Source organism: Abramis brama (assembly GCF_963993115.1).
Source record: "Abramis brama genome assembly, chromosome: 14".
NCBI lineage: Eukaryota > Metazoa > Chordata > Actinopteri > Cypriniformes > Leuciscidae > Abramis > Abramis brama.
Window position 1 is genome coordinate 27994576 of NC_139976.1, and position 128509 is coordinate 28123084.

General features: G+C 39.5%; 1 protein-coding gene and 2 long non-coding RNA genes across 14 annotated transcripts; 1 reads left to right on the forward strand and 2 right to left on the reverse strand.

Annotated features, from left to right (window-relative positions):
* Positions 1 to 1167: 1167 nt before the first annotated feature.
* On the reverse strand, positions 1168 to 60598 carry LOC311096164 (complement factor H-like). 11 transcript variants are annotated; one of them, XM_084135157.1, is made up of 27 exons: positions 60371 to 60598; positions 60005 to 60172; positions 59804 to 59909; positions 59630 to 59706; positions 59277 to 59459; positions 59008 to 59175; positions 57952 to 58146; positions 57698 to 57871; positions 57437 to 57613; positions 56880 to 57065; positions 56226 to 56420; positions 55972 to 56145; positions 55699 to 55875; positions 55063 to 55257; positions 54809 to 54982; positions 54555 to 54731; positions 53929 to 54123; positions 32112 to 32285; positions 31853 to 32029; positions 18382 to 18558; positions 5279 to 5455; positions 3172 to 3363; positions 2918 to 3091; positions 2651 to 2827; positions 2009 to 2203; positions 1637 to 1822; positions 1168 to 1456 (listed from the first exon to the last, which is right to left on the reverse strand). In XM_084135157.1, exons 1-27 carry the CDS (start codon positions 60438 to 60440, stop codon positions 1260 to 1262), a joined length of 4617 nt encoding a protein of 1538 aa, XP_083991283.1. In that variant the 5' UTR covers positions 60441 to 60598; the 3' UTR covers positions 1168 to 1259. The 11 variants fall into 11 exon arrangements, with proteins under 11 accessions (XP_083991283.1, XP_083991280.1, XP_083991284.1 ...); XM_084135154.1 differs by lacking the exon at positions 5279 to 5455 and adding an exon at positions 17824 to 18009; XM_084135158.1 differs by lacking the exons at positions 5279 to 5455; positions 56880 to 57065 and adding an exon at positions 17824 to 18009.
* A 13659-nt stretch (positions 60599 to 74257) lies between these two features.
* LOC311096166 lies at positions 74258 to 76605 on the forward strand. Of its 2 annotated transcripts, none has more exons than XR_014608971.1 (6): positions 74258 to 74623; positions 75155 to 75225; positions 75306 to 75398; positions 75492 to 75550; positions 75631 to 75677; positions 75817 to 76605. It is a non-coding gene; the product is annotated as an uncharacterized lncRNA (long non-coding RNA). The 2 variants fall into 2 exon arrangements; XR_014608972.1 differs by having other exon boundaries at positions 75299 to 75398; positions 75817 to 76561.
* A 410-nt stretch (positions 76606 to 77015) lies between these two features.
* LOC311096167 lies at positions 77016 to 80903 on the reverse strand. Its single transcript, XR_014608973.1, has 4 exons — positions 79646 to 80903; positions 78821 to 78882; positions 78393 to 78555; positions 77016 to 77516 (listed from the first exon to the last, which is right to left on the reverse strand). It is a non-coding gene; the product is annotated as an uncharacterized lncRNA (long non-coding RNA).
* Positions 80904 to 128509: the final 47606 nt, after the last annotated feature.

Consider the following 128509-nt stretch of genomic DNA (forward strand, 5'->3'; position numbering starts at 1 on the left):
AGCTCAAAATAATGGGTAACTGCTATATCTACTTTGTTATATCCCTTGATCAACTGAATTCCTGTGTGAAGTTTAGGTTTATGATTGTATTTTTTATCTTAAAATATACACCATGTTTTTTTCTGGTGTATTGACTGCAACAGACAAAAAGATTGTCAGTAATTTCATCAAAATACATCACTATTGCCCCAACCAAACCCTGAAGCAGTAGTCATTAATTCTCTGTGTTTTTCCACACTGTCACATACACTTTGTAATATCAAATGTATTAACTTAGTATTTAGAAATGAGATTCATTTAGATGTACATTTTACATGATCCATATTATATAATTTGTATTCAAGTGTGGGGTTGAAAACTTCTGGAAAGGAAAATAAGGGACACTCAAAATATTTGTTCTGTACCACACAGTGCATGTCATTTCAGTATCTGCAGTTATGTGTGTATAAAATGTGTCTAAAAGGTTATCAGAAATAAACACATTTGGATCATTCTGTGTCAAAACCACACAAATTTCAGAAACTTTCCTGGCTCAAATATTTGATTTTGTTAAAAAAAGAAATCTGAAGAAAACCAATCATAAATAAAGAAGAAAGGCAAAATATTAAATGTGATGGATGTATATTTACTGAGTAAATTACTGTTTTGTAGAGGGGGGTCAGAATGACAATTTTCACCTGAGATTTGGAGTCAGATTACAGGGGTCAAAAATGACTTCAGAACAGCATCATTATTTTATGTTTTATATTACGTATTTTGTAGGTCCATTACTGAAATGTGTTGACTTTAGTAATCTTTGTTGCATTATATGCCAACGGTGAAAGTTCAGAAATGGGAAAAGCACTTCTTGTGATTTTTTGCCCAAAGTTTACATGCCTGTAACTCATATTAGATATATCTTAATATCCTTTTAGATTCTAATTCTTAACTTTTCTTTCGGTTTCTTAATTTTTAATTCAGAAGGAAACCCAGAGCAAAAAGAGTTTAATAACACATGTATTTCTTTCCCCCCATTGCGTGATGGTAAAAATAATTATTATTTGCAACTTTCTCTTTGGTCTTACAGGCTTTTTGCAATCAATTTTTGAAAAGTTTTTTTTTTTTTTTTATTGTAAGTTTTTTTTTATTTTAGTTTTAATTGCAAGAATTCTTAAACAGATAAACAGATTTGGGAAAAGGGTTTATTTTGATTTGCTTCATTTGTTTTGGCTTATTAGTACAGCTGATACATCAGTGACATTTTATTCTCCTTGTGCTTGTCACACACACTGAGGCAAATTCACCACTCCATCATTACATGTTGGTCTTAGGTCATTGACATTGCCATTGACATTTTTTCCTGTCTGGCATTCAAAGCTGATTTTATCATCATGTGTTGAGAATCTATTTTCCTTTCTACCCCATCTCGGCTGTATACCTCTTTTATCCATTTCCTCCACCGTCACTGAACAGGGCTCTGAAACAAACCAAACTTCTCACTGTCAGTGTTACTTTATATATTCATTGAATCATCAGAACCAGAACTACAACTTCAACTACAAGATTACATCAAACTTGCAAATAAATAAACAGTACAGTAAGAAAAGCTTAATATGTTTTTGATATATATATAATGATGTAGCATGTTCATACTTACTTAAACACCTAATATTCCCTCTCCATTGGCCTTGTTCACAGGTCAGGTATTTGGAGTAGGGGTGATTCTGATCCAGTGTGTATTTATCAAAGCAGCTGTATTCAACTTTCTCCCCTGAACTGTATTCATTTTTGGTCATTTGTGTTGTATCTGCAAAGTCCACATCTGGTGGTAGCCCACACTTTTCTGAAGGCAAAGCAAAGTTATTATTTTATTTTTAGACAAGAAAATGTGGCATTAAAAAAAATCTCAATATCAGCCACATGGCTTTTTTATGGCCTTAAACCATAGAACATGTTATTAACGTAATGCACATTATTAATATAAGAATTTGTATTCTCGTAATCCAGAAGTGTTTCTCTATAATCTTACCCTGACAAACAGGCTCATTATCCCACTTCCCATCATCTTGGCATTTAAATGATTTGGTGATTTCTTTTGTAAAAAAAATCCAGTATTTTTCAGCGCAGGTGATCTCCACTCTTTCTCCAGCTCTGAAAATAGTTTGACCCTCTGGTGTGATCTTTTCTACTCCATATGTGGTTGACTTAAGCTCACAAGTTACTTCTGTACAAGACATAATTATGTAGAAATAAGCGTAAAAAGAGATCAAATATGTGTGAAACTGGATTTGCATGATTTGTCTTTTGCAGGAAACAAATGATTCTGAGAAATAATAAATAAATAAAAATCCTAAAATGAAAAAATAAAATAAAAATAGCTTCCCACTAATAGAGTACTATTTGTTTTCCTTAAATAAGTATTAGAGGCACATCTTCTATTTTGAGAACATTTATATATATTTGCTAAACTATTATCTGAAAATTAAGCAAGCAGTAAGTAGTTATTCGTAAGTAGTAAGTGGTTATTAGCTGATTTTGTAGTTACCAAATGATAATGCTAGCCATGTCACACAGCCAGACACATTTAGGGAATGGGATGTGCCATTCTCCATTTGACAAGCACTATCAGAAGAAAAAGTTCTCATATCTGTATCATACGTAACTAACATACCAGTGCATTGCAGTATGCCTGTCCATTCAGTCTGGGGATTACAGGTGATTTGTACAGGCTGCTCTGGTTCAAACCCAGGATTACACTTATATTGTATTCTTGAACTGATTTTGTATTTTGGTCTCTGTTCTCCCACAATCTTTGCATTTGCAATGTTTGGTGCTGCACACATTTTAACTGTAAAAAAATATAAAAAAAAATAAAAAAAAATCCATCATTCAATTCATATTACATGCACAAATTGTAAGATTTAATGTCAGAACATACCAACACACAGTGGTTTTGGTGTCCATCCGTCTCGTGTGCATGTGGCTTCTGCTGCCATTTGATCATAACCAGACATGCAAGAGTAATATTGTTTTGCTCCAAATTTCATATCCTTACTGAAGTAATAGTATGGCCTAGACACATGCTGGTCATGTGGAACTTCACATTTAATATCTGAAACAAGATTTACATTATTTTTAGTAGCATGCAGTAAATTCAGATCGTAATCCAGAAGTGTTTCTCTATAATCTTACCATAACAAACAGGCTCATTATCCCACTTCCCATCATCTTGGCATTTAAATGATTTGGTGATTTCTTTTGTAAAAAAAATCCAGTATTTTTCAGTGCAGGTGATCTCCACTCTTTCTCCAGCTCTGAAAATAGTTTTACCCTCTGGTGTGATCTTTTCTACTCCATATGTTGACTTAAGCTCACACGTTACTTCTGTACAAGACATAATTATGTAGAAATAAGGGTAAAAAGAGATCAAATATGTGTGAAACTGGATTTGCATGCTTTGTCTTTTGCAGGAAACAAATGATTCTGAGAAAGAAAATAAAAAAATCCTAAAATGAAAAAAAAAGCTTCCCACTAATAGAGTACAATTTGTTTTCCGTACATAAGTATTAGAGGCGCATTTTCTATTTTGAGAACATTTATATATATTTGCTAAACTATTATCTGAAAATTAAGCAAGTAAGTAGTTATTCGTAAGTAGTAAGTGGTTATTAGCTTGATTTTGTAGTTACCAAATAATAATTCTAGCCGTGTCACACACTTTGCATGCAAATGCTGTTGCCTCATGATTTTCCCCAATAAAAAAATAACAAGCAAAAAATTTTCCTTTCAATTAAAACATAGAAATCCATTTTCTCACTTACTTAAACACCTACACTGTAAACCCTAACGCTCAAAATAATTAATTGGTTTGAGTAGGACAAACTTAAATTAAACTAATTTGTTCAGTCAAATTAACTTTTATGAGTATTTAGCACTTTCTTTTTCTTTCAAGTTCACAGAACTGATATATTTTAAGTAAACTGAACTGTTTCATTGTTTTGAGTTTTATGAAATGATTTATTTTAATTTAAACAAACTTAAGTTTAACTGAAACGGCTGGGATGTCTATTTCCCAGCATGCTTTGCCGATGTCACTTGAATGGGAGAGTAAATGCTAAAATTAAGTGTAATATAATGTTTGTTTTTTTTAATATTAATGTTAAGTGGGAGATTTAGTAGTGATTAATGTTTTGTTATGCTAATTTAGTAGAATTTCTGTTATTGTTGGTTTTAGGATAGTTACCATCATGGTGACAAGTGGTGCATGCGGCTTGATTTGAGAGCAAATAAAATCTTTAAATTGTTGTACTCATACAGCAAGTGCTGTATAACATACTATTGTTAGCATGATAACATGTTAGCAAACTAGCTTGTTAAAACTATAAGTTAATACTAATGAAAGTGTTCTCACTGAGATTACATGAAGGTTTTAAGTTAAATGTATGAACTAGTGTACTCTGATTTGAATTGTTCTTAACTTGAAATGTTTAAGTTCTCTTGAATTATTGCAATGAGAAAGATGAATAAATATTCTGAGTAGCAGAAACTGAAAATGTTTGAGTTTGCTTAATCAGTAAATTTAAGTTAATTATAATTTAAAATTATATTTAAATTAAACTCCAAAAATATAAGTGATGATGTACTCAAATGTTTGAGTTTATGAACTTAAAAAAATTGTGGCAACTGATTGCCTCACTTTTTTTAAGTTCTGCTTACTTATTCGGGTTTACAGTGTAATATTCCCTCTCCATTGGCCTTGTTCACAGGTCAGGTATTTGGAGTAGGGGTGATTCTGATCCAGTGTGTATTTATAAAAGCAGCTGTATCCAACTTTCTCCCCTGAATTGTATTCATTTTTTGTCATTTTTGTTGTATCTGCAAAGTCCACTTTTGGTGGTAGCCCACACTTTTCTAAAGGCAAAGCAAAGTTATTATTTTATTTTTAGACTATTTTCAACAGCAAGAAAATGTGGCATTAAAAAATCTCAATATCAGCCACATGGCTTTTTTATGGCCTTAAACCATAGAACATGTTATTAATGTAATGCACATTATTAATATAAGAATTTGTATTCTAAAATGTTTTTAAAAATGACTTTCTGTATTGAAGAAATCTTGGTTGGATTCTTCTTTATAATATATTATAACTACATATAAATTAGAATTGTTTGCTGTTGCTAGGTTATTCTGGGTTGTTGCTAGCCAGACACATTTAGGGAATGGGATGTGCCATTCTCCATTTGACAAGCTCTATCAGAAGAAAAAGTTCTCATATCTGTATCATACGTAACTAACATACCAGTGCATTGCAGTATGCCTGTCCATTCAGTCTGGGGATTACAGGTGATTTGTACAGGCTGCTCTGGTTCAAACCCAGGATTACACTTATATTGTATTCTTGAACTGATTTTGTATTTTGGTCTCTGTTCTCCCACAATCTTTGCATTTGCGATGTTTGGTGCTGCACATATTTTTTCTGAAAAAAAAAAAAAAATCCATCATACTAATTTGAATTCATATTACATCAACAAATTGAAAGATTTAATGTCAGAACATACCAACACACAGTGGTTTTGGTGTCCATCCGTCTCGTGTGCATGTGGCTTCTGCTGCCATTTGATCATAACCAAACATGCAAGAGTAATCTTGTTTTGCTCCAAATTTCATATCTCCACTGAAGTAATAGTACGGCCTAGACACATGCTGGTCATGTGGAACTTCACATCTAATATCTGAAACAAGATTTACACTATTTTTAGTAGCATGCAGTAAATTCAGATCGTAATCCAGAAGTGTTTCTCTATAATTTTACCCTGACAAACAGGCTCATTATCCCACTTCCCATCATCTTGGCATTTAAATGATTTGGTGATTTCTTTTGTAAATGAAATTTTCTGAAAAACATTTAATTAAATAACAATAACAAAAAAATCACTTGCCTTGACATTGGGCACAATTCAAGGAAAACAACGAAAAGACGAAGCCAAAGAGTTTTACAGGAACTCTCATTTTGGGCTCAATTCACAAGTCCCTTTTTTGGTCTGTCTCTGATACTCTTGCCTGCTAGGGGATCAGCAAGATAAAAAGTCAAAAATATTTTTTTCTTATACCAGACCACTCTGTGCACAAGCAAAAAAAAAAGTTTCTTATCTGATGCAGAAATTTGTTTTTGTCATTTAGACACACCAAGACAAGTTACCTTAGAGAAGTCAAACTTATTGAGTCATATTTATGCAACATATAAACAGGAAGCAAAGGGCAGGTTACAAAATAACTGCCATGTTCACCTCTGAACTCTGTAGCTTAATCCTGTTAATGTTTTTCACTGGCTCATGCTTGAATCAAATCATAAATGACATTATGTTGTGAATAAATCTGTCCCATAGAGCATTACAAATTAGTGAGATTGAAGAAGATTCACAATACTTTCAAACTTTCAAACACTGCAATAGTACAATCATTGCAAAATGTATCTTTAACTGCAATTGCAAAATGTGTCCAGAATTGAGCAATCAATTGAACAGCTGCAGAAGAAGAGTTTGACGCTTAAAGTATTCGTCTGACTCTGCTTAAATTGTTGTCCTCATTTTCTCACACTAGAAAAAAAAAATAGTTGGAAATGTAAAAGCTGGACATAATTTATTTTCCCTCTGGGCATAGGCCTACATAGAACAACGACATTACTGAAGGATATATCTCACATTATACCAAACAAAATGCACGATGCACTATTAACTCTATTACACTATTAATTAAAACGCACAGTGAACTGCATTAAATATAAAAACACATGCCTTACCTTTTTGTTGCAGTGCAATTTTTATTGCATAAGTGTAACGTTTTGCTGACAGCACTACAGTCCTATTTTATTTTATTTATTTATTTTTCTGCTTCCATTCGCCTGATTGCTATTATTTAATTTCTTCATTAAAAATACATCCAGGGGAGATTGAATAGGCCTGTTTCTTTTCATTTTTACTCAGTATCCGACAGCTAATCAAAAAGACGCGCGATTAAGTGATGCAATAAACTGCGGCTGCGCACATTCAATCCACACAATTATTTTTATAATAATACTTTTGCAATAATGTATACATGTATGTGTTCATTTAAAATCTGCCATTGTGTTTTCGGCGTTGTTAAAATAATAATAAAAACACGTTTTTTTTTTTTTTTTTTTCTGAAGTGGGATCCAATTGGATCCAATCAGAGAAGTCGGCGTTAAGATCATAAGAGCAGTGCTCATTGTGAATGGCCACTTATAGCGTGTTTTGCCTTTGGATTTATTATCAAATTAATATTATAATAATTGTTTTAAAGCAATTTTATTGCACTGAAGTATGAAGTATAGCAAGAGTAGGAAAAGTCACAAAGTCTCATGCCGTTTGGATGAAAGGAATTTCATAAATAAATAAATAAATAAGCCCAGATTTTACAGTGGGAAACCATGTTGAATTGCTACAGCATCATATTATGTAAACTGCATTTATGACAAAGAACTACACAGATGCATATATCATAACGATCTATCAAAAAATGCACACATGTTGTCCTCTGCTTTTGTTCTGACGCTGCGGAGATAATACTGGGAGGAGCCGGGTTCATATGACATATGAGGCGATCACAAATTAGTGTACAGTTAATAGCAAATTTTTAGGGGGGCTGGGTGGAAATTTAGGAGGGTTAAAGCCCTCCTAAAATCTTTAACAAGCATCATCATTAGCTGATGTTTTATCTGAACTCTGACTGCTAGGGTATGGCAACTGCCGCAAACGCCGCCCCTGATCTTAACCTCCCCTCAAAATAATGGGTAACTGCTATATCTACTTTTTAAAGACCACCCATTGGCCCTAAAGCGGGGCGAAGCTATATAATGCATGTATGTCTTTTCAGCACTCCAGTGAAGTTCACTTAATTTATTAGAATTTAATTACTTTAGCTCTACGCTTAATCTGACTCCAATTTCAAATGATAATCAAATTTAGATTGTGTTTCTTGTTAGAAAATAATCATAAATATTGATTATGAATTAATTTCGATCTTTGATTATTCTGGGTATCCCAAATTTTCAATTATTCATTCATTAAGGACCCGGTATCGCTTTGAGACGTCACGTCGCGAATGTGCGCTCACGATCACAACCATAGCCAGTTCTGAAATAGTCAGAGGATGCAGTGCAAACTATTTTACCCTTAAGCGGCCGCCCATGCTTCCCAAAAGATGTAATTTTTGAAATAGTCGCAAGATGCAACATGCTAAGTCAGTGATAGTCAGAAATCAGAAGGTCTCCTTAATGAGGTGCCCCATGCTCCATTCATTAGTGCCTTCGGTTTGATCTACCCTGGAGTAGCGTTGCGGAAACACCAGACTACATTAATCTACTAGTAATAATGATTTCTGAAAAATGCACAATAAATCAAGATGTAACATTTATTTGTCAGGTAAAATGTATCATGCCAATTACACAAGTGATTAAAAGCCAATTCAGAAATAATAAATACATGACATCAATTACTCAAAGATGACTCTAAAAGTAAGCAATGCATTCCTGACAGAGACATACAGTGGTGTGTGAGTGTTTTCCAACGGAAAATACTGAGACTGCACTGTATGGGGGTTTTCCTGGTTACAGGTTCCCACAGACTGCTCTGTCACCTATACCCTTAAATACCCAGACCAGAACAAAAGGGTTATACCAATATTTAGAGTTGTACCCCAGCACCTGGTTTTGGGGGAGAGGAGAGAATTATCAGATATCTTGAAGAGACATCACCCAAAGAGGAGAACAGGATTCTCCTAAGTTCTCAATCTTTCTTATAGTACCAATGACTGCAATGAAATTAAGACCATTTTACCAATCGCACTGAGACATTTAAAATGATACCAAACATGAAAAGGAAAAACAATAGATTCACAAGATGCATCATATGTGATATATAGACATTCTTGGTGAACTTTTGGTGACTTGACTCAGGGGGAGAGGAAGGGAGGAGGGAGAGGGGGGATGCAGAGATAAGGAAGGAGAAAAGTTTGGACAAGGCAATGTCCTATGCTCTTTCTTCGCGATCTTCTGCCCAGGTTGCATTTTATTGCTTTATTGGAAGGGTGAGTTTTATCTCAGCTTTTGTCGTAGCAGGAAAATCAGTTCCTACAACTTTAAGAATCCCTTGATCAACTGAATCCCTGTGTGAAGTTTAGATTTATGATTGTATTTATTATCTTAAAATATACACCATTCTTTTCTGGTGTATTGACTGCAACAGACAAAACGATTGTCAGCAATTTAATAAAAAATACATCTATTGCCCCAACCAAACCCTGAACCCTTGGTTAATATGCAAAAAAAAAAAAAAAATGAATAGAAGAATAGAATAGAAGTAAGCAGTAGAATAGAAGTAAGCAGTAATCACGAATTATCTGTGTTTTTCGACACGGTCACATGCAAATAGTATTATGATTAACCTTGTGTCAAAATTATTTATGACCCTATGATTGATGGTTAACTCTTGACCTCTTGACCTTTGATTTTCTCACAGATACAACTTAAGGAATTATTGAACATTTCACATGTGTGAGATGACTTGTGACACTTCAAATTTTGAATTATTTTACATACCCCTGATAAATATAAATATACTTTAAGTTCAAGTCAAGTTTTTCCACAGACCATCGATGTAGAATATATGTTTTTATTAATACTTTAAATAATTCATTGAATTTAATTTAAAACATCTTTTATTTTTAAAAGATCTAATTTAAACTTTTAACTATAAATAACTTTTAAGATTATACTTTGAAATAAATTTAGCACTAGCAAAACATTCACGATGTCTCAAAAAGTCAAGAGGTCACCATTCACCATAGGGTCGTAAATCATTTTGACACAAGGTGAATCATAATACTACTCATGCACTTTGTAATATCAAATGCATTAACCTAGTATTTAGTAGTGATGTATGTCTCGAGACCGGTCTTGGTCTCGAGACCGGTCTCGAGACCACTTTTACGTGGTCTCGGTCTTGTCACGGCCTTGACGGTCTTTGGTCTTGGTCTTGTCTTGGTCTCGGACCTCTCGGTCTTGTCTAGGTCTCGCTGTCTCAGACCGACATAGTGATCGGGGGATTTAGCAATACAATACTACAATATCCACGACGACACAACGTTCGATAATGCAACATTATTATCCGCAACAGAACGGACTGAAGCGCGCGTCCGAGTGAAGACAGTGCGGCGTGTGCGCGAGCCACACGAGAAAACACTTTATCCGCGCCACTGATCGCAGCGGCAACGAGCACTTTGATCACTTGGTTTAAAAAACACATATCAGTGACATGATGGGTTTTAACTTCATTCAGGAGATTTTGGGCAACTGCACAACTGACAGATGACTTTGAGCGCACCGCCAACTACACACTGTGTGTGTGTGTGTGTAACCATAGCGACAAAACGACCAACTTTCGGATCCTGCACTTAAACCTATAATTTTGTTTTTAAAAATTTAATTATGTATTTAAAAGTTGCAGAATGGATTCATTTGGAGACTCCGAAATCGGCAGAGATAGACAGGCATTTGCTTAGATGAATTTGTGTCTTTGCTATCTCTCTCTCTCTCTCTCTGTGTGTGTGTGTGTGTGTGTGTGTGTGTGTGTGTGTTGTTTGATTACAGTATTGTATTTAAGATGGTGTTAGACTAAATAAATGGTCTTTTAAATATCATCTGCATATCTCTGTTGTGTTGACTAAACATTAGGCCTAATCCAAGTTTATAATTTTGTATCTTTAATTTGATGTTACGATTTCATCTACACATTAAGTATAATTTCAATTGGTTACATATTTCTCATTCTTTAGACAGTTGTTGGAGGAGCAAGATGGTGTTGGAGGTGTTTGATGTTTTGTCAGATGAACCAGTCAGTACCAGTCATGTCAGTCCTCAACAGTACACAAAAGTTAAGGGAGTCTCAATCCTCTAATAGTGCAGTAACAGCCGTCATGCAATTGCTACACATAGTTGATCTCACCCAGTCTACAAAAACACTTACAGTGAGCTCACAGTCACACACATGACATGGTCTGTCTCTGTATTGTTCTGCCTGTGTAGTTGAAGTAATACCGTCTAATATGTATTGAATGTAAACTGCGGCTGAACCCTATGCTGCTGTTCTTGAATTCATACAAGTTATTGCTTAGCTTCAACACTAGTCTGTTTTTTTTCCCTCCGGTCTCGACTTGGTCTCAGTCTTGGTCTCGACTTGGTCTTGGTCTTGACTTGGTCTGTCTTGGTCTTGGTCTTGGTCTTGTCTTGGTCTCGATACCCTCTGGTCTTGGTAGTGTCTTGGTCTCGGTTTAGGCGGTCTTGACTACAAGTCTAGTATTTAGCACTAGCAAAACATTCACGATGTCTCATCCTGAACACACCCCTCCCCTCTGACTCACAGACTGTCAAACGCTGGTGTGAGAGGCACATCAGGAAACACTCAGGATCTTTTGTATTACAACTTTAAACTTATTGCATTTTGCAACCCCATTCATACGTGGTATGTTGTTGTGTTAGGAGCTACTTCTTCAACTCTCTAAAAATGTAAGGTGATTTTATTTTTTTGTTTGTTTATCTAAAACTAAAATAATTTGTGCACTGCGTTTCAGTAAATTTAGAAAAGATGTTTATTTTTAAATCGAATAATATAATCATTTCATTTATATTCTTTTAAAAAACAGAATGTTTTTCAACTTTAGGTAGTGGGAGCTGATGCCTTCATGTGGCACAGACACAGACCCAACCTGATGTCAGAGCTCAAAAATAACCCTCATGACTTCCATTGTAATGTAGCAAGGTGAAGTGTTCCCGTGTTGATCATTGGCCAGTGTCATGTGAAAACACTGAACCTATCAGCAGTCTGGTGTCATGGTATAAAATGGGGAGGTTTTTGTCACTTGGGATGCGTCGACACCTGTACCGCCCCTTTACGGAGGCCGCCATTTATGAATGGGAGAGTAGCTGAAATGCCATCTCGGCTCTGTGCGGCCGTGCACAGGCTGCCCCGGGCTTTGAGTTCATTGACGAGCAACCGGCGGCATGTTGAGGCCAGCAAACACGTATAGTGCTGCGCTGAGAACACTCCCGATTGAGTGACAAGAGCAAGAGTTTCACCTCTATATTGCGGGACGAGATGCGCGTCTGTTGACGTAACGCACTGCTGCCTTGCCTGGGCTTATTCCGGTCGACTTTTGTTATAGTAAACTTGGTGTGTGTTTACAACTTTGGGCGCAGAGAATTGCTCGCCGAGGAGTGAGAGCAACGTGAGAAGCGTGGCTGTTTTCTGGCCGGCTCGCTCGTCACGTGTGCGGGCGATTGTGACCCTGTCTGTTGGTTTTATGTTCTTTGGTTTAATGTTTTTGGTTTGTGTTGTGTATTGTAGTGTTATTTCTCTTTTTGTTTTATTTCGTGCTTGGTTTTGTGTGCACGAGATTTGATGTAATTTATTTTGTAGGTTTAAAAATTAATTTGAGTCACAAGACGAGATTGATTTGAATATTGTCTTTGTGTATTCTTTTTTTTTATGTGTGTGAACTGATACATGCAAGATGGCGCCGCGGATGGCTGCCTCGGTGTTGAGCTCTCCAGTTGTTACACTGTTTTTGTTAGTTTGTCCTGTTTTATGTTTGTCATTCGCTATCAGTTATACCAGGGACGAACTGCTGAACATTCGGCAGTGCACACCAACTGATCACCAACCAGTTTTTGATTCTTCTGGCGTTTTGCGGAACATTGTCGTCGGTTGCGCCGCTGCACTGTGGAAACAGTATAAGACGCGCAGGCGTGGGAAGCGAGCCGGCACACTCGTTAAGCTCAGGCAGCGCGGATTCAGAACGGCGCTGCCTAGCATCCATCTGGCGAATGTCCGCTCTCTCCCTAACAAAATGGACGAACTACTTCTGCTTTCACGCAAAAACAAGGACTTTACCAACTCTGCTGCTCTGTGTTTCACGGAAACCTGGCTGAACGAAGCCATTCCGGACAGCGCGTTACACCTACCGGACTTTCAGCTGTTCAGAGCGGATCGCGATATGGAGTCAACGGGGAAAACGCGCGGTGGTGGGACATGCTTTTACATCAACAGAAGGTGGTGTACTGATGTAACTGTGTTAAGGAAGATGTGCTGTCCTGATGTGGAAGTGCTTTTCATTAACTGTAAGCCGTTCTACTCGCCGCGGGAGTTTTCCTCGCTCGTTCTCATCAGTGTTTACATTCCACCGCAAGCACACGTGAGTACGGCGCTGCAACAGCTGGCTGATCTGATCACAGAAACAGAACAACAACACCCGGACTCTGTTCTTATCATTCTCGGAGACTTTAATCAGGCAAAACTCACACGTGAACTGCCTAAATTCAAACAGCACATTACATGCCCCACCAGAGACAATAATATTTTGGACCATTGCTACACCACAACAAAGGATGCATATCGCTCCGTCGCCAGAGCAGCTCTAGGACTTTCCGATCACTGCCTGGTTCATCTTCTACCAACTTACAGGCAAAAACTTAAAACTGCTAAGCCAGTAATAAGGACTGTAAAGAGATGGACCAACGACACAGAGCAGGTCTTACAAGCCTGTTTTGAATGCACTGACTGGAGTGTTTTTGAAGCTGCTGCCAGCGATCTGGACGAGCTCACAGAGACTGTAACATCATACATCAGTTTCTGTGAGGATTTATGCATCCCTACCAGGACTTACTTATCATTCAACAATGATAAACCATGGTTCACACCAAAACTCAGACAGCTTCGTCAGGTCAAAGAAGATGCCTACAGGAGTGGGGATAGGATCTTGTATAATCAGGCCAGGAACACATTGACAAAGGAGATTGAAGTGGCTAAGAAGAGCTATGCCAAAAAGCTGGAAAACCAGTTTTCCTCCAACGACCCTGCATCAGTGTGGAAAGGCCTGAAAGACATTACCAACTACAAGACACCATCCCCCAGCATCGACAGCAATAAGCATCTTGCGAACGAGCTGAATGTCTTTTACTGTAGATTTGAGACCCCCGATCAGTCACCCCATACCCGCCCTGACCATCTCTCTACACAGCCATCAACACCTCCAGCCATCCCCCTCCCCTCCCCCCCTGCACTTCAGATCAGTGAGGATAATGTGCGTCAGATCTTCAGGAAACAGAAGAGAAGGAAAGCACCAGGCCCAGACGGTGTTTCACCAGCCTGTCTGAAAACCTGCGCTGACCAGCTGGCCTCTATCTTCTCACTGATCTTCAACAGATCACTGGAGCAGTGCAAAGTCCCTTTCTGCTTTAAACGCTCCACCATCATCCCAATCCCGAAGAAACCAAAGATCACAGGACTCAATGACTACAGACCTGTTGCCTTAACATCTGTGGCCATGAAGTCATTCGAAAGACTGGTGTTAGCATATCTGAAGGACATCACTGGACCCTTGCTGGACCCCCTGCAGTTTGCCTACAGAGCAAACCGGTCTGTGGATGATGCGGTCAATATGGGACTGCATTACACCCTACAACATCTGGACAAACCAGGGACCTATGCAAGGATTCTGTTCGTGGACTTTAGTTCTGCCTTCAACACCATCGTCCCATCACTGCTCCAGACCAAACTGACCCAGCTCTCTGTCCCTAGCTCCATCTGTCAATGGATCACCAGCTTTCTGACAGACAGACAACAGCTAGTCAGAATGGGCAAAATCACGTCCGACAGCCGCACCATCAGCACCGGTGCTCCACAGGGATGTGTTCTCTCACCACTGCTCTTCTCCCTGTACACAAATGACTGCACCTCTAAAGACACCTCTGTCAAGCTCCTGAAGTTTGCGGATGACACTACTGTTATCGGACTCATCCGGAACGGTGACGAGTCTGCGTACAGACAGGAGGTGGAGCAGCTGGCTCTTTGGTGCAGTTATAACAACCTGGAGCTGAACACGCTCAAAACAGTGGAGATGATCGTGGACTTCAGGAGAAACCCCCCTGCACTCCCTTCACTCACCATCATGGACAGCACTGTGACTGCAGTAGAGTCATTCAGGTTCCTGGGCACCACCATCTCTCAGGATCTGAAGTGGGACACTCACATAGACTCTATTGTGAAGAAAGCCCAACAGAGACTGTACTTCCTGCGTCAGCTGAGGAAATTCAACCTGCCACAGGAGCTGCTCGTACAGTTCTACTCAGCTGTCATCCAGTCCATCCTTTGCACTTCCATCACCGTCTGGTTCGGCTCTGCTACCAAAACCGACCTCCGTAGACTACAGCGGATAGTTCGGACTGCTGAGCGAATCACTGGCACTACCCTTCCCACACTCAAAGTACTGCACTCATCCAGAGTGAGTAAAAGGGCTCGCAAAATCACTCTGGACCCGTCACACCCAGCACACTTTCTGTTTGAACTGTTACCGTCTGGTCGACGCTACAGAGCACCGAGCACAAAAACAACCAGACACAGGAAAAGTTTCTTTCCCCAGGCCATCTACCTCATGAACACTTAAATGTTCCGCTACTGTGGAACTAACATGTGCAATACTTCCCTCAGACATTTCATTATAGCACCTTATAACTTTATATATATTTATAATTTATAATCCTTTTATTTTTATTTTATTTTTATTTTTTTCTATTTTTTTATTTATACCTATGTTACTTGTCTTGTCACTTTATATTGTATGTGTACTGGAAGCTACTGTCACCAAGACAAATTCCTCGTATGCGCAAGCATACTTGGCAATAAAGCTCTTTCTGATTTCTGATTTCTGATTTCTGATTTCTGATTGTTTCTTTATTCTGGGACGGAGTGAGGGAGAAGGTGTACAGAGGAGGGGTTTAGCCGCTGTTTAACGGGGTTCACGTTGAGTGCCGTGCTTATTTGAGTGACCTCACCAGAGTGGATGTGTGTGGGTATTAAGTGTGGTGTGTGAATTGAGGGCCACAGCAGGCCATCTCCCTCCCTTTAAACTTTCTTGTGTCTGTTTTGTATTTATTATTTTTGTATCTTGTGGTATAGAGGTTTGTTTTCTTTTCGTTGTTTTTTTTGACGTGAATATTGTGCCCTTGAGATGTTAATGTATTGATGGTTTTAAATTTTGTATTTGAATAAAACTGCCTCATCTTTTGTACTCCCTGGACTATGTCTCTCTGCTCACCCATTTTGCGATAACGAACCTGTGCGCCCCCTGTCCTGGGGCTGGTAGTTCCCGGTATATACCGGGTGGCGTAGTCGAACGTTAGTTTAATTGTTGGTGTTTTCTTACCATTCCCTCCGGTACCTGACGCACTCGCCACAGTAACATGTCAAAGTTCATTATACTCACAAGGTCATAGACATTCCAATTAGTCAATGGTCATGGGTCATTTTCAGCCCTGGAGGATACACAAGGTCAAAGGTGACACTAGCATGGAGGGGTCAAGGTCACCGCTAGGGCACAACTTGGGTGGGGCGTGGCAAAAAAGGTCAAGAGGTCACCATTCACCATAAGGTCGTAAATCATTTTGACACAAGGTGAATCATAATACTACTCATGCACTTTGTAATATCAAATGCATTAACCTAGTATTTAGAAATGAGATTCATTTAGATTATTTACATTTTACATGATCCGTATTATATGATTTTTATTCAAGTGTGGGGTTGAATTCTTCTGGAAAGGAAAATAAGACAATCATGGTTCTTTATAGGAAAATAAGGGACACTCAAAATATTTGTTCTGTATCACACAGTGCATGTCATTTCAGTATCTGCAGTTATGTGTGTATAAAATATGTCTAAAAGGTTCTCAGAAATAAACACATTTGGATCATTCTATGTCAAAACCACACAAATTTCAGAAACTTTCCTGGCTCAAATATTTGATTTTGTTTAAAAAAAAAAATCTGAAGAAAACCAATCATAAATAAAGAAGAAAGGCAAAATATTAAATGTGATGGATGTATATTTACTGAGTAAATTACTGTTTTGTAGAGGGGTGTCAGAATGACAATTTTCACCTGAGATTTGGAGTCAGATTACAGGGGTTAAAAATGACTTTAGAACAGCATCATTATTTTGTGTTTTATATTACATATTTTGTAGGTCCATTACTGAAATGTGTTGACTTTAGTAATCTTTGTTGCATTATATGCCAACTGTGAAAGTTCAGAAATGGGAAAAGCACTTCTTGTGATTTTTTGCCCAAAGTTTACATGCCTGTAACTCAAATTAAATATATCTTAATATCCTTTTAGATTCTAATTCTTAACTTTTCTTTTGGTTTCTTAATTTTTTATTCAGCAGGAAACCCAGAGCAAAAAGAATTTAATAACACATGTATTTCTTTCCCCCCATATTTGCGTGATGGTAAAACAGATAAACAGATTTGGGAAAAGGGTTTATTTTTATTTGCTCCATTTGTTTTGGCTTATTAGTACAGCTGATACATCAGTGACATTTTATTCTCTTTGTGCTTGTCACACACACTGAGGCAAATTCATCACTCCATCATTACATGTTTGTCTTAGGTCATTGACATTGCCATTGACATTTTTTCCCTTCTGGCATTCAAAGCTGATTTTATCATCATGTGTTGATAATTTATTTTCCTGTCCACCCCATCTCAGCTGTATACCTCTTTTATCCATTTCCTTCACCGTCACTGAACAGGGCTCTGAAACAAACCAAACTTCTCACTGTCAGTGTTACTTTATATATTCATTGAGTCATCAGAACCAGAACTACAACTTCAACTACAAGATTACATCAAATTTGCAAATAAATAAACAGTACAGTGAGAAAAGCTTAATATGTTTTTGAGATATAGATAATGATGTAGCATGTTCATACTTACTTAAACACCTAATATTCCCTCTCCATTGGCCTTGTTCACAGGTCAGGTATTTGGAGTAGGGGTGATTCTGATCCAGTGTGTATTTATCAGAGCAGCTGTATTCAACTTTCTCCCCTGAATTGTATTCATTTTTTGTCATTTTTGTTGTATCTGCAAAGTCCACTTTTGGTGGTAGCCCACACTTTTCTGAAGGCAAAGCAAAGTTGTTATTTTATTTTTAGACTATTTTCAACAACAAGAAAATGTGGCATTAAAAAATCTCAATATCAGCCACATGGCTTTTTTATGGCCTTAAACCATAGAACATGTTATTAATGTAATGCACATTAATATAAGAATTTGTATTCTAAAATGTTTTTAAAAATGACTTTCTGTATTGAAGAGATCTTGGTTGGATTCTTCTTTATAATATATTATAACTACATATAAATTAGACTTTGTATGCTGTTGCTAGGTTATTCTGGGTTGTTGCTAGGGAATGGGATGTGCCATTCTCCATTTGACAAGCACTATCAGAAGAAAAAGTTCTCATATCTGTATCATACGTAACTAACATACCAGTGCATTGCAGTATGCCTGTCCATTCAGTCTGGGGATTACAGGTGATTTGTACAGGCTGCTCTGGTTCAAACCCAGGATTACACTTATATTGTATTCTTGAACTGATTTTGTATTTTGGTCTCTGTTCTCCCACAATCTTTGCATTTGCGATGTTTGGTGCTGCACACATGTTTTCTGTAAAAAAAAAAAAAAAAAATTCCATCATTCAATTCATATTCAAAAAAAAAAAAAAAAAAATCAAACTAAGATCAGACAAATATTTTATTTAATGTATGGAAAAAACACATTTTCGATAATTAACCAGATTTAACTTAGTAATATGTTAATTTATGCTTAATTTGCAATTTTGATTTTTAAATTTGCAATTTTGAATGGCTTAATCTATTTTTAGAATGTTTCATTGTATATTTTTTCAAATTACGCTACAAGGTTTTTCGCACAATGAAAGACACAAGGATTGTAGTATTATTTCCCATATTACTTGTTTATTATGTAATAATAATGGTGCATTACCATCACATTCTGGCTTCAGAGTCCAGCCAAATTTAGAGCATTTGGGAATTCCCTCTCTTGGCTTGAACCCTTCAAAACATTTGTATTTTAATCTGGCATCTTTCTGGTATTCTTCCATTTTCTCAACAACATAACCATCTTTTATATCAGGTGCTCTGCATGTTATCTCTGTGTGAAAAGCAAAAGAAAGAGGAATAAGTAAATTGGTGCATTGAATAAAGCACAGAAATCTGTGATCAGTGGGTGAAGATATGAACAAACAATAAATTAAACAATGGAATGGACCTTTGCACGTTGGAACCGAGTCACTCCATTCGCCCGTCTCTGTGCAGTGAATGTCACTACTTCCATCCATCTTTTTGTCAGTAGATACACACTCAAAGTGAATTAAATCACCATAACTTCCCTCGTCTGTTCTGCCCGATGCAGACACACCTCCATCTGTGCGAATGGCTGGACATTTCACAGCTAGGTAATAAAAAATAAATAAATATGAAAATAAATAAATAAACCAACAAATCAATCATTGAAATTATAATTCTGTTGAATAATGTAGCTTACGGGTCACTATCAGAAGTATATGATGGAGAAAAATCAAAAGACAAAAAAGGAAAATAGTGACTTTCAAGAAAGCGTACCCTCACATACAGGGAGAGTATTATCCCATCCTTCAGATCTGCAGGTACGCTGATTGATTCTGCTTGTCATTTCAAACCTGTGAACACAATGTTTTTACACATTTTACAAGTTCAAAGAGTGTTAAAAGGATAGAATGCATTTCATACATTAGAATAAAAATCATAAAGCACAATTACCCTTTCTTGCAAGTATACAACACTGTTGCTCCAAAAACAAACTCCGACCCCTTTATAAATTTAAAATCACCATTTTCTATGTCCCCCGGTTGACTACATTTTTTCTCTGCAGAAATCAACCAAGTTTTACTCTGCATGCATAATAACATTGATTTAATAACCAATACAATTATGTGGTCATCATATTGTCCATTTTCTCACTTGCACATGGTCGCTCAACGACTGTCTTCCATTTTCCTTTTTCACAGTTTAATTGATACATGCCAGTATAACCTGTCATGCATTTCACTTTCACTGTTTCACCATCACTGTATGAAGCTTTAGCAACTGGTTCATTGTTTTCATATGTAATGTCCTTTTGAAGACATTCTGAGAAGCACAAACAAACATTACACAACAAGACATAACTGTCATGTACATTAAATGCTGAAATTCATGCACAACTAGTCAACACTCTCTAAAGTTACAGTTTGGCAAGTGCATATAATATGACATTTATATTGAAGTAAAAAAAAAAAGAGACATTTAATTAAATAACAATAACAAAAAAAATCACTTGCCTTGACATTGGGCACAATTCAAGGAAAACAACCAAAAGACGAAGCCGAAGAGTTTTACAGGAACTCTCATTTTGGGCTCAATTCACAAGTCCCTTTTTTGGTCTGTCTCTGATACTCTTGCCTGCTAGGGGATCAACAAGCTAAAACGTCAAACGTATTTTTTTCTTATACCAGACCACTCTGTGCACAAGCAATATTTCATGTAAAAAAAAAAAAAAAAAAAAAGTTTCTTATCTGATGCAGAAATTTGTTTTTGTCATTTAGACACACCAAGACAAGTTACCTTAGAGAAGTCAAACTTATTGAGTCATATTTATGCAACATATAAACAGGAAGCAAAGGGCAGGTTACAAAATAATTGCCATGTTCACCTCTGAACTTTGTAGCTTAATCCTGTTAATGTTTTTCACTGGCTCATGCTTGAATCAAATCATAAATTAAATTATGTTTTGAATAAATCTGTCCCGGCCATAGAGCATTACAAATTAGTGAGATTGAAGAAGATTCACAACACTTTCAAACTTTCAAACACTGCAATAGTACAATCATTGCAAAATGTATCTTTAACTGCAATTGCAAAATGTGTCCATCAGAATTGAGCAATCAATTGAACAGCTGCAGAAGAAGAGTTTGACGCTTAAAGTATTCGTCTGACTCTGCTTAAATTGTTGTTAAATCAACAAAATTCATAAGATAAAAAACAGCTTGGTTCGTATAACCTGATAAACCTATTTTTATTCTTTAGGGAATATTATGACTATTTATTTCTTAAAATAACTTGAGTAACAGAGTTGAAGGTTGAGCTTACTGAATGCAGTCAACACTATGATGTTCGTAAAGAAAATGGAATGTGATTATTTGTCTTGTTCCTGTCATGCTGTAGAGAGGGTCAAAATAATGTCACAATCTTAACCATGTGGCGGTGTTTCACAAAAACCTAGAGTATGGCATTCCCTCTGGGCATAGGCCTACATAGAACAACGACATTACCGAAGGATATACCTCACATTATACCAAACAAAATGCACAATGCAATATTAACTCTATTACACTATTAATTAAAACGCACAGTGAACTGCATTAAATATAAAAACACATGCCTTACCTTTTTGTTGCAGTGCAATTTTTATTGCATAAGTGTAACGTTTTGCTGACAGCACTACAGTCCTATTTTATTTTATTTATTTATTTTTCTGCTTCCATTCGCCTGATTGCTATTATTTATTTTCTTCATTAAAAATACATCCAGGGGAGATTGAATAGGCCTGTTTCTTTTCATTTTTACTCAGTATCCGACAGCTAATCAAAAAGACGCGCGATTAAGTGATGCAATAAACTGCGGCTGCGCACATTCAATCCACACAATTATTTTTATAATAATACTTTTGCAATAATGTATACATGTATGTGTTCATTTAAAATCTGCCATTGTGTTTTCGCCGTTGTTAAAATAATAATAAAAAAAATTTTTTTTGAAGTGGGATCCAATCAGAGAAGTCTGCGTTAAGATCATAAGAGCAGTGCTCATTGTGAATGGTCACTTATGGCGTGTTTTGCCTTTGGATTTATTATCAAATTAATATTATAATAATTGTTTTAAAGCAATTTTATTACACTGAAGTATAAAGTATAGCAAGAGTAGGAAAAGTCACAAAGTCTCATGCCGTTTGGATGAAAGGAATTTCATAAATAAATAAATAAGCCCAGATTTTACAGTGGGAAACCATGTTGAATTGCTACAGCATCATATTATGTAAACTGCATTTATGACAAAGAACTACACAGATGCATATATATCATAACGATCTATCAAAAAATGTTGTCACACACGTTGTCCTCTGCTTTTGTTCTGACGCTGACGCTGCCGAGATAATACTGGGAGGAGCCGGGTTCATATGACATATGAGGCGATCACAAATTAGTGTACAGTTAATAGCAAATTTTTAGGGGGGCTGGGTGGAAATTTAGGAGGGTTAAAGCCCTCCTAAAATCTTTAACGAGCATCATCATTAGCTGATGTTTTATCTGCTAGGGTATGGCAACTGCCATATGCAAACGCCGCCCCTGATCTTAACCTCCCCTCAAAATAATGGGTAACTGCTATATCTACTTTTTAAAGACCACCCATTGGCCCTAAAGCGGGGCGAAGCTACAGTGAGGAAAATAAGTATTTGAACACCCTGCTATTTTGCAAGTTCTCCCACTTGGAAATCATGGACTATTTTGAACTATTTATTTGTATGATACAGCTGCAAATAAGTATTTGAACACCTGTCTATCAGCTAGAATTCTGACCCTCAAAGACCTGTTAGTCTGCCTTTAAAATGTCCACCTCCGCTCCATTTATTATCCTAAATTAGATGCACCTGTTTGAGGTCGTTAGCTGCATAAAGACACCTGTCCACCCCATACAATCAGTAAGAATCCAACTACTAACATGGCCAAGACCAAAGAGCTGTCCAAAGACACTAGAGACAAAATTGTACACCTCCACAAGGCTGGAAAGGGCTACGGGGAAATTGCCAAGCAGCTTGGTGAAAAAAGGTCCACTGTTGGAGCAATCATTAGAAAATGGAAGAAGCTAAACATGACTGTCAATCTCCCTCGGACTGGGGCTCCATGCAAGATCTCACCTCGTGGGGTCTCAATGATCCTAAGAAAGGTGAGAAATCAGCCCAGAACTACACGGGAGGAGCTGGTCAATGACCTGAAAAGAGCTGGGACCACCGTTTCCAAGGTTACTGTTGGTAATACACTAAGACATCATGGTTTGAAATCATGCATGGCACGGAAGGTTCCCCTGCTTTAACCAGCACATGTCAAGGCCCGTCTTAAGTTTGCCAATGACCATTTGGATGATCCAGAGGAGTCATGGGAGAAAGTCATGTGGTCAGATGAGACCAAAATAGAACTTTTTGGTCATAATTCCACTAAACGTGTTTGGAGGAAGAAGAATGATGAGTACCATCCCAAGAACACCATCCCTACTGTGAAGCATGGGGGTGGTAGCATCATGCTTTGGGGGTGTTTTTCTGCACATGGGACAGGGCGACTGCACTGTATTAAGGAGAGGATGACCGGGGCCATGTATTGCGAGATTTTGGGGAACAACCTCCTTCCCTCAGGAGTGGGCCAAAATCCATCCTGCAGTGTGTGCAAACCTGGTGAAAAACTACAGGAAACGTTTGACCTCTGTAATTGCAAACAAAGGCTACTGTACCAAATATTAACATTGATTTTCTCAGGTGTTCAAATACTTATTTGCAGTTGTATAATACAAATAAATAGTTAAAAAATCATACATTGTGATTTCTGGATTTTTTTTTTTTAGATTATGTCTCTCACAGTGGACATGCACCTACGATGACAATTTCAGACCCCTCCATGATTTCTAAGTGGGAGAACTTGCAAAATAGCAGGGTGTTCAAATACTTATTTTCCTCACTGTATATAATGCATGTATGTTTTTTCAGCACTCCAGTGAAGTTCACTTAATTTATTAGAATTTAGTTTCGATATTACTTTAGCTCTACACTTAATCTGACTCCAATTTCAAATGATAATCAAATTTAGATTGTGTTTCTTATTAGAAAATAATCATAAATATTGATTATGAATTAATTTCGATCTTTGATTATTCTGGGTATCCCATATTTTCAATTATTCATTCATTAAGGACCCGGTATCGCTTTGAGACGTCACGTCGCGAATGTGCGCTCACGATCACAACCACAGCCAGTTCTGAAATAGTCAGAGGATGCAGTGCAAACTATTTTACCCTTAAGCGGCCGCCCATGCTTCCCAAAAGATGTAATTTTTGAAATAATCGCAAGATGCAACATGCTAAGTCAGTGATAGTCAGAAATCAGAAGATCTCCTTAATGAGGTGCCCCATGCTCCATTCATTAGTGCCTTCGGTTTGATCTACCCTGGAGTAGCGTTGCGGAAACACTAGACTACATTAATCTACTAGTAATAATGATTTCTGAAAAATGCACAATAAATCAAGATGTAACATTTATTTGTCAGGTAAAATGTATCATGCCAATTACACAAGTGATTAAAAGCCAATTCAGAAATAATAAATACATGACATCAATTACTCAAAGATGACTCTAAAAGTAAGCAATGCATTCCTGACAGAGACATACAGTGGTGTGTGAGTGTTTTCCAACGGAAAATACTGAAACAGCACTGTATGGGGGTTTTCCTGGTTACAGGTTCCCACAGACTGCTCTGTCACCTATACCCTTAAATACCCAGACCAGAACAAAAGGGTTATACCAATATTTAGAGTTGTACCCCAGCACCTGGTTTCGTGGGAGAGGAGAGAATTATCAGATATCTTGAAGAGACATCACCCAAAGAGGAGAACAGGATTCTCCTAAGTTCTCAATCTTTCTTATAGTACCAATGACTGCAATGAAATTAAGACCATTTTACCAATCGCACTGAGACATTTAAAATGATACCAAACATGAAAAGGAAAAACAATAGATTCACAAGATGCATTATGTGATATATAGACATTCTTGGTGAACTTTTGGTGACTTGACTCAGGGGGAGAGGAAGGGAGGAGGGAGAGGGGGGGATGCAGAGATAAGGAAGGAGAAAAGTTTGGACAAGGCAATGTCCTATGCTCTTTCTTTGCGATCTTCTGTCCAGGGTGCATTTTATTGCTTTATTGCAGGGTGAGTTTTATCTCAGCTTTTGTCGTAGCAGGAAAATCAGTTCCTACAACTTTAAGAATCCCTTGATCAACTGAATCCCTGTGTGAAGTTTAGATTTATGATTGTATTTATTATCTTAAAATATACACCATTCTTCTCTGGTGTATTGACTGCAACAGACAAAACGATTGTCAGCAATTTAATAAAAAATACACCACTATTGCCCCAACCAAACCCTGAACCCTTGGGTTCAGTTATGAATAGAAGTAAGCGGTAGTCATGAATTCTCTGTGTTTTTCGACACGGTCACATGCAAATAGTATTATGATTAACCTTGTGTCAAAATTATTTACGACCCTGTGATTGATGGTTAACTCTTGACCTCTTGACCTTTGATTTTCTCACAGATACAACTTAAGGAATTATTGAACATTTCACATGTGTGAAATGACTTGTGACACTTCAAATTTTGAATTATTTTACATACCCCTGATAAATATAAATATGCTTTAAGTTCAAGTCAAGTTTTTCCACAGACCATCGATGTAGAATATTTGTTTTTATTAATACTTTAAATAATTCATTGAATTTAATTTAAAACATCTTTTATTTTTAAAAGATCTAATTTAAACTTTTAACTATAAATAACTTTTAAGATTATACTTTGAAATAAATTTAGCACTAGCAAAACATTCACGATGTCTCATCCTGAACACACCCCTCCCCTCTGTCAAACGCTGGTGTGAGAGGCGCATCAGGAAACACTCAGGATCTTTTGTATTACAACTTTAAACTTATTGCATTTTGCAACCCCATTCATACGTGGTATGTTGTTGTGTAAGGAGCTACTTCTTCAACTCTCTAAAAATGTAAGGTGATTTTATTTTTTTGTTTGTTTATCTAAAACTAAAATAATTGGTGCACTGCCTTTCAGTAAATTTAGAAAATATGTTTATTTTTAAATCGAACAAAATAATCATTTCATTTATATTCTTTTAAAGAACAGAATGTTTTTCAACTTTAGGTAATGTGAAATCTTGTGAAACCTGATGCCTTCATGTGGCACACAGACCCAACCTGATGTCAGAGCTCAAAAATAACCCTCATGATGTCACATTCACCATCTGTCATCGTCCTGTCTTCATCTTCACTACAGTTCCCAGAATCCTCCATGTTTCCACACCTGTACTCACTCCCTTCATTACCCGCCTGTTCGTCATCATCATCATCTGCATCACCTGTCTTGTGTTCATCTGTCTGTGTATTTAAGTTCCTTCTGTTCACTCATCACTTGTCGGTCAATGTTTATTGTTAGGTTATTCTTGTTCTGAGCGCACGCTCCCTTTTGTTTGTGTTTGTTTAATATTGAGAATTAAAACCTTGGAATTCATCATCTTCGTGTTCGTCTCCTACTTCATCCTTCCAGAAGCCTGACAGATTGACCGACCAAAAGAAAAGAGGTAGAGACCATGGATCCAATTTACACCCTCTGCTCCATCTTCCAGAATGGCCGCTCCATAGAGGACTATGTGAGTGAGTTTTTGACTTGTTGCCACCTGGCTCCCCTGGATGATGCTAAAGTTAAGGACTGTTTCTGGATGGGTCTGGACCAGGCAGTGAGTCTTTATCTACCCGATGTCGATCCCAAATGTACTCTGGTGAAGTATCTTGATTTCGTGTTATTGTTCTGTGGATCTCTCTTCACGGTGGGCGAAGCCGAACCTGCACTTCACGCCAGTCCAGCCAAGCCTGCACTTCATGCCAGTCCAGCCAAGCCCGCACTTCTCGCCAGAGCTGCCGAGACCAAGGCAGTATGCGTCGTGCCCGCCGCTCCAGTGACTGTGAGCGGCACGCCTGTCGCACCTGTGACTGACAGCGTCGTGCCTGCCAAGCCTATGTCCGGGGTAGATGTCTTCAGCGACCTTCCTCCTCTCATCGGCCCAGACGAGCCAAAGCCCTCTTCAGCGCTGGTCCCGTCCAGCCCAGAGCCTTCAGCGCTGGTCCCGTCCAGCCCAGAGCCTTCAGCGCTGGTCCCGTCCAGCCCAGAGCCTTCAGCGCTGGTCCCGTCCAGCCCAGAGCCTTCAGCGCTGGTCCCGTCCAGCCCAGAGCCTTCAGCGCTGGTCCCGTCCAGCCCAGAGCCTTCACCGCTGGTCCCGCCCAGCACAGAGCCCTCATCGCTGGATCTGCCCAGCACAAAGCCTTCGTCGCTGGATCTGCCCGGCGCCGAGCCCTCTTCGCTGCCCGGCGCCGAGCCCTCTTCGCTGCCCGGCGCCGAGCCCTCTTCGCTGCCCTGCATCGAGCCCTCTTCACGGTACCCGGGACTTTCCCCAAGTATTTTTTTGGGGGGCCATAGGCCTCGGTCCTGACCACGGCCACCCGAAGGGTCTTCTCCGCCATGGCCACCCGAAGGGTCTTCTCCGCCATGGCCACCCGAAGGGTCTTCTCCGCCATGGCCACCCGAAGGGTCTTCTCCGCCATGGCCACCCGAAGGGTCTTCTCCGCCATGGCCACCCGAAGGGTCTTCTCCGCCATGGCCACCCGAAGGGTCTTCTCCGCCATGGCCACCCGAAGGGTCCGCACCGCCATGGTACCCTGCTCTGCCTGCACCACCATGGTCCCCTGATCAGCCTGCACCACCATAGGCCTCCGTCCTGGCCACCCGAAGGGTCTTCTCCGCCACGGCCACCCGAAGGGTCTTCTCCGCCACGGCCACCCGAAGGGTCTTCTCCGCCACGGCCACCCGAAGGGTCTTCTCCGCCACGGCCACCCGAAGGGTCTTCTCCGCCACGGCCACCCGAAGGGTCCGCACCGCCATGGTCACCTGTAAGGTCCTCACCGCCATGGTACCCTGCTCTGCCTGCACCACCATGGTCCCCTGATCAGCCTGCACCACCATAGGCCTCCGTCCTGGCCACCCGAAGGGTCTTCTCCGCCACGGCCACCCGAAGGGTCTTCTCCGCCACGGCCACCCGAAGGGTCTTCTCCGCCACGGCCACCCGAAGGGTCCGCACCGCCACGGTCACCTGTAAGGTCCTCACCGCCATGGTACCCTGCTCTGCCTGCACCACCATGGTCCCCTGATCAGCCTGCACCACCATAGGCCTCCGCCACGGCCACCCGAAGGGTCTTCTCCGCCACGGCCACCCGAAGGGTCTTCTCCGCCACGGCCACCCGAAGGGTCTTCTCCGCCACGGCCACCCGAAGGGTCTTCTCCGCCACGGCCACCCGAAGGGTCTTCTCCGCCACGGCCACCCGAAGGGTCTGCACCGCCATGGTCACCTGTAAGGTCCTCACCGCCATGGTACCCTGCTCTGCCTGCACCACCATGGTCCCCTGATCAGCCTGCACCACCATAGGCCTCCGTCCTGGCCACCCGAAGGGTCTTCTCCGCCACGGCCACCCGAAGGGTCTTCTCCGCCACGGCCACCCGAAGGGTCTTCTCCGCCACGGCCACCCGAAGGGTCTTCTCCGCCACGGCCACCCGAAGGGTCTTCTCCGCGCACCGCCATGGTCACCTGTAAGGTCCTCACCGCCATGGTACCCTGCTCTGCCTGCACCACCATGGTCCCCTGATCAGCCTGCACCACCATAGGCCTCCGTCATGGCCACCCGAAGGGTCTTCTCCGCCGTGGCCACCCGAAGGGTCTTCTCCGCCACGGCCACCCGAAGGGTCCGCACCGCCACGGTCACCTGTAAGGTCCTCACCGCCATGGTACCCTGCTCTGCCTGCACCACCATGGTCCCCTGATCAGCCTGCACCACCATAGGCCTCCGTCCTGGCCACCCGAAGGGTCTTCTCCGCCACGGCCACCCGAAGGGTCTTCTCCGCCACGGCCACCCGAAGGGTCTTCTCCGCCACGGCCACCCGAAGGGTCTTCTCCGCCACGGCCACCCGAAGGGTCCGCACCGCCACGGTCACCTGTAAGGTCCTCACCGCCATGGTACCCTGCTCTGCCTGCACCACGGTCCCCTGATCAGCCTGCACCACCATAGGCCTCCGTCCTGGCCACGCGAGGGACCACGGCCACCCAAAGGGTCTTCTCCGCCGTGGCCACCCGAAGGGTCTTCTCCGCCGTGGCCACCCGAAGGGTCTTCTCCGCCGTGGCCACCCGAAGGGTCTTCTCCGCCGTGGCCACCCGAAGGGTCTTCTCCGCCGTGGCCACCTGTTCCATCTTCCCGTCACGGACTCCAGGATGCCCACCCCCCCTCCCGTATGCTGCCTTCGGCGCGGGACGCGCCTTGCGGGAGGGGGGAGTAATGTCACATTCACCATCTGTCATCGTCCTGTCTTCGTCTTCACTACAGTTCCCAGAATCCTCCATGTTTCCACACCTGTACTCACTCCCTTCATTACCCGCCTGTTTATCATCATCATCATCATCATCATCATCTGCATCACCTGTCTTGTGTTCATCTGTCTGTGTATTTAAGTTCCTTCTGTTCACTCATCACTTGTCGGTCAATGTTTATTGTTAGGTTATCCTTGTTCTGAGCGCACGCTCCCTTTTGTTTGTATTTGTTTAATATTGAGAATTAAAACCTTGGAATTCATCATCTTCGTGTTCGTCTCCTACTTCATCCTTCCAGAAGCCTGACACATGACTTCCATTATAACATGTCAAAGTTCATTATACTCACAAGGTCATAGACATTCCAATTAGTCAATGGTCATGGGTCATTCTCAGCCCTTGAGAATACCCAAGGTCAAAGGTGACACTAGCATGGAGGGGTCAAGGTCATCGCTAGGGCACGACTTGGATGGGGTGTGGCAAAAAAGGTCAAGAGTTCACCATCAATCATAGGGTCGTAAATCATTTTGACACAAGGTGAATCATAATACTACTCATGCACTTTGTAATATCAAATGTATTAACCTAGTATTTAGAAATTAGATTAATTTAGATAATGTACATTTTACATGATCTGTATTATGATTTTTATTCAAGTGTGGGGTTGAATTCATCTGGAAAGGAAAATAAGACAATCATGGTTCTTTATAGGAAAATAAGGGACACTCAAAATATTTGTTCTGTATCACACAGTGCATGTCATTTCAGTATCTGCAGTTATGTGTGTATAAAATATGTCTAAAAGGTTCTCAGAAATAAACACATTTGGATCATTCTGTGTCAAAACCACACAAATTTCAGAAACTTTCCTAGCTCAAATATTTGATTTTGTTTAAAAAAATAATAATCTGAAGAAAACCAATCATAAATAAAGAAAGGCAAAATATTAAATGCGATGGATGTATATTTACTGAGTAAATTACTGTTTTGTAGAGGGGGGTCAGAATGACAATTTTCACCTGAGATTTGGAGTCAGATTACAGGGGTTAAAAATGACTTCAGAACAGCATCATTATTTTATGTTTTATATTACATATTTTGTAGGTCCATTACTGAAATGTGTTGACTTTAGTAATCTTTGTTGCATTATATGCCAACGGTGAAAGTTCAGAAATGGGAAAAGCACTTCTTGTGATTTTTTGCCCAAAGTTTACATGCCTGTAACTCATATTAAATATATCTTAATATCCTTTTAGATTCTAATTCTTAACTTTTCTTTTGGTTTCTTAATTTTTTATTCAGCAGGAAACCCAGAGCAAAAAGAGTTTAATAACACATGTATTTCTTTCCCCCCATATTTGCGTGATGGTAAAAATAATAATTATTTGTAACTTTCTCTTTGGTCTTACAGGCTTTTTGCAATCAATTTCTTAAAAGTTTTTTTTAATTGTATTTTACTCAGTACAATACATATGCTCAATCACTTAGCTGGCATTAAACAAGTTAACGTTGTTTTCATACATGCAATTTAAACGTTGCTTTTAATCATTTATTTAGTTTTAATTGCAAGAATTCTTAAACAGATAAACAGATTTGGGAAAAGGGTTTATTTTTATTTGCTCCATTTGTTTTGGCTTATTAGTACAGCTGATACATACATCAGTGACATTTTATTCTCCTTGTGCTTGTCACACACACTGAGGCAAATTCACCACTCCATCATTACATGTTGGTCTTAGGTCATTGACATTGCCATTGACATTTTTTCCCTTCTGGCATACAAAGCTGATTTTATCCGCATGTGGTAAGAATTTATTTTCCTGTCTACCCCATCTCAGCTGTATACCTCTTTTATCCATTTCCTCCACCGTCACTGAACAGGGCTCTGAAACAAACCAAACTTCTCACTGTCAGTGTTACTTTATATATTCATTGAGTCATCAGAACCAGAACTACAACTTCAACTACAAGATTACATCAAATTTGCAAATAAATAAACAGTACAGTGAGAAAAGCTTAATATGTTTTTGATATATATATAATGATGTAGCATGTTCATACTTACTTAAACACCTAATATTCCCTCTCCATTGGCCTTGTTCACAGGTCAGGTATTTGGAGTAGGGGTGATTCTGATCCAGTGTGTATTTATGAAAGCAGCTGTATTCAACTTTCTCCCCTGAACTGTATTCATTTTTTGTCATTTTTGTTGTATCTGCAAAGTCCACTTTTGGTGGTAGCAGACACTTTTCTGAAGGCAAAGCAAAGTTATTATTTTATTTTTAGACTATTTTCAACAACAAGATAATGTGGCATTAAAAAATCTCAATATCAGCCACATGGCTTTTTTATGGCCTTAAACCATAGAACATGTTATTAATGTAATGCACATTAATATAAGAATTTGTATTCTAAAATGTTTTTAAAAATGACTTTCTGTATTGAAGAGATCTTGGTTGGATTCTTCTTTATAATATATTATAACTACATAAATTAGACTTTGTATGCTGTTGCTAGGTTATTCTGGGTTGTTGCTAGGGAATGGGATGTGCCATTCTCCATTTGACAAGCACTATCAGAAGAAAAAGTTCTCATATCTGTATCATACGTAACTAACATACCAGTGCATTGCAGTATGCCTGTCCATTCAGTCTGGGGATTACAGGTGATTTGTACAGGCTGCTCTGGTTCAAACCCAGGATTACACTTATATTGTATTCTTGAACTGATTTTGTATTTTGGTCTCTGTTCTCCCACAATCTTTGCATTTGCGATGTTTGGTGCTGCACATATTTTTTCTGTAAAAAAAAAAAAATTCCATCATACTAATTTGAATTCATATTACATGCACAAATTGTAAGATTTAATGTCAGAACATACCAACACACAGTGGTTTTGGTGTCCATCCGTCTCGTGTGCATGTGGCTTCTGCTGCCATTTGATCATAACCAGACATGCAAGAGTAATATTGTTTTGCTCCAAATTTCATATCCTTACTGAAGTAATAGTTCGGTCTAGACACATGCTGGTCATGTGGAACTTCACATTTAATATCTGAAACAAGATTTGCATTATTTTTAGTAGCATGCAGTAAATTCAGATCGTAATCCAGAAGTGTTTCTCTATAATCTTACCTTGACAAACAGGCTCATTATCCCACTTCCCATCATCTTGGCATTTAAATGATTTGGTGATTTCTTTTGTAAAAAAAATCCAGTATATTTCAGGGCAGGTGATCTCCACTCTTTCTCCAGCTCTGAAAATAGTTTGACCCTCTGGTGTGATCTTTTCTACTCCATATGTTGACTTAAGCTCACACATTACTTCTGTACAAGACATAATTATGTAGAAATAAGGTTAAAAAGAGATCAAATATGTGTGAAACTGGATTTGCATGCTTTGTCTTTTGCAGGAAACAAATGATTCTGAGAAATAAAATAAAATAAAATCCTAAAATAATAATAAATAAAAAAACCTTCCCACTAATAGAGTACAATTTGTTTTCCTTAAATAAGTATTAGAGGCACATTTTCTATTTTGAGAACATTTATATATATTTTCTAAACTATTATCTGAAAATTAAGCAAGTAGTAAGTAGTTATTCGTAAGTAGTAAGTGGTTATTAGCTTGATTTTGTAGTTACCAAATAATAATGCTAGCCGTGTCACACACTTTGCATGCAAATGCTGTTGCCTCATGATTTTCCCCAATAAAAAATAACAAGCAAAAAATTTTCCTTTCAATTAAAACATAGAAATCAAAATCAATTGGACCCTTTCTACAGCATGACAGGAATACAAGTACATAATCTCATTCCATTTTCTCAAGTTTTACAAATTGGTGTGTTGGCTGCATTCATCAAGTTCCACCTTTCATTGTAAAAAATAAAAAAATAAAAAAATCAGACAAAAATAAAGCCTCATAAAATCAGACAAATATTTTATTTAATGTATGGTAAAAACTGATTTTTCGATAATTAACCAGATTTAACATAGTGATATGTTAACTTAAGATTAATTTGCAATTTTGTTTTTTAAATTTGCAATTTTAAATGGCTTAATCTATTTTTAGAATGTTTCATTGTATATTTTTACAAATTACGCTACAAGGTTTTTCACACAATGAAAGACATATAAGGATTTTAGTATTATTTCCCATATGATTTGTTTATTATGTAATAATAATGGTGCATTTACCATCACATTCTGGCTTCAGAGTCCAGCCAAATTTAGAGCATTTGGGAATTCCCTCTTTTGGCTTGAACCCTTTAAAACATCTGTATTTTAATCTGGCATCTTTCTGGTATTCGTCCATTTTCTCAACAACATAACCATCTTTTATATCAGGTGCTCTGCATGTTATCTCTGTGTGAAAAGCAAAGGAAAGAGGAATAGGTAAATTGGTGCATTGAATAAAGCACAGAAATATGTGATCAGTGGGTGAAGATATGAACAAACAATAAATTAAACAATGGAATGAACCTTTGCACGTTGGAACCGAGTCACTCCATTCGCCCGTCTCTGTGCAGTGAATGTCACTACTTCCATCTATCTTTTTGTCAGTAGATACACACTCAAAGTGAATTAAATCACCATAACTTCCCTCAAAAAAATGATTTTAGCTCTTTGTTCAATTTCATTAATTAAAATGAGCATATACGACACAACCCTTCATAGAAATGATTCCAGCTTAATTTCATTAAATGTAATCAATGTAATTGAAAAAAAAAATTGGTTTACCAAATTTTTTTTAATTGAGTCAATATGAATATTTTTCGTTCGTCTTAACCGGATGTCACTCAAAAAATGAATTTTGGCCTCTTGTTAAAATAATTAATTAAAATAAGCAAAAGTAACACAATTGTTTAATATTGTCACAACTTAATTTAATTGTGTTCAATCAACCTAATTCATTTGTGTGAAAACTACATGAATCATTGTTGTTGACATCTAAGTGGGCAGTGGATCTGTAGTTCCCAGCATGCTTTGCAAGGGACTGCATTAAGAGGGTCAATTTAGGGAAAAAGTGTTATTTTATGTGTTTTTCAGTAAATGGAAAGATGTTGTTAATGTTAGTGTTTAATGTTCAGTTATGTTAGAAACTTAGAGGACTTTCTGTAATGTTTTTGAATTTTGTGGTTACCATTATGCAGAAGAGTGGCGACTGTGTTTAGGCTGTGGGCTCAGTATCATGCTATATGTGCATTAAACCTCGTGTTCAGGCTGTGGGCACTCAGTTACACACTATGTGTAAACCTCACTGGCAGACCTGCACAAGTAATATTATATTACTATGTAAAAAATGGTTTTAATTCAATTGAACACTAGTAGTGTCTATCATTAGAAGTGACCGTAGAGTCAAATTAACTAAAATTATAATGTTGGTGATTTAAGGCAGGACAAAAACTAAATGTAGTTAACCTGACAAAACTTTATCTAGCAGGAATGACTAAATTAATTTAAATTCATACAACAAGATTACAACAAATTATTTCAAACTAATTCAATTTTGTTGGAAAAATGTAATTCAATTTCGTGGAAAACCTTTCCTTAATTTAATTAAGTTCGTTCAACAGATTATTTTTTTGAGTGTTCCCTCGTCTGTGTTGCCCGATGCAATCACACCTCCATCTGTGCGAATGGCTGGACATTTCACAGCTAGGTAATAAATAAATAAATAAACCAACAAACCAATCATTGAAATTATAATTCTGTTCAATAATGTAGCTTACAGGTCACTATCACACTATCTTTGTTTTCATATGTAATGTCCTTTTGAAGACATTCTGAGAAGCACAAACAAACATTACACAAAGACATAACTGTCATGTACATTAAATGCTGAAATTCATGCACAACTAGTCAACACTCTCTAAAGTTACAGTTTGGCAAGTGCATATAATATGACATTTATATTTAAGTCAATGAAAAAAAAAAAAGACATTTAATTAATTTAATTAACAACAACAAAAAAATCACTTGCCTTGACATTGGGCACAATTCAAGGAAAACAACCAAAAGACGAAGCCGAAGAGTTTTACAGGAATTCTCATTTTGGGCTCAATTCACAAGTCCCTTTTTTGGTCTGTCTCTGATACTCTTGCCTGCTAGGGGATCAACAAACTAAAAAGTCAAAAATAGTTTTTTTTATACCAGACTACTCTGTGCACAAGCAATATTTCATGTAAAAAAAATAAAATAATAATAATAAAAAAAACTAAAAACTTCTTATCTGATGCAGAAATATGTTTTTGTCATTTAGACACACCAAGACAAGTGACCTTAGAGAAGTCAAACTTATTGAGTCATATTTATGCAACATATAAACATGAAGCAAAGGGCAGGTTACAAAATAATTGCCATGTTCACCTCTGAACTCTGTAGCTTAATCCTGTTAATGTTTTTCACTGGCTCATGCTTGAATCAAATCATAAATGACAGTATGTTGTGAATAAATCTGTCCCATAGAGCATTACAAATTAGTGAGATTGAAGAAGATTCACAATACTTTCAAACGTTCAAACACTGCAATAGTACAATCATTGCAAAATGTATCTTTAACTGCAATTGCAAAATGTGTCCATCAGAATTGAGCAATCAACTGAACAGCTGCAGAAGAAGAGTTTGACGCTTAAAGTATTCGTCTGACTCTGCTTAAATTGTTGTCCTCCTTATCTCACACTAGAAAAAAAAAAAAAAAGTTTGAAATGTAAAAGCTGGACATAATTTACTTGCTAGACTTTTGGTAAACACTGAGTTGTTAAACTCAAAGGTCTTTATTTGCAAATGGTTGTCATGTGATAACAGATTCTTGGCACATGCAATGAATATATTCAAAACAGGACCCGAAACTCTATTTGTGCTTAACCTTCAACCTAAATATTATAAGAAGTTGTTTTATTTACAGTGGGAAACCGTGTTGAATTGCTACAGCATCATATTATGTAAACTGCATTTATGACAAACAAAGGACTACACAGATGCATATATCATAACGATCTATCAAAAAATGCACACACGTTGTCCTCTGCTTTTGTTCTGATGCTGACGCTGCCGAGATAATACTGGGAGGAGCCGGGTTCATATGACTTTTAATGACATATGAGGTGATCACGAATTAGTGTACAGTTAATAGCAAATTTTTTGGGGGGCTGGGTGGAAATTTAGGAGGGTTAAAGCCCCCTCAAAATAATGGGTAACTGCTATATCTACTTTGTAAAGACCACCCATTGGCCCTAAAGCGGGGCGAAGCTATATAATGTGTGTATGTCTTTTCAGCACTCCAGTGAAGTTCACTTAATTTATTAGAATTTAGTTTCAATATTACTTTAGCTCTACGCTTAATCTGACTCCAATTTCAAATGATAATCAAATTTAGATTGTGTTTCTTATTAGAAAATAATCATAAATACTGATTATGAATTAATTTCGATCTTTGATTATTCTGGGTATCCCATATTTTCAATTATTCATTCATTAAGGACCCGGTATCGCTTTGAGACGTCACGTCGCGAATGTGCGCTCACGATCACAACCACAGCCAGTTCTGAAATAGTCAGAGGATGCAGTGCAAACTATTTTACCCTTAAGCGGCCGCCCATGCTTCCCAAAAGATGTATTTTTTGAAATAGTCGCAAGATGCAACATGCTAAGTCAGTGATAGTCAGAAATCAGAAGGTCTCCTTAATGAGGTGCCCCATGCTCCATTCATTAGTGCCTTCGGTTTGATCTACCCTGGAGTAGCGTTGCGGAAACACCAGACTACATTAATCTACTAGTAATAATGATTTCTGAAAAATGCACAATAAATCAAGATGTAACATTTATTTGTCAGGTAAAATGTATCATGCCAATTACACAAGTGATTAAAAGCCAATTCAGAAATAATAAATACATGACATCAATTACTCAAAGATGACTCTAAAAGTAAGCAATGCATTCCTGACAGAGACATACAGTGGTGTGTGAGTGTTTTCCAACGGAAAATACTGAAACAGCACTGTATGGGGGTTTTCCTGGTTACAGGTTCCCACAGACTGCTCTGTCACCTATACCCTTAAATACCCAGACCAGAACAAAAGGGTTATACCAATATTTAGAGTTGTACCCCAGCACCTGGTTTCGGGGGAGAGGAGAGAATTATCAGATATCTTGAAGAGACATCACCCAAAGAGGAGAACAGGATTCTTCTAAGTTCTCAATCTTTCTTATAGTACCAATAGCCGCTTTCCGACCGGAGGAACCTTTTCACAGTTCCTAGAACTATTGGCTAAAGTACCCGGGTGTCGGCGTGTTCGCACCACAGGAGCTAGGAACGATTTTAGTTAGGGTGACCACCATCAAACAAACCAAATGAGGGACGATTACTAAGTTTGTGTGGGACAATGTGGGACATGTTACCAACATTAAAACATAACCTGAAACTGTTATATAATGTCTATCTAACTTAATAAAATCATTTGTATTCTGCCTTTCAGCTGATAAAAATACTTGGTTCTTTAGTCCCTTCCAGAAAACACCATTACATCACAATGTATAACGTCATAACGTCTTTATTTTACATGTCATTGAAATTCAACATCACTGAGCCCAAAGGCAGCAGGCATCATGCAGACAACTATTTTTGAAACAGTTTTGACCAAGTCCAACTAAAATCCAACAAAATAAATAATGAACAAATAAAATATAAAACAACATGAAATTAGTTAATTGACAGTCTTATATATTAAGAATATATTAAACCAAAAACTTATTTTTTAGAAAGGATGTGAAATAAAACAAGCACGGCAGACAACAAGTTGGTAAATTCTGTTAAATTAAAATTTTAATTTACCGAATTATCCATTTGTTTTCTGACAGTGAACACATGGAACGAATCACCGTTCCACATTTTGATTGACAGCCGTCACAACCTACTAGTGACTGTATTTACTCCTTTCTTTTCAACCATTGGATAGGATTTTAAAAAACGGCTGTTGTATTTGGTGTATTTGGTGTAAATGTAGCCTACTTCTCACAAAGCACTGTTAAATGTGAAAAACTACGCTGCAAAAAGAATAAATAAAATGCTTTCTTAAAAAGGACGCATGCACATTTTCTTAATATGATAATTAAAAACCAACAGACTGATGAAAATGCGGGACATTTTCTCAATATGCAACGTGCGAGACGGGGTGAAAATGCTGTGCGGTACAACGCAAAGCGGGACGGGTGGTCACCCTAATTTTAGTTCTAGGAACTCCATTTGGAGGAACTAATTTAGGTCCTACTTCAGAGTAGGGTCTAAACCAGCACTATAGGAACAACCCGTGACGTTAGTGTACGCTGACTGACCGAACGCACGCGGAACACCAGCACCCGCCATTTTTAAAACAGCTATAATGTAAACACAGATTATAGCCTATATATTTACTCCAGAAACTAACTATACAAACATGGAAAACAGTGATAGATGGGTCTCTAAACCTTTATGCTGAAGAGAAAATCCAACGCAACTTTGAGGGGACCAAGCCAAACATGATTATGTTTATCTGCCCAGCTAGCAACACTGGACATCAACCACACGGCATAGGCTAATAACGTCTCGGTTACGTATGGTAACCCTCGTTCCCTGAGTCCAGGGAACGGAGACGCCTCGTCGGGGGAGTTCCCCTGACGAATTGGGATCACGCTAGGGAGACCAATTGCCTTCGAGTGAATTAAAACGAGCCAATGAACATTGGCATGCAATATTTGCATTCCGCAGCCCACCTACCAGCGCGGGTATAAAGCCCGGAAGCAAACATTGCATCATCGCTTTTCGCTGAGGAGCCGAACAGTGTCCAGCCCTCCGCGAAGGTACAGCAACATGGCGACGGGACGAGGGTTACCATACGTAACCGAGACGTTCCCTTTCATCAGCAGGGAACTCCGACGAGTTCCCCTGACGAATTGGGATCCCTACCAAAACGCCATGGTGCTGGCCCCTTCCAGCGCCCAGCTAAGCTACAGCCCTGCAGCAGTTTCAGAAATTTTGCGGGAGCTAGCTAGGGAATCACACTGCTGTTCCGCAAGACCCAATCAGTGGATATTGGATAACACTGGGAAAGCGTGCCCGACCCCAAGGAAATAATGGGGGGGGGGAACGCTGCGGAAGCTGAGGCAGCCTAGAGGAAGGCCCTCAAATACACACATGTACTAACCACGTAGGGTAGTGAAACATATGGCAGTCCATGAAGGTAGTCCCAGTCCGGAGGAGTGAGGAGCGTACTCAACAGGGACGACAGAATGAGTCTGTCAAGGGGAAGACATGGCTGAACTGCACGTGGCAATCACGGGTCACCGCAGGGACCACTGGAAAAAGCACCCAGTCTACTAGCAACTCCTTACTGAAGGTAGCAGACCTGGTGGCGGGCGGTCTGCAACGCCTGGCACCGGAGGGGGTGATGGAGGAACTCACGAGGTTAGCCGTTTGTTGGGTAACCAACGGAGCAAAAAGACGCACGTATCCGCTCACGGAATGGCGTCGCAAGCCGACACACCTATTCCCTCTAATTACTGGCCATAGCAAGTACTCGGGAGGAAACAGGTTCCACACGTAGGCTATAAAACCTAGCGAACGTGTTCGGTATCGCCCAGCCCGCAGCTCTACAAATGTCTGTTAGCGAGGTGCCTTGTGCCAGAGCCCAGGAAGCGGCAACACTCCTAGTGGAGTGAGCCCGCAACCTGGGTGGGCAGGGCTCACCCTGGGACTCATAAGCCCTGGTAATAGCATCCACTAGCCTGTGGGCTAACCTCTGCTTGGAGACAGCCTTCCCCTTCTGCTGGCCTCCATAACAAACAAGGAGCTGATCTGAGGTCCTGAAGCTTTGCGTTCTGTCTATATAACCCCGGAGGGCCCGGACGGGACAGAGAAAAGCTAGGGCTGGGTCTGCCTCCTCCTGGGGCAGCGCTTGCAGGTTCACTACCTGGTCCGAAGGGAGTGGTAGGAACCTTGGGCACATATCTGAGCCGGGGTCTCGATGTAACATGAGAAAGGCCAGGCCCGAACTCTAGGCACGATTTGTCGACCGAAAAAGCCTGCAGATCCCCTACCCTCTTGAAGGAAGCCAATGCTAACAGGAGCGCTGTCTTAATGGACAGGATATTAAGCTCAACTGTCGTCAAAGGCTCAAAAGGAGGACTTTGGAGCGCTCTAAGCACTAAAGTTAAGTCCCAAGAGGGTACAGGGTGCAAATCGCGAGGTGTTTTTCTTTTTTTTTTTTTAGCCTCCTAGCACCCTTGAGGAATCTGATGACCAGGTCGTGCTTCCCCACGGACTTACCGTCAACTACATCGTGATGTGGGGCTATTGCGGCAACATACACTTTGAGAGTGGAGGGAGACAGCCTTCGCTCCAACCCCTCTTGTAGGAAGGAGAGCATGACTCTGACCGGGCAAGTTCGTGGGTTCTCCCCGTGGGAAGAACACCAGCCGACGAACAGGTTCCACTTCAGAGCGTAGAGGCGCCTCGTAGAGGGGGCTCTAGCTGAAGAGATGGTATCTACCACTGCCTGTGGCAGGCCATCTAGAACCTCCACGTCCCGTCCAGGGACCAGACATGGAGTTTCCAGAGGTCTGGACGCGGGTGCCATAGAGTGCCCCATCTCTGAGAAAGAAGGTCGTTCCTCAGAGGAATCGGCCAAGGAGGGGCTGTCGCGAGGAGCATGAGTTCTGGGAACCAAGTCCGGGTTGGCCAATACGGGGCTACCAAAAGGACCTGCTCCTCGTCCTCCCTGACCTTGCACAGTGTCTGTGCAAGAAGGCTCACTGGGGGGAACGCATATTTGCGTAAGTCCCGGGGCCAGCTGTGTGCCAGGGCATCCGTGCCGAGAGTTCCTTCGGTCAGGGAGTAATACCACTGGCAATGGGTCGTGTCCGGAGAGGCAAACAGGTCTACCTGTGCGGCTCCGAAGATTCGCCAGATCAGCTGGACCCCCTGGGGATGGAGTCGCCATTCTCCCGGAAGGGGAGGCTGACATGAAAGCTCGTCGGCCACACAATTGAATTCCCCTGGGACATGAACGGCACGAAGCGACCTCAGATGCTTCTGACTCCATAGGAGGAGGTGGGAGGCGAGTCGCAACATACGACGGGAGCGCAGACCACCTTGTCGGTTGATGTACGCAACGGTCGCAGTGCTGTCCGTACGGACCAGTACGTGCTTGTGTCTGAGAAACCCCTTGAGGCGACACAAGGCCAAGCGTACTGCTTGCAACTCTAGGCAGTTGATGTGCCAATGCAGCTGGGGCCCCGTCCACAGACCCGAGACTACGTGCCCTTTGTACGTGGCCCCCCAACCCTTGGCAGAAGCATCTGTGAATACCACAGCATGCCTGGAAACCTGGACTAGGGGCACTCCGGCCCGTAGAAACACAGGATCCAACCAAGGGGTGAAGGTTTGGCGACAGTGCGGGGTGACTTTGACCCGGAACGTGCCGCTCTGCCACGCCCACCTCGGGACTCGATCATGAAGCCAGTGCTGGAGCGGTCTCATATGCAACAAACCGAGCGGCGTTACTGCGGCTGCGGCTGCCATATGCCCCAGGAGCCTCTGAAACTGTTTCAGTGGAACCGCTGACCTGCCTCGAAAGGACTTGAGGCAGTTGAGCACCGACTGGACGCGTTCCTCCGTGAGGCGCGCAGTCTGAGCGACCGAGTCCAGTTCCATACCGAGATAAGAGATCCTCTGCACGGGGCAGAGTTTGCTCTTCTCCCAGTTGACCTGAAGCCCCAACTGACTGAGGTGCCGGAGCACCATGTCCCTGTGATCGCACAACATCTCTCGCGAGTGTGCCAGAATGAGCCAGTCGTCGAGGTAGTTGAGAATGCGAACGCCTTGTTCTCTCACGGGAACAATGGCCGCCTCCGCGACTTTCGTAAAGACACGGGGCGACAGGGCCAGCCCGAAGGGTAGGACCTTGTACTGATATGCTCGACCCTCGAAAGCAAACCGAAGGAATGGTCTGTGTCGGGGAAGAATCGAGACATGAAAGTACGCGTCCTTCAGGTCGATCGCTGCAAACCAATCCCGGGGACGGATGCATTCGAAAATGCGTTTCTGCGTGAGCATCTTGAACGGGAGCTTGTGCAGGGCCCGATTCAATACTCGCAGATCCAGGATTGGCCGTAACCCACCGCCTTTCTTGGGTACAATGAAGTAAGGGCTGTAAAACCCTAACCTCATATCGGCTGGAGGGACCGGCTCGATCGCGTCCTTCGCCAGCAGGGCGTCGATCTCTTTCCGCAAGATAGGAGCATCCACTGGACGCACACGGGTGAAGTGGATGCCCTTGAACTTGGGAGGCCGGTGTGCAAACTGAATTGCATAGCCGAGCCGGATGGTGTGGATGAGCCAGTGCGACGGCCTCGGGAGCGCTAGCCAGGCTCCGAGAAACTGCCGCAACGAGCCCACCCGCACCGCCGGCGTACCCGCGGAGGGGCAGCGAGGCGGAAGGCAGGGACACGGCTCCGGTGGCATTGTAGCGGCCGAGAGCGGGGCCTGGGTGTGTGCTTGGACAACACCTACCTGCTTCCACCCGGGGACAGACGGCAGAGAAGACCCTAGAGTGTTCTGCTGCGGGCTGTCGCCTGGCGAGAGAAGGGGAGGAGACGAGGCCCAAGGGCAGCTGCTGGTCTCCGTACCTTCCCGCCCAGCGGCAGACAGGAGTGACGTGACCGGGGTGGCGCCACTGCTATCTGAGAGCTGGGGAGAGGGGAATGAGAGCGGCGCAGCTCAGGGGCGGCGCGCACTGCCATTCTGCCCTCTCGGACGGAGGAGACTGGTCTTATTTTACTGCCAGTCTCGACCATGAGGGGAAACGAGGAGCGAGGCCCGGGGGCATCGAGTCCTGGTTTCCGCCTCACCCAGCGAGAGACGAGAGTGACAAGGCCGAAGCCCTCACTGCCATCTGAGCGCTGGGGCCCGTGAGCGACTTAGAGGAAGTGGACTGCTCAAACTGGGTACCGCTGACTGGATGACCAGCGGCGGAACAGAACAAAATTCTCCACCCGGCCCTCCCCCGGGGGAAGGAGTGGTGATGACACGCACTCCGGAAGAGCAGAACGTCACATACTCTGGTCGCTTCTCTCAGAGTTATTTCCCTACCTTTTGCTAGGGGGAAACAACTCTGAGCGGGCTGGTTTTGAGGCGCTCCTGGACCACTAGTGTGGACATCGTCTGACCGAGGGCCAGCGTTGTGACTAATCACGGTCAGTCACTAAGCGCAGCTCCACCCCGAGTCAGAACTACCCACGTGCAGTGAAAGTGCAGGGGTAGTGAGAGAGGAAAAACTTTTGCAGATTTAGGCATGTTTGGCTTGCCATATTGGCACCAAAAAGCTTCCGTACTGCCAACATTTTTCACACACATCCAGGCACTTTAGAATAGCCCAGGAAAGTGTGGCTGTCAAGTCTGAACCTTCAGCACGAGAACACACCATTATAGTAGGAACTCAGCATCATTTTCAGAGTATAACAGCCCTCTCTCCGATGTAGCAATCGACATCTGTCCTCCCTGGAGCCCCGAATGAAATGCTCGGTCCCTCATGAGAAGGACCAGAACCCCATTCGAAAGCCTCGACGGCACACGGCACGCTGAGCGGCTGAAGTCTTTACGAGAAAGACGAGACGAACAACGTGCCGACGTGGACATGCACTCATGAGAGAACATGAACCACCCACGAACACAGTCTCCACACACTGATTAGGCATGTGAAACAGTGATCGTGGCCGTCAACCAGGCATGCAAGACAGTGAACGTGGCCATCGCCTCGATGACACACGGCACGCTGAGCGCTCAAGCCTGCAGGCAAGGCGAACAACGTGCCGACGTGGTCATGCTCTCATAAGAAAGCGTAAACCACCCACGAACACAGTCTCAGCATGTTTGTGATGCGCTAGAGGAGTAGGAAGCTCGTGAGGGTCTTTCACCTGGCGAGACGTTCCACACTGTAACCCTCAGACCACCAAATGCTCATTAACCAAAGTAGTCCTCTTTTTAGAAAAGGAACTAAATTGGGGAACAAGCAAATGGGACTCAACCTCGTAGAGGTACACGAGTCTCGGCCGCGCATCTAGAGCGCCGAATGACGCGCGATGAGTTGCCGTGACAACCCGCGCTGTCAGCCGGCACTCGACGGCACACGGCACGCTGAACGGCTCGATCCTTTAAAAAGGGGAGACGAACAACGTGCCGACGTGGTCATGCACTCATGAGAGAACATGAACCACCCACGAACGCAGCTTCAACACACTGATTAGGCATGTGAAACAGCGGTCGTGGCCGTCAATGAGGACAGGAAACGATCGCATCCAGAAACACACGAGTGAAACGTCATCCTGAAAAGGACGCGATCTTCACTCGTGTTGCTCTTTCAGGAAGAAAGTACTCTCCTTATTGTGCTGAAGCACACAGGGATCCAACGCGGCGACACAGCGGGGAAACTGCAAGCCCGCTGTGTGCACTCAACCGTTTACCAGCTGTGAAAACAGCTTTTGAATTAACAGTGTAGACGCAGCCGGCAGACAGGAATCGCGTGGTCGCTGAAGCGCCGTCTCACCAACACAGAGAGATCCCCTCCTGAAACAGCAGACTCGTAGAGCGTAAGAAAGATACAATCTTAAGCTCATTCACTCAGAGAGGACACAACCGGTCGGCTCCGAAGCAAAAAGCGATGATGCAATGTTTGCTTCCGGGCTTTATACCCGCGCTGGTAGGCGGGCTGCGGAATGCAAATATTGCATGCCAATGTTCATTGGCTCGTTTTAATTCACTCGAAGGCAATTGGTCTCCCTAGCGTGATCCCAATTCGTCAGGGGAACTCCCCCGACGAGGCGTCGGAGTTCCCTGCTGACGAAAGGGAACCTTTTTTTCATATACTGTCTACTTTCTTCTTCTTCTTCTTCTTTTGTTTTTTATGGCGGTTGGCAAACCAACTTAACGGTGCATTACCGCCACAGACTGGACTGGAGTGTGAATCAGGAGATATTGGAACTTAACTAAAAATAAATAAATAATAATAATAAAAAAATAATCCTTTTGACTAAGTCTGTGTCTCTCAGAAACTTAATAACAAAGTGATAAATGTTACTGGATGTTTTCCCTAATAAACCTTGCATTGTAAAATTATTCCGATTGACCATTCTGAGAGACTGAAAAAGCTGGTTTCTTTCTTGGCTGTACTTTGTGCAATGAAATAAAATATGCTCTACAGTTTCTAAATGACTACAATGTTGGCATTTCCCTGTTGGATGTTTCCCTATTATCTTCAATGAAGAATTGAGCCCTGTGTGTCCTATTTAATAACCGTGTAATTATACTTTCCTCTCTTCTACTCCTACACTCTATCCTTCCTATATCCACTTCTGGTTGTATATTATATAAATGTCTCCCATTAACATGATCCACCCAATACTCCTGCCATGTTGATCTTGCATATGCTTTAATAAACATTTTAGCTTCAGATTTGCTATATGGAACTTGTAATATTCTATTGTGTTTCAGTGTTTGTTTTGCAAGTTTATCAACCTCCTCATACCCTTTCACTCCAACATGTGCAGGTACCCAAAGAAACCTGATTTTTAAATCCTTTGCATTTAACTTATACAAAACCATACAAATTTTATGAATTATATAATTTCTTATAGATTTCCCAGATTTCATGCTTTCTAAAGCTGAATAACTATCAGATATAATCACTGAGTTATTTAAATCATTTCCCTCTACCCATTCCAAGGCCAACAAAATTGCAACCAGCTCTGTTGTGTATACTGATAAATTATCTGTTATTCTTTCCTGACATATTACCCCATTCTTTGGAATATATACTGCTGACCCAGCGTGTCCTGCCTTTGGATCCTTGGAACCATCTGTAAATATGAATGTATGGTCAGAAAAAATGCATATCCAGATAATATTTAACAATATCCCTCACTGCTACTTCCTTTGATTTATTTTTGATTTCCTTATGAATGCCTAAATCTACATAGGGAAAAACCATGGAGGAATAGGAGGGACTGAAACCGTTGAACAGTACTGTAACTTATGTAACCCTATATTATCAGCTTTCACATCGCCAGACCTCATTAGTGCCCAATATATATTTTGTAAAGATGCCCTGCTTGCTCCCCATGCTTGTCCTAAAAGACAGCGTAGGATATTAACAATCTTTTTACATTTATTAACCATTTTTTCCAAATGAATCTTCCATGTCAATTTTTCATCAAACTACATCCCAAGAAACCTAATAATCTTCATTTGCTCAAGAGGCTGACTATACAATTTTAAGGATACAGGTGTAATCTTATGCTTTTTTGAAAAACATATGACTTGTGTTTTAGACACTGATAATCTAAATCCCCATTTATTTGTCCATTTTTCCACTTCATTAATTGCATCTTGCATTTTTGATTTAACATAAGATTCATTACGGCCTCTAAACCATAATGCTCCATCATCAGCATACAAGGATTTCCCAATTTTCTGGTCAATATTTGAGAATATATCATTAATCATAATGTTGAATAATAATGGGCTACATACACTCCCTTGTGGAGTTCCATTCTCAACTGTATATACCTCAGAGAATTCTGCACCTATACTCTTACCTGTATTTTCCTATTAAACAAAAAATCCAAAATCCAATTATATACTTTACCACCAATTCCTAATCGGTGTAATTTAATTAATAACCCTTCTTTCCAAAGCATATCATATGCTTTCTCAACATCAAAAAATACTGCTATTACCACCTCCCTATTAGTCTGTGCTTTCCTAATATCTGATTCTAAACATAATAATGAATCCATTGTACTTCGGCCCTTACGAAACCCACTCTGATATGGGGAAAAAGGTCATTGCTATCTAAATAATGGGTCATTCTATCTGTAATTATTCTTTCCATTATTTTACACAACTGCGATGTTAAAGCAATTGGTCTATAACGAGACGGGTCAGATGGATTTTTCCCTGGCTTTAAAATAGGTACTATAATTGCATGTTTCCACACTGATGGAAGCTGACCAATTTCCCAAATTTTATTACAAAATTTTAGTACTATTTCTAGTGTCTCATCTGTCATATTTGCTACCATTTTATAACATACCATGTCTTTTCCTGGAGTAGTTTGTTTTGCATTAAGGACTGCTTTTTTCAACTCAAACATATTTAAAGGTACGTCTAATGGATTTCCTGAATGTTCTTTCTTTTCTAAAACATCTGGGAAACACTTTCCTTCTGTTCACTTGTGTTTCCTTAGTGAGGTTCTCAGAACTATGCACTTTCCTAAATGTTTGAGCTAAAACTTCAGCCTTTTCTAAATTAGTAACTGCCACTTTATCACCACTATTTAATACAGGTAATTCATAATTCCTTCTAACTCCTCCCATCCTCCTTATCATTCCCCATATATCAGATAACTTCACATCACATCCCTTCCTATACTATTACAGAATTTCCTCCAAAAGTTGCGCTTTTGTGTCTTAATTGTTTTTCTAACTAATGCCTGCTTTCTTTTATACTCTATCAAAGCATCTTGAGAATGATATTTCTTAACATATTTAAAAGCTTTGTTTCTTGCTTTAACTGCTTTACTGCACTCATCATTCCACCATAGTACATTTTTACATTTCCTATTTCCTTTACTTTTAGGTATTGTTTCCTCAACTGACAATATTATTTCATTTACTAATACATTATTAAACTCATTTATTTCTATTTCTTTAATCTCATTAAGTTTTAGATATTTTACTGCACAAATGATCTGAAAATGTTCCCAATTCGCATTCTCTATTTTCCACCTTGGAATATTTTTAATCCTTTCTTGACACGTCCCTGATCCAACTTGAATTAGAATAGGGAAATGATGATCACTACCTATTGTAGTTTCCTTATCTACATTCCATGTACTAATACCTGCTATTGCACTGGACACAAAAGTTAAATCAAGTACTGATTCAGTATTATTTATACTGTTAAACCGTGTTCCCTCACCATTGTTAAGACATACCAACCATTTGTCATCAATATATTCTTCTAAAACTAAACCATTTGCATCTGTACTGTTGCTTCCCCATAACGTATTGTGTGCATTAAAATCCCCACACCATATTACCTCACTGAGTGGTGATCCCACAATATTTTCCAAAATACTACCCTCTATTTTCCCACAAGGATTATAATAATTTATTACATCTATAGAACCTTTACTAGTCCATATCCTTATTGTAATTAATTCATTATTATCATTTATATTTATAATTTCATAACTTAAACCATTTTGTATGAAAGTTACTAACCCTCCCCCTCTACCATTCTCTCTAATAATCTCTTCTAACTGCTGAATATCCCTTAATAGTAAAATCTAACTCTGATTTCAACCATGTTTCTTGCACACATATTATATTAGGTTTCTCTTTTAACTCATCTAAATATTTCTTAAATTCTTGGCCGTTTGCTATCAAACTTCTAGCATTCCATTGTAGTATGCCTACATTTACCACCATTTAATCTATACCAGCATTGTGCTGGGTAGACTGAGTGTCTGTACTTAAGTTATCCCTAACTGTTTCCCAAACCATTCCTTTTATCCCCAAATATTTTTCAGCTGCTTTCACAATAATTTTAATCCTTTCGGTACGACTCGTTGTCTGTGCAGAACAATTGCTTTTGTTTTACAATTTCAACCATAAAAATCACAAAATCATGTTTGCTGACAACTAAATTGTCTTTCCTTATCTTTCCATCCTCTTCATTTATTATGTCATTTCCAATGCCCTCATTTTGATTTGGCATTACATTCACTCTGGGGACCAGCTTTACTGCTTCAGAGTAGCTAATGCCTTCAGTTACCTTAATTCGTTCATAGACAGTATATAAACTGGACACAGCGAACCCCTTTGGATTCAACGGAGACAAGTGAAGTCAATTAGAAGCTCTCACTTCCTGATGGTCGAGCATACTGCGCAGACTCAAACTGAGTTTGACGACGTAGATGTGACGTGAGCAACCCGTCTGTCTTCTAGTAGCTGTGCCAAGAGAAATCTGAATCATTCCCTTCAGAAACTTGCAGAGACGGAGAGTGTGAGTAGGAGGTGTCCATGAGATAGGAGCAGGAGAAACGTTTGCTAAGTATTCTGATTAATTACTTGCGCGCGAGCTTCTCCTCCTGTCCATACGGTAATCTCTCTACTGTGCGACAGAGAGTTGCGTGGGTATGACGCAATCGTTAGCCTATTTTTACAAAAAATGCTTCTACGGGGCCATAACGTAAGATACAAGGTAATGGAGCCTTTTATACATTTCCGTGTTTCTTTAGAAATAAATAATGGACAAATGGAGTCTTTAAAAGCCTCAGATGTAAAGTTATTCACTGTCAAAGTGACGCCAAAATGAATGGGAGTCAATGGGATGCTAACAGCAGGTGATGGTCTGCTAGCCAATGGCGGCACCCGGGGAAACTTCAACATAATATGAAACGCTGCCCCCCTGAATTCGTTGTACCTCTTTGGCTCTTTTACTAAATTCACAGCCCTGATATGCTGCACTGTGCTCCCCTCCACAATTGCAGCATTGATTGCGAACTTTGTCACATTCATCATAATCATGATCTCCTCCACACTCTGTCTACTTTCTATAACAGTTCTATCTAATAACATATTAAACAGTACTGTTAGACAGATCGCTAAACACAGAGAATGCGAGCATTGTTTGCTCTGGCGTTGTCAGCGCCGTCAAAATAAAGGTCCGTCACGCCGTCAAAATAAAAGTCACCGTGATTGTGTCACTCCCTTACCCCTCCTACTAGTTCCTATGGCCACTTGGCCAGTGCGAACGCAAACAGCAAAACCGAGTTTGGGGAGAGTAGTTCATAGAACTGTTTAGAAGTGGACAGTTCCTATAACTAAGTTCCTGTAACTACTTGGTCGGAAAGCGGCTAATGACTGCAATGAAATTAAGACCATTTTACCAATCGCACTGAGACATTTAAAACATAGCTGCCAACTCTCACGCATTCACCGTGAGACACACGCAATTGACACTTTTCACACGCTCTCACGTCACACATCCATTTTCTCACGCACAGAAAAATCGCGAAGCAAAGAGGACATGGAGACCGACAGACTAGACAGAGCAGGTTACTTATGATATAAAAAAAAATCTCAGCTCTCAGATTCTGTCACTTTTATTACAAAATTCAAACAATAAATACCGTTTTGGCGCTTGTAAATGTGACGCGACAGATCCCTAGCGGCACGTGAACCGATCATCTGTAGCTGATAGTAGGCCTAAATAACGTTAAACACGAATGAACACTGTTGAAAGATACAGTAGCCAACAACAACTTACCGAAATGTATATTCCTCATACATAATATCGACCAATCAATCAAACAAAGGGGTCAATAAAACAGCTGGAGAACAATTATGTCACATAACATTTACCTCAGGAAAGCCATTTAATGACCATAATATAGGCTATAGCATGTTAGTTGGCTAGAAAAAAAGAGCTATAGAGAGTATTTTGCTAAATATGTGTACTATATTGCATTATATTTAATTTGTGTTATTTTTAACCTTAAATAATACTGCCAGCTGATAGGGCTCTCTGTATGTTTACAGCATTAGGTGAGTTGTTTTTATCTTGAGAAAAATTAATGCCTATCTTGTGTAGAGTACCTAGTCAATATTAAATCAAATCACAATAATTGAATTGAAATAATAAAAAGCGTAGCTTACCAGAAATTGAACCATGTAAACATTGTAACATGTTGTCACTAAACCTAATAAAATTCAGTTTAGTTACTAAAATGTTTTGACAATCACAATACACTTATTGTGATGCAATAAAATTTTTTACAGCCCCCCAACTCTTGACCTCTTGACCTTTGATTTTCTCACAGATACAACTTAAGGAATTATTGAACATTTCACATGTGTGAGATGACTTGTGACACTTCAAATTTTGAATTATTTTACATACCCCTGATAAATATAAATATACTTTAAGTTCAAGTCAAGTTTTTCCACAGACCATCGATGTAGAATATTTGTTTTTATTAATACTTTAAATAATTAATTGAATTTAATTTAAAACATCTTTTATTTTTAAAAGATCTAATTTAAACTTTTAACTGTAAATAACTTTTAAGATTATACTTTGAAATAAATTTAGCACTAGCAAAACATTCACGATGTCTCATCCTGAACACACCCCTCCCCTCTGACTCACAGACTGTCAAACGCTGGTGTGAGAGGCACATCAGGAAACACTCAGGATCTTTTGTATTACAACTTTAAACTTATTGCATTTTGCAACCCCATTCATACGTGGTATGTTGTTGTGTTAGGAGCTACTTCTTCAACTCTCTAAAAATGTAAGGTGATTTTATTTTTTTGTTTGTTTATCTAAAACTAAAATAATTTGTGCACTGCGTTTCAGTAAATTTATAAAAGATGTTTATTTTTAAATCGAATAATATAATCATTTCATTTATATTCTTTTAAAGAACAGAATGTTTTTCAACTTTAGGTAGTGTGAAATCTTGTGAAAGCTGATGCCTTCATGTGGCACACAGACCCAACCTGATGTCAGAGCTCAAAAATAACCCTCATGACTTCCATTATAACATGTCAAAGTTCATTATACTCACAAGGTCATAGACATTCCAATTAGTCAATGGTCATGGGTCATTTTCAGCCCTTGAGGATACCCAAGGTCAAAGGTGACACTAGCATGGAGGGGTCAAGGTCATCGCTAGGGCACGACTTGGATGGGGCGTGGCAAAAAAGGTCAAGAGGTCAAGAGTTCACCATCAATCATAGGGTCGTAAATCATTTTGACACAAGGTGAATCATAATACTACTCATGCACTTTGTAATATCAAATGTATTAACCTAGTATTTAGAAATGAGATTAATTTAGATAATGTACATTTTACATGATCCGTATTATATGATTTTTATTCAAGTGTGGGGTTGAATTCTTCTGGAAAGGAAAATAAGGGACAATCATGGTTCTTTATAGGAAAATAAGGGACACTCAAAATATTTGTTCTGTATCACACAGTGCATGTCATTTCAGTATCTGCAGTTATGTGTGTATAAAATATGTCTAAAAGGTTCTCAGAAATAAACACATTTGGATCATTCTGTGTCAAAACCACACAAATTTCAGAAACTTTCCTGGCTCAAATATTTGATTTTGTTAAAAAAAAAAAATCTGAAGAAAACCAATCATAAATAAAGAAGAAAGGCAAAATATTAAATGTGATGGATGTATATTTACTGAGTAAATTACTGTTTTGTAGAGGGGGGTCAGAATGACAATTTTCACCTGAGATTTGGAGTCAGATTACAGGGGTTAAAAATGACTTCAGAACAGCATCATTATTTTATGTTTTATATTACATATTTTGTAGGTCCATTACTGAAATGTGTTGACTTTAATAATCAACTGTGAAAGTTCAGAAATGGGAAAAGCGCTTCTTGTGTTTTTTTGCCCAAAGTTTACATGCCTGTAACTCATATTAAATATATCTTAATATCCTTTTAGATTCTAATTCTTAACTTTTCTTTTGGTTTCTTAATTTTTTATTCAGAAGGAAACCCAGAGCAAAAATAGTTTAATAACACATGTATTTCTTTCCCCCCATATTTGCGTGATGGTAAAAATAATAATTATTTGCAACTTTCTCTTTGGTCTTACAGGCTTTTTGCAATCAATTTTTGAAAAGGTTTTTTTTTTTTTTTTTTTTTTTTTTTTTTTTAGTTTTAATTGCAAGAATTCTTAAACAGATAAACAGATTTGGGAAAAGGGTTTATTTTGATTTGCTCCATTTGTTTTGGCTTATTAGTACAGCTGATACATCAGTGACATTTTATTCTCTTTGTGCTTGTCACACACACTGAGGCAAATTCATCACTCCATCATTACATGTTGGTCTTAGGTCATTGCCATTGCCATTGACATTTTTTCCTGTCTGGCATTCAAAGCTGATTTTATCATCATGTGTTGATAATTTATTTTCCAGTCCACCCCATCTCGGCTGTATACCTCTTTTATCCATTTCCTCCACCGTCACTGAACAGGGCTCTGAAACAAACCAAACTTCTCACTGTCAGTGTTACTTTATATATTCATTGAATCATCAGAACCAGAACTACAACTTCAACTACAAGATTACATCAAACTTGCAAATAAATAAACAGTACAGTAAGAAAAGCTTAATATGTTTTTGATATATATATAATGATGTAGCATGTTCATACTTACTTAAACACCTAATATTCCCTCTCCATTGGCCTTGTTCACAGGTCAGGTATTTGGAGTAGGGGTGATTCTGATCCAGTGTGTATTTATCAGAGCAGCTGTATTCAACTTTCTCCCCTGAACTGTATTCATTTTTTGTAATTTGTGTTGTATTTGCAAAGTCCACATCTGGTGGTAGCAGACACTTTTCTGAAGGCAAAGCAAAGTTATTATTTTATTTTTAGACAAGAAAATGTGGCATTAAAAAAAATCTCAATATCAGCCACATGGCTTTTTTATGGCCTTAAACCATAGAACATGTTATTAATGTAATGCACATTATTAATATAAGAATTTGTATTATTTTGCATTATTTTTAGTAGCATGCAGTAAATTCAGATCGTAATCCAGAAGTGTTTCTCTATAATCTTACCCTGACAAACAGGCTCATTATCCCACTTCCCATCATCTTGGCATTTAAATGATTTGGTGATGTCTTTTGTAAATGAAATCCAGTATTTTTCAGCGCAGGTGATCTCCACTCTTTCTCCAGCTCTGAAAATAGTTTTACCCTCTGGTGTGATCTTTTCTACTCCATATGTGGTTGACTTAAGCTCACACGTTACTTCTGTACAAGACATAATTATGTAGAAATAAGGGTAAAAAGAGATCAAATATGTGTGAAACTGGATTTGCAGGAAACAAATGATTCTGAGAAATAATAAATAAATAAAAATCCTAAAAAATAAATAAATAAAAAAATAGCTTCCCACTAATAGAGTACAATTTGTTTTCCTTAAATAAGTATTAGAGGCACATCTTCTATTTTGAGAACATTTATATATATTTGCTAAACTATTATCTGAAAATTAAGCAAGCAGTAAGTAGTTATTCGTAAGTAGTAAGTGGTTATTAGCTTGATTTTGTAGTTACCAAATGATAATGCTAGCCATGTCACACAGCCAGACATATTTAGGGAATGGGATGTGCCATTCTCCATTTGACAAGCACTATCAGAAGAAAAAGTTCTCATATCTGTATCATACGTAACTAACATACCAGTGCATTGCAGTATGCCTGTCCATTCAGTCTGGGGATTACAGGTGATTTGTACAGGCTGCTCTGGTTCAAACCCAGGATTACACTTATATTGTATTCTTGAATTGATGTTGTATTTTGGTCTCTGTTCTCCCACAATCTTTGCATTTGCAATGTTTGGTGCTGCACACATTTTTTCTGTAAAAAAAAGAAAAAAATCCATCATTCAATTCATATTACATGCACAAATTGTAAGATTTAATGTCAGAACATACCAACACACAGTGGTTTTGGTGTCCATCCGTCTCGTGTGCATGTGGCTTCTGCTGCCATTTGATCATAACCAGACATGCAAGAGTAATCTTGTTTTGCTCCAAATTTCATATCTCCACTGAAGTAATAGTTCGGTCTAAACACATGCTGGTCATGTGGAACTTCACATTTAATATCTGAAACAAGATTTGCATTATTTTTAGTAGCATGCAGTAAATTCAGATCGTAATCCAGAAGTGTTTCTCTATAATCTTACCTTGACAAACAGGCTCATTATCCCACTTCCCATCATCTTGGCATTTAAATGATTTGGTGATTTCTTTTGTAAATGAAATCCAGTATTTTTCAGCGCAGGTGATCTCCACTCTTCCTCCAGCTCTGAAAATAGTTTGACCCTCTGGTGTGATCTTTTCTACTCCATATGTGGTTGACTTAAGCTCACAAGTTACTTCTGTACAAGACATGTAGAAATAAGGGTAAAAAGAGATCAAATATGTGTGAAACTGGATTTGCATGCTTTGTCTTTTGCAGGAAACAAATGATTCTGAGAAATAATAAATAAATAAAAATCCTAAAATGAAAAAATAAAATAAAAATAGCTTCCCACTAATAGAGTACAATTTGTTTTCCTTAAATAAGTATTAGAGGCACATCTTCTATTTTGAGAACATTTATATATATTTGCTAAACTATTATCTGAAAATTAAGCAAGCAGTAAGTAGTTATTCGTAAGTAGTAAGTGGTTATTAGCTGATTTTGTAGTTACCAAATGATAATGCTAGCCATGTCACACAGCCAGACACATTTAGGGAATGGGATGTGCCATTCTCCATTTGACAAGCACTATCAGAAGAAAAAGTTCTCATATCTGTATCATACGTAACTAACATACCAGTGCATTGCAGTATGCCTGTCCATTCAGTCTGGGGATTACAGGTGATTTGTACAGGCTGCTCTGGTTCAAACCCAGGATTACACTTATATTGTATTCTTGAATTGATGTTGTATTTTGGTCTCTGTTCTCCCACAATCTTTGCATTTGCGATGTTTGGTGCTGCACACATTTTAACTGTAAAAAAAAAAAAAAATATATATATATATTCCATCATACTAATTTGAATTCATATTATATGCACAAATTGTAAGATTTAATGTCAGAACATACCAACACACAGTGGATTTGGTGTCCATCCGTCTCGTGTGCATGTGGCTTCTGCTGCCATTTCATCATAACCAAACATGCAAGAGTAATCTTGTTTTGCTCCAAATTTCATATCTCCACTGAAGTAACAGTACGGCCTAGACACATGCTGGTCATGTGGAACTTCACATTTAATATCTGAAACAAGATTTGCATTATTTTTAGTAGCATGCAGTAAATTCAGATCGTAATCCAGAAGTGTTTCTCTATAATCTTACCCTGACAAACAGGCTCATTATCCCACTTCCCATCATCTTGGCATTTAAATGATTTGGTGATTTCTTTTGTAAATGAAATCCAGTATTTTTCAGCGCAGGTGATCTCCACTCTTTCTCCAGCTCTGAAAATAGTTTTACCCTCTGGTGTGATCTTTTCTACTCCATATGTGGTTGACTTAAGCTCACACGTTACTTCTGTACAAGACATAATTATGTAGAAATAAGCGTAAAAAGAGATCAAATATGTGTGAAACTGGATTTGCATGCTTCGTCTTTTGCAGGAAACAAATGATTCTGAGAAATAAATTTTTAAAAAAAATCCTAAAATGAAAAAAAAAAAAAGCTTCCCACTAATAGAGTACAATTTGTTTTCCGTACATAAGTATTAGAGGCACATTTTCTATTTTGAGAACATTTATATATATTTGCTAAACTATTATCTGAAAATTAAGCAAGTAGTAAGTAGTTATTCGTAAGTAGTAAGTGGTTATTAGCTGATTTTGTAGTTACCAAATAATAATTCTAGCCGTCACACACTTGGAATGCAAATGCTGTTGCCTCATGATTTTCCCCAATAAAAAAATAACAAGCAAAACATTTTCCTTTCAATTAAAACATAGAAATCAACATCATATTGTACATTTTCTCACTTACTTAAACACCTAATATTCCCTCTCCATTGGCCTTGTTCACAGGTCAGGTATTTGGAGTAGGGGTGATTCTGATCCAGTGTGTATTTATAAAAGCAGCTGTATTCAACTTTCTCCCCTGAATTGTATTCATTTTTTGTCATTTTTGTTGTATCTGCAAAGTCCACTTTTGGTGGTAGCCCACACTTTTCTGAAGGCAAAGCAAAGTTATTATTTTATTTTTAGACTATTTTCAACAGCAAGAAAATGTGGCATTAAAAAATCTCAATATCAGCCACATGGCTTTTTTATGGCCTTAAACCATTGAACATGTTATTAATGTAATGCACATTATTAATATAAGAATTTGTATTCTAAAATGTATTTAAAAATGATTTTCTGTATTGAAGAGATCTTGGTTGGATTCTTTATAATATATTATAACTACATATAAATTAGACTTGTTTGCTGTTGCTAGGTTATTCTGGGTTGTTGCTAGGGAATGGGATGTGCCATTCTCCATTTGACAAGCACTATCAGAAGAAAAAGTTCTCATATCTGTATCATACGTAACTAACATACCAGTGCATTGCAGTATGCCTGTCCATTCAGTCTGGGGATTACAGGTGATTTGTACAGGCTGCTCTGGTTCAAACCCAGGATTACACTTATATTGTATTCTTGAACTGATTTTGTATTTTGGTCTCTGTTCTCCCACAATCTTTGCATTTGCGATTTTTGGTGCTGCACACATTTTTTCTGTAAAAATAAAATAAAATTCCATCATACTAATTTGAATTCATATTACATGTACAAATTGTAAGATTTAATGTCAGAACATACCAACACACAGTGGTTTTGGTGTCCATCCGTCTCGTGTGCATGTGGCTTCTTCTGCCATTTGATCATAACCAGACATGCAAGAGTAATATTGTTTTGCTCCAAATTTCATATCTCCACTGAAGTAATAGTACGGCCTAGACACATGCTGGTCATGTGGAACTTCACATCTAATATCTGAAACAAGATTTGCATTATTTTTAGTAGCATGCAGTAAATTCAGATCGTAATCCAGAAGTGTTTCTCTATAATCTTACCTTGACAAACAGGCTCATTATCCCACTTCCCATCATCTTGGCATTTAAATGATTTGGTGATGTCTTTTGTAAAAAAAATCCAGTATTTTTCAGCGCAGGTGATCTCCACTCTTTCTCCAGCTCTGAAAATAGTTTTACCCTCTGGTGTGATCTTTTCTACTCCATATGTGGTTGACTTAAGCTCACACGTTACTTCTGTACAAGACATAATTATGTAGAAATAAGGGTAAAAAGAGATCAAATATGTGTGAAACTGGATTTGCATGCTTTGTCTTTTGCAGGAAACAAATGATTCTGAGAAAGAAAATAAAATAAAAATCCTAAAATAAAAATAAAAAAAATAAAAAAGCTTCCCACTAATAGAGTACTATTTGTTTTCCGTACATAAGTATTAGAGGCACATTTTCTATTTTGAGAACATTTATATATATTTGCTAAACTATTATCTGAAAATTAAGCAAGTAGTAAGTAGTTATTCGTAAGTAGTAAGTAGTTATTAGCTGATTTTGTAGTTACCAAATAATAATGCTAGCCGTGTCACACACTTTGCATGCAAATGCTGTTGCCTCATGATTTTCCCCAATAAAAAAATAACAAGCAAATTTTTTTCCTTTCAATTAAAACAGAGAAATCAACATCAATTGGACCCTTTCTACAGCATGACAGGAATACAAGTACATAATCTCATTCCATTTTCTCAAGTTTTACAAATTGGTGTGTTGGCTGCATTCATCAAGTTCCACCTTTTATTGTAAAAAAAAAAAAAAAAAAATCAAACTAAGATCAGACAAATATTTTATTTAATGTATGGAAAAAACACATTTTCGATAATTAACCAGATTTAACTTAGTAATATGTTAACTTATGCTTAATTTGCAATTTTGATTTTTAAATTCGCAATTTTAAATGGCTTAATCTATTTTTAGAATGTTTCATTGTATATTTTTTCAAATTACGCTACAAGGTTTTTCGCACAATGAAAGACATATGGATAGAAGGATTGTAGTATTATTTCCCATATGATTTGTTTATTATGTAATAATAATGGTGCATTACCATCACATTCTGGCTTCAGAGTCCAGCCAAATTTAGAGCATTTGGGAATTCCCTCTCTTGGCTTGAACCCTTCAAAACATCTGTATTTTAATCTGGCATCTTTCTGGTATTCGTCCATTTTCTCAACAACATAACCATCTTTTATATCAGGTGCTCTGCATGTTATCTCTGTGTGAAAAGCAAAGGAAAGAGGAATAGGTAAATTGGTGCATTGAATAAAGCAGTGGGTGAAGATATGAACAAACAATAAATTAAACAATGGAATGGACCTTTGCACGTTGGAACCGAGTCACTCCATTCGCCCGTCTCTGTGCAGTGAATGTCACTACTTCCATCCATCTTTTTGTCAGTAGATACACACTCAAAGTGAATTAAATCACCATAACTTCCCTCGTCTGTTCTGCCCGATGCAGTCACACCTCCATCTGTGCGAATGGCTGGACATTTCACAGCTAGGTAATAAAAAATAAATAAATATGAAAATAAATAAATAAACCAACAAACCAATCATTGAAATTATAATTCTGTTGAATAATGTAGCTTACGGGTCACTATCAGAAGTATATGATGGAGAAAAATCAAAAGACAAAAAAGGAAAATAGTGACTTTCAAGAAAGCGTACCCTCACATACAGGGAGAGTATTATCCCATCCTTCAGATCTGCAGGTACGCTGATTGATTCTGCTTGTCATTTCAAACCTGTGAACACAATGTTTTTACACATTTTACAAGTTCAAAGAGTGTTAAAAGGATAGAATGCATTTCATACATTAGAATAAAAATAAAGCACAATTACCCTTTCTTGCAAGTATACAACACTGTTGCTCCAAAAACAAACTCCGACCCCTTTATAAATTTAAAATCACCATTTTCTATGTCCCCCGGTTGACTACATTTTTTCTCTGCAGAAATCAACCAAGTTTTACTCTGCATGCATAATGACATTGATTTAATAACCAATAAAATGATGTGGTCATCATATTGTCCATTTTCTCACTTGCACATGGTCGCTCAACGACTGTCTTCCATTTTCCTTTTTCACAGTTTAATTTATACATGCCAGTATAACCTGTCATGCATTTCACTATCACTGTTTCACCATCACTGTATGAAGCTTTAGCAACTGGTTCATTGTTTTCATATGTGATGTCCTTTTGAAGACATTCTGAGAAGCACAAACAAACATTACACAACAAGACATAACTGTCATGTACATTAAATGCTGAAATTCACGCACAACTAGTCAACACTCTCTAAAGTTACAGTTTGGCAAGTGCATATAATATGACATTTATATTGAAGTAAAAAAAAAAAAACAACCTTTAATTAAATAACAATAACAAAAAAATAAAAAATCACTTGCCTTGACATTGGGCACAATTCAAGGAAAACAACCAAAAGACGAAGCCGAAGAGTTTTACAGGAATTCTCATTTTGGGCTCAATTCACAAGTCCCTTTTGTGGTCTGTCTCTGATACTCTTGCCTGCTAGGGGATCAACAAGATAAAACGTCAAAAGTATTTTTTTCTTATACCAGACCACTCTGTGCACAAGCAAAAAAAAAAAGTTTCTTATCTGATGCAGAAATTTGTTTTTGTCATTTAGACACACCAAGACAAGTTACCTTAGAGAAGTCAAACTTATTGAGTCATATTTATGCAACATATAAACATGAAGCAAAGGGCAGGTTACAAAATAATTGCCATGTTCACCTCTGAACTTTGTAGCTTAATCCTGTTAATGTTTTTCACTGGCTCATGCTTGAATCAAATCATAAATTAAATTATGTTTTGAATAAATTAGTGAGATTGAAGAAGATTCACAACACTTTCAAACTTTCAAACATTGCAATAGTACAATCATTGCAAAATGTATCTGTAACTGCAATTGCAAAATGTGTCCATCAGAATTGAGCAATCAACTGAACAGAGAGAGAGAGAGAGAGAGAGAGAAAGAGAGAGAGAGAGAGAGAGAGAGAGAGAGAGAGAGAGAAAATTGAATTTAAATACAACTTTATTGAAACAATAAGGTGTTCACAATAATATTACAAACTCACAAAACAAGAACAAATATAACATATACTATTCATGTTAAAATAAGAAACATTTTAAAAAGCAAGCATAAAATCATCATCATCTACTGTACAAATGACCTCATTTATCCCCCAAATGTACATGAAAGATTCTACACAATTTACCATTTTATAATAGGCATGCTCTATTCTAAGCCGAGCTGCCACCAAGCTTTTGAAGATCATCAACACATCCAGAGAACCCTGTCCCAACAACTTATTTTTTTCTGGATTTCCATATAGCAAGTTTTGCTGTACCAGACAACATTTTTTATAAAGTTTTGTGTATACCTTGGACCATATATAAACATTTCAAAAGAGAAAGCTTCACCAATTTCAATGAACCATTGAGATAAAAATGAAAACAAATAATTTAGCCGAGCACACTGTACAAATAAATGAAAAACCGTTTCAACCTCTTTACAGAAAGGACAACCCACCCCTACAGAAGGATCAATGTGCACCACGTATCTGTTTGTGGCTATCGCCCCATGTACAATCCTCCACTGAAGGTCGCCCATTCTTTTGTCAATTGGGCATTTGTATAAGGACCACCAGGGGAAGAAATAGTTCCAAAAAAATCAGTCCATTTAGTTGAAGGAAGTCCACTCAAAAGACCAGCATTGGATGCCTTCACACAGGAAATATAGAGGGCTTTTTCCCCTACTTCCTCAAAAACTACAAGCTGAGGGGTTTCAAAAGACAAAAGACACTTCACATCATCTTGCCATTCTCCAACAGCAATAGTCACATTAAGAGAAGGGAAAACATAAGGAACCCCCTTTCTCCATTGATCAGTTGCTACATAGTCATTTGTGAAAATCTTATTCCACATATTTTCGAACCAGGCAACAGGACATCTGTGTTGAGCGAGGGACCCTGCGGAATGAACGAGCGGAGCGGAATATTCAGAAATGCGCTCTCCACTCACGAGCTCTGATCGGAACAAACCACTGTCTGCAGAACTTGCGCAGAATCATCTAAATATAATAGGCCTATTTTCTAAAGAAGAATTTTAAAACTTTATTGGTGGTAGTTGAGAAGAATTCCTCTTTCCATATCTAAATCATTTTGAGCGCAATATAAATGTATCATATTGTTATTCTTATTATATAAGAATAATACGTATTTTTTTTACAACATTTTTAATAGAGAATATAAGTTTAGCGTGTTGTGTGTATTTCCTAATTATAAGCTTTTGGTGAAATTGCAACAAAACTAAAAGAGTAAAAGTGCATAAAACATAAAAAACATCATTACTTTTTAAATTCTTATTCACTCTTTGTTTAGCGATGTTTATAAATATACTATTTTTTTTTTTTGCATTTTGTTGATAAACTGTCCTACACTGAGGCCACATCCACACGAAGCCAGAGCTTTTCCTATCCGATATTTTTTTTCCCCCGTTCAAAAAAAAAAATCCGTAAACATGGCGTCGTCTCAAGAAATATCTGCGTACACACGAAACCACTGAAACTGACTCAAAACGATATAGCCTAGTATACATACCAGACCAGGCGGTGTAATTCTGCCACAGACATACACTAAAAACGGAGAAGAAGACTTAAAGCATGCGCATAAACCTTGCGCGCTGTATACAACAATAATATTAGGCACAGTAGCTTCTTTTTTTCTTTTCTTTTTTTTATCAAGAACTTTGTTGAACAATATGAACAACCATAAATGGTCTGGTACAAAATATGAGTCACGATATTCGATAGTTAGCGGACGCATAAAGCTTGCCACAAAGAACTGGCAAAAGTAATCATGTGTCAAATATAGCAAGGAGACATTTTAATTGTTTATTAATAAACTAGTGTTTTATGTGTCAGTCAAAGATGTTGACAATGCTGACTCATCATCTTCGCAGATATTGTGAACGTGCCTATAGAGAGAAATGCACACTTCATACGGATTACATAAGAGAGTTGTCTGTTTCTTTTCGTTTTGAATTGTTTTGTTTAAAAGTGGACATTTCAAGCTTTCTAGATACATTTCTGAGTTTCGGTTCATTTATGAGACGAGCTCAGTTCACGAGCAATGCAAGTTATATCGCGCCGGTGCCTCCATTTCCTGATTAAATCGTCTTAAATGCGTCTCTGTGTGGACAGAAACCAATGTAATCTTCCTGATTTAATCACGTAAAACACAAGTCTAAACACAAGCACCACTCTTCTGAATGATGGTAACCACAAACCTCCAAGAGTTTGTAAACCAATTGTTTGTAAAACATATTTAATAGCCTACTTTACTTACAAATTCAAAAAAAAATTTTTTTTACAGTGTATAAATAAAACGACATGAAGGAAGTTATTTCCAAAATGTAATTAATTGCACAGTCTTTGTTTTAGCTGTTTGTTTTAGCTGCTACCAATTGACACAGAGTCAAGAAATTACAAACCACCCACCCCCCAGGTCTGCCGATTCTTTGTCAACCCCCAATGCTATGCGCTGGCAAGAACGTCACTTTGCTGTTTTAATAAAAGCAATGTTAAATATTCTGCATGCACTCATCTCCTGGAAACCACAGCAATGACAAAGCATATAAAAATTCGTAAACGTTGTCCAATACCCCTACTTGTCTTAAGACAACTTTGATGAACCTTTTGCATTTACAAATATTTTCAAATGTCTGTATAATACAGTACTGTAAATATTTGTGTCTATTACTATTTATAATTTATATTTTATCGTGGATGTTTTCTCACAGTCATAACGTAATGTGAAGTAAAATAAAAAATCTAATGTAAAGTTGTTTTTTATGCGCCACCTGGTGGATATTCTGTGAAGCGAAACACATTGAGGGATTTTTTAAGTAGGCCCCCCGAAAGCACTTGCAGAATTCTGCGAGACTCTGCGAGACGAATTGCCAAATGCCGCGGGAGAAAACGCACGTTTTTAAAGGCCACATCTGTAGCCTATGTGAAGGGTAAACACCTTCCATGCCTCCAGAACTGAAAAAATGTCAGATTCACACAGACATCATTCTGGAGCTCCATTTAGAACAAATGTTTGTCCAATCCCATACCTATGACCCGCCTGAGAAGAACAGAAGCTGTCTTTAGCCATGAGGCATCCGTATGATACAACAGTTTCTGAGCTGCTTGTAACCGGAAAGCCCCCAACAATTGAAGTCCCTCTCTACCCCACTTAAGGTCTCCAGGTAACTTTGGGAGACTCTCAAACTCCCCTTTACCGGCCCAAAAAGCTTCACTTTTTGCCCAGTTCATTTTAGCTGATGAAGCTTTCTCATAAAGACTGAGTACCTCAGATAGACACTTAATATCATCAGCATGATTTACAAAAACTGTAATATCATCAGCATAAGCAGAGAGAGACATTATTGAGTCTAAAGAAAAACCAGGCACATTAAAACCTGGCAATCTTTCTCAAAGTCTAAAAAGCAGCGGCTCAATTGCTAAACTATATAGTTGACCAGACAATGGACAGCCTTGCCTAATACCCCTTACAATAGGAATTGGCCGACTCAAAGCACCCCCTATCTTAACCATACATAGTGCACCATTATATAATAACTGTATTAAACTAAAAAATGTTTCACCAAAACCAAAAACCTTCAATACATTAAAAAGATAATTGTGATCAACACAATCAAAAGCCTTCTCTTGATCCAGGGCAATTAATCCAACATTCACACTGAAACCATTACAAATATCTACAATGTCTCGCACTAAAAACAAATTATCCATAATAGACCGCTTTGGAATGCAATATGACTGATCCCTTTGTACAACTAAACCCAAATAATTTGTATCTATTTGCCAGACATTTTGAAAAAATATATATATTCTGTTGTATTATATATATATTCTGTTGTATCTGTTGTATTGGGCAACAGGACGCCAGTTCTTTAAAAAGGCTAAATCCCCCTTTTTTGGTCCCCTTCTTTAAATGTTATACTAGCATCCAAGACAGTTTTAGAATCAGAGTCCAGCTGAGGAAGACTCTGAAGAAGCTGTGTCATACAGTCAATATTAGTAAAATGAATTTTAAAATAATAATAATAATAATAATAATAAAATCTATTAAGACGTTATTTTAAGGGAATATCACACAAGTTTTCATACATGTTTTAATTTAAAGAGTAGCCTAAACTTGCCAAAACAATAACACCATTTTTATATTGTATTATTGTACTGTATATTACAGTATACTCAGTATACTACAAAAAACTAGACTACACCACTGCCTATTATGGATTTTTGAAAATGACCTTTCATGTAATGTGTAACATAGCTCTAAGTGAATGACAACATCCTGCAAAGTTTTAAATCTGAAAGTGCACCGTATATAAAGTTATTGTCTTTCAAAAGTAAGAGTCGACTCAGAGTCAATTAAATTAATCGTTTTTCAAACGAGTCATAAGCCGTTTCGTTGTGACGTCAAGACGAAATATCAGCATATTGCAGACACCAGGGAAAACTTGAACGCCCTCAAACCTGCAGCTGATTCCTGTGGATACTGGATAGCATCATGTCGAGAAGACGGCGCTGTGCTTTACAATGTGAAGGTAAAGCCAGTTTTTTTTTTCACTGCCCAAGGACGAGCATGTGAAGAATCAGTGGTTAAAATTCATCTTTACCATGATATCACAGCAGTATAATTTTAAGGACTAGAAAGAAATAAGTTTAGGACTTTTGCTGTGTTCCCTTTATTTTACTGACAGACGACTGCTTCTCAAATCTCGGAGTTCAATCCAGGATTCGCAAACCGCTTGCTCTTGAAAGATGGTTTTCAAAATACTTCGTTTTGAGTTTTATATTGTGTAGGTCTCCTGCTTCTGGTTAACTTACGTTATCACTGTCTTACTGAAATACTTCTGCTGATTGTGGGCCACAATTACCTAAAACTGTGTATATAAATGCAGATTGTCTGTCATTCTCACTACTTTGAGTAGCCTAAAGATTAAGCATGAGGCAAGATTTGTTTTACCCACGTTTATGTTACATCAGGCATTCACGCTAGAGCTCGGCTAATGAATGCACTGTTATTGATACTGTTTCCACATGTTCACCGCAATAAATTAGAAAAATACTCGGTTAATAAACAAGTAGGCCTATAAGTAAAATAATCAGTTTGTTGATGGACATGCACTTGTTAATGCTGATGGTGAGGAATTACAGTTGCAACATCTAATAATGTCCCTCAAACTGAGTAGTCACTGAGAAAGGTCCTGCTCAAGTTGTCCTTGTGATGGAGGTTCGGGTTGAATAACTAGTTTTTCCAGTGTTTCGAAATCGGACTCACGCACGCATTCATATGGTAAAATCGATGTCATTGTTCGTTACTGTGTAGGAAGCCTCAGGACAGCTGACGTTGTTATGGCAATGGACATTTTTGTTTTCGACACACGCGCTCAAAGCCATATCAGAGCCCGTCTACGGAGAGCCTTGGCACTTCCTGTTAGCCCCATTGTATCGATCTTTGTTGCAGTTCCATTAGAATTCCACTGGAGGTGATCGCGGGCGAGCGCAGACTGAATGGGAGTCTATGGGGCTAGACGGCTAAATTTGTCTCTTTCACCCGTTTGCCGTTGAGAAATCTCAGAATTTATTGTAGGTTTTGCAAGTTCAGCATGGGTTATAGGTCGAAAGTTGAATGAACGAGTACTTATGTCCTTTCGATTTCGTACAGGTTGAGTTGTTGTTGCCCATAACACGCTAGCATTCTGCTAATGAACGCTGATTGGTCAGTGAAGGACTGATTAAGACCAGAGATACCGCTTGATGGCATCGTGGCATCCGAAGCGGGACCAGAAACAAACAAAACAAAAACTCTTCTAGCACATGTGTTTACCTGTGTCAGCTGTGTTGTCGATGCCTCGAGAGAAAAGAAAGTGCAGAGCGCAAAAGCACCAAAGCGACTGAAGGATTGCCGTAAAGCAGTATCTCTGGTCGTACGATGTGCATGACGTCATTGACATTTTAAAGCAAATAAGTGACTCTAAAAAAATCTAACACCCAGCAATGTGTAATTATACACATAGCGCCATAGACCTCCATTCATTCTGCACTCGCCTGCGAGCGCCCCCGCATGGGCAGAGACGTGTTACTGCAGCCAGTCCAGAAACCGGAAGTAACCAGAGAGTGCCAATTCTCTTCCTATTAGACATTCTCTGGCCATATAGACCCTTTTACAGCCCACGTGATCAAATAGTTGCACGTGCATTTTGGCAACGGAAGTGGTGTTTTTCCCCACTGGCTCTAACGTGTTGGCACCTCCGAAAGTTTATCAAAATGGTTTCCCAGCATCAAAATGTCTGGTTGTTGCGTTTACGGTTGCACTAATTGATATTCCACCAAGGGGCTTACGTTTTATAGGATTCCGACAGGATCACGGCCGTTTCAGAATAGTGGCTGCAGGCGATTAAACGTGTTGAACGTCGAGCGAGGACATAATAAAAAATGCTCGCGTCTGTTGTTTAATCCACTCGCGTAGCTTGACACGCTGCTGATTCTCGCCATACTTCCGTTGCCAATATGCGCGCGCATACGTCATCATTGTGTACAAACAGTAAAAGGGTCTATAGAGATACTCTCTATACGGCTCTGCACACACTGTACGCGGTAAACCAATCACAACAGACTGCGCTGTCTGGCCAATCATGTCACGGTATCAAATGAAGAGAAGGATTTGCAGGTTAACAGTGTTTAATAAAAACAGAAAACTCACAGCCGTACACAAAATGATAATCCAAACAGGTGACACAGAGAAGGCCACAGAACAACCAGTGACATCAAACAATGAACCAGCAAAAGACACACACAAAGACACAGCTTATATATGCAGGTTAATGGGAAACAGCTGGTGACAAATGATCAGTGATTAACAGACAGGAGTATGGGAAATGCAGTTCATGATACATATGACAGTGAGGGGAAGAGACATCTGGTGGCAACTCAGGGAACAACACTAATACAATAAACACAAAACACAGTCTCACACTGTGACAGTACTCCCCCCTAAAAGGAGTGGCTTCCAGACACTCCATAAGACCAAGCACAAAAGTTCAGGTGGGTGGAGGAACGGAGGTGGATCTGGGGGAGGGATGGAGGGTCTAGAACACCAGGGCGGGGCCGCAGGCGGTGCAGGGAGCCAGGGCGGGGCCGCAGGCGGTGCAGGGAGCCAGGGCGGGGCCGCAGGCGGTGCAGGGAGCCAGGGCGGGGCCGCAGGCGGTGCAGGGAGCCAGGGCGGGGCCGCAGGCGGGACCAGAGACCAGAACGGCGCTGGAGACCAGGGTGGTACTGCAGGCATCTCCAGACACCAGAGCCGAGCTGCAACCCATGGTGGTGCTGGCGGTAACAGGAACCTGGGCAAAGAAGCACAAGAGGCCCTATGGGCCAGGTTAGCTAGGGCAGACAGTTCAACTAGCTTGGGGTCGGCCATCTCGGGCCAGGCAGAGAGTTCAAGGAGCTCGGGGACGGCCATCTTGGGCCGGGCAGAGAGTTCAAGGAGCTCAGGGACGGCCATCTTGGGCCAGGCAGAGAGTTCAGAGACCTCGGAGTCATCCATCTTGGGCAGGACGGAGAGACTTTCAGTCGTGACAGGAAGTGCAGTAGACTCATGTTCAGACCTCTCAGCTGTGACAGGAAGTGCAGTAGACTCAGGTTCAGACCTCTCAGCCGTGACAGGAAGTTCAAAAGACTCCGATTCAGACTTAACGGCCGATTCAGGTTCATGGGTTTGAGAGACATCTTGCTGAACAGAAGAGCAGAAAGCAGACCACACACACCACAGAGCCATGGTAAACACAGGAAATACTGAGTCCAATGAACATACCTCTGGTGCCTTCCTGAGAACAGGTGCAGGCGTGATGATAGCCCTCCTTAGAACAGGTGACGCTGAGACAACAGCCATCTGGAGTGTAGGGGCAGGTATAACCCCAGCAGTCTCAAAAATAGGTGCAGGCATAGTGACAGCCATCTTGGGTACTGCTGCTGGCTTGGCGGCGGCCATTTTGAGGACGGGTGCAGGCTTGGCAGTGGCCCTCGTGAAAACCGGCACCGGGGTTGGAAGGCCAGCCCTCCGCACTGACCTTAATGGAGTCTCTGCCAGACTAGACCTCAGACGCTGGGTTCTGGCATGGATAGGAGAGAAAGGTGAGGCAGCCATCCTGTGAAGTGGCTCTGGTGCGGCAGCCATCTTGTGAAGTGGCTCTGGTGCGGCAGCCATCTTGTGAATAGGCTTGGGTCTCCTCTCCATCTCCCTCTCTCGTGGCCGACGCTCGGGAAAGAGTGAAACAATCATGTCTCTAGCACTCGCTACATCCATAATTGGCTCGGGTGTGGCAGCCATCTTGTGAAGAGGCTCAGGTGTGGCAGCCATCTTGTGAAGAGGCTCAGGTGTGGCAGCCATCTTGTGATATGACTCGGGTGTGTATTCCCGCAGGCCCAGAGTCCCAACACACAACGACCGGTGCGCACTACCTCCCCTCAAAAAATTGCTTGGACGGGGTCTCCTCCCTGACCTCCGAGAAGAATTCACCTTAGTCTTGGAAAAGACCCGAATCATCTCCCCGGTAAGTGCCTTGAAAGAGGCACAGCATGGGTCCCGTCTCTCCCACACCTCTGTTCCCCATGTGGCTGCTGGACCGGTCAGCAGCAGTAGCACGAACGCTACTTTCGATTCCTCAGTTTCGAAAGTCCTGTGATGCATATCTAGATGCAGAGAACACTGATTAATAAAGTTTTCACATAACTTAGGCTCACCAGCGTATCTCTCAGGGAAGTCCGTGCTAGGCTCCGGCTGACCACTCGACTCCGTGGGGTTGGGGGAAATGGATGGTGTGGGCGACACGGAACCACTCTGCAACAACAGGAGCTGTTGTTGCAAATCCGCCACCCTGGTACTCAGTGCTTCTCTCACCCGCTCCAAGTTGCTCTCCTGTGTCAGATCCATAGCAGTGACACAAAAATAACTCCGGCTACAAATAACTCCTGTGGCTGATAACCCGCTCCTTCCTTAATGGCTGGTTCATTCTGTCACGGTATCAAATGAAGAGAAGGATTTGCAGGTTAACAGTGTTTAATAAAAACAGAAAACTCACAGCCGTACACAAAATGATAATCCAAACAGGTGACACAGAGAAGGCCACAGAACAACCAGTGACATCAAACAATGAACCAGCAAAAGACACACACAAAGACACAGCTTATATATGCAGGTTAATGGGAAACAGCTGGTGACAAATGATCAGTGATTAACAGACAGGAGTATGGGAAATGCAGTTCATGATACATATGACAGTGAGGGGAAGAGACATCTGGTGGCAACTCAGGGAACAACACTAATACAATACAATAAACACAAAACACAGTCTCACACTGTGACAAATCAGAGCAGAGTAGCTCGCGGAAAGGAGGGATTTAGAGAGACTGATTCATCTGACGAGTCGTTTGAGAATCATTGAAAATGTGGTGATGTGCAAAGGTATATTATGAGAAAATGTAACCGTTTTTTGACCTTTGATGCATGTAAACCTGTCGTAGGAGTCTCCAAAACAACATTAGGAAACTTTAAAATAGCATAATAGGGGCACTTTAAATTAATTTGGTTTTCAAGCGTTTCGATCACATTCTTTATTCTACTACTAGAGTTGGCTGTATACTGCTGACAGAATTTTTTTTTATTCGAGTCTTGCCTACATCCCACCACTGTTTCAAGTTTTCAAAAGTACTTTTTTCCTTTTTCCAATCTTCCCAAAAGAAAACAAAATTTTCACAAAAAGCAGCATCCTGCAGCAATTTTACATTAAAATGCCAGTAAACAGATTTTCTAGGTACATTTGACATGCTCATTGTCATAATAATTAAATGATGATCAGAAAAACCCACAGGACAAATGCAACATTCAATTACTTACTATTAAAATATTTTGACACATAAAATCTGTCTAGTCGGGCAGCACTAACTCGATTATTAAAAGCCTTAATACATGTATACTGTCCATCATTAGGGTGTTTAATTGACCTATGGCTAAGCCACGCCCCCTCCACTCACTCGGACAAACAGTCAACATTCGGTAACAGGCGCTATATGGCAGCTGTAACAGTTAAGAGACATTTCACAGGAGGCAATTGATGATTTTTGGAGACAGAAAGATTATATATCATCTCAAAGTCACCAAAAGGGCCTTAACTATGCATTGGAGGGTTATATTAATCATTTTATTTTCAGAAGGTCGATGAAAAGCTTCAGCTCCAGACAAAGATTTAACGTTACAGCAGTGTGTAAACGTTATAGTTTGGTGCTATTTCGCTTCAAACGCTCGCTTTATACGCGCGATACGCGCAAATTTGACGCTCTATTCGCGTTTGGTGTGAACGCAGCATAATGAACAGGCTGCGATGTCAAGATTGCAATGCAGGAATGTGTGTGTGTGTGTGTGTCAGAGAGAGAGAGGCGCGGGCGCGATCGCGATCGAACAGTGGAAACATAAAAACATACTCCATTTTGTTCATAAAGGACATCATTAAAACTTATTTGTGTAAAACACAACATTGTGCTTTTGTCAAACTGTACTCTTGTCAAACTGCAACGCAGCTAGAAGCTAGGCTAACGTTACTTTAGAGATGTTAAAGATAACATTCAAATACGTTGTTGACTTATCTTAGAACAGATGTAGACATCCTTGTTTAATTTTTCCACGTTTAGTTGGTGTTGTGGTCTAAGTTACCGCATAAATTAATTCAGAGCAGACACTTCTCGGTTGAGATGTGGCTTGGGAAAGGGTAAAAAATACACACCGTAGCCCAGCCTCTCAGGATACCTAGTGTTGGAGTTGAATGTACCCCATGCACACCGTTTGACCATTTTAAACTTAAAATGACAAGAAAAAACAGATAAAAACGAATGAAAACTGACTAACTGCAATGCATTTCAATGGACGTGGAAGCAGAGAATGTCCGAGTGTATTGGGTTAGCTATGCGCACTGTGATTGGCTCATCGCGTTTGGGGCGTGGCTCCACATATCCAAGAGCTGGAATTCTTTAATGAGTTTTGACAATGCACTTGAGGACTATTATGAGGTTCCTTAGTATTACGGTCTATAGTAAAATGAATAGTGCAGTTCCAATCTCCAACAATAACAACACATCCTTCACTAGAACACTTTTTAAGACTCTCACTAAGTATATTTTAAAAATGTAGTCGTTCCTGTCCCACTGTTGGTGCATACATATTTATTTCTTGAACTTGAGCTTTAACCACCAACAACTGACCCTTCACTGGTTCCTCTGTACTTATAAAATCCACCCTAACTTTCAAACATTGCAATAGTACATTGCAAAATGTATCTGTAACTGCAATTGCAAAATGTGTCCATCAGAATTGAGCAATCAATTGAACAGAGAGAGAGAGAGAGAGAGAGAGAGAGAGAGAGAGAGAGAGAGAGAGAGAGAGAGAGAGCTGCAGAAGAAGAGTTTGACTCTGCTTAAATTGTTGTCTCTTAGAGGGTCCTCCTTATCTCACACTGGAAACAAAACAGATGTTTAACAGTTGTTAAACTCAAAGGCCTTTATTTGCAAATGCTTGTCATGTGATAACATTTTATTGCCACATTCAATGAATATATTCAAAACAGGACCCAAAACTCTTAAACAAATGTATTAAATTTTGTTTGTGCTTAACCTTCAGAAAATGCTGACTAAATATTATAATATAATATAATTTTCTGAGGTCTGTGATTTTTGCAACCCTGTAATCAGACTCTGAGACATGTCTGAATACTAAAAACCCTGATTTGAATATAATGTTTCATAGCATAAATAAGCATAACAAAGTCAAAAATTAAATCAACAAAATTCATAAGATAAAAAAAGCTTGGTTTGTATAACCTGATAAACTTATTTTTATTTTTTAGGGAATATTATGATTATTTATTTCTTAAAATAACTTGAGTAACAGAGTTGAAGGTTGAGCTTACTGAATGCAGTCAACACTATTATGTTCGGAGAAAATGGAATGTGATTATTTGTCTTGTTTCTGTCGTGCTGTAGAGAGGGTCAAGATAATATCACAATTTTAACTGCTAAATATCTAATATAAGAATCCCTTGATCAACTGAATCCCTGTGTGAAGTTTAGATTTATGATTGTATGTATTATCTTAAAATATACACCATGCTTTTCTGGTGTATTGATTGCAACACACAAAACGATTGTCAGCAATTTAATCAAAATACACCACTATTGCCCCAATCAAACCCTGAACCCTTGGTTAATATGCAAAAAATAATAATAATTATGAATAGAAGTAAGCAGTAGTCATGAATTCTCTGTGTTTTTCGACAGTCATATGCACTTTGTAATGTCAAATGTATTAACCTAGTATTTAGAAATTAATTTAAATAATGTACATTTTACATGATCTGTATTATATGATTCAAGCGTCCCAGCGCTTATGTTTCAACCGTAAAACAATAGTAATATATTTAGGGGTGCACATAACTTTTTTGGTCTGGTTCTCAAGGGAGCACCATGAGATGCTGCTTGGTACTCACACTTTACGCATATCCTACAAGCTGTTGTCATCACTTTCCTCCTGACTGCTCTCCGCACTATCTTTCTTTCTCCCGAACATGGTAGATAATGATGATATTTTTAAAATTTTATTAACATTAATGACACAGACATCCGGTTTCTCTCTCAACTTTTCACTTATGACATAACTGATAGAATACTTTCCGAGGTATTTTGTGTATTTTGTGTATTTTGTGTGTATGTTTCCAATCAAGCACAAGTGAACACGAACAAGGAATCAATTTGGTGTCCGAGTCCTGCTCGGAAAGCATCTCTCTCTCTCTCTGGGTGTGCGTGCTTCAGGTGTGTGAGGCTGCGCTCATAGATAGCAGTGCGCGAGTCCTGATTTTTGCCCATATAATTTTTTTAAGTCTGTAGTCAATAATTTTGTCCCTTAAAACTCATCTTTGATCACCAAAATTTCATTTAATTTTAGCCTTAAAATAGCTTGAATGTAACTCTACACTCTTGCCTCATTTAGTATACGTGGTTCTATTAATATGCAAATTAGTCCTGCCTCCACTCACTCACAGAGATCCACTTGTTGACGATCACACGTTGACGTGATTGGTTACATGGTAGTTTGTGACGTCAGAAACACCAGCTATATCAAACCGCGATTTTGAGACCAAGGGCCTGTTTCAGAAAGGAGGTTCAACCAACTCTGAGTTAAAACTTGAACTCTGAGTTGACTTACCCTGAGATGGGAAACGCTGAGTTTTCGGTTACAGAACAGCTGAAATGAGTTAGTTCAATCAACTCTGAGTTAAGCGCGTGCACCACAACTATAAAAAGCCATTATCAATGAAGCACAGATATTATGAGTCACCATGGCAACAGCGCCAGACAAAAAGAGGTCTGCATATTTTTCACCAGCAGAACTGGATGAGCTTCTGCAAGCATATGGAGAGTACGAACACACATTATTATTATTTTTTTAAATATCGGCTGCAGCAGCGAAGGACAGGGAGTTAGCTAGGGAGAAAATAGTTGCCCGAGTCAATGCGTAAGTTTACATTTTAATTACTGTTATACAGTGATGGGTGTAATTAATTAACAAGTATTCTAAATACTGTAATTTAATTAAAGGGATTACTCTTAATTCTTCTGTAATTTAAAGTAAAATCTGATGTAATTGCATTAGACTATAGAACAATTCTGTATATTTAACATACATTTTTAAAAGGTATATTTTTAATGTAACCTTCTCCCTCTACACATTTTGTTCAATTCAAGAATAATTAATGTAATTGTATATTGTTTATTTGAAAGCATTAAAAGTGCAGTTTCTTGTCTCTCCTTGTATTGTTCAAGTGGTTGAGGTTGATATGGGATTTAGTAATTAGTAATAAGTAGACCAATACTTTCTAAAGATAGTCATTATTACATTAATCTAATTACACTGTTGAAGATGTCATTTGTAGTTAGTAATTAATAACTATTTTAGAGTAACTTACCCAACTGTTATAATATCAGAGGTGAAACTGGAAGAACAATATGTTATTCAACCTAATTTTAACCTTTAATTTTCATGTAGGTGCAATCCTGCAGGTATTAAAAGAACATGGCAGCAGCTGAAAATTAAATATAAAAACATAATTAAATCAGGTAAGGCTTGAGCATATCATGGGTGTAGGCTATCTGACTTTACAAACATTTGACATATTAAATAACTAAATAGCATCCAGTGTCTAGCAGTGCAGCAGCATTTTTGGCTGAGGGAATTCCTGGAGGGACTTCAGAGCCAGTCACTCCCGAAGATCCAAGGGCCTTCATAAAATGTAAGAGGTTTACATGTGTTATTTTTTATATAGGCTATTTTTGTTATTTCCATTTATTTTACTTTGGGTTGGGTTTTTTGTTTGTCCCAACAGATTCTGATGGTAATATCTGTCTTTTGGAGCCTCCTGTCCCAACAGAACCCCAGGCAGTTGTAAGTAACCTACTCAATACACCAGAAATTATGACAAATAGTGTTATAAAGTGTACTCAACCAAATGCTCATCTTCACAGGACGATGGGGATAAAGAGTTTCTGCTGCCACAGAGAGGCCTACAGAGGTAATGTTAATATTATGTGTCTACACATCAAACAATCTACACATTCAGATTTTTTCAAATTTTTATGTGGAGTAGCCTATATAATCTAAGTTTAAATCTAAGTATAAACGGGTATTCTTATCTCTCCCCCCGCCCCCAGAGTGTGGAAGAACAGCAGGAGGAGGGTCCATCAACTTCTGTTGCACAGATGAACACAGTTCAGTGATTTTCAGTAAATGCCACAGTTTAATTCTGTAGAATTTGTTTAGAACTACATTATGTAACTCTACTACTGTATTTTCAGTTGCCAGTTAAGGAGTTATATAGACTTTATCTTATAAAAAAAAAAAAAAAAAAAACTGCAGTAAAAACAGCAATGAATAAATTTACTGAAAGAATGAATAAGGTGTTTAAACACCGCTTCCTCTTTAAAAAAGGGGAGGAGACCGAAAGAAACTCTGGGTTTACCGAAGAAAACCTGCTCCCGATCAGGTTAGGTTCACAGAGTAAGTTACCATGGTAACTGACTCTGAGTATAAGTTACCTCTCTTTCAGAAATGGGCTTGACTTACTCTGCTTTCTCAGGTTTGACATACCTCCCATTCTGAAACAGAAAACCCAGAGTTTCCCTCATTTCAGGGTTAACATGCTCAGAGTTTTCACTTAACCTCCTTTCTGAAACAGGCCCCTGTCTTGGTTCACTGCAATTTTAAGGGGAAAATATTTATGAATTTGCACATGGTTTGTCTTAAAGCATAATTAAAAACACCAAACAGCCATGTAAACTACATTAAAAGGTTGATTTTCACCACGGGGGACTTTAAGCTAATAAGGTAAAGTGTATTTGGCTTGCTGTCTACAGTGGAGGGGCTCGAGGAAGCAGCTTCGTAGATATAGCTTAGATATACCCCCCAGTGTGACTTCTAATGCTCGGATGATGAGTACTAATGTCTACACTGTAAAAAATTTCAACAATGCTGTTATTTTACAGTAAAATACTGGCAGCTGGTTCCAGCTCTTTACCGTAATTTTACGGTTTCAACAATGCTGTAATTTTACAGTAAAATACTGGCAGCTGTGGTTCCAGCCCTTTACCGTAATTTTACGGTTTCAACAATGCTGTAATTTCACAGTAAAGTACTGGCAGCTGTGGTTCCAGCCATTTACCGTAATTCTACAGTTTTTAATTTTATGGCTGTGCTTCACAAAGTACTGGCAGTAATGGTTCCAGCTATAATTCTATAGTATAAAAAGTTAGAATATAAATACTGTTTTCTATTTACTCTATTGTCCGATATCTATTAACATCCCTATATTTACTCAATGGAAAAAATGAAGAAAATATAGATTATGGTACAGTATTGTTTGCCATTTATTTAAAACAGCTAACAAGTTTTAACAATACATTAAAAAGTCACAGAAAATACATTGTAAAATTCAATGTGAGGAACCAGTAGGCAAACAAAGAAACCTTACATTCAACATGTCACATCAGCATCCAGGCAAGAGAGGAATTCTGAGTCTGAGAGGAAAATATTGAGAACCGATGGATGAAAAATCCTTGATAGAGGCAAAAAACTGCCAAAACATCTCAAACCTGCTTTTGAAAGATCTGGTCTGAGAGGAAGTCCGGATCTGAGAGGACAAGAGATCCAATGGGTGAAAAAACGTAGGAAGAGGCAAAAAACAGCCAACACGTCCCACATCAGCTTTTGACCCATCTGGTCTGAGAGGAAATCCCGATCTGAGAGGGCAAGAGAACCAATTGGTGAAAAAACGTAAGAAGAGGCAAAAAAAAAAAAACTGCCAAAACGTCCCACATCAGCTTTTGACACATCTGGTCTGAGAGGAAATCCAGATCTGAGAGGAAAGAAAATCAAGAAAATCTTAGTGGTAAAATAAATCACATGACAAAAACTAGTGATGACATATTCTACGAACACTTTTAAAAGAGACATAAAATGATCATGTTATTGTACATAACTAATCTTAGAGATTATCTATACTTTACTAAACACATCTCATTAAACATTCACAGTGCTGCAGTAAGTGAACTTCTTGTTACTTAATGACCCACAAATGTTTTTTTTTTTTTTTTTTGTTTTTTTTTGTAATAGTTGTTCATGATTCGCTTGTTTGTTCTGACAAGTTAAACTGTCCACTGATGTTCGGAATAAAATCATCCCCCTGGCACCCTATATAATAGTGGAGTCCTCTAACTAATGAGTAGTTCTCATTGTGAAAAGATGGGTGTTAAAACCATGCAGTCACTATTGTAAAGAGTTTAATTGTTCAGAATGTGCTGGAAAACCAAAGACTGTGCAAGACATGGTGGATTTTTCTGAAGAACATTGGGCAGTTTAACTGCTCAGATCAAACAAGGTACTCATGAACAACCATCACGAAACAAAAACAACATTTGTGGTTCATAGAGGTAACAATGTAGTCACTTACAAAATGTACATTTTTATTACACTGCACTGAGAGTGGCTAATGGGATGTTTAGTAAAGTCATGAAAGATTATAATTGTTTGTGTAGCTAACTTAAACACTTTGTTTGTCTATACATGTGACTGATGAACAAATTTTATGACAAATTAATGCAGAAAATCATCCAATTCCAAAGGATTCAGATATTTTCTTACCACTGAATGAATATGAATGCAGTTAAGAGGTGTTGATTCTTTTAGGAAGCTGCACAAATGTGAGTGTCAGTGGGCATTTAAGTTTAGTTACCTAGACGAAGTTCCATTTGAAATCGAAGAGGTTCTTCGGGAGAGAAGCAACTTTGGGATTGACAGTGGCAGACTTCTTGCTGACAAGTTTTCCAGTCTTCTTTGAAACCACCTTGCCTCTGCAGGTCTTCGAACCTCTTTCAGGGTTTATCCCAATGAATCGTCTAAGGGTAATAAAAAAAACACACCCCCACACACACATTAAAAAAGAAAACTTACTAATTTAAATATTGGATTAAATATAAATAAGCTGTAATGCAACTAATTTGTCTCTTAACTTGAAAAGAGACAAAAAAAAAATTGCAACCAGGCAGAGCACAACTAAAAGTTATATTGGAAACATGTCTGAATTCGCATGTGCCTTATAAATGCACATGGTGCTGCATGCTTGTGCACAAAGTTTGCAAGTATACATGGCGTGAAACTCACCAAAGATTAGGCCTAGGGTTGTGTACTGTCTCAGTAAAACATTTACATAAAGTGAATGATTCCTAGAAAAAAAGAAGAAATAATTATTATTTCGTCATCTTAAACCAAGCAAAGAAATTCGATGTCGAGCACGGAGAACATTGAATAGTGAAATGCCTCTTAGCTGTTGAGAACTATCTGTATTCAAAACGTGTTTCGCGCCGAAAAGTCGAGAATATCCGCCTGGTCTTTCAAAAATAACCTCTTTGACTTTTTAATAGTATGTAAGTTACATGTGAATCTCACAAAAACACTGGTAACAGTTACTCGCACCACTAAATCGAAATATATATATATAAATATATAAATATATATTTTGCTTTGGGAATTTGAACAGCTTTACATTATTTGCATGGAAACTAAACAAATTGACCACTAACTTTTAATTATTATAATGGATCTGGATATTTCGTGTAGTTTTGTAATTATTCTCCATCTTATGTGCATGATATTATGCGAATATCATTAAGCATCTGGTAAAATTCGCATCGTGTAACATTACTGAATCAGAAATTCATGTAAATCGAGTTCAGGGTACTACAAATGAAAGCCAAACTAATTTCTAAATGGTAACTTAACTTTAATCAAGCAAATAGTTCGCCGTGATAATCGGAGCTCAGAGAACATTCATTAGCAGGCGAAATGCCTCAACCGTTGAGAGCTCTGTCTACAAAACGCGATTCGCGCTCAGTAACAGCACAATCAAAAATACCTCGTGAAAATGGCGATTGTACAGGTTGGGACTGGGAGCAACATAACAGAATAACAGTAAAGAAATAAACTTACCTTGAACAATGTCCTTCTTTAAGACCGTCTAGATGAGTGTTGCGAAACAATTCTGTTATTTGACTGCTTTCTGTTCGAAAATAGACTGCGTTGAAGATGCCCCGCCCCCACGTGCTATTTTTTACAGTCCAAGACTGTTTTTTCCAGAAACAAATGGGTTTACACATAAATGCTGTAAATTTACGACAAGTAATTAATTTATGGAACATAGACTGTAAATTTACAGGATTAAACTGTTTATTGAAATAACAGTATTTTACTGTTGGAAATTCACTGTATTTTTACAGCAATTTTTAACAGTGTAATTATGTTGGTGGAGTTGGGGAGGTGGACGTATGCCAAAACAGCTGATGCCAGAGTAAGGTGAGCGGCTACTTATTTGTTCCGGCAGTTAATTGAAATATTAGATGGGTTCACTCCTCCTGAAATTACGTTTGGGAAATGTAAGCTGTTGTAAAGTTTTCTTTCATCGAAGCAGAGACCAGGAGACAGTTGGGATCGCGTTCAACGGAGGTTATTCTTTATTGAGAACTCCGCTGTACGTTGCTGTAGTACTTCCAACATGATCTAACTCTAATACAGTATGCATTGTAGTTATATACATTCCAAGGGGGAGGGATTACATAGAGGTGGAGATTCTGAACAAAGCATGCAAATTAAGTATACAAGTTAAGGTAACACCCTAGACTGAGGGTCTGGCCCATTCTAATTCAATCAGCATAAGGCTCCAAGAGCCATTTGGGTCCGAAAGCCATTTGCAGAACAAAAGGTGAGATTCTCAGTGAATAATTTGTGTGCTAATCCCATCAGTCTGACAATAAGGAGAGAACAGAAATTGCAACTTTGCTGAGATCTCAACCTTAAAAGATTCTTTACCATGATGTTATGTACAGAAGCATATTTGAAATAGATTCTTAAATTTGTAACCCTTCAAAGCTTAGCGTTAAGCTCAGCCAGGAAGACTCAATCAGCGCGTCATGTATTAACTCACTTCTAACCAATCATGTGTTAACACTCTCAGTATAAAAGAATGGTACTTACATGCGTCTGAGTTCGCAGATACTGCCGGCGCCAATTACCTCCATCCTCCCCAACCACCTCCAAGATGGTCCTTTCCCTCCATCCTCCCCACCACCACCAGGATGGTCCCTTCCTTTACCTCCAGGGGGTCGGCTGCGCCCCTGCCTTCATCTTCAGGCGGGATTTGCAGATTCCGTTACCCTCGCATTGCTTGCTAAGGACGGGGCCTACGCCAAAGACTTTATAAAATTATACTTGCTGAGCTATTAATAAATTTACACTTGTTATATCATTTTATCTCCCGAGTCTTTCTGGTAGAACTTCACTTAAAATCGTTTGAATGTGTATATTGGTGAGACAAAACACATCGAAATGCTAAACTTTCACGCTATGACAGTTAAACTTTAAAAGTTAATCCGTGAATCACATGCATGCCATACCGTGGGGCCTGGTCTGTACAGATCACGGGATCCGTTGCACCCCTAATAATTAATGAACACACTTATCATTATTGCTTTCTTACCAGAGATGGAGAAAAGTCCTACTCCAGTAAGTTAACGTGTCCCTGTCCCCAAAAATGCCAAAAATGTTGGTACTCAAAAGTGCTTCCCTCCATGTTTTCTGCTGCACATCATTTATTTATTATCAAGTAGCCTGTGCACCCCTGAATATATTGTTTAGTAGCACTTCTGTCTGTATCTATAAACTCAGTTGTGCACACTGTACTATACAAACACTATCTGTGCACATGCTACTTCAACCCGATCTCATGGGAAAACGCAAGTATTTTACAAGGTGGCGATTTCGCATTAATTAAAAAACGTACGACTTTCAAACTAATCTCATAAAGGACCAGCCCTAACCCGCCTCTAAACCTACCCCTCAATGGGGTTTAAACAGATCGTATGAAAACGTATGAATGAGATTGTATGAATTAGCCACCAGCAAACGTACAATAGTTAAAATTGCTAAGAGACTGTGTTGGATACTTTGGCATTGTCTGTGCAAAAAACATTTGTTTTCCGAAAGAGCAAACACAACAAAGGTTTCCCTGGATGTGTCCATCTTGATTTCCCGACATGTATACTGGAACACTATAATTACTATGCGTACGGTGACCCAGTAGTGCACAACACAACGAAATTTAAACAACATAACAGAAACAAGCCACAACACAACGGAAAAACCTTACAATGGCTGCCGTGTGCACTTGTCCGTTAAGTCCATGAGACCGTAGGGTGTCCCATTTGTCATTTTAGGTTTCAGAAGGGTGCTCGCGAGCACCCCCTTTGCGGTCGATATGCGCTGTCAATGTTCACTTTTGCCGAACCCGTACTGATGTGAGCTCCGCAGCAGACTTCTTCCCAACAGTCAAAGTGGCGTTACGTCACGAAATTGCGGACTCGTAGGAAGACCGCGAGTGCTTAGGGTGCCATTTGGGACAGGCCTAATGGCTTATGATCTATGCACCAAGTGCATTCGAAGTAGTTCATGGCCACAAATTTTAAAGAGCACTGATATTGGTTTGGAAAAAGATTGTTGTTGAGGACAGTTGAAAGGTAGAACATTTTCAAAAGAATGGTTAGCACATTTATTTGTACGGTAACAACCTGAACAGTAATACTGGATTAATGTTCAATGTTTGTCATGTGACAACACTGTAGCATACTACTCTGAAACATTATTTGTTGCATATTGTATACTATTTCACACACTCTTAGACAGTAGGCGGTATGTACTGTGTACTGGGCAGTAAGCAAAAAGTTAGTGTGCCATTCCGAACACAGCCAAGGTGATTAATGTGAAGGAAGGAAAACATAGTTATGCCCCAAAATAAAGACAATGTCTAATTGGTCGGAACCCCTTTAGGGGTTGGTCAAACAGCAGAATTTAAAAACTTTTGACACAAACAAATCTTAGGTCTAGTCAAGTCACAAAGAAACAAGCCACCTAACCAGTCTAGCCTTAATATTTTTCTTTTTTTCCCCTTTAGTTTCTTCTTTTTTCTGTGGAGAGTCTAATTTTACAAGTTTAGTTTTGCAGCTAAGGCAATACCTGATGGGCTCTAATATTTTCCCGCCTCAAACTTCAATCCACTTTGGAGACTCTGAATCTACTTATCCACACTGATTGGCTTTCCAAGACGTCATTCCAGACGCATCCAGACTGCCGGCAAATCAACAAACCTGGAAAACGCCTTTCAGAGAATGATGCAACAGAAGGAAATCCCCATTCAAAGACATAACCCAAGAAACACAAGTAATACCTCACAATTCTAGCTGAACTAGTGCATTAAGTTTAACAGACTCTTTAAAAACTCAATGTGAGGGTTAAACTAATGATTGAGCGTTCATTCAGATCCGGTCTAAGAAATTGCATAAATTGCTAGAAGGCACAATAGTATGGACCCTACATGGGATTATCCATGAGTTCCACATCAGCCCTATCTGAATTAGCCCCAGCAAGTACCTTCTTTTTCCAGTAAAGTTTGTATTTAAAGAGAATTATCTTGAGAATGCATTGCAAACTGACGATTTTGTTTCCGTGCTAAAAAAAATTGTTTTCTCACTATACTTAGTATATTGATGTCTGTTGCAGAGTTTAGAGCTGCAGCCCGTTCAATTGATTGCTGGAAGATTCATTTGATCTGCCATAATATTCATTGTTTATTTTATAAATATCAATGTACCTTGCATCTGCAGATATTTTAGAGCTGTGTGTGTTTATTTCATGCACACTTGAGGGCTGTTTGTCCCAGGGGAAAGTGAATCTGCTGTTGCAGTTAACAGCTTATGCTAAAATAACTAGATAGACAATATGATCACTTATAAAACATAAAGAGGAAACTTTCAAATTTGCCCAAGAGACACAGCACTCAACACCGGGGAAAATATGTTAACCTGCTAGCATGTTTTTTTTGTTGTTTTTTTTCAGCAGCCAAGACAAACTTTTTATTTTCTGTGATAAGGCTGAAAGAATACAAACTAAGGATCATGAGGAAAAACAACTTTAGTGAAAAAGGCATGTGAGATTGTTTTTGAAAATAAAAGCATTTCTCAAACAGCCAATAAAGTTCAAGTATGTTATGTTGTTGAGGTCTTCATTAACATCATAAATGACAGAAATGACCTATAATAGAGCATTATAACAGCTAGTTTCCTTAGGGTAGTTAATTTATTACTGCTATCTTATAGTTCTAACATGGTTCACTCACATCCCTATACAATTTCCCCCCAAAATGTCTCTGACATCTCTCAAATGTCATGCGTGGTTGTATTTATTTTCAAAATCTTCAAACGCTTTGGATCATGGTTGGTCAAAAGCTGTGTGAGAATCAGTAATTATGTTTGATGGCATCTTGGTGTGACATGATTTGAGTGCCATGTTTGAAATGTACGTGCATACAAAGCTATACTCGCATAAAATTCACAAGTTGTATTTACTACTTTTATGGTAGGCTACAGCTAATTTTCAGTTGAGCTGCTGGCTATATTCACAGGTCTGTTTCTTTGATTTGAGCTTTTCTTCCGCACTCTCAGGTGAATCAAGCCGCAACTGCTGTTTTGTGACAATCAACGATGTTGCAGAATTTATGAATCTGTTATGCTTTTATGTGTTTATTTACTGTACATTCTATGCAATCAGACTTTTAACCTGGTAAAAAAAAAGATGTATGAAAAAGACCAAAATATAGTCAGTCATTTTGGTAACAGTACGGCAATGTGATTACAAATGCAGAGAACACCTTAGAAACAACATAGTAATGTATGGCAAGATATGGACAGGCAAATAAAATTAGTTTAGAAAATCTAGTTTCTTATCATACCTAAAATCTCTCTCCAGTAATTAGTGACGGATGAGAGGAAGTGAATGAACCTACACCAGAAGTGTAATATTTCCGCTGACACACAAGATGGCTGGGAGTACAGGGACTATCAAAAGTCCAAGGGTGATTTTAATCAGTCCTTATAAGAGTTACTGATCCTCGCAACGGGTCCTGTGCCACCAGTCACTTAATGATGCGGATAGGCATCAGGGAAAAAATTGTGTTCTCTCAGCTTCCCATGCTGTGGGTATAAGCTCTGGGGAATGTGATAAGTAATGTCGGATCTCAGCTGGTGTCTGTCAGAGTGAAAAGCATGTAATCCTCCAAAGGATTTGACTGTGGCAATCGCTTCAGCTATTGTGTGTCTCTAGAGACATTCATGCATCTTCATGATCAGGAGTGGTTTGTTTATCATGCTTTTTGTTTGTCAATCATGGTTGAATGTACTGTGTTTATGTTTTACCATAAAAAAGAAAATAAATAAACAGAATTGTGCTATTTTATTGCTTTTGATATTAATTCTGTAATAATCAATATTCTATTTTATATTTCATGATATATTTCATACATTTGTTATATTGTTTTTCATGTTGATGAATCACCTTTTTAATACATGTACAAGTAATATGTTCAATCATGGAATGCACAAGTTCACACTTACATACAATTAGAGGGAGTAAAGTTTAATGCGTATTTGGCGTGCTGTCCGGGGGGAGGGCTCCGAGCTCGGAGTTCGGCCCGAACCCAGAGTACTCCCCCCGTATGTAAGTGGTTAGGACTAGAAGTGTGGAGAAGGGGTGGTGAAGGGATGCTGCTAAACTGTCAATGAATTGAGGTGAGACTGCTGAATATATATACTCTTATCGTTGATTGCTGAGTGCTCTCCACTCGTGTTAATTATCTGAACGTGCTCCTCCTGAACTTTGTTAATAAAACATAATTTCACAAGTTCACACTAACATACAATTAGAGGGAGTAAAGTTTAAAGGCTGTGTTGCAGGGTTAATTTTTCAACGAATTTGTGCAATTTACTTGTTGGTAATAAACATTTAAACTGTTATCCATTGTATTTTATGTTGTTGGGTATCACAAAACGGAATATAATACGAAAAAGTAGGTACTATCTTACAGCGACTTGCAATTCTCCTTTCCACCACAATGCATTGCATTGCGTCACGTTGGGGAGAGAATTTAATAAAGCCCGCCTTGAGAGCATTGAGAGTGACTAGAGAGACGAGTAACTTAGTAGACGAGACGAGAGTATTCAGATAGCGCAGATTATAGATAAATAGATAAATACATAGACATAGATAGACAGACAGACAGACAGACAGATATAGATAGATAGATAGGCTAGTATAGAGAGAGATAGGCAGACAGCCAGATAGCATAACGTTAGCATAGATAGCTAGCAGCTAGATAGATAAATATATAGAAATATATAGTAGGTAGATTGACAATGGTGAACTACTGTGTTTGTGCTGAGTGTAAAAACTCTGGATGCTGAGTGAGGCACGTCACATCTGGTGTGAAAAATCTGGTCCAAAACGCACTCACTTCCCTACACAGCACAAGCTTTCTAACGCAGTTTCCATGGGACGGCACCGCTCACACAAGCACCTGCAAAACACAGCGGCAGACACGCGGCGGCTACGTTTGCAACAACATTTTCACCGGAGGAAGAGATAAACGCTAAGAAACGCCATATACTGTAGCATGATGCCTTCTATTTGTAGATGACAAAGACAAAGTTTACCAGTACTACGTCTACAACACTATGACAAAGGTTAGCGGTACTTATCTGAACTAACGTCATGATCACTTCTACTAGATATAAAGAAAACGTTGATTTTTCACTCGGTGCTATTCAATGACAGTAAAAAAAAAAAAGTGCCGTTAGTGCACGGCTGCTCGTAGACTATTTTTTACAGTCTATGGTAGACTAGCTCCAGTGCTCATTTCTGCGTTGCTAAATGAAATCACCAGGACACTTCACCAACTCTCCACTCATTCTCCTCGGACCATGCATTTAATTATTAAGTATTTACGACATTGTGGTGGCGTTCAAGTGCGTTTAACTCGTAAATACGATCTATACGAGATGACTTGAACGCACCATAATACTAGGCTGAGGCTACCTTTCCTCCACTTCTCCCCAAAGTGACGTCATCACCGAATTGCATAAAAAAAAAACGTTCATACCAAAAACGTAAAAAACTGGTCTTTAAGACCATTTTTATGACATTTTAAAAATGATATACATATCTTGAGTGATTTATGTACCCATTAATCGACAGTGGTGGTTAACCTGCAACATGGACTTTAATGCGTATTTGGCGTGCTGTCCGGGGGGGAGGGCTCCGAGCTCAGAATTCGGCCTGAACCCAGAGTAATCCCCCCCAGACAGACCAAATGCTCGCTGGACGGAAGAGAAAACATAAGTGCTCTACCGGGAAAGTTCTCGCTGCATCCGCTGTGAGACCAAATGCTCGCTGGACAGAAAGAGAAAACAAGAAAGAGGAAGATGAGTACTCGACTAGGAGATTTTCTCACTGCGTCCGCTGTGAGACCAAATGCTCACTGAACGGAAGAGAAAACGTAAGTGCTCTACCGGAAAAGTTCTCGCTGCGTCCGCTGTGAGACCAAATTCTCGCTGGATGAAAAGAGAAAACAGGAAAGAGGAAGATGAGTACTCGACCGGGAGATTTTCTCACTGCGTCCGCTGTGAGACCAAATGCTCGCTGGATGGAAGAGAAAACGTAAGTGCTCTACCGGAAAAGTTCTCGCTGCGTCCGCTGTGAGACCAAATGCTTGCTGGACAAAAAGAGAAGACCGGAAAGAGGAACATGAATACTCGACTGGAAGATTTTCGTCCGCTGTGAGACCAAATGCTCGCTGGACGGAAGAGAAAACATAAGTGCTCTACTGGGAAAGTTCTCGCTGCGTCCGCTGTGAGACCAAATGCTCGCTGGATGAAAAGAGAAAACAGGAAAGAGGAACATGAGTACTCGACCGGGAGATTCTCACTGCGGACGCTGTGAGACCAAATGCTCACTGGACGGAAAGAGAGAGACCCCAGGTGGACAACCCAGGGAGTTTTAATCAATGAGGGTTTGGTGGGCTTTTTTAATGTGGAACCGGTTGGTCCTGATATAGCTTTGGAAAGCATCTGAGTACCATCTCCCAAGAGCTTGGATCTGCTGTTGGGAGAGGCCTTTTTGGGCTGCTGAAATTGCTGCCCCAATACGGAAAGAGTGACTTGAGAAATTCTTTGCTGGAATGCCTGACTGTTGGAGAACAGATTTGAGGTGTTTCTCGAACCAAAAGCATGTCATGGATTTATTGGATTCGTCTATGAACAGGGGTTCCAGAGGAGATTTAGCCTGAGAGCTTCTCCATTGCAGATATGCCAGAATGGACTGGTATGGTTGGATTGGCGATGAGAGGTTAAAAATGTAGATGAAATGACCTTTTTTGGTTTGGTCGGTTTTACTTTATCAAATATGAGATTGTTTCATCATCTAGTACTGACAAGTCTGAGATGGTGGGGTGGATTTTTGGGTCTAATTTGGAAGTGATAGAGAGTTCCGAGCATCTAAGAAAACCAAAAAAGGCTAGGATAAACATAGCGTTGAGTGTGTGGGTGGTATTTCCGGGGCTGGTATCAAGTCAAGTCAAGTCAAGTCAAGTGTATTTATATAGCGCTTTTCACAATACAGATTGCATCAAAGCAGCTTCACAGCATTAAACCAAAATAACACAACAAGGTTGTTTCTAGTGTAAATTTATTGATTGATAAAATTAAATTAATATCCCCAAAATATCCCCAACTGAGCAAGCCAAAGGCAACAGTGGCAAGGAACCGAAAACTCCATCAAGTGACCTAATGGTGTCCTAAAACTCCATCAGGTGACCCATTTATCCTGTGCGGAGGGCGTGAATACATTTGGTGAGAATGTCTAGCGTTATGGGTTGTCTGGCGTCGGGACGGGTGGGCAGGGATCTTTGAATCCCTTTGATAATGAGGGAGGTTTGTGAATTGTTTATCTCGGGGGAGGGAGCACCGTACATCAATTTATGGGAAAACTGAACGCCGCTCAAGTAGCCTTTGATGGACCCGACTTTGTAGGCCCTTAACACTATTAAATTGTCACTTTTTGGGGCTGAGAAAAACATATAGCTATACACTATATTTTAGTGTGTATCCCTTTAAATGCAAATGAGCTGCTGCTGCCGGCACAGAGGGTGGAGCTTCACGAACTTGCACTCTGTCAGAATGATCTCACAGAATGATATCAAAACAGAAACTCTCAGTAGCGTGTTCATTTCAACCCGGAGTCGGAGAATAATGCCTACAGAGCCAGAGAATATATGCTGCATGTGTCACGTTCACCGTCTGTCTCTGCACTATATTCCCCAGAATCCTCTTTGGCGCACCTGCAATTACTCTCCCCTGAGTATAATCACCTGCACCTGTTCACAATTAGCTCATCAGCAAGCTCTATAAAACACTCACCATAGCCCCAGTTCAGGGTCAAGCCTCCAACAGGAACAGACCATGATCCATTGTCTCCTGAGTCTCTGATGCATCAAGATTCCGAGAAGTAACATATACTCACCTGTGAAACCCTAACCTCTGTATCATTGTTCTGCTGTCTCCAGAAATCCTGTTCGATTCCATGTTACCTGTGATCCTGCTTCCTCTTGAGATTCCTGTGTTTCCTCTGAGATTGCTTGCTTGCTATCGACTGCATCTGAAAGAGAAAAGACAAGTATTTATGAACTGTGACTGTTTGGTATCTACAAACCTGAAGTGAACATGCTTACCTGCTGTCTGCCCCGCACCGAGTGATCTTCATTGAATCTGCACTTGAACTCACTGAATACTCACCTTGCACTCTTGTCAACTTGAATAAAGCTGTGGAATAAAGTGGATTCACTTACCTCTGTCTCTGTGCCTGTATCCTGACAGCATGGTAACAGAACAGGTATAGTTTAGTTTAATTATGGTAACAACTTATTTTTCATCTTGCTTTTATCCACTATTAGTACAAGCCTGTTGTAGCGGACCGCGTCCGAATGATGGCCAAAAATTTACTGATGAGTTTTATGAAGTTTATTGTACATCACTCAAAAGATGAAGCGTCAGTTTTACTCCAGAAAATCACAGTAATTGCTGAATAAACACAGTATAAGAAGTGAGCATTAAAGTCTTATCCATAAACTCTCTCTCTCTCCCTTTCATTATCATCAACATACACAGCGAATGTAAAAAAAAAAAAAAATCTTGCATCACAATGAGTGTATTGTGTTTGTCAAAACATTTAGTAATTAAACAGAATTTTATTAGGTTTAGTGACAACATGTTACAATCTGGTAAGCTACGGTTTGTTATTATTGCTATTACACACAAATTTCACGATTTCAATTCAATCATTGTGATTTGATTCCAATCTTGATTCAATATTGACTCATTTGGATAAATATTAGGTACACAAGATACATGTAAATTTTTCTCAAAAAAAACAACAAAACAAAACACCTACTGCTGCATACAGAGAGCCCTATCAGCTGGTACTATTATTTAACGTTAAAAATAACTCAAATTAAATATAATGCGTTTTTTATTATAGTAACAACATTATTTAATGATATAAATAAAAGTATAAAATGTAATATAGTGCACATATTTAGCAAAATACTCTCTATAGCTATTTTTTTCTAGCCAACTAATGTGCTATAGGCTCCTAGCAGAGATGATCAGTCCACGTGCTGCTTGAACTGAGGCGCTACAGCGATCTGTCATGTCACATTTACAAGCGCCACAGCGGTTTATTGTTTGAATTTCGTAATAAAATTGACAATCTGAAAGCTGAGATTTTTTTTATATATATATATATAAGTAACCTGCTGTGTCTTGTCTGTCAGTGTCCTCTTTGATTCGTGATTTTTCTCTGCATGACAAAATGGATGTGTGGCGTGAGAGTGTGTGAAAAGTGTCAATTGCGTGAGTCTCACGCTGAATGTGTGAGAGTTGGCAGTCCTATGTAATAAAGTGCACGCTCTCCCTTTCATTACTGCTGTGATCAGTAACCTTCGGCCTATCGCTCCGGAGACTGTAAGCTGGATCACGAACAGTTGGTACAGATCTATCCTCGAGTAACAACGAGAGTAAATGAAGACTGCTATGTTCATTCTTACATCTTATAACAAAATATCTCAATCGCTTAGGATACATTCTTGTCTACAGCTGCTCCGACATCGAAACAACATCAGACTGTGTACAGCTCACTCAGGGCGGGTCTATGCTAAAACTGCAGTGTCAGTCAACAGTCGTGGGCGGGGCTTGTGCAAAAGTAAGTCACATTGCCCCGAATCTGTGAATGGGTTGTTCTGAGACAGTGCTTATGATTTATGGGGATTTAAAAAAAAAAGAAAAAAGCACTGGGTGGATTTTTATCATTATAGGGTGGTTGTGTACACACACTGCCAACACACATTTATGTTCAAACACCATGTAAATGTGAATTTTGCATAATAGGTGCCCTTTAAATGCTCAAGCTTGTTACAGCAGGAGGGATTCTAATTGGCTGTCAATGTTTTTATGGTTCATCAGCTGGATAAAATTGTTCTAAAAAGTGATTCCAACAATATAGTTTCTCTGTGCCGTTATCATTATAGCTGTGGTGTTAAATCTGCTATTCTTTAATATTGAGGATGATTTTTTAGAACTATATCTTTATATTTATCTTTATAGTTATCGTCCTTGGTATGAACAGGCCTTACAAATCTCTATTGTCCAATTGAAATTCTAATCAGTTAAAAAAAAAAAGTCAAGGTACTCATAAATGACTATTATAAAATATCTTTAAATGCTTTAAATTGCATAAGAGAAGTGATGGATGGAATGCACAGTGAAAGAAAGAATAAAGAGAATTATCGAAAACAGATTATCGAAGTGTGCATGTAAGATAAAGTCACAAGATTTGTAATAATTTCATCATTCTGAAAGAGTCTTTGAGGCCTCCATTGATCTGAACCCTAACAGGGAGTGAGGACTACATCACAGAGAGAGAAAGAACTGAAGGGGTCTCAGTAGGGGAAGATAGATTCTCGGTATGGCAGAGACAGCTCTAATTGAGAGTAATTACTGTGTTTGTGGCTTTGCTGTAAAAATTAGTTTACCACTAAATGAACTGTGAATCTGTTTAGCATTTTCATGTTTGTACTGCTGCAGCCAAAACACGTGAAAAGATGGATATATTTAATAAGCATTCATAAAATCGAAAATATGCTAAATTCCCCTTATTTGTCCTCATAACAAAGACCTCTACATACAATTACATGTATTATTGCATTGACATCTAACTACACCTCTGTTATGTTATAAAATAGTGGTTTTCAAACTGGGAGGTGGAGAGTTGGAGAGTTTTTCTACACAGAATATTCTATTGCAAAGATCAAAAATCTCAACCAACACCATGTACCAACATAAAAAAAACTACACATCATGCACATTATTTAAGATTTTTTTTTTTACTGTTTTGCAGTAGCAAGAGTTTCCTATTAAATCTAAAAAGGGGAATCTTTACACTCTGTATGTCAAATGATGATGTATACCCCAGTCTTCTGATGAGGAAATGGTGGTAATGATGTGAACAGATCCTTTGACATGGTTTCTGACACACTTACAGTATCTATACATGTTGATTGTGGGGTGACTGAGAGATTCGTTGAAATGATAACAGTTCCATTAGAATCAGATTCAATCTTATTACCAAGAATCACATTTGTGAAAAGGCAGACATTAAAGAAACAGTGCCCATGAAAGATGATCCACCTCAGGCAGCTGACTCCCAGGAATCTACAATCAACGTGACTGAAACAGTTGAAATGAAAAGAGTTCACTGTGTACAGGATATGGTTCAGGCTTTCTCAGACAAAAACGTAATACATAACTGTCACGAATGGTTGTAGTAATGCGCACAATGAAAGGTGTTGATAACACTTGTCTTTATTAAATCCAAACTGAAAACTCTGGAATACACCCCAGAAAGCAAGGTTATCTTACCGTCAAACATACCCTAAACTCCCGGTTGATTAACCCAAACCTTGCTTACTAGAAGTACGCTGCGACATATCGACGAGTCACCATGGAAACGGACGCTAAGAAAAAGCACGCCATACTACTTCCTTCTTCTTCTTTTGTTTAATTGCGATTTACATATTGCATATCACCACCTATTTGGTGGTTGTGCATTCATTTCTACAAATGGCACGCCCACTGGAGCTTCATCAATAGGGCATGCATGCGCTGAACACCTCTGAAGTAAACCTAAACTAATCCATATAAGCTCCTTCAGTATTATCAGCAGCTATCACGTTTGTCAGGAGCCAATTAAATGGCGAAATTCGGCAGGCAAAACCACATCATCTCACTAGGAATCATGCAATCGGGAATTTAGCAAGAGGAATTCGTTCCCCACAAGGATTTCACCTCAGATTCATTCAAGTTCATGTACTTGAACACGCAAATTCGCTGCATTGATCATAAGCTGCCTGATTTGGAACTGATTTGGAGTTAGCATTGCTGCATTATTGACATAGGACTCCTTTAGATATTAATAAAGCAAGCATCCAAGTCACAGCTGGCTGTAATTCACTCTCCATTCTCCACGAAGCTAAGCTAAGTTCCTTTTTTTACTGCTCCTTAAAAAAGCTTGTCGCTGCAAATGCTGTGTTTAAACCTATCAAGTCAAGTCACCTTTATTTTTATATCACTATGCAGCACAGATTCAAGCAGCTTACAGTGAGAGATAGGAAATAACAATTCATGGTGCAAACAAAATAATTTCTGCTGTAGCGCAGCTCTAAAAAGACATAGTAAACTGTCGCTATTCAGCTGAGTCAGTTCAGCTATAGTGTATTGGAAATGCTAAAGGCTATCTTGTTATTATTGAAACACGATTAAGGCTGTCTGGTTGCTATTGGTAACATGCTTGTTCTAAAGGCTATCTAACCTGGGGCCGGTTTCACAAAGATAGACTTTGACTATGGCTTAGATATAGTAGATAGTCAGACTTCAGATAGACATCTAAATCAGACCGTTGCACAAAGCACTTAAGACTGACTATCTTAAGTAGGACTACACTGCAATGCATTCTGGGTAAAATAAGACACTTTTCAAAACAAAAAACATGGCGGATCGAGTAAGCACATTCAACCGCTCAGTGCTGTTTACCCCAGCGGAAAATATGTGTTTGTTGGAGGAGTATAAATGACGGCGTATGTTTTTATGTTTCCATTGTTCGATCGCGCCCGTGCCTCTCTCTCTCTGACACACACACACACACACACACACTTCAGCATTGCAATCTTGACATCGCAGCCTGTTATTATGCAGCATTCACACCAAACGCGAATAGAGCGTCAAATCCGCGTCTAACGCGTCTAGTTCGACGCTTTAACATTTTGAATCCATTCAAAATATATAAAGTGAGCGTTTGAAGTGAAATAGACGGGCGTTCAGAGCTATGACTCCACTATGACTCTACTACCCCCACGTCCCCCAGTTGCGTGAGCGGTGTATTGCATTTCACGCATCGCCCGTGACGCTTGCGTCCACTGCTCAGACTATGAAAGGGAGCGCAGACTATGTAACGGCCCTAACAGTTACAAGGACATTTTACTTGAATGTAATAACTGGAAGAAATGTTTAAATTATGAGCCATTTTCCCTTTTCTTTTGGCAGTTTGTAACTGATTGTTACTGCTGGTTGCCAAGGTAACAGAGTCTTAGACCTAAGTTAGCCTGGGGGTAAGGTGTCTAATTTTTTTGGTCTAAATTAAGTCAGTCTTTATTTTTGTGAAACAGTCTAACTTGCATTAGACTAGTATATGAGCAAATCTTAGACTTGTCTAACACTATAGACCGGTCTAAAATAGCTTTGTGAAACCGGCCCCTAGATGTTATTGAAACACCCTTGTTCTAAAGGCTAGTTATTGAAAACATGCTTTTTCTCAAGGCTATATGGTTGCTATTGAAAACGTGCTTGCTCTAGAAGCTGTCTAGTTGCAATTGGGAACATGCTTGTTCTTAAGGCTATCTAGCCTAGTCGTTATTGGAACATGCCTGTGTTTTAGGCTTCATTGATCTGGTGTCATTGCCAACATGCTGTGTTAAGCTTATCCAGGTATCAGCAACTTGCTTGTCATTGTTTCAGCAACATTGCTTATCAGTACTGTACTTGTTGCTTAAGGCAAATGTTATTGAATAACTTGCCTTGAATAAATAGCTTGTTACTTAGGCTTCTATTATTGCTGCATACCGTACTAAGCAACATGCTGTGGTAATAATAATAATTCGTTACATTTATATAGCGCTTTTCTAGGTACACAAAGCGCTTTTACATGGAAGGGGGGAATCTCCTCAACCACCACCAATGTGCAGCATCCATCTGGATGATGCGACGGCAGCCATATTGCGCCAGAACGCCCACCACACACCAGCTTATTGGTGGAGAGGAGACAGTGATGAAGCCAATCAGTATATGGGGATGATTAGGAGGCCATGATGGACAGAGGCCAAGGGGCAAATTTGGCCAGGATGCCGGGGTTACACCCCTACTCTTTTTCGAAGGACATCCTGGGATTTTTAATGACCACAGAGAGTCAGGACCTCAGTTTAACGTCTCATCCGAAGGACGGTGCTCTTTGACAGTATAGTGTCCCCATCACTACACTGGGGTGTTAGGACCCACACAGACCACAGGGTGAGCACCCCCTGCTGGCCTCACTAACACCTCTTCCAGCAGCAACCTGGTTTTCTCAGGAGGTCTCCCATCCAGGTACTGACCAGGCTCAGCCCTGCTTAGCTTCAGTGGGCAATCAGTCTTGGGCTACAAGGTGATATGGCTGCTGATGTAAGTAAAGCATAGTTCAGGGTTCACCAATCTCGGTCCTGAAGGGCCGCTGTCCTGCAGAGTTTAGCTCCAACCCCAATTAAACACACCTGAACCAGCTAATCAAGGTCTCAACTAGGCATACTAGAAACTTTCAAACAGGTGTGTTGGAGCTGGTTGGAGCTAAACTCTGCAGGACAGCGGCCCTCCAGGACCGGGATTGGTGAACCCTGGCATAGTTTAAGGCTTATCTGGTTGCACTGGAAAATTTGCTTGTTTCGTTATGCTATTGTATTGCTACATGCTTGTGCTAAATACAGTAGGTATGTTTTACAGCAGAGGTCTGTTATTCAACACTAACAACATCGTAGCTTGATGATCCCGTGAAGGAGTGTGGAATCATCTGCAGTCATCATCTTCACCTCCACAGCGATGGAATCAGCCAGACGGGAGCAGAAATCATGTTCATGAATGAGAACGCACACTGTATTTCATTGCTTCTAACTCAGAGCTATTGTTGCAGGGTGTATGCTTCCCTGACCGGACTACACTAGTTTTAGTACTAGTTCTGTGATTTTACAACATGCTTGTTGTATCAGATTCTGCTGCTGTGTAGTGTTAAATTGACTACAGCAACACACTTGTTGCAAATATGTCCTTGCTTGCAAATATGTCCCCCATAAGATTGGATCAATAGTGCTCAACATACAGTATCTCACAAAAGTGAGTACATCCCTCACATTTCAGCAAATATTTTAGTATATCTTCTCAAGGGACAATGCTAAAGAAATGAAACTTGGATATATTTTAGAGTAGTCAATGTGCTGCTTGTGTAGCAGTATATATTTACTGTCCTCTGAAAATAACTCAACATACAGCCATTATTGTCAAAATAATGTTGCTGGGATCCTCTTCCACTCCTCCATAATGACATCACGGAGCTGATGGCTGTTAGACACACGGTGCTTCTCCACCTTCCGCTTGAGCACGCCCCACAGGTGCTCAATAGGGTTCAGGTCCGGAGAAATACTTGGCCACTTCATCACCTTCATCTTCCTCAGCAAGGCAGTTGTCATCTTGGCAGTGTGTTTGGGGTCATTATCATGCCATTCGTCCCAGTTTCTGAAGGGAGGGCATCATGTTCTGCTTCAGAATGTCACAGTACATGTTGGAATCCATGTTTTCCTCAATGAAGCGCAGCTCCCCAGTACCAGCAGCACTCATGCAGCCCCAGACCATGATGCTACCACCACCATACTCGACTGTAGGCAAGGCACAATTCTCTTGGTACTCCAAACCAGGGCATCGCCACACATTCTGGACACCATCTGAGCCAAACAAGTTTATCTTAGTCTCATCAGACCACAGGACATGGTTCCAGTAATTCATGCTCTTGGACAGGTTGCTTTCAGCAAACTGTTTGCGGGCTTTCTTGTGAGCCAGGTTCAGAAGAGGCTTCCTTCTGGGACAACGACCATGCAAACCAACTTGTTGCAGTGTGTGGCGTATGGTCTGAGCACTGACAAGCTGACCTTCCGCTTCTGCAACCTCTAAAGCAATGCTGGCAGCACTCATGCATCTGTTTTTTGAAGCTAGCTTCTGCATCTAACGCACAGCACGAGGACTCAACTTCTTTGACTGACCCTTGCAAAGCCTGTACCGAGTGGAACCCGTCTTGGAAAACCTCTGTATGACCCTGGCCTGCACTGTAACTCAGTTTCAGGGTGTTACCAATCTTCTTATAGCCTAGGTCAACTTTGTGGAGAGCAACAATTCTAATTCTCAAATTCTTAGAAAGTTCTTTGCCATGAGGTGCCATGTTGAACATCCAGTGGTCAGTATGAGAGAATTGTACTCAAAGCACAAATTTTAACTGCTCTATTACAAGATACAACAATTTGTATGGTCCTGTCAAACAGATAAAAACATGAAAATTATGATGTAGCGTCTGGACCAATCAGACACACACAAATTATTCATTTATTTAATGAATAATCCAGCAAACTCACTCTCCCAACCAAGGCCTGTGAAACTTTCCCCAAAAACTAACATCCCAAATGAAGCTAACACACTGGCAGGACGCAGTGTCTTGTTACAGGACACAGAGACTGATAAGAATTTTACGATCCAAAGGAATTTGGCCACATGCGCAAGAGAGAGACAATGGGAAGACAGAAACAATCTTTAATACAGACTTTGCTGCATATGAACATGCATTCCAGAACATTTTGTGAATGATTTACTGCCTTGTGTTGTGTCTTTTAATACTATTATCTGTTGATACTATTATCTCTTTGATATTATATATCTTATTATAGACCCACAGTCAACGTAACCCCACGCATACCATGTTTGGTCTCTATAAATTGTTACTTTGAAGATCGAAATGATTGTGTACATGATATGCCGATAGCTGTGCAACATATTAGTATTACAAGAATCTTTCTTAGTTTCATCTTCAGAAACCAATCCAGCGTGACATTGCAAATGAGCATGCTTAGAACAAAACTCATAAATCAACCACAGAAGAAACTCCCACTTGTGAAACCCCTCCTCCCCACTGGAGCCCAAGGGCCCCAGAAGGCCTGAGCATTGTCTACATGCTTTCATGCTCCCAAAGGGAGCTTCAATCCAGGAAACTGCAACTTACCATCACTGAACAAGTGATGATCAACTCTTGGCCTTCTCGACACTTCAGGATGCCGTGCTGTCCAGCATGGCCTCAGCAGGCCACCGGGCTGCAAGCTCCAACCCACAACAGCGTCGAAACCACCATGCAAGTCATCATCATCTTCTCCATCAAGCAGAGAAGAAAACGATGGCAACTTGCACCATGACATTTGACACTCACGGACTCATCAACAAACTCAATTTTCAACCACTTCAAAAATTGTCCACGATTGCAACTGACCATGCAAGTATAAATTTAATGAGGTGCTCTGAAAATGATAAGCTGATTGTTCTTTTCATAGTTAAATAGATCTCTTCCATATTTCTATTTCCTGCTTCCGGTTCCATAACACTCACCATTTTACCTATGCATGTATATATGTATGAATGTATGTATGTTCGTTTAGTTTAGTTATGTTTGTGATTTAGTTAATAAAACTTGTGCACAATTATGTATTTGATTTCTGAGCCTTTGCTTGCTATAAAGTCCCTTTTACGATCTTGATCTTGTTACATGCTTTAAGTGCTGTACATGCTAAGAAATAATTATTTTTCGATGACCATGAAAGATACACTTTTCTTAGAATAAATGAATAATCAAAGAGTTTGTTGGAACTGATTAATTGATTGTAATATTAATTTAGCTTACCTCAAAGTTAATCTAATTAACTGAGCCAAATATGAATAATTAATCATAATTGGTAATTATGGATTATCATTAATATTTCCCCTTTGAGATAATTTGTTACAATGAATAGGACATGTGGCTTTGATTGGTAAAACGACGTACAGCTATTATCACTTAGGGTGTACTCACTTTTGTTGCCAGCTATTTTGACAATAATGGCTGTATGTTTTGTTATTTTCAGAGTACAGTAAGTATTATACTGCTATACAAGCAGCACATTGACTACTCTAAAATATATTCAAGTTTAATTTCTATAGTATTGTCCCTTGAGTAGATATACTAAAATGTTTGCTAAAATGTGAGGGGTGTACTCACTTTTGTGAGATACTGTATGTATTATCTATCTATAAGCATCAGTAGTCTTGGGGGTATTTAGAAGAGAAAAAAAGGAAAACAAAAAACGTATTTTATTGGTTTCTACAGGAGTAAAATGACAATCAACTATAACATGGATATGACGTCATTGACAGGTGAGTTACGCAGTACATTCCAAAAAAATATAACTTGTTCTAGTGATTTGGAATTCATGCAATTATATATTCGTGCCTAAATATATCTAGGTATCAGCATCACTCTTGTTGCATTAAACCATCCAGTTGTTATTGGTGAAATGTGTTGCTTAAGTCTGCGTGAAATGAAAGCTTCAGCGTAAGTTCTGCCAGGAAGACTCAACTGTTACGTCACTTATTACATTCTCATCTATCCAATCATGTTCTAATACTTGTAGTATAAAAGATTGGTACTTACACATGTCTGAGTTTGCAGATGCTGACGCCTACATTCACCTCCATCCTCCCCACCACCACTAGGATGGTCCCTTCCCCTCCATCCTCCCCACCACCACCAGGATGGTCCCTTCTCATACCTCCCGGGGCTCGGCTACGCCCCTGCCTTTGTCTTCAGGCAGGAAATGCAGATTCTGTACCCTCGGGTTGCGAGCTACAGACTATGCCAAAAAACTTTATATCATAATATTGCTTGCTGGGCTGTTAATAAATGTATACTTGTTACGGTATTTTGCCTCCCGAGTCTTTCTGGTAGAACTGGAAGTTGCCACGACAGTACTTCAGTATTGTGACGTATTTCCAAATGCAGAGGATAATTGAAGAGGAAATCTCCATCTCTCATCTTTAGCTCACAGCAGTTGTCTGTTGCAGGGGAGCAGTCAAGGATGTTTTGCCCAAGTGGTCAACTGACACATCAGAGAAGGAACACCATTCCAGAAGGGAAGCCATCTTCATATTTTGAGCAAAGATTATTAAAAGATAACTTGCACAGATTAATATTTTCCACAAGTCTACAGCAACAAGCATGCACATCTGCTCCTGCATGAGAGGAATAACTGTCAACACCAGCAGGTGGTAGTAGCATTCATCACTCAAAAGAGACTGGAACTTGGATTGCGGATATACAAACCATAAGCAAGCAGCGCCTGATTCATTTTGATAACTTAATCTTCACTTTCTTCATTTCAGACTTCATGTCATTCATGGGAATATGCTTGTTTACTGCTTAAGCATTTCGTGTATCGACAACATGCTTGTTGCTATGGCTAATGCGGGTATTGGCAACATATTCATTTAGGTCATTTGGGTAAGGGCGACATTGCTTAAGTTGCTTAAGGCTTTCCGGTATTGTTGGCAACATGCTGTTGCTCAAGCTTTTCAGGTATTGGCAACATGCTTGTTGCCTTAGCTCACTCAAGTAACTGCTTTTAAAAAAAGGCATCCAGATTTTCACTGTCAGTTTGTGTTTGGGGTATATTGTCATATGGTTTTGTTTGGGGGTGGTTATTGCTGCTCTGTCCTTTAGTCCACGGGCTCTGGCTCACACGTCGTGGCAGGTGGTGCTACTCGATCTGCAGGGGGCTCATGTGACTTCTCCGTGGTTTGTTTTTAGTATAGATTTAAACTGACAGAGTGTGTCTGCTTCCCGGACAATGTTAGGGAGACTGTTCCAGAATTTAGGTGCTAAATAGGAAAAGGATCTACCGCCAGCAGTCGATTTTGATATTCGAAGTATTATCAACTGGCTAGAATTTTGAGATTGTAATAGACATGAAGAACTATAATGCGTTAAGAGCCCGCTCTAGTACTGGGGAGCTAAACCATTTAGTGCTTTGTAAGTGATCAGCAATATTTAAAAATGTATACTACATTTAATAGGGAGCCAATGCAGTGTTGACAGAACCGGGCTAATATGGTCATACTTCCTGGTTCTAGTAAGAACTCTAGCTGCTGCGTTTTGGACCAGCTGAATTTATTAAGCGTGCAGTGCAACCACCCATAAAAGCATTACAATAATCTAGCCTTGAGGTCATGAACTAATTGTTCTGCATTTTTCATTGAAAGCATATGTCGTAATTTAGATATATTTTTTAAGATGGAAGAATGCGGTTTTACAGATGCTAGAAACGTGGCTTTCAAATGAAAGATTGGTATCAAAGAGCATACCCAGGTTTCTAACCGACGACGAAGACTTGACAGAGCAGCCATCAATTGTTAGACAGTATTCTAGGTTAGTACGTGCAGAGGTTTTTGGTCCAGTCATTAGATACTCTTTTTTTTTTCAGAATTAAGTAATAGGAAATTACTAGTCATCCAAATTTTTGTATCAGCTATGCATTCCATTCATTTCTTGAATTGGCAAGTTTCGTCGGGGCACGAAGAGATGTATAGCTGAGTATCATCGGCATAACAGTGAAAACTAATCCTATGCTTACTAATGATATCTCCCATCTGTAGCCAGTACAGAGTGAACAGCAACGGTCCTAGTACTGAGCCTTGTGGTATGCCATACTGAACTTGTGATCGATAAGACATCTCTTCATTTACTGCTACAAACTGATAACGGTCAGATAAGTATGATTTAAACCATGGTAATGCAATTCCACTAATGCCAACATAATTTCCGAGTCTATTTAAAAGAATGTTGTGGTCAATGGTATCAAATGCAGCACTAAGATCAAGTAACACTAATAGAGAGATACAACCACGATCGGATGATAAGAGCAAATAATTTGTAACTCTAATGAGAGCAGTCTCAGTACTATGGTACTGTCTAAATCCTGACTGGAAATCCTCGTAAATACCATTTCTTTCTAAAAAGGAACACAGTTGTGAGGATACTGCCTTTTCTAGTATCTTTGACCAAAAGGGTAGATTTGAGATCAGCCTGTAATTGACTAATTCTCTAGGATCAAGTTGCATTATTTTAATAAGAGGTTTAATAATAGCCAGCTTAAAAGTTTTCGGTACATATCCTAGTGACAAAGATATTAAGAAGAGGATCTATGACCTCTGGAAGCATTTCTTTCAGTAGCTTAGTCGGTATAGGGTCTAACATACATGTTGTTGATTTTGATAATTTAATGAGTTTAGACAATTCTTCCTCTCCTATTGCAAGGAATGAATGGAATTTTTCCTCAGGGCCACTACAATGCACTGCTTGATGCGATACTGTAGTAGACGGTTGCATAGTTATAATTTTCTTGTTAGTAAAGAAGTTTATAAAGTCATTACTGCTATGCTCTTTGGAAACTTCAGAAGTAAAAGCTTTATTTCTTGTTAATTTATCCACTGTATCAAATAAATGCCTAGGGTTATGTTTGTTTTCTTCTAAGAGAGTTGAAAAATAAGCAGATCTAGCAGTTTTTAAGGCCTTTCTGTACGCAATCAAACTCTATCTCCACAAAATTTGAAAAACATCTAGTTTTGTTTTCTTCCAGTTGCGCTCCATTTTTCTGGCTGCTGTCTTTAGGGCCCGAGTGTGCTCGTTGTACCACGGTGTTGGACTATTTTCTTTAATCTTCTTTAATTTTACAATTAAGGTCGCGCTCATTCCCGGCCAGTGCAATGCCATAGCTACACGCTTCCGTTTTCAGGCTTTCAGACGGCTTTGCCCTTCAGCCAAACCGGATCCATAACCCTGCCCTCCCCTAACAGAGATAATGTTAAATTAGTCGATCTGCTCAATCCAGCTAAACCGTATATCACTAAAGGTGTACATCACTCCTTCCACCTTAAAAGCTTCTTCTGCTTCTTCTGCTTCTGCTTGGTCTTCGTTTATAATATTTTGCTTTTCTTTTCAGATTCCTCTATTTCCCATTCTGATGACGGCCGGTTGTTCCTTCCTTGTCTACAATTACGAAAATCGTAATTTAAATATTTCTTCCATATGTAGATTGCTTGCAGGCATTCAAATTCACGCAAGTATTTTAATCCTAATTGTCCAAGTCTTTTCACCGTACCTTCTGTTCGCTCGCTACTCAAAGGCTTAGCCAAGTCCTCTAGTAAACCTCAGATAAACGCCTGTCAATCACATTGTATTACAAAGATTAAAGAGGTGGTATAATGCCCTTTTCACAAGATGTAAAATAAATCTCTGATGCCCCCAGTGTGTGTATGTAACTTTTTAGCTCAAAAACCACACAGATATTTTATATAGCATGTTACAATTGTCACTTTTGAGGGTGAGCAAAAATGCATTGTTTTTCTGTCCCTTTAAATGCAAATGAGCTGCTGATCTGCAATGGTCTCTTCTCTTCATATATTCATTTTCAGATTGTAGCCGTGTTTTTAACAGCGCTTCATGGCTTCAGGCATCTAGGGGAATTTACTTCGATCTTGCCTGTGGTCTTTTTCTGATTTGCGGTTCTCACCTAATTTCTTTACTCTTTTTCTCTCAAGGATGACTCTCAAGGATCTGGTGTTACTCTTTCCCTTCTTAAACTAATAATAGTTTCTGTCCCTTCTCATCCATGATTAAATTCCTTAAAGTCTGTCCTAGAACTTCAGATCACTCCCCCTTATTTATCTTATCTATTGGAGCACGTATCTCAGGACTCATTTAGCTGCTGTCCTCAAAAGCTGCAGTCTATTTTCCTATCTTTATACAGGACATTCCTTCAGGGTTGGGGCAGCCACTGCAGCGCCTGAACGCGGAGTTTCTACGTCAGCAATCAAGATCCTGGGCAGATGGTCTTTCTTTGAATTTGAATTCTATATAAGACCCGATTCTAAAATCATCCTCCAAGTTCAGCAAGCTCTTTCTAGTAACAATTAAGGTAATCCTCATGCAAATACTATATAGGCTAATAGGCTTTGTGGCCTGTTGTGGTCTTGTCCTGTGTGGCCTATCGTGGCAGTGTGGCCCATCGTGGCATTGGTTCTGTGTTGCCTAGTGGCCTTTGTCTCTGAGTGGCCTTGGTTCTGTGTGGTCTATCATGGACTTGTGGCCTTGTCCTGTGCGGCCTATCGTGGCCTTGGTTCTGTGTGGCCTAGTGGCCTTGTCTCTATGGCCCTGTCTCTGTGTATCCTTTAGTGGCCTTGTGGCCTATCGTGGCCTTGTCTCTGTGTGGCCTACCACGGCCTTGTGGCCTATCGTGGCCTTGTCTCTGTGCGGCCTATCACAGCCTTGTCTCTGTGCGGCCTATCGTGGCCTTGTCTCTATGTAGCTATGTTAGCCTCTCACTCTCGGTCTAAATGGTTCACTCTTTCTCAGCTCCCTTGCTTTCCTCTCAATACATCTTGGGTGCTGAATCTTGGAGCAGTTCTAACCCCGGATTTCCACCAACTGCAGAATGGCTGCAGATCGGCTCCGCTGTGTGTTGGCTCCATGCTCCGTCGTGCTTCAATACCCACCAGGTCCGGATTTGTTGCGGAATGGCTGCGGCCATGACTGACAGCTGAAGTCACGAGGACCCACGAGAGCTCCCGAATTCATGTATGATCGCGCAATATAAGTGCTGAATTGCTGCGGAGCTCTCCGGCATCCGGCAAAAATGGAAGCTCTGCGTATTTGCTCCGGAGGGCTAAGGATTGCCGGAGCTGGGAAGTCAGTGCAGCGCAGTCAGTGAAAATACACACATTGACTTTAATGGAAACCTATTGACTCCGTCGCCGTTCCGGAGCGGATCCACAGCCGTTCCGCGGTTGGTGGAAATCCGGGGTTATATGTCACAGTCTGTCTGTGGGCAGGGCTCAGTTGAGATTGTGTCCGTGAGCAGAGGTTGTTTTGGCTGCGTGGTGTTATCATTGTCCTTGTGATTTGTCAACCGCATGTCCATTCAGGTGCTGAAGTGAAGTCCTGTGGTCATTCATACTCTGTCCAGGTGTGTGTGTGCCATTCAGTTTGAGTGGATTGACACACACTGCAGAAGGATGATGGAGGGAGAAGTAGATATTGTCCTTTAGCACTCTTGAACCAAGTTTGTTTGGGTGGTGGCCATCCTGTTGAAACAGTTGTCTCTGACTCCAGAAAAGATTGAAGTTGTCAAAGATGTTCTCTCCTTTTATGTTGCAGGTTTTTTGCAGCCATGCATTAAGCCCAAGCAACCGTGAAAACCTGTTTGTTCCTCTTTCTGGGAGTGGTCCACTGATGAACGTCTGAACTTTCAGTCTTCTAAGTGTTTCAAAAAGTTAACTGAGATCCTTCTTTAAGGAGTTCTGACTGCTCTTTATGAATATCATTAGCCTGGATGCCAGCCGAAATTAGCCCCGCCACAACATTTGAGGTCGGGAAGTTCGGTCTGGACTTGATCCGTTGTGGAGCAACTATGCTCGAACCAGAGCTGTTCAGACCAATCAAATTTTCAGGGCGGGCTTTATAGGATGATGGACAGATGATCAACAGTAATGTAATCATCCACGTCACCAAAGAACGCTTGGGTTGAATTCGTTTGATGACTGCCGCTGGAGAATTGAGATGTGTAGATTCCGGCATCGCGGAACACATCCCAATGGAGCAGTATCAGACTCATATTCTGACTAGAATTTGAGTATGACGACGTCAGGCTAGAATATCATTCTTCCCCACATGAATGATAAGTCGATTTGCAGTCTTATGTTTCATCAGAATTTTCTGAAGTTCCCTGTTTACATCAGAAACTGTTGCTCTTGGACTCATTTAATGTAATGTAATTGTCTGGTTTTAGCCAGTTTTCTGTCAAACACAGTACATTTAGGAAATGATCTGTAATCTTATCATTTACAATAAGTGCTTTTGAAGTGATTGTATATTCAGCAACCCGAGCTTTATCATTTGTTCATCTGTATTATATCTGCTTTTTATTTGTTGAACTTCAATAAAAAAATTTACCCTTAAATGGGTTAGAGAGTTTTTTTGTATTTACCAATTCGGGGAACAGACGCAGTCTCTATATGATGATATCTAGGTGAAAGAGTCCCTATGTGTTGGGATTTATTTGACTCCTGTGACGTGAGACAGCTAGCAGACGGACTGTTTAGCCAGTCTGTCTGCTTCCTGACCTGTGCCCCAGTTAGTCAAGGTTCAACTCTAAGACTATGTGCCATATTACTAGAAAGAAGAGCAGCACCATCCCAGGAGGGATGAATACCAACAGGTTAGGTCTGCCCCAAAAACTTTTCCAATTGTCTATGAACCCTATGTTATTCTGTGGACACCACTTAGACAGCCAGCCATTGAGTGACGACAGTCTGCTAAGTATCTCATCAGTCCGGCTAACAGGAAGGGGGCCAGAGCATTTTACAGTGTCTGATATCATACTTGCGAGTTCACACACCACTTTAATGTTAATTTTAGTGATATCCGACTGGCGAAGTCGGACATCATTAGTGATGATGTGAATAATAATCTTAAAGTATTTACAATTAGCAGTAGCTAGCACTTTTAAATTTGTTATGATGTCAGGCGCTCTGGCTCCTGGCAAACATGTGACTATGGTGGCTGGCGTCTCTATTTTCACGTTCCGTGTAATAGAATTGGCAATAACTAGAGCACTTTCAACAGGATTCTCAGTGGGTGCAATCATTTATGAAACATGACTATGCGTTTCATAAATGTTTAATAAATGATGTTATATTTTTTTTTATGTTTTGCTCACATCAGGTGCACAGTGGTTAAATACTCCATGTGTTTCAGAGAAGAGAGCTGTCTATACCCTCACCAGTCAGCACTTACACTGCAGTACACACTACAGTGTTCAACACCTGTTATAACGCATGCATAAATCATTTACAACACTTTCTGCATCCCCTAATCTAAAGTGTAAACTATTCATCACTTGTAAATGTGTCACACATCATTCGTAGCATGGCTGGACTGGCCATTGGGCATACCGGGCATTTTCCCGGTGGGCCGACGTGCTTTTTGGGCCGATACATCTCATACTCATACATAATATATATATTTTTTTTTTAACGGCCCATAAAATGTGTACATCGGCGGCCCATTCGTTTGGTTTTGTTTTGCTTAATTGGCGGCGCTGGGTTTGTGCCGTTGTAATGCATTGGTAAAAAAAAGTCAGTGTTAGTTTTTTTTTTCTCTGACAGACCAGCCCATGAAACACGTAGATCAGCGGCCCATTGGTTCTTTTCTTGATTGACACTGGGCTGGCCCAATCACAACTTTAAACGAGTGAGCGAGCGTGCAGCAGTGTCAGTGTGTATCTGTCAAAATAGTCAGCGAGATGGAGAAGAAACGCAAGGAATGTGCAGAGAAATAGCATGAAAAAATAGAACCAGGCCCTTAAACGTACAGTATGGCATTTTTCGCCACTAGGGGTCGCTAACCTATTTACAATAACAAAGGCGTAGATTGATGACGCAACATTTGCTAAGAACTATGGATCTTGTCGTCAACGTCAAGCCGACCGATCTAATAATGTTTATGGATGACTGAATACATTGATGCTTTTATCATGACTGTGATATGAAGCAGTTCGAGATTGCTAAGAGGCAGCTATCAGCTCCAAACGCGACGCGAGTCCCGCGGATATAAAAGGAATATGGACATTTCATTCTACCGAACTACACGCAGAATTACTACTCACAGGTCAGTTTATTAGACAAATTAATCTTGTGAGGTAACGCAGCACTGTTTCACTTGGTCTAACATTACACTAGCACACTAAACTGCATTTGAATGTGTTGAAATGTATGTGTTAACGTTAGTCTGTCTGTATGAGACTAGCAGTAAACTAGATCAACATAACATACAGATCATATTCTGACATTTTATCATTGTTGAACTATAAAACATTGATTAGTTTTATGTAAATGTGCTCACCTGTTTAATAAAGTACATGTAGGAGCGGTCGAAGTCTTGGACGTGGAGCTCTCGTTTATATACTGTCTATGGGAGCTCTCGGCATCTCGAAAACACCGCGCTGATATTGATTCTCGTTTTAGTTCTCCTTTTTTTATCCAAAGTCTGCTTGCCATGGTCCATAATGTTTGAACGAAACAACAACAGCGTGCAAATAGACATTGCGAACTACAAAGTTGTCCGCGTCAGTCGCTTTGGTTACTATCAGAGGGCTCTGGTTCATAGCTCTGGTTGCCATGGCAGCACGAGGAAACCAGGGACAACGCGGATATGACGGCATTGGCGGCGACAAAACGGAAATAAAGAAACGGGACGTTTCTCGAATTAAATTACAAATTTCTCCTGGTTTGAAAGTTGTTGGAAACAGTCGGGACAATGCAAGTACACAACTAAAAAAATATATAACATAGATATAGTGATTTTTGCTATTTTTAAAGCAAAAAAGTAACATATTGTGCCTTTAAAGCGGACGCTTTATGTGTCAAAATATATGTTTTCTGACCTTCATCAGCTCCAGCGGCAGATGATGACAGTGAGGAGGATCAGGAGAGAGATGAGAAAGTGTAGACTGTAGAGCCTGCGGTAAGCAAAACTACTTTCAAAACACTTGAGTTTAGGAACCCATAACCCAGTTACAGATCATTTCCACATCTGCATAGTTGACGATTACCGCAATTCACTAGAATTCTAATGAGAGGCGTTTGTAAACCATGTTTTCCGCCAAAATAAAAGCTTGATGCAGTTTGCGTCAAAATAAAAGATCATGTGCTTATCTCTTTCAATTATAGAAATTGGTAGGACAAAACTATTTATGAAAGTTTCCTTTATTTTTTAGTGCATTTGTTTTACAAAATATGGCAATTACTGTCATCGGATTAATATTATAACTATTATTATGTAGTAGGTGTAATGTAAATAGACACTGTAACTAAAAGAGGTTTGAATTTTTCTTTGTTTAATTTGCACACTGAATATGGGATGGAGCTTTTAATTTTGAACTTTCAAAGTGCATCAGATTGATGAATTTAACATTAAAATGCACAAAATTTTCTCACGGGGGGGGCATGCCCCCGAACCCCCCTAATAGGACCGAGGTCCACCCACCACAGTTTTACCAAAAATCCTGTGAGAAACACTTGTATTGCTATGCCAATGCAGCTTATAGCTTGTTTTAGGATTCACCACTGTGAAGTATAGTTCGACTGTATTAATAAATGTCACATTTTTACTTATTTCATCTGTTAACTCTCACTCGTTCCTATACTCACTCATTACATGGCATTAGTGGTTTTAATGAATAGGAGTTGGTATGCATATAATTAAGGGCGTGCAAAGATGGGTGGCGTTTATGATCATATAGTGGGCCGGTCTGGGCCAAAATGCCCGGGCCGATTTTTTGTCCCAGTCCAGCCCTGATTCGTAGATAAGATTCGTTGATGTGATCATTCGTCTACGAATGATGTGTAACACATTTACAAGTGATGAATAGTTTACACTAGATTAGGGGATGCAGAAAGTGTTGTAAATGATTTATTCATGCATTTACACATCATTGTGTTGAACATGGTTACTTACCTGTTACCAGGGGCGTCGGACTGGGGGTAAAACCAGTACTGATTACCAGGGCCCCAAAGGGAGAGAGGGCCCTTGAAAAGTCTGGAATATGTTTTATGTTACCTGGATATTTTCATTTCCTAATTAAATTTCATAATGAATGTCAGATGAAATGTAAAATTAGTGTATTGGCTGAATAACTTTGTTGATTGACTGACTGGTCCCACCCCTTGCTAATGCGCCAAATGGTTTAGTCCATCTGCACGCATTTTGTTTATGTTAGTTAGTTCAGCATCTGGAGGAGCGCAAACTTCTGCTATAGAAATGTCTTTCTTAAAGCAAGGCAAATCAGGCCCCCCAAAATGAAAGGAACGACATTAGAAGGAAAGAAAACAAAATGAGGGGAACAATTGGTAACTGACTTATTTTCAAAGAAAGGTAAGCACAATCTAGAAAACACGAAATCTTTAGTGCTAAACTGCTTGAATATCTCCGCGATCGTTAGTGCTAAAAATCAACTGAGACAACCCATTGAAAGAGCAGAACATACACTTTCCGATGATAATTTGGTTATACATGTAATCTGAGGTAAAGGCTAAATAAATAAACTGTACACTAACAATTCTGTTTGCACAACACACCATTATAATAGCCTAAATTGAAACCTGTTTAAATTAAATTAAATGAATAGGCTATAATATCTAAAATTAGCAATAATTAGCAATTATATAACCTACGTTGAGTGTTATATACAAAAAAATTGTAATATCATTTAGCTTAAACTTAGTAACCACAGTAGGGTAGGCTAGAGAATGTTGAAAGGAGGTTTGAAATGTGTGTGCACACATGACAAATTATCAGGCTACTCTAAGCATTTACAGTTAATAGTTATTACGCTATAAATATCTAGGTCTACAGATTCATGTGTGCAGAGGCCATATTATTATTATTATTTATTTTTTTGAGGAACATGGGGGCCCATCAGGACTGCCTATGCATAGGGCCCGGGATCTTGTGCTACGCCCCTGCCTGTTACAAATGATCTGTATGTGTATACAAGGCATTTACAACACTTTCTGCACCCTTTAATTGCTACATACATACAAAAAAAATAACATAATTTACTAAACATTTATGAAACGCATATTCAAGTTTTGTAAATGATTAATGTCACTTAATGATTTATGAATGCATAGTCATGTTTCGTAAATAATTAGTTAATCATTCACTAATCACTTGTAAATGACTTGTAACGGAATTTACAAAACATACATAAAATGTTAGTATATCACTTGCTAATCATTTATGAATGTTTGGTAAATGATTAATTTATCAATAACTAACCACTTATAAATAACTTACAACTGAACGTTATTATAAAGTGTTACCCTTTAAAGATTTTTAGTTGTCCCGCCAAATTAATTATAGGTAGGACACTGGAAATCTGGCAATTAGATGTTTTAGAAATGAAAATTATCTACATAAAAAAAATCTTGAGCTCAAACTTGACTTTTGACCACTATTTTAAAGATACTGTACTCTGCCTTTGTATTGTCAGCAAAAAATGAGAAGTCATGCCAAGGCAAAAAGCAGTAACTTCCACATTATCAATATTTGGTTGCTGATCACCATTAACAAAATCATTATAGTAACACCTGTATAAAATCTAGTGATCATGGCATTTATATTTTGTATGATTAACAATTACTTATAGCCATCTACTTATTGCTATCCTGTGCTTTGGTTGCATTCTGATGGCATTATTAATACATTAGACATGACAAAATACCTCCATAGCGGTAAAGAGTAGGCTATCTTCAATTGGTACTGAGTGGCATAAGACTTGCTAACCGCGCGTTCAAAATGATCACGATAAAACAGATCCTTGCGCACATTCGACATGGAGACGCTTCCCAAGATTCATGTTTGAAGGTGTCGCGCTCCTGGTAGCACATTCTGGACTACCTAGACGACTAATACATTTATTGCACAACCTTCTGTGTTCTGCGTCTTTTCAGTTTGCAGTGGTTTCAACTGTCTGCCCTATTATTGTGCTTGTGCACTACGCTCGTCCTGTGGATTTATTCCAGACGCTGTGATTGTAGGTAGGCTATAACCTTAAGCCCTTGCATTCTTACTATCCTCAATTAAAGTTTGGATACATGTCTTTAGTTCTGAAATCTTCTTCGGCAGCCTGTATATTTCCCTGCATTTATGACAAACCATACCTACCAATATCAGGTTCTTCCTTTTGGCCTATCTTTTTCACCCCGTACTTTCACGAAATGTGTGGATGCTGCTCTGGCTCCATTGCGAATCCAGGTCATTCGTGTGTTGAACTACATTGACGATTGGTTGATTCTGTCTTAATCAGAGAATATGGTGGTTCGGCATCGAGATGTCGTTCTAGCCCATATGAGAAAGTTGGGGCTAAGGCTCAAAACCAAGAAGAGTGTGCTTCTTCCAGCTCAGAGAACCACTTTCCTAGGTGTGGTATGGGATTTGACGACGATGCAGGCATGCCTGTCCCCTGCTTGTATCGATTTAATTCTCTCAGCAGTGAAAAGGCTAAAGCTATGCCAGTCACTGACTGTCAAACAACTTCAAAGACTGTTTGGTCTCATGGCTGCTGCATCTAACATGATACCTTTTGGCCTACTGTACATGAGGCCCCAGTAGTGGTGGCTAAAAACCAAGGAGTAGCTGGATGACTGAGGGAGAACCACAATGGACAGTGTGCCATCTCTAGAGATGCAAACAGGTATACTTCCACTCAACCAAACATCAGATGATCCACTTCCGCTCCACCAAACATCTATCCTCTTTGGTCTCATCCACACTTCCTCCACCTGATCAGCTCTCAACACTAGATACTAACAGTGCTACTGATAATCTTTTCTCCACTTTAACATCCTGCTTGGACAACTTCTGCCCCCTTTCCTCCAGGCCAGCCCGCGCCACACCCTCTGCCCCCTGGTTATCTGATGTTCTCCGTGAACATCGTTCGAAACTCAGGGGTGCAGAGAGGAAGTGGCGCAAATCGAAAGATCCTACTGACCTTGGTCTTTATCAGTCCCTCCTCTCTTCCTTCTCTGCTAATATCTCTACTGCTAAAATGACTTACTATCACAACAAAATTAACAATTCTTCAGACTCTCGCATGCTTTTCAAAACCTTCTCCTCTCTTCTCAACCCTCCTCCTCCTCCTCCTTCATCAACACTAAAAATCAAATCAAAATCACACTCATCAAATTCAAGTCACTGATGTTTGCCTACAGAACAACCACTGGTTCTGCTCCCTTTTACTTTAACTCTTTACTTCAGACTTACGTGCCATCCAGAAACTTGCGCTCTGCAAGTGAACAACGTCTCGTGGTGCCATCTCAAAGAGGCACAAAATCTCTTTCTCGGACCAGACATAGACAGGCCTCGATAGACCACACAGACAATGCCACGTTAGGCCAGACATAGACAGGCCTCGATAGACCACACAGACAATGCCACGTTAGGCCAGACATAGACAGGCCTTGATAGACCACACAGATATAGCCGCGTTAGGCCAGACATAGGCCTCGATAGACCACACAGACAATGCCACATTAGGCCAGACATAGACAGGCCTCGATAGACCACACAGACAATGCCACGTTAGGCCAGACATAGACAGGCTTCGATAGACCACACAGATATAGCCGCGTTAGGCCAGACATAGACAGGCCTCGATAGACCACACAGACAATGCCACGTTAGGCCAGACATAGACAGGCCTCGATAGACCACACAGACAATGCCACGTTAGGCCAGACATAGACAGGCCTCGATAGGCCACACAGACAATGCCACGTTAGGCCAGACATAGACAGGCCTCGATAGACCACACAGATATAGCCGCGTTAGGCCAGACATAGACAGGCCTCGATAGACCACACAGATATAGCCACGTTAGGCCAGACATAGACAGGCCTCGATAGGCCACACAGATATAGCCACGTTAGGCCAGACATAGACAGGCCTCAATAGATCACACAGATATAGCCGCGTTAGGCCAGACATAGACAGGCCTCGTTAGACCACACAGACATTGCCACATTAGGCTATATTTCTTTTTTTTTTTTTTTAAACCACATAGAGACGAGGCCACGCAAGGCCATTAGCGTAACACCACCACCAGTATTTGCATGGAATTTACCTGATTTGTTACTGGAGAGCTTGCTGAGCTTCGAGAATGGTTTTTGAATCAGGTCTGATGTATGATTCGAATGCTGAGGAAGACCATCTGCCCATGATCTTAATAGCTGACGTAGAGATTCCTCGTTCGGCTGCTGTAGTGGCTGCCCCGATACTGAAGGAATGACCGGTATACTGGGAGGGAGATAACTGCAGCTTTTGAGGACAGAAACTAGATGAGTCCTGAACCAGGCTTAAGAGAGAGATGCTTCGTTAGGTAGGAAAATAGGGGAAGTGATCTGAGAATATAGGGCGAATTTTTAGGAATTTAATCAGATGAGACCACGGGCAAGATCGGAGTGTTAGATCTGAAGTAAATTCCCCTGGATGCATGAGCCATGAACGCTGTTAAAACATGGCTACTGAGAGAGGGAATGTGCGGCATTCCTTCTGGATTAGTGGCATGACAAACCCTAAAGTTACAAAATCCAGCTCCCGGAATATGATTTATAGCATATCGAGACAGAATGAGCTAATCAATAACTAGAAGATAACTATGCATAAGCTACATAATTCATCAACTAACCGTCCGGAAATGGGGTCTACATGTTGATGCTTCTTGAGTCTCTCCATCTTTGTCTGACTCGGGTTTGAATATAAAGCTAACGTTTTGAAATTGTCTGTGAGAGGTAATCAAAGCTGCAAAACGAGCTGTTGAAACTCCACCCCCTGTGCCAGGAGCAGCAGCCCGACTGCATCCAAAGGGACAGACAAAACCATACGCTTTACTCACCCTCGATGACAATTCCAGCATAGTATATGAAAATATATTTGGGGAATTCCAAGCCAAACCCCTCACACACACCCTGGGGACACTGAAGACCCACCACACATCGATTTTGTAATTTTAGACGAGGAAGGAACAACGGCCGTGATCAGGATGGGAAATAAAGGAATCTGAAAAGAAACGCGAAACATTATAAACAATACTGCAGAAATATAAGCTTTTAAAGTGTAGGGAGCCACACCTTCAGTGATATACGGTCTAGCTGTATAGAGCAGAGCGACTAATTAACATGATCACTGTTAGAGGAGTGCAGGGTGATGGATAAGGGTTGCTGAAGGGCAGAGCCGCCTGAAGACTAAAGTGCGTAGCTCTGGCATTGCAGTGGTCAGGAATGTGCTCGCGTGACCATAATCATGAAATTGGAGACTACTGATAGCAGATAAACATCTCAGGAATAGCATGATCGTCTAACAAGAAGATCTGCCTTAGTGATGCAACCGAGCTTCGTTAGCATATACAACATAAGTTTTTCCACCACTTCGAACCCAAAAGGATGTTAGCAGCCGCTATAGGATAATTTCTGTGAAGGGCGAATGAACGAAGCCTGAGCAGGCTCTGTAATTCATCTGACCTTTGCTGTTCCAAACGTCCAAAATTTGAACAGATATACACCCTTCGTCTAGCTGATCAGATCGCTAAATTAGGTACTGAGTAGGCCAGTGATAACAGACGAGAGATAAATACCCTGCCTTGAAGAGACACTTTTTTTTCTTTTTTTTTTAACTTATAATCTTAGTATGATACTTACCTGAAGTAAGGTGACGGCATACCGATAAGATACAACCTCAATCACACTTGATATTCTGTTGTTGACTTTTGAGCGTAGAATCTATTTCTCAGCTGCGCAGCGTACACCTGACATTACTCTTACATTCACAATGTAAGAGTAATGTCAGTAATGCCATTACCTGACATTCACAATGCAATCACACAGAGACTTTCCCACAGCGTCTCAACACAGTGTCTCGCTCCTTTTTCAGGGTTAGGGTTAAAGTTGTAACCTGAGGCGTTTTCTGTTCTCTTTACCCTGCTCCTCCATCATGTCAGTCAGAGCACATCTTCAATCTGCTTTGTAAGCCCTTGTAAGTTGAGCATGTGATATATTCTGTGTAAATACATGTAGGCCTCTTCTGTGAGGAATTTAAAAGCTTTTGTAAACCAATATAGAAGCTGCATCAAAGCAGCAAATAAATTTAGTAAAATTGTTATACCAAAATGGCTCATAACAACGTGAGGGCCCCACACCATGTAAGCAGTGGGGATGTCCCATGTGCCAGTGGCTTTACATAGTTTTGTTGTTAAACATTCTCAAATAAGCTGTGGCCTACTTATTTTTGTCAAACACCCCCCACCATGTTGGGCCCTCCCGCAGTGCGTGTCCTTCCCTTACACCACTGATAAGATGGCAGTGTGCTTTTATTCACAGCTGTGCATGTACTATGCAATACTTGTTGTTATGTTTTATTACATTATAGGTATTCATTATTTATAAGGGACCATATGGTTGTTTCAATGATTAAAGCAGTGTGTTATAATTGCTATTCATTTGTATCACAGACAAGGGCCCTGCAAAGACATGAACTGAAGCAAATGAAGAGAAAACTTGCTTCTGTATTTTAATGAGCAGCAGTTTTTATTACATTAGCTTTTGTCTGTTGTTCTAAATGTTAATGTCAGATACTGGATTCAGATACTGGATTCAACTTGAATTGTAATATAGTCTTGCTTGTGTACATATTTGAGAACCTCTGCTCTATAGGACCCATATTCTGTCCAATGGTGATTCACCCTGCTGCTGTGAGCTGTTGTCTTTTCACATAGTATTCAGATTCAGAGCTGATATATATTTTAATTAAATAGTAAAGTACAGAAAAAATGGCATCAATCTTTCTGGATCACCAGCATTTTATTACATGCTGTCTGATTTGACATGGTATAGATTAGAAGACAACTGTTCTATTTGGCAACTGTATCTGGTATATTTGTGACAGTGACAGACAGCTATGGGATGTTTATAACAAGACCATTCGATTACCAATTAATTGTATAACCTGTAGATATTGTAATTTTGCACATAATAGGCTATGTTTAGTCCTAGAGTACTTCTAATAAAGTCAAACTGAAAGTCAGGGCACAAAGTTACAATTTAATGAGCACAAACCACTTTTAGGAATATGGGGAAGAAATCAAAGCCATTGTCACCCTCTGCTGGACTATTACAGTTTTTTTTTTTACAATAATTTGGCAATCCTTTACAAATCATTTCAGAACCAATAAGGAGGTTCAACCAACTCTGAGTTAAAACTTGAACTCCCTGTTGACTTACCCTGAGATGGAAAACTTGGTTTATTTTCGGTTTGAGTAGGTTGACTCTTGAGTATATATTTTTTTACAATCACTTTTGTGCAAGTATTAGAACATTCATTTCATTTTTCAAAACTCTAGACACAAAACTCACAACAAATGATCAAAATAACTCTTTCAGAACTCAGAACTCTTTCAGAACTCTTAACACCTTTTCCAATCGCTTGGATACAATACACATAAACCTTAGATCATTTGTTCACTGAACTAAAATCATCTGTTCAAAATTATACAACTTAAAATCAAAGTATTACCATTTCAAATTAGAACACACATTATAACTGAGATGACTGTATATTCATTTCAACAACTGCTCAAAATGATAATTAACTGTTGTATTACTCTTGATGGATAGTTTTTATGCAAACTGATGAACAATATTGCTACATTATCTATGGATGTAACATTTCATCATCGTTCTATATCTCACAGATTCTATATTCCCATGTACCACATTTAAAGCCCACGTTTTCAGATCTACACATTACTGAAAGCAATATGTACCTTGTAATTGCTTTGGTGGTTTTAACAAATTACTGCCAACTCTTTTACTGGTGAAAGAGTTAATTACTGGTGATTACTGGTTAATTACTGGTTACTGGATAATTACTGGTTAATTACTTACAATCAATTACTGGTGATTGATTTCGCATTGTGATATGCGTATATAGTGAGATGAGTGGTATCCCACTCAACACAGTGATAACATGGAGCCAGCAGTGGGAGGTGGAAGATAAAGAATATGTGGTGGTCAAAGCTGGTCAAGACAAAGAGGAGAGGCCAGAAATTAATTGGCCAGCGGGCAACGTGGACCCAATATCACAACAAGTGTGGCTATATCGAAAGATAGTGTGGTAGGACGAAGACCTCGTAGTGGCTCAAATAATGTAGTTCTCCTTGTAACCTTACTTTTAAGGGCTAAATCAGGTCTGTAGATTTAGCTCCAGGTCTGGGATAATGTTCATTTTCACCATGATCAAATGTGCAAGCATGGATTCGGACCCATCCTTAATTTATCACCCTATATTTAGCTCCAATTTTTCTCCACATGGAGGTGGAAGGTATAGGATAGGCACCCTCACAAACAAGTCAGCATTCTGCAGGCCATGGATGACGCATGCAATGACATCACAGCAGACCAGTGGCAGGCCTGGATTCGCCATGTCAGGAGATTCACTCTAACATGTTTAGCTAATAAAAAGATTTTCTGTGATATGGATGAGAACCTGTGGCCAATCCACATGACAAGTTTAAGAAGTACAGCGAAGAACACTCCAGTTGACATTTTACTGTACTGTAATTTTTATTTATTTATTTTTTCTTATCTAAAATTTTCCTTTGAAACACCTATGTTGTGATTTATTTCAGGAATAAATGTCAGATTTTGTTCAATGATTCCACTTTGTCTGTACTATTCTTTCTAGTCTATGACAGTGATGTATGAACATGTAGAACCATAATGAAACCTATATTTAATGTTTGTACCAACAACTACACAGTGTAACTAGGGTATCCTGTGTGTGGGTGTTAGACATTCTGAACTCGATTGGAGTTAGACAACACGTGTCAGGACCCACTCATTGTCATAATCATACTTTAGATCTAATATTGTCACATGGAATCAATGTTAATGCTGAAATTCTGCAGCAGAGCGATGACATCTCAGATCATTATCTAGTCTCGTGTATACTCCATTTAGCCAAGATTGCTAAGCCGACTCCGTGTTACAAATATGTTAGCTCTATCACTTCTGCCTCTAAAGATTTCTTTATTAATAATATTAATTTCATCTCCTCAGCATCCCAGATAGCTTAGAAGAACTCTATATTGCAAACTTTTGACTCTCTTTTCCAGCACCTTAGACACAATTGCTCCTTTGCACTTAAAGACGATCGATTGCCAGATTAACGTCTCAGGAATGGCATGATTGTCTGACAAGAAGATCTGCCTTAATGATGGCAACCATGCTTCTTTAGCACAAACAATATAATACGTTTTGCGACCACGTCAAACCCCAAAGGACACTAGCGACCGCTATAGGATCATATTCAAGCGCGGACTAAACGAAGCCTAAGCGAGCTTGGGAAATTCATCTGGCCTTTGCCGTTCCAAGTATCCAAAATCTGAGATCGGACATGCACCCTTCGTTTAGGTGGATGGGGTCGCTTAAATTAGGCACGGAGTGGGCCATCGTTAACAGATGAGAGATAAATGCCCTGCCTTGAGGAATGATACTCATAGCGAAATTTAGGTGACTGAGCAGAGAAGCATATCACACTTAGAAGACCCCAAACTTATGAACGGTAGTGAATCGACCAGGCCAGTTAGTTCATTTTGGACAATATTTGGGCTTTAGAACTTTTAAAAGTTCTAAAACATATCAGTGGATTAAAGTAGGTCACCAGGAAAGGTTGTGTGTTACAGTGATTGTACCACGTTATCTGTTATTGAATATCTTAATTTTAAGTATTAAAATATCTTAATCATATGAATTTAAAGTAAATATTGTGTAAAATAATTGTGTAATTTCAGAACTTTTGTAAATGAGTCATTTCCTGGAATGTATTATAGATATATTACAGCATATGCATAGCAGCCATTGACCAACCTGCTCTATTTTAGCTCAGCTTCTTTCCTTTTTCAGATATGATCCGTATATTTACATGTATAATTTTCAAAATGTACAAACTGTTTTTGTCATCCGTTTGTGTTTTTCATTAATTTAGTTTGTTTTGTAAACTTTTATATATTTTAACGGTATTGATGGCTTTTATGTTTGGGGATTTTAATTTGAACTTGCCCATTTCAGAATTTTTTGACTTCGCTCTCTATGTTTTTTTATTATTTTTTTAAGTCAGCAATATCGCTAGGTATAAATCGAGATCTTCCTAGCGATCGGGAAGTGATTGGCAAATAACGTCTCTGTAAATGCTGAAGCAATAACGAATTCAGAGAAGGGCATGTAACAAGTTGAATTAGGTCCCACCTCCTTTAAGGTGGGATGCACTCTCTTAGTGGTGAGTGGGCAGACGGTATGAGGAGCGCGAGCTGTGAATATAGCATATATGCGTGTAAAGCCGGTTTAAAATTTCTGTTGCTCTTATGCTTCTTTTATTTCTATTCAGTAATGTAGTTGTTAGTGAAGTATTTTGCAAACTGCCCATGTGAGCGTGCGTGGGATCGATGACGCTTAAAATAAATTACCACTGCACTGTGGAATATCTACGGTAACCGGGAGGGGACATGTTTGGTTCAGCAGTTGGAGATGGAGATGACTGATGAAATAACATTTTACTTAGTTTATAGTTTTAGTTTTGTCATGGCCACAACATATAAACTCGTGGGAACATGATATTAAATCGTGGGAACTTAAGAATGTGCTTTCAGGTGTCTTTCACTTATAACGTAAGTCTTAATGCCAGAGACCGCACTATATCTTTATATGACATTCCTAATACAAAGTAAAATGTTATTTCATCAGTCATCTCCATCTCCAACTGCTGTATATGGTTACAGTATTGACTGGTGTGGTACCTTCAACAACTCGAGGCGACGACATAATGATATCGTTATCTCAACAAAATGACCGCATGGCCACGATTTATTATCACGTTCCCACGACTTAATATGACATTCCCACAAATTAATATCTCGTGGCAACAACATATTATCACGTTCCCACGAGTTTATATGTTGTGGCCATGACAAAACTAAGTGAACCGTACATGTCCCCTCCCGGTCACCGTAAATATCAGTTACGTGAATCTTTGCTTACACTTTGCTACAACCATTCAGGCAAGCTATCCGGCCCTACTGTTTAAAGCGATACAGTATGGTGCGTTGCAGTCTGTATCAGCAGTTTTTAAGAAAACTGCCACATCACCAATTTCAACTCTGCTGCTTGTGAAGGAAGCAGCAGAGTAGTCAAGTTAATATACTTACCTGAATGAAGTTTGATCATAGTAGAGGGGACATGTCTGGTGGAAGCGCCTACTGAAAACTTGAAAACCAACTTGAAAGACTTGGAAGTGGAACTTGAACTTGAAAACCAGTGTGAGGACATCGTCTCTCAGAGATTGCTGTTTTTTAGAACCGCCACGCGCTGGTTTCCTACACATGGGTCTCGCTCTGGCACGGCTGCCAGAGTTGGTGAGATCAAAATCAACGATATGATTTTGTGTTGTTATGGTTGCAATCGAGACGCGGGTGAGTGAACACTGGTGTCGGTTTCTGCGAACTGAATGTTGGCGTCAGCATCTGCGAACTCACACATGTGTAAGTATCGATCTTTTATACTACGAGTATTAGAACACGATTGGTTAGATGAGAAGGTAATAAGTTAAGTAACAATTGAGTCTTCCTGGAAGAACTTACGCTAAAACGATCTGCTGTACAGCCGAAACAAACTTTGTTGTAATATTTTCCTGTGATCAAGCTGCTTTGAAACTATCTGTATTGTAAAAAGCGTTATATTAATAAAGGTGACTTGACTTGACTTAAAGAAAACAGAATAGAATATCAAAATAAGAATACATAGAACTGAACATAAACCTGAGAGATACTGGTGTGCTCAAAATAAACCCAACGCCTCTCTTTTTGGAACTGATTCCCAGCCATACTGGGTCCAGTCCAGCAATAACAGATTACAATACCATGATGATTCCCATCGAAGGCAGAGGAAGTTTGAGTGTTCCGGTAACTCGCATGATGTCATTGCAATTCCATGGCCAATAGTATTGCCGTGAAGTTACACATGCCCAGAGGATGCATCCCCATAGCGTCAGCAACTGACGCAGCATGAAGTTCCTTTGAAAGGAAACTGTGATGTTACATTGGAAGACAATGCTGATGTGGTAATGTAACATTGTGATTATCTAAAATGAATGAAGATATGTTAGATAATACCCTTTTCCCTATGTTACCTTAATCATTATATTTATTAATTTAATATATTTTATTTTACTTTATTTTTATTTATCTGTTTTGTTTTATTCTGTTCTCTACAGCAGCAACCCACTCTGAAATTATTTTAAGTGTTCTGTCTACCCAGAGGGAGAGGAGGGTGGTTTAGAAAAAAATTTTGACTTTTTTTTTTTTAATCTGTTCTCTCTTTGCCTGTCAGATGAGCCTGGGATCCATTTGTTCCCCCACAAACTCCAAAATCTTTTTATTGTGTCCTTAACCTCTAAACCGAACATAATAAAGAAAAAGAGAATAACTAAAATGGATTGAGATCAAATTATTGTGGGTTATTAATAATGCACTTTTCTACGTTTGAGGATCAATGTATATAATGACAAATTAACACTGTACCATTTAGTGATGCTGGATCTGCAGTTTAATTTAGTTTATCCCTAAATATTATTTAAGACATTAAAGGTTGTATCAGCGATTTCAGGCCCAAACATAAATTATCACATTCATCAAATCTTTCCTAACGATCCGATAGCTGCCCACCCCATAAGCATGCCGTAAAAAAAAAAACGCGTCTCTGTAGGCAGCCTAGGCTCTGAAATCTGCACACAAAAACAGTTGGTTTCACCAACACTCAAAACCAACATAAATAATATTCCAATCAATCACCGACAGGGGTGGGTGTTGTGAGGTTTTGCGCTCGTGCACGTCTGCCTATGCCGGTGATTGGTGAAATCGCTGATACAACCTTTAACTATCAAAAATGTAAATGTACATGTGGTTGTTATTTATGCATGAATCCAGTGTAGTGAGTCATGGGGACACAAATGACACCTTTTCCTGAGTATGAACCTTTTATCTGTAGTAGTCTACATTCTGCATGGTCTTTCCTATATACATTTTTTTTATTTTTATTTTATGACCAAATATTGGGTCAACAACATACATTCCATGCTCACAAACAAATCCTTATTATTTCCTGATATGTCTAACCCTGCATTTTGCTCCCAACACATTCCTTGGATGCAGTAGATCAATCAATATGTTGGGATTCATATTTTTTCAATGTGTCATATTGATTGATCTGCTGTGCCATATCTCATTTCAGCTTGGCTATAATGAATGAGTGTGTGTACCCAATGCTGTGCATGAATGCTTCTGGATAATTACTATTCCCAGACCATGCACCTCACGGCGGCATCCTGCTAATGATCAATCACCAGAAGAGCTTGTATTGCCTTTAAAGCATTGCATCCTTTAATTGTGCTCAAATGCTTGTTTAGCCGCACAATGTGGACACACATAATGATGAAAAGGGCATGTTTGGACTGTTGGAGATTCAAATCTTAGTTTATGCATGGCATTACATATTTATGGCCATATAGTTTTTTGAATGATACTGAAGGGAGTGCCTACTAAACAATGGCAACTCAACACTAAATATATAATACATAATACAAAAACATAATTTGTATGGGCGTGTCAGACAAAGGTGACATTCAAAGTGTGCAGTCCTGGGCCACAATTTCTTCAGAAAATTGCAGTTTTAAGGAAAAGTAAAAATCAGTTTGTAATGCATACATACAGTGATAATCGGAAACTTAATTAATCTGGTTTTCACAGATAAAGGAAGTAGTCAACATTAGAAATCCATCCTTACATCAACATTTAGCAACACGTAGTGTGGAACATCTGACCGGACAGAAATTGGATGCCACAATGTCTGGTGTTATCGGAAACATCACAAGAAATGTCAACAAATATCATGCTGTATCAAGTTTGTACCCCCTACAGAAAGTGTTAGCAAATGAAAATGCTTCACCTGTTTTAACTTAGCTTGTTTCTACAACATTTTGAACTCATCTTTTGTGTTCCATTGGATTCCCATACTGACTGCTCTTCATCATGAGTGCAATAATGTGCCAGTTGTTACCAAGCTTATTGCATAAAAAATAAAATAAATAAATGTAGCTGGTTATGTGATGCAAAGAATAAACTGTATTAACTTATTAGTCTTGCACCATGGTAGTGTTTGCAATTTAGCTTGTACATGAAATTTAACCTATGGAAAAAACAAAACACAGCAGCCAACTGTAAAAATTATGTGCACATTGGAATCCAAGTCTAGATTTCTTCCTCTGAATGAGTTGCTGCATTTGGTAGACTTGTTATAGATCTTTTTGCAAAAAGGCTACTGAATTATAATGAATTATAGTTTTTAAAGTGATCCAGCCATGCACACTTTGCCTTTCTGACGAGATCTATACATCAGGCCTGTCATGATGATTATTCCTACAACATTTGTTGCAGATTCTGCACCGCATTGACACACACACACACACACACACACACACACACACACACACACACACACACACACACACACACACACACACACACACACATACACTCTAGCTTTGGAAACACTTCCATGAAAACACCTATTAGCCATTCTCCGTCCAGACATATAAATAAAGACATGCACTATAAAAGCAATTGATGTAAATAACTGTATTAACTCCAGTCATTTATCATCCTAATGTCTACTTCATGATAATAAATACTTGCTGATGAAAAATATTATTGTGTTACATACATGGTCAACTTTGATTAACCTTGAAGGAATTTATGTTGAGATGCAAATGAGCAAATACATATAAATAGATGTGGATAGAGTTCAGATTGCAACATAATGAATGCTGTAATGCAAAAGTATTTGCGTTTGGCAGGAACATGATTTATACAAAAGTATTCTATGTCAATGCAGCAAAATGGATTAATTAATGGATTAATAGTAATTAATAACAATTAGGGTAAGATGAGGGAAGATGCCCCCCTAAGAACAATGCATTTGCATTGAATGTATCGTTCGTCTGGTAGGCAATCCTAGAACGGACTCAACAAGCTGAGACGGACATTATTTGTAATAACGTTTCTATTAATAATATTGTTTTCAAAATTTACTTCATGGTCAAGGTGCAGTAAGTGATGTTGTACTGGACTTATACTGACATCTAGCGGCATTTATGCAGTATGTCAAGTATCAAATAACGGGGGATGGAAGTTAAGTCAGAACAGCACCTTTGAGACACTTATTAACCAAGCAGAATTTAGCAACATGCTAAATAGTTATTGCTGGAAGTATGAGGGCATCTGGATCATTGATTCATTGAAGTGTTGATTCAAATCACAAATTGCTCTTTTTCCTTGATAAATTTACTATATTGAATTTGATTAATTTGACTAACACAGAGCACTATTGGGAGCTGTCAGACGGCTCATGCATTGCATGTTAATGTGCATGCGTTTCTCACATTACATATGAGAAGAATGAGAAAGTGATCTGCTGTGGTCCTCCACACATGTGGCTCTCCAAAAACCTTTAAAATTCACTTCATGTGGTTTCTGCCAAACTGCCATTCTCCCACTTTCTTGTTTCACATCCAGGCAAATATTGATCCACTAAATAACTTCTCAAGGTCAGCTCCCCCACTAGAGCCACGCTGTTAGAGATAAGGTTGCGGGTGGCTTGTGTCAGTCATGCTACTTGTTAGCTGGTTGTAGAATGAAGCAGTACAGATGACACTTAACACTGCACAGGTACTTGAACAGCAGCAGGGATGGAACATGAGATGTCATTATGTTCATGTCATATTCAACTTTTCTCTGTCACATTCATCTTTTTTGTCTTTATATTCACCTTTCAAGCTTTAAACCTGCTGTTTGTGAAAGCCTGAAAACAAATAATTCAGTCAACAACAAATCACATTCTTGAGCATTTTATTCGGGTAGATCATGGAAAATCTATCAGCTGGGACATTTCAACAACAATGATTAAAACAGGCATATGCCTCTTTCCTGAGTTTTGTCCTACCAAATCATCAAATGGAGATGGGGATAAACCCCAAAAAGCAAGTAAGTAATGGGGATCTCCCATGAACGAAACTTTGGCGCTAAAACGCTGGCAATTTTCAAGTGTTGGTCACTCCTGCCACTGAGAATGAGTTTCTGGCATGCACATGAACTATTATTTTGATTTTGGAGAGGAGGATCCCCTACCCCCTTTAATCACTCCCGTGCCTGTCTGCTCTATTTTGGATTAGCTAGTCTGGCCCAGCCTCCCTCTCACACCTCCTCTCCATACATTTGCCCTGAATTTTTCATTTTTCGCCAGTCCCTCTGTTCATCATCAGTCCCTTCTGCAGCCCTCAGCCACGCCTGCTACCCAGCCCTCTCTGTCTCCCATCATCCCTATAGTTCCTCATCAGCCTCCTGTTAGTGGCGTGGCTACACCTGGGTTCTGCTGTGAGCCAGCTTCTCCTGGGCGTGGAGATCCCATGGCTCCACCCCCAGCCTCAAATCCCGTCATGGAGCCGTCACCATCGGCTCCGTTACCTTCACTCGTCCCCAGGATGCCGTGGATACCCTCACTACTATGGCTCCTCCCTCCATCAATGCCATCGTGGGACGCTGTCCTGGCTGTGGCCTGGAGTGCCATCAGGCCATTCCTGCTCAAGGCCACCCCCTGGATAACACCACCATCTGCACCTCCCTGGACTTCCTTCTGTTCCATCCATCTTCCGTCCTCCATCAAAAGCCAAAAGCTCCTCCATCCATCTGCCGGCGAGAGGACGCGCCTTTCCGGGAAGGGGCGTAATGTCACAATATCACCCTGTTTGGACTTTGGGTACATTTACACGACAACAATATACTTAAAACTGAGAAGTTTTTCCTTTGAGTTTTCCGTGTACTGACGACACCATTGTCAAAGCGATCCCCATTCACACGGATCCACAAAAACAACTAAAAACGCTGTATTCTGCTGCAGGCCATTAGATGGCGATGAAGCACTATAGACTGAACACGTAATACACATGTGTATGACGTCATCTTATTCAGAGATTCGTGTTTTTGCTGTTTACACGGAAACCGTTTTCAAAAACTTGCACTTTGAAACCCGTTTTCAAAGTTTGCGTTTTCAGGCACCCAAAACGCTGTTGTCGTGTAAATGAACGGCCAAAACGCATAGAAAGTTTTACGTTTTTTGTTGAAATCGGTGTCGTGTAAACAGCCCCTTTGTTTTCTGTTTGCACTATTTCCCTGCCTGTTTGTAGTCATAGTCACTGATTTGATTTCATCATTACGTTCAGGTGTGTTAAATACGTTCACCTCGTATTTAAGTCCTGTGTTTTCAGTTCCTTTGTCTGGACTCGTTCATGTGTGGTTGTGTTTTGCTTGCTCTTCTTCGTATGGATTTACCCTGTCGATATTATTAAATACAGTGTTAAATCTTCGTCTTCGTGCCTTGCTATGCAGCATAATCGTGACACCTACAAAATTAACACACTAAAAAATGTTGCAATGGGTCACACTTACAACACAATAAGCAAATGTGCATGATAAATACTCAAAAATTATTAACACATCAAATTTCTGGGAAAAATTGCACTGTTGCCCCGAGAATGACACACATAAAACCAAGATAAATTCTGGGGATTTGTCATTAGAATGATTGTAGTAAATTGCAATATTCCGTCTGCTTTACACCCACAAAGCTCTCTAATGGAACCAGGTGAATGGATGCATCTGCTGGTAAGCCTGAAGAGAGTGCAGCTGTGTGTGAAACTAAAGAATATTCTGAAACCAGACAGCAAGACAAAATCTTCTGTTTAGATGTTTCTCTTTGTTGACCAGCCTTGCAGGTATGCTTAGTCTGAAAGGGGATTTTTTCTGTTTTTTTGCTCTTCTTTTAATGTGCCTCTAGAACTCTTGACACATGGGAGTGTGATTATGGAGATGTTTCATTGTGAGTCAGATAATCTGTCAGCAGTGGGATTTGTTTTTAAATCCTGTTGAGAGGTGGAAGATGAGAGACTACTGCCAGGGTACTGTTACCTGCCAGTCTCAACACTTTATATCATCCTTGTGTCACTAAAGCACAAACATTTATGACCTCTGAGGTCAGAAAGGCCAGTGTGTCCACAAAATTGGACCTTGGAACCCTGCTATGTTCAACCACACCATAGAAATTTTCTCTCAACATGTTTACATTACAGACACAGAACAAGCTACAGTATGATGATCAATGTGACAACCTTCTGTGTGCATCATTAATGTAGAATCATGACAGACTAACATTAAAGCTACAATATGTAATTTTTTTCACTGCTAGGGGTCGCTAACCTCTTACAATAACAAAGGCGTAGGCTGATGACGCAGTGAATAAGCAGAATCATGGAACTTGCCGATGTCATGTCATGCCGATGGATCTAATAATGTATATGGATGAGTGAATGCATTGATGTTTTTAACATGACTGTAGTATGAAGCAGGTCGCGATTGCTAATGAGAGACAGATATCAGCGCCACACGCGAGTCCCGCGGATATAAAGGAATGAGGACATTTCATTCTACCGAACTACCTGAAAGTGCTGACTTGATACTCAAACTGGTCAGTTTATTTGACGAATTAAACTTGAGGTAACGCAGCACTGTTTCACTTGGTCTACACTATCACACTAAACTGCATTTGAGTGTGTTGAAAGTTATAATGTTATTCTATATGTTAGTTTGTTGGCTGTATGAGACTAGCAGTAAGCTAGATAAACATTAGAATAACATACTGATCATATTCTAACATTTTATCATGTTGAGCTATATAACATTGATTCGTTTTATGTACATTTGCTCACCTGTCTAATAAAGCAGCATTTCCAAACTGGGGTGCGTGGCAATGAGCGTCTGGCGAGAGCAGGGGTGCCGTGTAAAAACTCCTTCAAACATTTTAAAATTGCTAAAATGTGTAAAAAAATATTTAATATGTACCA

What these genes read in the sequence shown, in the direction of transcription:
- LOC311096164 (XM_084135154.1), bottom strand. Translation starts at nt 60,440, where the DNA reads ATGAGAATTCCTGTAAAACTCTTCGGCTTCGTCTTTTGGTTGTTTTCC. An exon ending in AGGCATACTGCAATGCACTG is followed by an intron (nt 18,010 to 18,381) that starts GTATGTTAGTTA and finishes CTTTGCCTTCAG; the next exon opens with AAAAGTGTGGGCTACCACCA. An exon ending in TAATGAGCCTGTTTGTTATG is followed by an intron (nt 3,092 to 3,171) that starts GTAAGATTATAG and finishes ATCTTGTTTCAG; the next exon opens with ATATTAAATGTGAAGTTCCA.